Source organism: Oncorhynchus mykiss, chromosome Y (genome assembly GCF_013265735.2).
Source record: "Oncorhynchus mykiss isolate Arlee chromosome Y, USDA_OmykA_1.1, whole genome shotgun sequence".
Taxonomy (NCBI): Eukaryota; Metazoa; Chordata; class Actinopteri; order Salmoniformes; family Salmonidae; genus Oncorhynchus; species Oncorhynchus mykiss.
Window position 1 is genome coordinate 30686270 of NC_048593.1, and position 144179 is coordinate 30830448.

The 144179-nt window shown below is 43.5% G+C and overlaps 3 protein-coding genes across 9 annotated transcripts; all 3 read left to right on the forward strand.

The window, feature by feature from the left end:
* Positions 1-5691: 5691 nt before the first annotated feature.
* LOC110509412 (leucine-rich repeat and calponin homology domain-containing protein 2) lies at positions 5692-94549 on the forward strand. 6 transcript variants are annotated; one of them, XM_036968345.1, is made up of 22 exons: positions 5693-5954; positions 44935-45079; positions 50655-50781; positions 50877-50982; positions 51865-52001; positions 52372-52502; positions 53018-53105; positions 53300-53396; positions 53518-53612; positions 54200-54267; positions 54615-54719; positions 63291-63359; positions 66574-66636; positions 69703-69751; positions 73162-73200; positions 73600-73737; positions 74696-74746; positions 74878-74941; positions 80508-80614; positions 91677-91814; positions 91970-92047; positions 92404-94549. In XM_036968345.1, the coding sequence occupies exons 1-22, from the start codon at positions 5720-5722 to the stop codon at positions 92521-92523; spliced, it is 2250 nt and encodes a 749-aa protein (XP_036824240.1). In that variant the 5' UTR covers positions 5693-5719; the 3' UTR covers positions 92524-94549. The 6 variants fall into 6 exon arrangements, 5 of the variants coding, with proteins under 5 accessions (XP_036824240.1, XP_036824241.1, XP_036824242.1 ...); XR_005040536.1 differs by lacking the exon at positions 80508-80614 and having other exon boundaries at positions 5692-5954; positions 92404-92474; XM_036968346.1 differs by lacking the exon at positions 73162-73200.
* A 5925-nt stretch (positions 94550-100474) lies between these two features.
* Positions 100475-118550, forward strand: il13ra2b (IL-13 receptor-alpha-2-b precursor). Of its 2 annotated transcripts, none has more exons than XM_021590223.2 (10): positions 100475-100815; positions 101528-101633; positions 112932-113083; positions 115091-115244; positions 115465-115585; positions 115726-115910; positions 116962-117113; positions 117335-117476; positions 117703-117811; positions 117893-118550. In XM_021590223.2, the coding sequence occupies exons 1-10, from the start codon at positions 100765-100767 to the stop codon at positions 118005-118007; spliced, it is 1287 nt and encodes a 428-aa protein (XP_021445898.1). In that variant the 5' UTR covers positions 100475-100764; the 3' UTR covers positions 118008-118550.
* A 13025-nt stretch (positions 118551-131575) lies between these two features.
* On the forward strand, positions 131576-136584 carry LOC110510022 (monocarboxylate transporter 8). The gene is given in 6 exon segments (XM_036968236.1): positions 131576-132106; positions 132108-132208; positions 132370-132835; positions 133083-133229; positions 134858-135086; positions 135688-136584. Coding segments are annotated over 6 exon segments (1659 nt in total). The 5' UTR covers positions 131576-131704; the 3' UTR covers positions 136002-136584.
* The last annotated feature ends 7595 nt before the right edge of the window (positions 136585-144179 follow it).

The following is a 144179-nucleotide window of genomic DNA, read 5'->3' on the forward strand; positions in this document are numbered from 1 at the left end:
GGAAAATGTCAAGAACTTTGAAGGTTTATTCAAGTGCAGTCGCAAAAACCATCAAGCCCTACGATGAAACTGGCTCTCATGAGGATAAGTTCATTAGAGTTAACTGCACCTCAGATTGCGGCGCAAATAAATACTTCACAGAGTTCAAGTAACAGACACATCTCAACATCAACAGTTCAGAGGAGACTGTGTGAATCAGGCCTTCGTGTTCGAATTGTTGCAAAGAAACAACTACTAAAGGACACCAATAAGAAGAATAAACTTGCTTGGGTCAAGAAACACGAGCAATGGACATTAGACCGGTGGAAATCTGTCCTTCGGACTGATGAGTCCAAATTAGAGATTTTTGGTTCCAGCCGCAATGTCTTTGTGAGACGTAGAGTAGGTGAACGGATGATCTCCGCATGTGTGGTTTCTACCATGAAGCATGGAGGAGGTGTGATGGTGTGGGGGAGTTTGCTGGTGACACTGACAGTGATTTATTTAGGATTGACGGCACACTTAACCAGAATGGCTACCACAGCATTCTGCAGCGATTCGCCATCCCATCTGGTTTGTGCTTAGTTTGACTATAATTTGTTTTTCAACAAGACACTGACCAAAAACACACCTCCAGGCTGTGTAAGAGCTATTTGACCAAGGAGAGTGATGGAGTGCTGCATCATATGACCTGGCCTCCACAATCACCCGACCTCAACCCAATTGAGATGGTTTAGGATGAGTTGGACTGCGGAGTGAAGGAAAAGCAGCCAACAAGTGCTCTGCATATGTAGGAACTCCTTCAAGACTGTTGGTCTGGTTGAGAGAATGCCAAGAGTGTGCAAAGCTGTCATTAAGTCAATGGGTAGCTACTTTGAAGAATCTAAAATATATTCTGATTTGATGAACACTTTTTTGGTTACTACATGATTCCATATGTGTTATTTCATAGTTTTGATGTCATCACTATTATTTTACAATATAAAAAGTAGTAAAAATAAAGACAAAACCTTGAAGGAGTAGGTGTGTCTAAACTTTTGACTGCTACTGTAAGTATTCAGACCCTTTACTCAGTACTTTGTTGAAGCACCTTTGGTTGTGATTACAGCCTTGAGTCTTCTTGGGAATGACGCTACAAGCTTAGCACACCTGTATTTGGGGAGTTTCTCCCATTCTTCTCTGCAGATCCTCTCAAGCTCTGTTAGGTTGGATGGGGAGCATTGCTGCACAGCTATTTTGAAGGTCTCTCCAGAGATGTTCGATCGGGTTAAAGTCCGGGCTCTGGCTGGGCTACTCAAGGACATTCAGAGACTTGTCTCGAAGCCACTCCTGCATTGTCTTGGCTGTGTGGTTAGGGTCGTTGTCCTGTTGGAAGGTAAACCTTCTACCCAGTCTGAGGTCTTGAGCGCTCTGGAGCAGGTTTTCATCAAGGATCTTTCTGTACTTAGGTGGCTTTTGGAAAACTCCAATCGGGCTGTCATGTGCCTTTTACTGAGGAGTGGCTTCCGTCTGGCAACTCTACCATTAAGGCCTAATTGGTGGAGTACTGCAGAGATGGTTGTCCTTCTGGAAGGTTCTCCCATCTCCACAAAGGAACTCTGGAGCTCTATCAGAGTGACCATTGGGTTCTTGGTCACCTCCCTGATCAAGGCCCTTCTCCCCTGATTGTTCAGTTTGGAATGGTGGCCAGCTCTAGGAAGAGTCTTGGTGGTTCCAAATGTCTTCCATTTAAGAATGATGCAGGCCACTATGTTCTTGGGAACTTTCAATGCTGTAGAAGTTTTGGTACCTTTCCCCAGATCTGTGCCTCAACACAATCATGTCTCGGAGCTCTACGGACAATTCCTTCGACTTCATGGCTTGGTTTTTTGCTCTGACATGCACTGTCAACTGTGGGACCTTATTTCGACAGGTGTGACTTTCCAAATCATGTCCAATCAATTGAATTTACCACAGGAGTACTCCAATCAAGTTGTAGTAACATCTCAAGGATGATCAATGGAAACAGGATGCACCTGAGCTCAATTTCGAGTCTCATAGCAAAGGGTCTGAACATTTATGTAAATAATGTATTTATGTTTTTTGTTTTAATACATTTGCAAAAATTTCAAAAAAACTGTATTCACTTTGTCATTATATGGTATTTTGTGTAGATTGCTGAGGAAATTATTTTATTTAAAAAAAAATGAATGATAAAGGTTTATGAATTTGTTGTGCATAAGTTCCTGAAGTGCATCTTTAACATCATAACTGCTGTGCAAATGCTATGTTTACTATACACATACTGTAAACCCCATGCACTCAGAGGGAATGAAAGCCATTCATGTCATTCATGTCATGTATGAGAATCTTATGCATTACGAAAGTGCTGTGATAATGCATTAAGCAAAGCATGCTGTGTCTGACGTCCTTAAAGCTCCTGGGGGACCTCTATAAAGTTGATCAAATGCACCTCTGAACAACTGTTTGCGTTTTCCAAACTGCCCTACTTCTTTAGGGTAAAAAAACAATGACCTTTTGTCAGATTTTGTAATTGTAATCAGTCGTTTTCTGTCTACATACAGTGCATTCGAAAAGTATTCAGACCTCTTTCCTCTTTCCACATTATTTTACTCTACTACCTTCTTCTAAAAAGGATGAAATAAACATGTTTTCCTCATCAATCTACACACAATACCCCATAATGACAAAGCAAAAACAGGTTTTTAGAAATGTTCCTCCCCGCCTCCTCATCTCCATGGAGGTAGGGGTTTAGGAGGGGCGGCCTCCAGATGGAGCCCCCACGGAACATCCGGAAGTCTGCTGTCCTCCACTCACTGGGGGGCTCGCCCTGGGGATGGAGGGAGAGGGACATGGATGAGGCGCAGCAGAGGTGTATTGGGTAGGCACTGTTCTTAATTGTACTCCTTTTATTTTCTATCCTGATGCCTAGTCACTTTACCCTGCCTTCATGTACATATACAGTGCCTTGCGAAAGTATTCGGCCCCCTTGAACTTTGCAACCTTTTGCCACATTTCAGGCTTCAAACACAAAGATATAAAACTGTATTTTTTTTGTGAAGAATCAACAACAAGAGGGACACAATCATGAAGTGGAATGACATTTATTGGATATTTCAAACTTTTTTAACAAATCAAAAAATGAAAAATTGGGCGTGCAAAATTATTCAGCCCCCTTAAGTTAATACTTTGTAGCGCCACCTTTTGCTGTGATTACAGCTGTAAGTCGCTTGGGGTATGTCTCTATCAGTTCTGCACATCGAGAGACTGAAATTTTTTCCCATTCCTCCTTGCAAAACAGCTCGAGCTCAGTGAGGTTGGATGGAGAGCATTTGTGAACAGCAGTTTTCAGTTCTTTCCACAGATTCTCGATTGGATTCAGGTCTGGACTTTGACTTGGCCATTCTAACACCTGGATATGTTTGTTTTTGAACCATTCCATTGTAGATTTTGCTTTATGTTTTGGATCATTGTCTTGTTGGAAGACAAATCTCCGTCCCAGTCTCAGGTCTTTTGCAGACTCCATCAGGTTTTCTTCCAGAATGGTCCTGTATTTGGCTCCATCCATCTTCCCATCAATTTTAACCATCTTCCCTGTCCCTGCTGAAGAAAAGCAGGCCCAAACCATGATGCTGCGACCACCATGTTTGACAGTGGGGATGGTGTGTTCAGCCGTGTTGCTTTTACGCCAAACATAACGTTTTGCATTGTTGCCAAAAAGTTCAATTTTGGTTTCATCTGACCAGAGCACCTTCTTCCACATGTTTGGTGTGTCTCCCAGGTGGCTTGTGGCAAACTTTAAACAACACTTTTTATGGATATCTTTAAGAAATGGCTTTCTTCTTGCCACTCTTCCATAAAGGCCAGATTTGTGCAATATACGACTGATTGTTGTCCTATGGACAGAGTCTCCCACCTCAGCTGTAGATCTCTGCAGTTCATCCAGAGTGATCATGGGCCTCTTGGCTGCATCTCTGATCAGTATTCTCCTTGTATGAGCTGAAAGTTTAGAGGGACGGCCAGGTCTTGGTAGATTTGCAGTGGTCTGATACTCCTTCCATTTCAATATTATCGCTTGCATAGTGCTCCTTGGGATGTTTAAAGCTTGGGAAATATTTTTGTATCCAAATCCGGCTTTAAACTTCTTCACAACAGTATCTCGGACCTACCTGGTGTGTTCCTTGTTCTTCATGATGCTCTCTGCACTTTTAATGGACCTCTGAGACTATCACAGTGCAGGTGCATTTATACGGAGACTTGATTACACACAGGTGGATTGTATTTATCATCATTAGTCATTTAGGTCAACATTGGATCATTCAGAGATCCTCACTGAACTTCTGGAGAGAGTTTGCTGCACTGAAAGTAAATGGGCTGAATAATTTTGCACGCCCAATTTTTCAGTTTTTGATTTGTTAAAAAAGTTTGAAATATCCAATAAATGTAATTCCACTTCATGATTGTGTCCCACTTGTTGTTGATTCTTCACAAAAAAATACAGTTTTATATCTTTATGTTTGAAGCCTGAAATGTGGTAAAAGGTTGCAAAGTTCAAGGGGGCCGAATACTTTCGCAAGGCACTGTATACCTGAAATATCTCTTACCCCTGCACATTGATCTGGTACTGATACTCCCTGTACAGTGCATTCAGAAAGTTTTCAGACCGCTTGACCTTTTCCACATTTTGCTACGTTACAGCCTTATTCTAAATTTGATTACATTCATTGTTTTCCTCATCAATCTACACACAATAACCAATAATGACAAAGCAAAAACAGGTTTTTAGAAATGTTTGCACATTTATTAAAAATAAAAAATAAAAATACCTTATTAAGGGGAGCTAATGGGATCCGATATTAAAGTGGCATTTATGTCTGCACTATTCAATACAATATGACAATAATGGATGAGATCTCCTGAGATCTCAGCAGGATGGAGTTTTAATAGCAGGCCTACATAAGCACCACAGATGAAAGTGACATATTACATAAAGACTAAAGGAGAATAAGAAATCAGTTTACTGAGGTCTGTTGATGTATGTAGCCTGTGATGTAGGTCCATATCAGACCAAGATGCCTACTTATGAGTCAAATGAAAATAATTATATTGATCAATAAGATTGAATAATAAAGCAATAATATGCTACTTAGCTAGTAGCTAACAATAAAAACATGAATGTAACTCTTCCTTTTTTGGGGGGGGGGGGGGGGTGATTACAGGAAATTATCTTTAAAATGGCTATATTTTCTCTCAGCCTCATGGAAAAATGTGTAGAATAGCAGGAAGTTAGCTCTAGAAATTCAACGTTTTTTCTCAGCCTCCTGACAAAATTTGTAGAATGGCATGTGATTATCTTTAAAACAGCACGTTCTTCTCTTTGGCCCATTGCAAAAGCTATAGAAATTGCAGGAAGTTAGCCGTTTTCCCATCTGTAATCACATCTGTGCCATTACCTGTTTATAAACGGAGTTATAACAGACCTGTATGATTTTTTTTTAATGACCTGGGGGGGTTCCAGGTCCTACATTTTAAACATTTCATACAGGTCTGTAACTCACTTTAATTGCACAGATGCGAATACTTCTCTCTGATAAGAAAATGCGTGCACCTCTCTATACCAAATGTCCCCTCCGCGCCCACGCCCTCTCAGAAGCCCTTCCCCTAACGTCCCTGGAGTGTGTGCCTTTTGCGCATGGGTGTAGAAACGGCCACTGTTATTATTGTAATTCCTCTTGTGAAAATGGCGTCGAGTCAGGGAGGTGTGGGAGCTGTACCGGCTCTTTCAAACCATCACTTATCCAACGGACCTCACTGGAACCCGGGGATCAACCAGCATCAGCATCATCTCCACACGACCCGGAGTTTAGACCGCGCTCTGGAGGATTCCGTGTGCTCAGGAACGTTGAATCTTAGCGGGAGGAAGCTGAGAGACTACCCTGGATTGAGCTATGATCTTACTGATACAACACAGGCAGGTTGGTTTCCGAAACGCTCTCTGCTCTTGAGACCTTGCTGGCCTCAGCTGGTTCAACAAATAGGCGCATGATACTACAAAGTATCCAACATTGATATAATTGAGCGTGGTGCGCACTACATTTCCTTATTACTATGGTCCATTTGCATGTTTTCACCAACTGCTCTGTTTTATTAACAGTGCAATAGATACACAGTGTTGCATTTTCTTTCTTACCATATTGTCTTCGTAGAATAGCTGAGCTCAATGTGTTAAAATGTGCCATAGTATTCACGTCCTCTAGAATTGCGCTGGCGGTGCGGTGGCAACGGCTCGTCTTGGTCGCCTGCTTCTCTATCGCTCTCTGGATGAGACCATATGCATGCATGAATGAAATGATAAGCGCATCTCAGTCAGGGCGATAGAGCGACTTTACATTAACCTACATTCAGATGGTGAGTAGCCTGACTAGGTGAAGAAAAGTATCAGCGAATTTGGGAGATGAATAGTAGAACCTTACCCAATGAATATGAAATGTCGTTTTTGGAGCATGTTCAATGAGAGGCTATTTTGGCTACGGCAGCCCAAGACAAAAGATTCACCGTCTCCATAGCCTCTAGAACGGGTGTATGGACGCATTTCACTCTTCTACGAGATTTTGATTGGACATACCCATTCGTTTAATTTATGTTGGATATAATTGTAATAGCCCAATTTATGTAAATAAATATAAAATTAGTAAGTATATTTTTTTCTCTCAAGGGGCCAAATATCAGATGGTGGTTTGAGATTATTGGCTATTCATGTGGTTGAACACACAGCAGGCCTAGGCTATAGGCATACATGATCCATAGCCCACATGTTTTTTTTAATCCATGTAGATAGCCTGCATATTTTGGGTGGGCTGAATTAAGCATTCATTTGTCATATGAAATGATGATGCTGCTGATTTCCCACACTGTAGTGTATATAATAGCCGGCTGTACATCATGCATTTGGTGCCTGATTGTGGTGCCTCTGCAGCCAGGTGGTGGAATTATTGATGGTGGTGTAGAGGCACATAACAGATCCACATACTGACCTTTTTTTTTTACAGGGAACAGGGAGCCTAAATTGAAAAATTTAGGAGCACACAACGAAATGTAGGCGCAAAATGAAAAATGTTTGAGGTAACAAGCCGTTTTCTTTGTAGTAATGGTGCTAGCATGATGGTCATGAACATGAGCTCAGTGTATTCTCCATTGCTCTCAGGGGATTCGGTACAGTGAAGTAACCATTACAACAATTATTATCTGGCTGATTTTACAATTTTATATTGTAAATTACAATTCCAGGTTGCACAGTAAAATATATTTAGGCGCATATGCGATTAAAATGATTGCACGGTAGAGCCCTGGCTTGGTCTATACTTTTCTGTACTTCTGTACTTTTCTTTTTTTCCTGGAGACTGAAGTGAGCTTAATATGTCAAGGCTACTGTGAATATCTGTGTCAGTAATGTGGGGTCATGACAGCGATTCTAAAGGTCCATTAATCATATGGGGTGCCTCATTAATGGAGTTAGTGCCTCATTGATGGAGTTAGTGCCTCATTGATGGAGTTAGTGCCTCATGTGGGGTTAGTGCCTCATTGATGGAGTTAGTGCCTCATTGATGGAGTTAGTGCCTCATTAATGGAGTTAGTGCCTCATTGATGGAGTTAGTGCCTCATGTGGGGTTAGTGCCTCATGTGGGGTTAGTGCCTCATTGATGGAATGAGTGCCTCATGTGCTGTTAGTGCCTCATTGATGGAGTTAGTGCCTCATGTGGGGTTAGTGCCTCATTGATGGAGTTAGTGCCTCATGTGCTGTTAGTGCCTCATTGATGGAGGTAGTGCCTCATTTATGGTGTTAGTGCCTCATTGATGGAGTTAGTGCCTCATTGACGGAGTTAGTGCCTCATGTGGAGTTAGTGCCTCATGTGGAGTTAGTGCCTCATTGATGGTGTTAGTGCCTCATTGATGGAGTTAGTGCCTCATGTGGGGTTAGTGCCTCATTGATGGAGTTAGTGCCTCATTGATGGAATTAGTGCCTCATATGCTGTTAGTGCCTCATTGGTGGAGTTAGTGCCTCATTGATGGCGTTAGGGCCTCATGTGGTGTTAGTGCCTCATGTGGTGTTAATGCCTCATTGATGGAGCTAGTGCCTCATTGATGGAGTTAGTGCCTCATGTGGTGCTAGTGCCTCATTGATGGTGCTAGTGCCTCATTGATGGAGTTAGTGCCTCATTGATGGAGTTAGTGCCTCATGCGGTGTTAGTGCCTCATTGATGGAGTTAGTGCCTCATTGATGGAGTTAGTGCCTCATGCGGTGTTAGTGCCTCATGCGGTGTTAGTGCCTCATTGATAGAGTTAGTGCCTCATTGATGGAGTTAGTGGCCCATTGATGGCGTTAGTGCCTTATTGGCAGGTAGCCTAGTGGTTAGAGCGTTGGACTAGTAACCGAAAGGTTGCAAGATCGAATCCCTGAGCTGACAAGGTAAAAATCTGTTGTTCTGCCCCTGAACAAGGCAGTTAACCCACTATTCCTAGGCCGTCATTTAAAGTAAGAATTTGTTCTTAACTGACTTGCCTAGTTAAATAAAGGTAAACATTTGTTTGATGGAGTTAGCGCCTCATTGATGGATTTAGCACCTCATTGATGGAGTTAGCGCCTCATTGATGGATTTAGCACCTCATTGATGGAGTTAGCGCCTCATTGATGGAGTTAGCGCCTCATTGATGGGTTTAGCACCTCATTGATGGAGTTAGTGTTTATGTGAATTTAGTGCTCAACGTGCCAAAACAAAACTGTCTGTTGTGTCTGGGTCAACCCTGTCAGCTCCTGAATTCACTCACACACACACACACACACACACACACACACACTGAGTTTCCAAATGAGGAACTGAGAGTCTTCCTTTTGCAGACCCAGAGTCTAACTCATGAGGAAGTTTCTGTCACAGGGTATGTGAGTTGGTTTGTGTTTCTGTGTATTTATATTCGCTTTGTGGGTGTCTGTACTTATGTCATTGCATGGTCTTGGTGGGCAATGTTTTGCCTCACGATTCAAACTGAATTCTAACGCTGCTCTTTCGTTCGCTACATACTTCAGTTTGAGATATATCACTTAAGTCATTTGGGGTGATGTCAAAATGATAGGTGTCGTACAAAACAGTCATCAGCAATTTGGATAATCTCTAACCAATCAGAGTATCAAACCAAAGACTCATTTTCTAAATGCCTCTTTACCCACGTATGTTCTGGCTCTGGCCCAACCCATCGGTTTCTGGGACCAATCAGACAGTCTAGAATGTATTTCCATTCTGGAAATTGTCGGGGAGGTACTCCGATCCAGGCTCATTGCGGAGAAGAAACTAACGTCCGTGAGCGTGGCATAGCTTGGGGGGAGCAAGGAGTTTTGGCAGCCAGGCAAGGCAATGTAGGCTACTCCGATAGGCAACTATTTGGCAAATTCAAACATTGAGAAGTTCACGTAGGCCAGTGTGCCTGATGTTTGGAGAAATGAAAAACACCAGCCTAGACAGCAGCCTCTGGCTCAGATTGCAGATAGATACTAGCCTGTGATGTTTGTGCAACCTGATTTAATCAATGCCCTAAGGTCTTAGTTAAAAATGCATACTGAGTAATAAAGGATTTATTGTGTACCTTTTTAGGTAAAGAATTGGGTCCTAAATGCAAGAGTCCCCTCTACTTAGATAGGAGGGACAGACAGTAGGCTTACCGGACTGCATCAGAGATGTTGATTTATTCAAGCTTACTTTGAAGTGCTGTGGTTGAATTATACATGGAATGCTCCCTCAGCCTAACTAACGAGCTACTTGATGTCTATTTTTGGAACGAGATGCATTTGTTAGCTACTGCATACAAACATACTTATTTCACAGTTTATCAGTTCCTCAAGTGATCGGACTGACTTGACTTTTGTGACATGACGGCAGTGTGCGTTGGGTTCAGCACATAATGACAACAGTGTTGTGTGAAGTGTATACTATATAACAGAGCAATGTGTAAAAAAAAAATGCATGATACCGAACTAGTCTTGAGAAGTTGTGAAGACGACAGGAAGTTTGAGTGTGTGTATTGGTGAGAGAGCAGGCTTGTTGTTTGATGAATCAGGTGGGATGTGATGATCTCGTCATTGGCACTATCAAAGGCAAGACCTGCCGGCGAGAAGATACTTGACAAGTTATTTCAATGTGGGGATAGGGAGGACTTGTGAAAGACCAGATAGTTGCCTTCCATGTTGAGATTGAATGCATGCAGTGTTGATTGTAATTTAGAGTGATGTTGCAGAAGTGATATAAGGCCAGAAGACAGTTGGCTAAATGCACTGCTATGGGCCTATCTATGGGCCTATCTATGGGCCTATCTATGGGCCTATCTATGGGCCTATCTATAGGCCTGGTGTGTTTGATCAGTGCTACTGCATTTACTTTTTTCTCTTCTCTGTCTCTATAAAAGGAAATATATGCTGCAGAATAGTGCAGATACAGTGCCTTGCGAAAGTATTCGGCCCCCTTGAACTTTGCGACCTTTTGCCACATTTCAGGCTTCAGTTTTCAGTTCTTTCCACAGATTCTCAATTGGATTCAGGTCTGGACTTTGACTTGGCCATTCTAACACCTGGATATGTTTATTTTTGAACCATTCCATTGTAGATTTTGCTTTATGTTTTGGATCATTGTCTTGTTGGAAGACAAATCTCCGTCCCAGTCTCAGGTCTTTTGCAGTCTCCATCAGGTTTTCTTCCAGAATGGTCCTGTATTTGGCTCCATCCATCTTCCCATCAATTTTAACCATCTTCCCTGTCCCTGCTGAAGAAAAGCAGGCCCAAACCATGATGCTGCCACCACCATGTTTGACAGTGGGGATGGTGTGTTCAGCTGTGTTGCTTTTACGCCAAACATAACGTTTTGCATTGTTGCCAAAAAGTTCAATTTTGGTTTCATCTGACCAGAGCACCTTCTTCCACATGTTTGGTGTGTCTCCCAGGTGGCTTGTGGCAAACTTTAAATGACACTTTTTATGGATATCTTTAAGAAATGGCTTTCTTCTTGCCACTCTTCAATAAAGGCCAGATGTGTGCAATATATGACTGATTGTTGTCCTATGGACAGAGTCTCCCACCTCAGCTGTAGATCTCTGCAGTTCATCCAGAGTGATCATGGGCCTCTTGGCTGCATCTCTGATCAGTCTTCTCCTTGCATGAGCTGAAAGTTTAGAGGGACGGCCAGGTCTTGGTAGATTTGCAGTGGTCTGATACTCCTTCCATTTCAATATTATCGCTTGCACAGTGCTCCTTGGGATGTTTAAAGCTTGGGAAATCTTTTTGTATCCAAATCCGGCTTTAAACTTCTTCACAACAGTATCTCGGACCTGCCTGGTGTGTTCCTTGTTCTTCATGATGCTCTCTGCGCTTTTAACGGACCTCTGAGACTATCACAGTGCAGGTGCATTTATACGGAGACTTGATTACACACAGGTGGATTGTATTTATCATCATTAGTCATTTAGGTCAACATTGGATCATTCAGAGATCCTCACTGAACTTCTGGAGAGAGTTTGCTGCACTGAAAGTAAAGGGGCCGAATAATTTTGCACGCCCAATTTTTCAGTTTTTGATTTGTTAAAAAGGTTTTAAATATCCAATAAATGTCGTTCCACTTCATGATTGTGTCCCACTTGTTGTTGATTCTTCACAAAAAAATACAGTTTTATATCTTTATGTTTGAAGCCTGAAATGTGGCAAAAGGTCGCAAAGTTCAAGGGGGCCGAATACTTTCGCAAGGCACTGTACATAAAGGGAGGACAAGCAGTCCCTTTCAGATGGATAAAGAAGGCTGTTTTATTTTATAGCAGGTGTATTTCCATTCACACATTATAGTGTAGAATGCGAAGAAAACTATTTTGCAAGAATGGAATATGCTGAGGATTTTTTTTATTTTTGACATTTTCACAAGGGATTCCTCTTGATGGTGACTTTGTCATCTTTGAGAAAAACCCTTAAAAAGAAATGGAAGGCATATCTTCTTTAAGCTGGCATCATCAAATCCTCAACCTAAATTCAACTGGCAGATGGAGATAGTCCTGTTCAGAGATCAGTGTTGGGATGAAAGGAGAAATGCATCAGTTGCATGAATAGTGTTCTATTTCTGTACTGATTTTAAGTCCAAGTACATGATTGCTAGTTCAGAAAGAGAAACGGGTCTATTTTAGTTTTAGGAAGAAAGAATCAGTAGTTACTTGGAAAAACACTTGACAGATCATCTAAAGAAAAGGTTTTAATGACGATGACTTATCGTTGATATTGTAAGCTAGTAACAAATTCTTGTACAGCACTGGAGGTTAGTGGCACCTTAATTGGGGAGGACGGGCTCGTGGTAATGGCTGGAGCGGAATCAGTGGAATGCTATCAAATACATCACATACATGATTTCCATGTGTTTGATGCCATTCCCTCCGGTCCAGCCATTATTATGAGCCGTCCTCCCCTCAACAGCCTCCACTGTTTTACAGCACACAGTCAAAATGAAACATCACTCCAGAAAAAACATGCTCGATCTGGTTTTGGCGAGATGACATATTACAAATGGATGGTTGGGCAAGCAAGGACAGGAACTTCACTCTTTTCAGTGGAGGATATCTTCATAATGCAAAATCTCACTTTGTTTTGTTTTGCCTTGTCCTATGCAAGACTCTTGCTTATACAATGCTCTAAGAAGACATGAACCCAATAGTAGATCACATTTCGTTAAACCCTCAAGCGGAACCCTTCCAGACAGAACCTTCTAAAACAGAACCCTTCGAAACCAAACTTTTCCAGACAGAATTCTTCTCTGACAGAATCCGTGATGACAGAACCGTGTATAGAGGAGTATACTCAGTGGATAGAGCCTTCTCAGACCGAACCCCACTCTAGTTCCAGACAGAATTCTCCCAGACGGAATCCTCTGAACAGATCGGAACTCTCAAATAGAATCAATGAAGATAGAATTCTGGAACATCGAACCACAAGACAGAATACAATCAGAGTTCAATGAATTCCCTTTGAAGAATACTTTCGGAATGCTTAAAAACTTTTAACACAGCAAGATAGAATTTCTAAAAGTGTTAGATAAAATCCCTATTATATTGTTCTCTAGTATGTTGGATCATTGCAGGAGCTGTCAACATAGTCCTATGCCATGTGTTCAATCAACACTCTTCCCATGTGTTCAAGCAATGAAAGTTGCATCATCCTGATAAGTGAACCAGAGAGAGAGCATGTGTCTTTGTGTGTGTATTGTTTACGTAAGACGAATACAAAGACAGAGGAAGGTGAGCTGACACAAAGGTGCATGTTTGCAGTATGCTGTTGACAGTTTGTCGCCAGTCAGTTATTTTTCCAATGGGAATGTGTGAGAGCTGTAAGCCGATGCCCTGACCTTGGAGAGAGGCTGGAGAGCAGAGACCCAAGCTGGCCAGATGTTGGAGCCGACAGGCCAGCATTGCTGCTGCATTCCCCTACGCTACTGACCCTACTGTACAGTACCCTACTGCACCGTACCCTACTGCACTGCACGCTACTATACTGTACTTTACTCCTCCGTACCGTACCCTACTGTACAGTACCCTACTGCACCGCACGCTACTGTACTGTACCCTACCCTACTGTACCCTACCCTACTGTACCGTACCCTACTGTACCGCACACTACTGTACTGTACTTTACTCTACCGTACCCTACCGTACCCTACCCTACTGTACCGTACCCTACTGTACCCTACCCTACTGTACCGCACGCTACTGTACTGTACTTTACTCTACCGTACCCTACCCTACCGTACCCTACCCTACTGTACCGTACCCTACTGTACCGTAGCCTACTGTACCGCACTCTACTTTACTGTACTTTACTCTACCGTACCCTACCCTACTGTACCGTACCCTACTGTACTGTACGCTACCCTACTGTATCGTACTCTACTGTACCCTACCCTACTGTACCCTACCCTACTGTACCGTACTCTACTGTACCGTACCCTACTGTACTGTACCCTACCCTACTGCACCCTACCCTACTGTACCGTACTCTACGTTACTGTACTTTACTCTACCCTACCCTACCCTACTGTACCGTACCCTACTGTACCGTACCCTACTGTACTGTACCCTACCCTACTGTACCGTACTCTACTGTACCGTACCCTACTGAACCGTACCCTACTGTACTGTACTTTACTCTACCGTACCCTACCCTACTGTACCGTACCCTACTGCACCGCACCCTACTGCACCGTACTTTACTCTACCGTACCCTACCCTACTGTACCGTACTTTACTCATGAGAGCTCATGTTGCGCAACATTTCTTTAGGCAATGCAATTGCATGAGAAAACAGAATGATGGCCTCTAATAAAAAGACGAGGATCCCATCAGCTTTCTATAGGCTAGGAGTACTATATTTATTGCTCAACTTTCCTAATATTAAGCACATTGCTTATATTTACAACAGGTGTATAGCCTACCTGACTGACATGAAAATAAACCACGGGGGAAAAGTGTTCTCCATTCGCTATTTAAGTGCATAGGTGACATGTATTTTTTTCCCGCTGCCCCTGTTTCGATACAGGTGAATGATAATGGTCAATTATTTTTAATTAAAAAAACATCTCATGTAGCCTAGCCCAGAGGCCTATATGTGTTACGGTGCGTGAATGAGGACCCAAAAGCGAATCAACTTAAACAGAGCTTCTTTAATTACCAAACATAGGTAGGCTCAGATGGACCGGCAGATTCCGACAGGACAGGACAAGGTTACAGCAAACATGACGGCAGTCTGGTTCAGGCATGAATGACACAAACAAACAAGAATCCGACAAGGACAGGAGCAGAAACAGAGAGAGATATAGGGACCTAATCAGAGGGAAAAAGGGAACAGGTGGGGAACGGGGTGAATGGGTAGTTAGAGGAGACAAGGGACAGCTGGGGGAAAGCGGGGGAGAAAAGGTAACCTAACACGACCAGCAGAGGGAGACAGGGTGAAGGGAAAGGACAGAGACAAGACAACATGACAGTACATGACAGTACCCCCCCACTCACCGAGCGCCTCCTGGCGCACTCGAGGAGGAAACCTGGCGGCAACGGAGGAAATCATCAATCAGCGCACGGTCCAGCACGTCCCGAGAGGGAACCCAACTCCTCTCCTCAGGACCGTACCCCTCCCAGTCAACTAGGTACTGATGACCACGGCCCCGAGGACGCATGTCCAAGATTTTACGGACCCTGTAGATAGGTGCGCCCTCGACAAGGATGGGGGGGGGGGGGGGAAGACGAGCGGGGGCGCGAAGGACGGGCTTAACACAGGAGACATGGAAGACCGGGTGGACGCGACGAAGATATCGCGGAAGAAGAAGTCGCACTGCGACAGGATTAATGACCTGAGAGATACGGAATGGACCAATGAACCGCGGGGTCAACTTGCGAGAAGCCGTCTTAAGGGGAAGGTTCTGAGTGGAGAGCCAAACTCTCTGACCGCGACAATATCTAGGGCTCTTCGTTCTACGCTTATTAGCAGCTCTCACAGTCTGCGCCCTATAACGGCAAAGTGCAGACCTGACCCTCTTCCAGGTGCGCTCGCAACGTTGGACAAAAGCCTGAGCGGAGGGGACGCTGGACTCGGCGAACTGAGATGAGAACAACGGAGGCTGGTACCCGAGGCTACTCTGAAAAGGAGATAGCCCGGTCGCAGACGAAGGAAGCGAGTTGTGGGCGTATTCTGCCCAGGGGAGCTGTTCTGACCAAGACGCAGGGTTGCGAAAAGAAAGACTGCGTAAGATGCGACCAATAGTCTGATTGGCCCGTTCTGCTTGACCGTTAGACTGGGGGTGAAAGCCGGAAGAGAGACTGACGGAAGCCCCAATCAAACGGCAAAACTCCCTCCAAAATTGAGACGTGAATTGCGGACCTCTGTCCGAAACGACGTCTGACGGAAGGCCATGAATTCTGAAAACATTCTCGATGATGATTTGTGCCGTCTCTTTAGCAGAAGGAAGCTTAGCAAGGGGAATGAAATGAGCCGCCTTAGAGAACCTATCGACAACCGTAAGAATAACAGTCTTCCCCGCTGACGAAGGCAGTCCGGTGACAAAATCTAAGGCGATGTGAGACCACGGTCGAGAGGGAATAGGAAGCGGCCTGAGACGGCCGGCAGGAGGAGAGTTACCGGACTTAGTCTGCGCGCAGACCGAACAAGCAGCCACGAAACGACGCGTGTCATGCTCCCGGGTGGGCCACCAGAAACGCTGGCGAATGGAAGCAAGCGTACCCCGAACGCCAGGGTGGCCGGCTAACTTGGCAGAGTGAGCCCACTGAAGAACGGCCAGACGAGTAGGAACGGGAACGAAAAGAAGGTTCCTAGGACAAGCGCGCGGCGACGGAGTTTGAGTGAGTGCTTGCTTTACCTGCCTCTCAATTCCCCAGACAGTCAACCCGACAACACGCCCCTCAGGGAGAATCCCCTCGGGGTCAGTGGAGGCTACTGAAGAACTGAAGAGACGAGACAAAGCATCAGGCTTGGTGTTCTTAGAGCCCGGACGATAAGAAATCACGAACTCGAAACGAGCGAAAAACAGCGCCCAACGCGCCTGACGCGCGTTAAGTCGTTTGGCAGAACGGATGTACTCAAGGTTCCTATGGTCAGTCCAAACGACAAAAGGAACGGTCGCCCCCTCCAACCACTGTCGCCATTCGCCTAGGGCTAACCGGATGGCGAGCAGTTCGCGGTTACCCACATCATAGTTACGTTCCGACGGCGACAGGCGATGAGAAAAATACGCGCATGGGTGGACCTTGTCGTCAGAGAGGGAGCGCTGAGAAAGGATGGCTCCCACTCCCACCTCTGACACGTCAACCTCGACAACGAACTGTCTAGAGACGTCAGGTGTAACAAGGATAGGAGCGGATGTAAAACGATTCTTGAGGAGATCAAAAGCTCCCTGGGCGGAAACGGACCACTTAAAGCACGTCTTGACAGAAGTAAGGGCTGTGAGAGGAGCTGCCACCTGACCGAAATTACGGATGAAACGACGATAGAAGTTCGCGAAGCCGAGAAAGCGCTGCAGCTCGACGCGTGACTTAGGGACGGGCCAATCAATGACAGCTTGGACCTTAGCGGGATCCATCTTAATGCCTTCAGCGGAAATAACAGAACCGAGAAATGTGACGGAGGAGGCATGAAAAGTGCACTTCTCAGCCTTCACAAAAAGACAATTCTCTAAAAGGCGCTGGAGGACACGTCGAACGTGCTGAACATGAATCTGGAGTGACGGTGAAAAAATCAGGATATCGTCAAGGTAAACGAAAACAAAGATGTTCAGCATGTCTCTCAGGACATCATTGACTAATGCCTGAAAGACAGCTGGAGCGTTAGCGAGGCCGAAAGGAAGAACCCGGTATTCAAAGTGCCCTAACGGAGTGTTAAACGCCGTCTTCCACTCGTCCCCCTCCCTGATGCGCACGAGATGGTAAGCGTTACGAAGGTCCAACTTAGTGAAAAACCTGGCTCCCTGCAGGATCTCGAAGGCTGAAGACATAAGAGGAAGCGGATAACGATTCTTCACTGTTATGTCATTCAGCCCTCGATAATCTATGCAGGGGCGCAGAGACCCGTCCTTCTTCTTGACAAAAAAAAACCCCGCTCCGGCGGGAGAGGAGGAGGGGACTATGGTACCGGCGTCAAGAGCTACAGACAAATAATCTTCGAGAGCCTTACGTTCGGGAGCCGACAGAGAGTATAGTCTACCCCGGGGGGGGGTGGTTCCCGGAAGGAGATCAATACTACAATCATACGACCGGTGTGGAGGAAGAGAGGTGGCCCTGGACCGACTGAACACCGTGCGCAGATCGTGATATTCCTCCGGCACCCCTGTCAAATCACCAGGCTCCTCCTGTGAAGAAGAGACAGAGGAAACAGGAGGGATAGCAGACATTAAACATTTCACATGACAAGAGACGTTCCAGGAGAGGATAGAATTACTAGACCAATTAATGGAAGGATTATGACAAACTAGCCAGGGATGGCCCAAAACAACAGGTGTAAAAGGTGAACGAAAAATTAAAAAAGAAATGGTTTCACTATGATTACCAGAAACAGTGAGGGTTAAAGGTAGCGTCTCACGCTGAATCCTGGGGAGAGGACTACCATCCAGGGCGAACAAGGCCGTGGGCTCCTTTAACTGTCTGAGAGGAATGTCATGTTCCCGAGCCCAGGTCTCGTCCATAAAACAGCCCTCCGCCCCAGAGTCTATTAAGGCACTGCAGGAAGCTGACGAACCGGTCCAGCGTAGATGGACCGACAAGGTAGTGCAGGATCTTGAAGGAGAGACAGGAGTAGTAGCGCTCACCAGTAGCCCTCCGCTTACTGACGAGCTCTGGCCTTTTACTGGACATGAAGTGACAAAATGACCAGCGGAACCGCAATAGAGACAGAGGCGGTTGGTGATTCTCCGTTCCCTCTCCTTAGTCGAGATGCGGATACCTCCCAGCTGCATGGGCTCAGCACCCGAGCCGGCAGAGGAAGATGGTAGTGATGCGGAGAGGGAGGCGACGGAGAGCGCGAGCTCCTTTCCACGAGCTCGGTGACGAAGATCAACCCGTCGCTCAATGCGAATAGCGAGTTCAATCAAGGAATCCACGCTGGAAGGAACCTCCCGGGAGAGAATCTCATCCTTTACCTCTGCGCGGAAACCCTCCAGAAGACGAGCGAGCAAGGCCGGCTCGTTCCAGCCACTGGAGACAGCAAGAGTGCGAAACTCAATAGAGTAGTCTGTTATGGATCGATTGCCTTGACATAGGGAAGACAGGGCCCTGGAAGCCTCCTCCCCAAAAACAGATCGATCAAAAACCCGTATCATCTCCTCCTTAAAGTCTTGATACTGGTTTGTACACTCAGCCCTTGCCTCCCAGATTGCCGTGCCCCACTCACGAGCCCGTCCAATAAGGAGAGATATGACGTAGGCGACACGAGCAGTGCTCCTGGAGTAAGTGTTGGGCTGGAGAGAAAACACAATATCACACTGGGTGAGGAACGAGCGGCATTCAGTGGGCTCCCCAGAGTAACACGGCGGGTTATTGATTCTGGGCTCCGGAGATTCGAAAGCCCTGGAAGTGGCCGGTGGATCGAGGCGGAGATGGTGAACCTGTTCTGTGAGGTTGGAGACTTGGGTGGCCAGGGTCTCAACGGCATGTCGAGCAGCAGACAATTCCTGCTTGTGTCTGCCTAGCATCGCTCCCTGGATCTCGACGGCTGAGTGGAGAGGATCCGAAGTCGCTGGGTCCATTCTTGGTCGGATTCTTCTGTTACGGTGCGTGAATGAGGACCCAAAAGCGAATCAACTTAAACAGAGCTTCTTTAATTACCAAACATAGGTAGGCTCAGATGGACCGGCAGATTCCGACAGGACAGGACAAGGTTACAGCAAACATGACGGCAGTCTGGTTCAGGCATGAATGACACAAACAAACAAGAATCCGACAAGGACAGGAGCAGAAACAGAGAGAGATATAGGGACCTAATCAGAGGGAAAAAGGGAACAGGTGGGGAACGGGGTGAATGGGTAGTTAGAGGAGACAAGGGACAGCTGGGGGAAAGCGGGGGAGAAAAGGTAACCTAACACGACCAGCAGAGGGAGACAGGGTGAAGGGAAAGGACAGAGACAAGACAACATGACAGTACATGACAATATGTTTTAATAAGGTTTGTATCACAACTAAAGTGGCCAAATAACTTCTTAAAATGAAGCACATTAATCTGCTTTGCAAGGGGTGTAGAGCATTACATGCATAATTGCATTTGCAGTCACTTTTGATAATGGTGTTTTCCGCTAATGGAAATGTTGCACTTATAGCCTACTACCATGTGCACATTGCTGTGGTTATAATGTGAAGAACTAGCCGAATAGTTTATCAATATTTTACGCTAAATCTGTTGTGTCAGCGACATTGCATAAAAAAGTTTTTTTGATGCTAGTGGTTGTAAATGATTAATTTGGGATCTATCGCATCCCACAACTGTCCCAGACTATGTTTGGAATATTTATTTCTCACACAGAATAGAATAGGTCTACTTTTGTACTTTGGGGGATAGTAGATTGACATAGGCTAGTGCTTTTGCTGTTCGTTAGGCCTACTCATCTTGTTGGCTGACAAAAAGTACAAGTGGACAGTTCTTCCAATATCTTCAATATGCTCCTCGGAATTGGATAACGACACGCACAGCTGCATCCCCGATCTGTCTGTCTTCACTTGTAGCCTTTGAGAAAGACCCGATCACTTGACGGAGAGCCGTGTCAGTGGGAGGCGCATCGGATTGCGCAGCACACTCCGGGAGAAGGGCACAAAGCAACACTCTGGGGGCTGCAAAAATGTTTTTTTAAGGATGCATTACGGCCACAAAAGGTGATGCCGCCTTGAAATTCGAGGCCTTATCAAGTGCTTGTCAAATTGTGAATGAAAGACTATTGGAGTATGTACAGCCTGCTCAAAACACAAAGCAGAGCTCATGCCTTTTCAAGTGACTTTTTTCAAATCGTCATTAGAGTCTCATCATGCAGCTTTACAATGTATTAAAAATCAAAACATACGGATAGCCCAACATTTGCAGAACAACTAAAGTCACATTAATAACTCTAAATTAAGCATATAGGAATACCTATTTATTTTTTAAATACTCAACACAGAATTGTCGCGTGTGCGAACTCTCTCAAATCGTTTGTAGAAAATATTGATATTTTATTCAGGTTTGTTCAATTGTATTCTTCATACCATAAAATAATATGAAATAATACCATGGAATTATAAGCAGATCTTGTCTGCTAAATGAACTAGTGTAGCCCACAGCCATTTGGCATAGCCACATCAGGACCTAACATAAGGACTACTCAGAGTATGCTATTCTTTTCTTCTGAAATAGACTACATTTTCAGTTTCTTTAGACCTGTCTAAAATAAATAATGGATTTAATGTGAAGGTGTAGGATATATTACATTTATTAATATATTCGATTTATTAGAGGTGGTGTGGTAGCCGAGAGATGCTTAATGTGTTTATGTTAATTAGCGGTCAATTGTCGTGAGACCGACAGTTAGTTGCTTGACAATCACCATATGACGAAATTTCGTGACCGTCACAGCCCTACTGACAAACCCCCCCAATAAACATGGTATCTTTATAAATTGGTAATTAAGCAGTCCTCTCCACTACCACCTCTCTCCCACACACACCACCTCCTCCACATACACATGTAAACACTCTTGAATTTTCCCAGCCAACCTAAATGCACAACCCACCACTCCCACCGTCACACATACAGTGCATTCGGAAAGTATTCAGACCCCTTCACTTTTTTCAGATTTTGGCACATTACATCCCTATTCTAAAATGGATTAAATAGATGTTTTTCCCTCATAAATCTACACACAATACCCCTTAATGACAGTGAAAATAGGTTTTTAGACATTTTTGCAAATGTCCATTTTTTTTCTCCCTTTTTAAAGACCTTATTTACATAAGTATTCAGACCCTTTGCTATGAGACTCGAAATTGAGCTCAGGTGCATTTTGTTTCCATTGATCATCCTTGAGATGTTTCTACAACTTGATTGGAGTCCACCTGTGGTAAATTTAATTGATTGGACATGATTTTGAAAGGCACACACCTGTCAATATAAGGTCCCACAGTTGACAGTGCATGTCAGAGCAAAAACCAAGCCATGAGGTCAAAGGAATTGTCCGAAGAGCTCTGAGACAGGATTGTGTCCAGGCACAGAACTGGGGAAGGCTACCAAAAAATGTCTGCAGCATTAAAAGTCCCCAAGAACACAGTGGCCTCCATAATTCTTAAATGGAAGAAGTTTGGAACCACCAAGACTATTCCTAGAGCTGGCCGCATGGCCAAACTGAGCAATCAAGGGAGAAGGGCCTTGGTCAGGGAGGTGACCAAGATCCCGATGGTCACTCTGACAGAGCTCCAGATTTCCTCTGTGAAGATGGGAGAACCTTCCAGAAGGACAACCATCTCTGCAGCACTCCACCAATCAGGCATTTATGATACAGTGGCCAGATGGAAGCCACTCCTCAGTAAAAGGCACATGACAGCCCGCTTGGAGTTAACCAAAAGGCACCTAAAGGACACAATGAGAAACAAGATTCTCTGGTCTGATGAAACCAAGATTGAAGTATTTGGCCTGAAGGCCAAGTGCCACGTCTGGAGGAAACCTGACACCATCCCCACGGTGAAGCATGGTGGTGGTAGCATCATGCTGTGGGTATGTTTTTCAGCGGCAGGGACTGGGAGACTAGTCAGGATCAAGGGAAAGATGAACGGAGCAAAGTACAAAGAGATCATTGATGACAACCTGCTCCAGAGCACTCAGGACCTCCAGACTGGGGTGAAGGTTCACCTTCCAACAGCACAACAACCCTAAGAACATAGCCAAGACAGCACAGGAGTGGCCTTGAGTGGCCCAGCCAGAGCCCAGACTTGAACCCGATCTAACATCTCTGGAGAGACCTGAAAATAGCTGTGCAGCGACGCTCCCCATCCAACCTGACAGAGCTTGAGACAATCAGCAGGGAAGAATGGGAAAAACTCCTCAAATACAGGCGTGCCAAGCTTGTAGCTTCATTCCCAAGAAGACTCAAGGCTGTAATCGCTGCTAAAGGTGCTTCAACAAAGTACTGAGTAAAGGGTCTGAATAATTATGTAAATGTGATATTTCAGTTTTCAAAACATTCTTATTTTTGCTTTGTCATTTTAGGGTATTGTGTGTAAATTGATGAGGAAAACAAACAATTTGATACATTTTAGTAATAATGCTCTAACGTAACAAAATGTGGAAAAAGTCAAGTGGGCTGAATGCTTTCTGAATGCACTGTATGAAGACACACTCCGCTGGCTCCAGAATACTAACACTTTCTCATTCCCATTTTGCGTAAACGCTCATACACACATGAAGCTGCCACACTCTTTGCCTTCTGATTTGTGATTTTCCCAGAAGGCGACTGCACCACTCATGGCACACATCAAGTCCATCAACCCAGACACTGTAGAACCACTTCAATTTGCATACCACCCGAACAGATCTAAAGACGATGCCCACTCAAATCAAATCAAAGTTTATTTGTCACGTGCGCCGAATACAACAGGTGTAGACATTACAGTGAAATGCTTACTTACAGGCTTTAACCAGTAGACAAGCGGGATACTTATGTGACAATTCTGTTCATCCACTACAGCTCAACACCATAGTGCCCTCCAAGCCTGTCACCAAGCTCGGGTCCCTGGGACTAAACCCCTCCTTTTGCAACTGGATGCTGGACTTCCTGACCGGCCAACCCTAGGTGGTGAGGATAGGCAGCAACACCTCTGCCATGCTGGTTCTCAACTCTCCTGTACTCTCTGTTTACCGACGTCTATGTGGCCACGCACGATTCTAACGCCATCATCAAGTTTTGTTGATGCCACAATGGTGGTTGGCCTGTTCACCAATGACGATGAGACAGTCTACAGGGAGGAGGTCCGAGAACTGGAAGTGTGGTTCCAGGACAACAACCTCTCCCTTCAACGTCAGCAAGACCAATGAGCTGATTGTGGACAACAGAAACCAGGGTGGGGTTGCACACCCCCATCCACATCGACGAAGCCACAGTAGAGATGGTCAAGAGCTTCAGTGTCCACATCACTGAGGACATGGTCCTCTCACACAAGCACAGTTGTGAAGAAGGCTCTGCAGCACCTATTTCCCTCAGGAGGCTGAAATGGTTCGGCATGGCCCATCAGATCCTCAGGAACTTTTACAACTTTTACTTTTGCACCATCGAGAGCATCCTGACTTGTTGTATCACCGCCTGGAATGGCAACTGCACCGACCTCGACCGCAAGGCCCTACAGAGGATGATGCGGATGGCCCAGCGCATCACTGGAAGCGAGCCCCCAGCCATCCAGGACTTACATGCCAGCCGGTGTCTGAGAAAGGTCCAAAGGATTACCAAGGATTCCAGTCACCTAAGACATAGACTGTTCTCCATGCTCCCATCCGGCAGGTGGTACCGATGCATCAAGGTTCAGACCAACAGACCACTAAACAGCTTCTATTCCCTGGCCATAAGACTGGTAAATGGCTAACAACTACTGCTCTCCCTCTCCCACAGACTATCCACTCTGACTCTACAACCTGATCTTATTTTTTATTTTTGGTACTTTTACCCCCTTTTCTCCCCAATTTCATGATATCCAATTGGTAGTTATAGTCTTTTCCCATTCCTGCAACTCCCATACGGAGGTAGAGAGCTGTGCATCCCCAAAACATGACCCTGCAAAGCCACACTGCTCGTTTAACCCAGAAGCCAGCCGTGCCAATGTGTCGGAGGAAACACTGTCCAACTGGCGACTGTGTCAGCGTGCATACGCCCGGCCCGCCACAGGAGTCGCTAGAGTGCGATGGGACAAGGACATCCCGGCCGACCCAAACCCTGACGACGCTGGGCCAATCGTGCGTCGCCTCATGGGTCTGTAGTGACGCCTCAAGCACAGCGATGCAGTGCCTTAGACTGTGATGTAGTGCCTTAGACTGCTGCGACACTCGGGAGGCCCTACAACCCGATTTCATAGTTTTACCCATTAATTCTGCGTGGTTACGGGGTTAATTCTGGGTGGTTACAGGGTTAAAACAGAAATAACTCAACGGGTTAAGTTTAGGTATTCATTTTGAGTGGGTAAGGTTCGAGCTATGGTTTGGGAAAGGTTTGAAACAAAATAATTAAAGCAATGCGCTGTGTCCTTTTAAGCATCATCAAGTACTCTCCCTGCTTGCAAGAGAATTGTGAACTTCCATGGTGCTTTGGTCTAAGCAGCACGCTCTGGCTTTGAGCCTTGTGAGTTCGAGCCCAGTGTTTTGCCATAGTTTATTTTTGGTGAGCAACTGCTAAGGCAGATATCGTCGTCCTCAGGGCCTTTTCAAATGTCTGAAATCGACGGCTCTTTCTCGTGACTAGCCTGGACTTTATGCTCATCCACAGGTCTCTACCAACTCAGACACCCTACCCTCACCTTACCTTCATTATTGTTATGTCATTTTCTTGTGTAACTTTTTTTTTGATACACTGCCGATTTTGCAGGATTTCCCACTTACAAAGCATGTAGAGGTCTGTAATTTTTATCATAGGTACACTTCAACTGTGAGAGACGGAATCTAAAAAATCCAAAAAATCACATTGTATGATCTTCAAGTAATTAATTAGCATTTTATTGCAGTGTATCAAATACTTGTTCTCCTCACTGTATATATATATTTGTTTTACTTTAGTTTATTTAGTAAATATTTTAACTCTTGTAAGTAAGCATTTCACAGTAAGGTCTACACCTGATCTCTTACTCACACTCTCACACACACACACACACACACACACACACACACACACACACACACACACACACACACACATACACCCTCATACTCATTACTGACACCACACACCCCTTACACCTACGGTGCTTCTAAAATTATTATTGATTAGATTTATTACTACCATTCTGCTGCTGCTAAATGATTATTGATTAGATTTATTACTACCATTCTGCTGCTGCTAAATGATTATTGATTAGATTTATTATTACCATTCTGCTGCTGTTCATTGATTATTAATTTGCATTACCATCCGTATCTATCTGCTGGTCTCTATTACACCTGTTTACATGTGTTTTTACACCGAGTGTACAAAACATTAAGAACACCTTCCTAATATTGAGTTGCGCCCCCTTTTGCCCTCAGAACAGCCTCAATTTGTCAGGGCATGAACTCTACAAGGTGTCAAGTGGATGCTGGCCCATGTTGATGCCATTGCTTCCTACAGTTGTGTCAAGTTGGCTGGATGTCCTTTGGGTGGTGGACCATTCTTGATACACACAGGAAACTGTTGAGCGTGAAAACCCCCAGAAGCGTTGCAGTTCTTGACACACTCAAACCGTGCGCCTGGCACCATACCCCATTCATAGGCAGATCTTGCCCATTCACCCCCTGAATCGCACACATACACAATCCATGTCTCAATTGTCTCAAAGCTTAAAAATTCTTCTTTAACCTGTCTCCCCTTCATCTACACTAGATTGAAGTAGATTTAACAAGTGACACAAGGGATTATAGCTTTCACCTGGTCAGTCTATGTCGTGGAAAGAGCAGATGTTTCTAATGTTTTGTACACTCAGTGTATTACCCATAGTACGTTACCATTAGTGTTTATACATTCCTGCTACCAGATACTTTTCAGCCCTGTTCACACTTATGAATGTGAAATGTCAGAATAATAGTAGAGAGTCATTAATTTAAGCCTTTTTTTTCAATCATATTCCTAGTGGGTCAGAAGTTTACATAAACTCAATTAGTATTTGGTAGCATTGCCTTTAAATTGTTTAATTTGGGTCAAAAGTTTTGGGTAGCCTTCCACAAGCTTCCCACAATATGTTGGGTGAATTTTGTCCCACTCCATCTGACAGAGCTGGTGTAACTGAGTCAGGTTTGTAGGCCTCCTTGCTCGCACACGCTTTTTCAGTTCTGCCCACACATTTTCAAGCGACCAAGCTTTAACTTCCTGACTAATGTCTTCAGATGTTGCTTCAATATATCCACATAATTTTTCTCCTTCATGATGCCATCTATTTTGTGAAGTGCACCAGTTCCTCCTGCAGCAAAGCAACACCACAACATGATGCTGCTACCCCTGTGCTTCACGGTTGGGATGGTGTTCTTTGGCTTGCAAGCATCCCCCTTTTTCCTCCAAACATAACAATGGTCATCATGGCCAAACAGTTCTATTTTTGTTTCATCAGACCGGGGGACATTTCTCCAAAAAGTACAATCTTTGTCTCCATGTGCAGTAGTCTGGCTTTTTTATGGCGGTTTTGGAGCAGTGGCTTCTTCCTTGCTGAATGGCATTTCTGGTTATGTCGATATAGGACTCGTTTTTACTGTGGATATAGATATTTTTGTACCTGTTTCCTCCAGCATCTTCACAAGGTCATTTGCTGTTGTTCTGGGATTGATTTGCACTTTTCGCGCCAAAGTACGTTAATCTCTAAGAGACAGAATACATCTCCTTCCTGTACGGTATGACGGCTGCGTGGTTCCATGGCGTTTGTACTTGCGTACTATTGTGTATACAGATGAACGTGGTACCTTCAGGTGTTTGGAAATTGCTCCCAAGGATGAACAAGACTTGTGGAGGTCTACAATATTTTTTCTGAGGTCTTGGCTGATTTCTTTTGATTTTCCCATGATGTCAAGCAAAGAGGCACTGAGTTTGAAGGTAGGCCTTGAAATACATCCGCAGGCACACCTCCAATTGACTCAAATGATGTCAATTAGCCTATCTGAAGCTTCTAAAGCCATGACATAATTTTCTGGAATTTTCCAAGCTGTTTAAAGGCAAAGTCAACTTAGTGTATGTAAACTTCTGACCCACTGGAATTATGATACAGTGAATTATAAGTTAAATAATCTGTCTGTAAACAATTGTTGGAAAAATTACTTGTGCCATGCACAAAGTAGATGTCCTAACCGACTTGCCAAAACTATAGTTTGTTAACAAGTGCCATCTTCGCTTTATGGTGGTAAATAGACGGCTATGAATAATACTGATGAGAACTCTCTTGGTAGATGCGGTCGACAGCTTATCATAATGTACTTATGATAATAATAATATTAGACATCGCGCACCAGCTGTTATTGACAAAAAAGGCACACTCGTCTTACCAGAGGTAGCAACTCTGTTCTGCCGGTGCATGGGAAATCCCCCAACACTATATTGTTAGTTTCTTCTTTCAGCCACGTCTCGGTGAAACATAAGATGTTGCAGTTTTTAATGTCCCGTTGGTAGGATAATCTTAATATTAGGTCATCAATTGTATTTTCTAACGATTGCACGTTAGCAAGAAGAATGGAAGGCATTGGGAGTTTACGAGCTCGCCTACGGATTCTCAGAAGGATCCCCGATCTGCGTTCCCTTTTCCGGCATCTTTTCTTCACACAAAAGGCGTGGATCTGGGCCTGTTCCAGTGAAAGCAGGATATCCTTCTCGTCGGACTCGTTAAAGGAAAATGTTTCTTCCAGTCTGTGGTTAGTAATCGTTTTTCTGATGTCCAGAAGTTATTTTCGGTCATAAGAGACAGTAGCAGCAACATTATATACACAATAAGTACAAGAATAAGTTATACAAAACGCAAACAAAATAACAAAATTGCACCATTGGTTGGGAGAATGTAAATCAAATCAAATCAAATGTATTTATATAGCCCTTCGTACATCAGCTGATATCTCAAAGTGCTGTACAGAAACCCAGCCTAAAACCCCAAACAGCAAGCAATGCAGGTGTAGAAGCACGGTGGCTAGGAAAAACTCCCTAGAAAGGCCAAAACCTAGGAAGTAACCTAGAGAGGAACCAGGCTATGTGGGGTGGCCAGTCCTCTTCTGGCTGTGCCGGGTGGAGATTATAACAGAACATGGCCAAGATGTTCAAATGTTCATAAATGACCAGCATGGTCGAATAATAATAAGGCAGAACAGATTAAACTGGAGCAGCAGCACGGTCAGGTGGACTGGGGACAGCAAGGAGTCATCATGTCAGGTAGTCCTGGGGCATGGTCCTAGGGCTCAGGTCAGTTGAAACTGGAGCAGCAGCACGGCCAGGTGGACTGGGGACAGCAAGGAGTCATCATGTCAGGTAGTCCTGGGGCATGGTCCTAGGGCTCAGGTCCTCCGAGAGAGAGAAAGAAAGAGAGAAGGAGAGAATTAGAGAACGCACACTTAGATTCACACAGGACACCAAATAGGACAGGAGAAGTACTCCAGATATAACAAACTGACCCTAGCCCCCCGACACATAAACTACTGCAGCATAAATACTGGAGGCTGGAGGATGACCACATCAGTGAATCAACCCACTCAGGTGACGCACCCCCTCCATTGACGGCATGAGAGAGCCCCAGTAAGCCAGTGACTCAGCCCCTGTAATAGGGTTAGAGGCAGAGAATCCCAGTGGAAAGAGGGGAACCGGCCAGGCAGAGACAGCAAGGGCGGTTCGTTGCTCCAGAGCCTTTCCGTTCACCTTCCCACTCCTGGGCCAGACTACACTCAATCATATGACCCACTGAAGAGATGAGTCTTCAGTAAAGACTTAAAGGTTGAGACCGAGTTTGCGTCTCTGACATGGGTAGGCAGACCGTTCCATAAAAATGGAGCTCTATAGGAGAAAGCCCTGCCTCCAGCTGTTTGCTTAGAAATTCTAGGGACAATTAGGAGGCCTGCGTCTTGTGACCGTAGCGTACGTGTAGGTATGTACGGCAGGACCAAATCAGAGAGATAGGTAGGAGCAAGCCCATGTAATGCTTTATAGGTTAGCAGTAAAACCTTGAAATCAGCCCTTGCTTTGACAGGAAGCCAGTGTAGAGAGGCTAGCACTGGAGTAATATGATCACATTTTTTGGTTCTAGTCAGGATTCTAGCAGCCGTATTTAGCACTAACTGAAGTTTATTTAGTGCTTTATCCGGGTAGCCGGAAAGTAGAGCATTGCAGTAGTCTAACCTAGAAGTGACAAAAGCATGGATTAATTTTTCTGCATCATTTTTGGACAGAAAGTTTCTGATTTTTGCAATGTTACGTAGATGGGGAAAAAGCTGTCCTTGAAATGGTCTTGAAATGTTCTTCAAAAGAGAGATCAGGGTCCAGAGTAACGCCGAGGTCCTTCACAGTTTTGTTTGAGACGACTGTACAACCATTAAGATTAATTGTCAGATTCAACAGAAGATCTCTTTGTTTCTTGGGACCTAGAACAATCATCTCTGTTTTGTCTGTTTAAAAGTAGAAAGTTTGCAGCCATCCACTCCCTTATGTCTGAAACACATGCTTCTAGCAAGGGCAATTTTGGGGCTTCACCATGTTTCATTGAAATGTACAGCTGTGTGTCATCCGCATAGCAGTGAAAGTTAACATTATGTTTTCGAATAACATCCCCAAGAGGTAAAATATATAGTGAAAACAATAGTGGTCCTAAAACGGAACCTTGAGGAACACCGAAATGACAGTTGATTTGTCAGAGGACAAACCATTCACAGAGACAAACTGATATCTTTCCGACAGATAAGATCTAAACCAGGCCAGAACTTGTCCGTGTAGACCATTTTGGGTTTCCAATCTCTCCAAAATAATGTGGTGATCGATGGTATCAAAAGCAGCACTAAGGTCTAGGAGCACGAGGACAGATGCAGAGCCTCGGTCCGATGCCATTAAAATGTCATTTACCACCTTCACAAGTGCCGTCTCAGTGCTATGATGGGGTCTAAAACCAGACTGAAGCATTTCGTATACATTGTTTGTCTTCAGGAAGGCAGTGAGTTGCTGCGCAACAGCCTTTTCTAAAATGTTTGAGAGGAATGGAAGATTCGATATAGGCCGATAGTTTTTTTACATTTTCTGGGTCAAGGTTTGGCTTTTTCAAGAGAGGCTTTATTACTGCCACTTTTAGTGAGTTTGGTACACATCCGGTGGATAGAGAGCCGTTTATTATGTTCAACATAGGAGGGCCAAGCACAGGAAGCAGCTCTTTCAGTAGTTTAGTTGGAATAGGGTCCAGTATGCAGCTTGAAGGTTTAGAGGCCATGATTATTTTCATCATTGTGTCAAGAGATATAGTACTAAAACACTTGAGCGTCTCTCTTGATCCTAGGTCCTGGCAGAGTTGTGCAGACTCAGGACAACTGAGCTTTGAAGGAATACGCAGATTTAAAGAGGAGTCCGTAATTTTCTTTCTAATAATCATAATCTTTTCCTCAAAGAAGTTCATGAATTTATCACTGCTAAAGTGAAAGTCATCCTCTCTTGAGGAATGCCGCTTTTTAGTTAGCTTTGCGACAGTATCAAAAAGGAATTTCGGATTGTTCTTATTTTCCTCAATTAAGTTAGAAAAATAGGATGATCGAGCAGCAGTAAGGGCTCTTCGGTACTGCACAGTACTGTCTTTCCAAGCTAGTCGGAAGACTTCCAGTTTGGTGTGGCGCCATTTCCGTTCCAATTTTCTGGAAGCTTGCTTCAGAGCTCGGGTATTTTCTGTGTACCAGGGAGCTAGTTTCTTATGAGAAATGTTTTTAGTTTTTAGGGATGCAACTGCATCTAGGGTATTGCGCAAGTTTAAATTGAGTTCCTCAGTTAGGTGGTTAACTGATTTTTGTCCTCTGGCATCCTTGGGTAGACAGAGGGAATCTGGAAGGACATCAAGGAATCTTTGTGTTGTCTGTGAATTTATAGCACGACTTTTGATGTTCCTTGGTTGGGGTCTGAGCAGATTATTTGTTGCAATTGCAAACGTAATAAAATGGTGGTCCGATAGTCCAGGATTATGAGGAAAAACATTAAGATCCACAACATTTATTCCATGGGACAAAACTAGGTCCAGCGTATGACTGTGACAGTGAGTGGGTCCAGAGACATGTTGGACAAAACCCACTGAGTCGATGATGGCTCCGAAAGCCTTTTGGAGTGGGTCTGTGGACTTTTCCATGTGAATATTAAAGTCACCAAAGATTAGAATATTATCTGCTATGACTACAAGGTCCGATAGGAATTCAGGGAACTCTGTGAGGAACGCTGTATATGGCCCAGGAGGCCTGTAAACAGTAGCTATAAAAAGTGATTGAGTAGGCTGCATAGATCATGACTAGAAGCTCAAAAGACGAAAACTGCATTTTTTTTTTGTAAATTGAAATTTGCTATCGTAAATGTTAGCAACACCTCCGCCTTTGCGGGATGCACGGGGGATATGGTCACTAGTGTAGCCAGGAGGTGAGGCCTCATTTAACACAGTAAATTCATCAGGCTTAAGCCATGTTTCAGTCAGGCCAATCACATCAAGATTATGATCAGTGATTAGTTCATTGACTATAATTGCCTTTGAAGTAAGGGATCTAACATTAAGTAGCCCTATTTTGAGATGTGAGGTATCATGATCTCTTTCAATAATGACAGGAATGGAGGTGGTCTTTATCCTAGTGCGATTGCTAAGGCGAACACTGCCATGTTTAGTTTTGCCCAACCTAGGTCGAGGCACAGACACGGTCTCAATGGTGATAGCTGAGCTGACTACACTGACTGTGCTAGTGGCAGACTCCACTATGCTGGCAGGCTGGCTAACAGCCGGCTGCCTGGCCTGCACCCTATTTCATTGTGGAGCTAGAGAAGTTAGAGCCCTGTCTATGTTCGTAGATAAAATGAGAGCACCCCTCCAGCTAGGAGTCCGTCACTCCTCAGCAGGTCAGGCTTGGTCCTGTTTGTGGGTGAGTCCCAGAAAGAGGGCCAATTATCTACAAATTCTATCTTTTGGGAGGGGCAGAGAACAGTTTTCAACCAGCGATTGAGTTGTGAGACTCTGCTGTAAAACTCATCACTCCCCCTAACTGGGAGGGGGCCAGAGAAAATTACTCGATGCCGACACATCTTTCTAGCTGATTTACACGCAGAAGCTATGTTGCGCTTGGTGATCTCTGACTGTTTCATCCTAACATCGTTGGTGCCGACGTGGATAACAAATATCTCTATACTCTCTACACTCGCCAGTTTTCGCTTTAGCCAGCACCATCTTCAGATTAGCCTTAACGTCGGTAGCCCTGCCCCCCGGTAAACAGTGTATGATCGCTGGATGATTTGTTTTAAGTCTAATACTGCGGGTAATGGAGTCGCCAATGACTAGAGTTTTCAATTTGTCAGAGCTAATGGTGGGAAGCTTCGGCGTCTCAGACCCCGTAACGGGAGGAGTAGAGACCAGAGAAGACTCGGCCTCTGACTCCGACCCGCTGCTTAATGGGGAAAACCGGTTGAAAGTTTCTGTCGGCTGAATGAGCGACACCGGTTGAGCGTTCCTACAGCATTTCCTTCCAGAAACCGTGAGAAAGTTGTCCGGCTGCGGGGACTGTGCCAAGGGATTTATACTACTATCTGTACTTACTGGTGGCACAGACGCTGTTTCATCCTTTCCTACACTGAAATTACCCTTGCCTAGCGATTGCGTCTGAAGCTGGGCTTGTAGCACAGCTATCCTCGCCGTAAGGCGAGTACAGCGACTGCAATTAGAAGGCATCATGTTAATGTTACTACTTAGCTTCGGCTGTTGGAGGTCCTGACGAATCGTGTCCAGATAAAGCGTCCGGAGTGAAAAAGTTGAGGGAAAAAAAACTAAAATATAAACGGTAATTAAAAAGTAAAAACCGTAAAGTTGTCAGGTAGCAAAACAGGTTGGCAACAAAACGCACAGCAACTCGAAAACAAGTCTGCAAACGTCAGCCATGGTCTTCGGCGCCATCTACTACCACATTTTTATGCATAAACCCACCACAACCACTCCAGTACCCCTGAATATTGAATAAGATACAGACCTATATATACTTGCATCCTCATGTTTCTTTAACTTATCATTGTGTGTTTTTCCTTTTATCTATATTTATTATTATTGTTATTATTTTCACTGTATTGTTGGGAAAGAGCTCTCAAGAAAGAATTTAAGGATACTGTTTTACACCTTTTGTATCCTGTGCATGTGGCGAATCAACTTTGTAACTTGAAACCACACAGTGCTATCGGGAGAGATCCTGGTCACCCTGTACAGGCAGCATTCCAACCAAGCCTCCGTGGCTCCCTCACCTCAATCCTATCTCCCTGGGTGAAGATGGGCAGACAGACACAGTGGGTGAGGAAATCAATGCTTAACCGTTAAAGGTGGGGAGTCCAGACAGACACCCCTGTGTCAAATGACCATGAGGTTTCTAAACAGGCTGATCCACATTTAACACCCATGCTACTTTGACTTTGTTCTGCAAAGGAAGACTCTCAGTTCCTCTGAAACCAGGGACTTGTTTGGAAACTGTGTTTGTGTATGATCCTTTTTAGATACAGTGGGGAGAACAAGTATTTGATACACTGCCGATTTTGCAAGTTTTCACATTGTATGATTTTTAAGTAATTCATTTGCATTTTATTGCATGACATAAGTATTTGATACATCAGAAAACCAGAACTTAATATTTGGTACAGAAACCTTTGTTTGCAATTACAGAGATCATACGTTTCCTGTAGTTCTTGACCAGGGTTGCACACACTGCAGCAGGGATTTTGGCCCGCTCCTCCATACAGACCTTCTCCAGATCCTTCAGGTTTCGGGGCTGTCGCTGGGCAATACGGACGTTCAGCTCCCTCCAAATATTTTCTATTGGGTTCAGGTCTGGAGACTGGCTAGGCCACTCCAGGGCCTTGAGACGCTTCTTACGGAGCCACTCCTTAGTTGCCTTGGCTGTGTGTTTCGGGTCGTTGTCATGCTGGAAGACCCAGCCACGACCCATCTTCAATGCTCTTACTGAGGGAAGGAGGTTGTTGGCCAAGATCTCGCGATACATGGCCCCATCCATCCTCCCCTTAATATGGTGCAGTTGTCCTGTCCCCTTTGCAGAAAAGCATCCCCAAAGAATGATGTTTCCACCTCCATGCTGCATGGTTGGGATGGTGTTCTTGGGGTTGTACTCATCCTTCTTCTTCCTCCAAACACGGTGAGTGGAGTTTAGACCAAAAAGCTCTATTTTTGTCTCATCAGACCACATGACTTTCTCCCATTCCTCCTCTACATCATCCAGATGGTCATTGGCAAACTTCAGACAGGCCTGGACATGCGCTGGCTTGAGCAGGGGGACCTTGCGTGCGCTGCAGGATTTTAATCCATGACGGCGTAGTGTGTTACTAATGGTTTTCTTTGAGACTGTGGTCCCAGCTCTCTTCAGGTCATTGGCCAGGTCCTGCCGTGTAGTTCAGGGCTGATCCCTCACCTTCCTCATGATCATTGATGCCCCACGAGGTGAGATCTTGCATGGAGCCCCAGACCGAGGATGATTGACCGTCATCTTGAACTTCTTCCATTTTCTAATAATTGCGCCAACAGTTGTTGCCGTCTCACCAAGCTGCTTGCCTATTGTCCTGTAGCCCATCCCAGCCTTGTGCAGGTCTACAATTGTATCCCTGATGTCCTTACACAGCTCTCTGGTCTTGGCCATTGTGGAGAGGTTGGAGTCTGTTTGATTAAGTGTGTGGACAGGTGTCTTTTATACAGGTAACGAGTTCAAACCGGTGCAGTTAATACAAGTAATGAGTGGAAAACAGGAGGCTTCTTAAAGAAAAACTAACAGGTCTGTGAGAGCCAGAATTCTTACTGGTTGGTAGGTGATCAAATACTTATGTCATGCAATAAAATGCAAATTAATTACTTAAAAATCATACAATGTGAAAACTTGCAAAATCGGCAGTGTATCAAATACTTGTTCTCCCCACTGTATGCTTGCCTGAAAAAAAAGAGAAAAAAAGTCTGAACACATCCCAGCCAGATCAGGATGTTTGTCTGCACTTGGAGTTCTATTGTTGGATATTTTGTTCATCAAGTCTCCGTGTACGTATTGTGATTCTCACGATTCTATATGTATTGTGATTCTATATGTATTGTGATTCTCACGATTCTATATGTATTGTGATTCTATACGTATTGTGATTCTCACGATTCTATATGTATTGTGATTCTCACGATTCTATATGTATTGTGATTCTCACGGTTCTATATGTATTGTGATTCTCACGATTCTATATGTATTGTGATTCTCACGATTCTATATGTATTGTGATTATCACGATTCTATACGTATTGTGATTCTCACGATTCTATACGTATTGTGATTCTCACGATTCTATACGTATTGTGATTCTCACGATTCTATATGTGTTGTGATTCTACATGTATTGTGATTCTATATGTATTGTGATTCTACATGTATTGTGATACTCACGATTCTATATGTATTGTGATTCTACATGTATTGTGATTCGATACTGTTATTTTGTGTTTCAATGTTCCAAACATATTGTTCCCCATATGTCTGCTGCAGAGTGAGCCATGAGAGTTTTGATCAGTCATGGAAATAGAAATGCTGAAAACTAATTGTCTCTCTATTTAAAATGGAGTTTTAGTGCAGGTACAGCCAACTAGCGCAAAAACAATATTCCGATATTGTCAAAACAATACGATATATTATAGGAAATAATGTCCCAATATGTTACAGTATCGATTTATCCACCCCCATCACTACAACTCTCTAAATTAAGATTGTACTTTGACAGTGACAGAATATTGTCAGTTCAAAACAAATGATTGTATACATTCTATGCTGCTTTGTATTAAGTGATACTACTCAATGTTAGTCCGCAGGTTGATGTTTATTGGGATGAGTTTTGTCCTGGAGGCAGGACTGAGTAATTTCCACTAGATTTTTATTTATTCTTAACCTTTATTTAACTAGGCAAGTCATCAAATTCTTATTTACAATGACGGCCTAGGAACAGTGGGTTAACTGCATTGTTCAGGGGCAGGACAATAGATTTTTACCTTGTCAGCTCTGTGATTCGATCTAGCAATCTTTCGGTTACTAGTCCAACGCTCTAACCACCAGCTGGCTACCTGCCTAGTGGTTAGACTTTGAATGTCCTTTCCTGACTTGATGAAGAGGCTTCAGCCTGGTGGTTTGGCTGGGGGGTAGTCAGCCTGGTGGTTTGGCTGGGGTGTAGTCAAGCCTGGTGGTTTGACTGGGGTGTAGTCAAGCCTGGTGGTTTGACTGGGGTGTAGTCAAGCCTGGTGGTTTGGCTGGGGGGTAGGTAGTCAGCTTGGTGGTTTGGCTGGGGGGTAGGTAGTCAGCCTGGTGGTTTGGCTGGGGGGGGTAGGTAGTCAGCTTGGTGGTTTGGCTGGGGGGTAGTCAGCCTGGTGGTTTGGCTGGGGTGTAGTCAAGCCTGGTGGTTTGACTGGGGTGTAGTCAAGCCTGGTGGTTTGACTGGGGTGTAGTCAAGCCTGGTGGTTTGACTGGGGTGTAGTCAAGCCTGGTGGTTTGGCTGGGGGGTAGTCAGCCTGGTGGTTTGGCTGGGGTGTAGTCAAGCCTGGTGGTTTGACTGGGGTGTAGTCAAGCCTGGTGGTTTGACTGGGGTGTAGTCAAACCTGGTGGTTTGGCTGGGGGGTAGGTAGTCAGCTTGGTGGTTTGGCTGGGGGGTAGGTAGTCAGCTTGGTGGTTTGGCTGGGGGGGGTAGGTAGTCAGCTTGATGGTTTGGCTGGGGGGTAGGTAGTCAGCTTGGTGGTTTGGCTGGAGGGTAGTCAGTCAGCTTGGTGGTTTGCCTGGGGGGTAGTCATACTGGTGGTTTGGCTGTGGGTAGTCAGCCTAGTGGTTTGGCTGGAGGGTAGTCAGCCTAGTGGTTTGGCTGGAGGGTAGTCAGCCTAGTGGTTTGGCTGGAGGGTAGTCAGCCTTGCCGGCCCTGTTCTGCTTGAGCTCTTTGGGCATTAACAGATGTCTGCCTGTATGTCTGCCTGGCTGCCTACTTATGCCACAGATGGCGTTTGGTCAGAGGCAAGGATAGAGACAGACAAATGGACAGCATCACAAAAGCAAAGCATCACCCTTCTCCCCACCCCCTTCCCCATCAACCCGTGTGCTTCAAATGTTCCCCAAACACGAGTGGCCAGACCTTTGTTGAGTCCAGCAGGGGGTCCCCTTCATAACCTCCAGGTCTAAGTCTAGAAGTGGGCCTGGGCCAACCCTGGTCTTCCCCTTAATGGGAGAGATGAGCCTTTAGATTCACAGCACATCCACCAACTGTTGTCTTCCTGCACATATCATCAAAAGAGAGATGCCTGAGTCTGTCTCTCTCCTCACCTCTCCCTCATGTCTGTCTGGCCAGTCTGTCTCCTCCACTCTATAGTCTGTCTGTCTCCAAGTCTGTGTCTGTGGGCCCTCAGATTCATGTGTCTGTCTGGGATTTGTTGTTCTGCTGAAAGTCAGAGTTAGGGGAGCTGGGTCCTGTGTGCTGGGGGGCTGCTCTCTCACCGCTCCCATACAGTGCTCCTGCGCTCTGACATCACAGGATAGGGATGAGCCGGTTACATGGGTAGACACACGTATTTGAAATCAAGGCTCACCTACGCTGTACAACATGAATGATGCATGTTGGAAGACTAGCTATCAGCACAGAATTGGCAGCAAAGCTTTTATTGGCTGCTGAAGCTGTGCCTTAAGCCTCACATTAGGGTGTGTGTGTGTGTGTGTGCGCGTGTGTGTGTGTGTGTGTGCGTGTGTGTGTGTGCGTGCGTGTGCGAGAAAGAGAGAGCACTTTTGTCTGTCTAGATGTGTCTGTGTTTGTGTCTGAGAGACAGAGATAAAGACAGGAGACTATGTGTTCGTGTGGGAGAGAACAGAGATCAATATGTGTATGTTCCTGAATCCATGTGTGACTCTACATACAGTACAACCCAATAGCTATGGACTCGTATTCAATTAAGCCAATGAATGTGTTGCTAAATAGTTTAATTGGTGCTGATGGAGCTGCTGTAATCGTAAGTAATATGTCATAATTGAGCTGGGCTGTGTATGTCTGTGTGTGTGTGTCTTTACCAGGGGCTGTACAGCTCCTCACACAGGTCTGTAATTACTGTGTTAGGCCATGATTATCCAGAGCTCAGGCTCCATCACACACAGGCTCAAATGGGCCAATTAAACCTGCATCAGCAGAGACACATCCCCATCACACACACACTGTAACGGCATTCAGAGGTGGAAGAAGTAGAGGACCAAAGCGCAGCGTGGTTAGTGTTCATCTTTTTAATAAGAACCTGAACACAACAAAGTGACAACCGAAACAGTTCTATCTGGTGCAGACACACAAAGACTGAAAATAACCACCCACAAAACACAAAGGAAAACAGGCTACCTAAATATGGTTCTCAATCAGGGACAACGATTGACAACTGCCTCTGATTGAGAACCATATCAGGCCAAACACAGAAATAGAAAATATAGAAAAACTAACATAGACTGCCCACCCCAACTCACACCCTGACCATACTAAATAAAGACAAAACAAAGGAATAAAGGTCAGAACGTGACGCACACACACATCATGTGTGTGCATGTGTGCATGTGTGTGTGCATGTGTGTGTTTAAGGCATGAGTATATGGGAATGTTTGTGTGAATCAACACACCGTTTCTTTAGAAAATGTTAATCTTTGTGTGACCGGGCCTAATTCATCACAGTTGTCAGAGTGAATCGACTCGCAATCTTCAAAATGTTGATGCGATTTGGGCGCAACATTATCTTTACATTATCTTTACATTATCTTCTGACCTTGGTCAGGAGTATTTTTCATACAGACTAAATCACCTGAAAATGAAGGTCGTAGCCCAAGGTTGGGGTGAATAACAAGGGGAGGGGGTTGTATCTCTGTTGGGGTCTACTGCCCCAAAGCAATACCGTGGGCCTTTGTGGGCCTTTTTGTCCCCTCTGGCTGATGGAGTAATGGAGGAGACCTACAAGCATCCATTTACAGCTCGGTCTCTGGGGAGTTGTAATGATACATCCTCAGGTTGTGAGTGGGAGTGATATAGTGTGGTATAGAGTGATATATGCCAACCCCCTCTCCCTCTCCTCTCCCCATCTTCCACTGAGAGGGTGACCCTGCTGTGGATAGAGAGGTCCCTGGAGGAGTGACGTGGGGCGGAGGGATTATACCCCCTCTGGTACACAGCTGAGACGATAGGTTTCCCCCCAGCCCCCTCCATCATCATCAGCCCCTCCACACAGCCCTCCACCTGAAAGGCACTGTGAAATAGGGCACTGTGACTTCTCTACAAGCTAAATTACTGGCAGTAACAGGGGTTGATGTGTTTGTGCCTTAGCCCACCACCATTAGGCTTGGTATAAGATATTGGTGTATTTGCCTGGCTAGCTCTCTGTGATGTAGCCAGGCAGACCAGGGTTATACAGCAGTCCTCTAAGGCATCACAGCTGTGCAGTGAGGGACAGGAGGTTGAGGATGAGAGATGTCACTGTCACATGGGGTTCCCATCACTGCCTCTCCATGCTGCAAGTCTGCCTGTCTGTATGAGGAACATTATGACATGTCTGTCGAATTCGCTTTGTCACGTCACATGCGGCAGGGACTGGGAGACTAGTCAGGATCGAGGGAAAGATGAACAGAGCAAAGTACACAGAGATCCTTGATGAAAACCTGCTCCAGAGCACTCAGGCCTTCAGACTGGGGCGATGTTCCCCTTCCAACAGGACAACGACCCTAAGCACACAGCCAAGACAACGAAGGAGTGGCTTCGGGACAGGTCTCTGAATGTCCTTGAGTGGCCCAGCCAGAGCCCAGACTTGAACCCGATCAAACATCTCTGGAGAGACCTGAAAATAGCTGTGCAGCGACGCTCCCCATCCAACCTGACAGAGCTTGAGAGGATCTGCAGAGAAGAATGGAAGAAACTCCCCAACTACAGGTGTGCCAAACTTCTACCTATGAAAACTTGAGGCTGTAAATGCTGCCAAACGTGCTTCAACAAAGTACTGAGTAAAGGGTCTGAATACTAATGTAAATGTGATATTTCAGTTTGTTGTTTTTTTAAATATTTTTTTATATAAATGCAAACATTTGTAAAAACCTGTTTTTGCTTTGTCATTATGGGGTATTGTGTGTGTAGATTGATGAGGGGAAGAAAACTATTGAATCAATTTTGAATAAGGCTGTAACATAACAAAATGTGTAAAACGTCAATAGGTCTGAATACTTTCTGAGTGCCCTGTATATTGGAATAAGTGCAGGTAAATTTCACGAGGACCCATCTGACTGGAATGTAGATTGTGTTCCCTGTGCTACAGAGTCTTTGATGTAGCGTGCATGTTGACATCGTCTCTGAGTAGGGTTATGACAGTTATGGAATTTTGGATGACGGTAATTGGCCAGCCAAAATGACCGCGGTCTCCGTAGGAATAAACCAGTTTTAGACACACCTTTTCTCCTCTCCTTCGCTCCCGACTGCATGTGCTGCCATAGAAATATAATGCTAGAAATTAGAATGAATTATATTTCTGTGTGCTGCCGCTGCATTTTGTGGGGGCCGTTGCCTTGGCAACCGAAGACTCATGCCGCTAGTTTCTTGTTTCAGCAAGCAGCAACAGTTTCGCCATGTTGTTAAGAACCCATGTTACAGCGGAAACGGACTCAACTGCACCAATGCCTGGCTGTCCCGTCTTCAGTCAGCTGTTTGTAAAAAAAGATATATATACTGTATTTTTAAACGGTTAAGACTGTTATTTTATTTCATGACCGTCTACATCCATAACTGGCGGTTATACGGTAATTGTGCCAGCCCTAACTCTGAGGAGGTTCGTGGAGTTTTTGTCACATTTCATTAGCTGTGCGATGGAGCGATGATGTATCCATCTTCCCGCCTCAGAACTCTGCCTCAGGAACGGAGTTAAACACAAACACTTCATTATGGAAATGTCTCCCACACAGTAAATGCTGCAATTTGTAACAGGCTTACTCAGAGATGGCTCCCTTATGTTCGTCCAAAACAGCTCTTTCTCTCTGAACAGAGCTACAATACTGTGCTACAATGTGTGTGATAAGCAGTGGGTTCTGACTAGCAGTGAGGCTTGTTGTGATCCCACTTTTCCTTTGATGTCTTGTCTCTGCCATGTGAGATCTGACTGGATGGTAGCCCCAGGTTCCTATTATCATTTCCCTGACTAGTAATTCCCAGGAAAACGGAAAGAAAGGAATACGTCTCTCATGAGTGGAGGAGATGCAATTGGAATTCATCCTGGTTGGTCTTTTACAGGTTAAGAATGTACAGAAAGACAATCAAATATCTGGATTTGAGCTTGTTTAAATGCAAGGATACGTTGGGCATCTTTATGCAGTCTTGGCTTTGAGATTAGTGATGAGAAAAAAACAAGGCCATAATATCAAGTAGTCTGCCAAGACCTGTGATTGGCCTAGAGATAAAGCTTTAGTCCTGCCGTCTCTGCCCTCTAATTAAAACAGCATTGTTTTGGCAGACAACACCCTCCTACTCACCATGCTGAACACTCACTCCTACATACAGACATAGGGCTGAGACCAGTTTGTTAGATTGCTCAGGAACCAACTCCCTCTGTGTTTGAGGAGCTTGACCTTTGTTTTAGTTTCATTTAGAAATCAGTTGTATCAGCACAACCTCCTTCCCTCCTTTGCATGCAAGCATGCACTACTGAAGCAAACACAGACATGCATATCAAGGCATATAGTCACGTCCCCTCATGTGATTCAGTTGCTTGCCGCTCCCCTCCTCTCTGCGTGTGGTTGCCATGGTATCGGTAGCCAGGGCCTTCACAGTTCCTTCACGGAGCACTGCAGAACTCTCCTTCATCGAGTGAGGGACACATGCAGAGCCTAGACTACTCATGTATGGGGTCAGACCCTGATAGGCCTCTTACATTACAGTTACGTTCACAGGAAGATACTGTATGTAGACGTTGTAGGAATAGACAGAATGTACAGTGAACATAGCTATAGTGATCATTCCACATTGTGCATGAACCATGTGACAGAATATCAGTTGTTTGTAACGCACAGTGTGGTTGTGGTAGAATAGTGTGTGAGGAATTGAGGAGGTGGTAAACTAGAGTAGGCAGCTTGTTGTGAATGGAGAGTGGTGCAGTAGGTAGGTACAGTAGCTGTATTGCAGACCGTGTAATTTGTGAATGGAGGAGCTGCAGTGAGTCTGTTCCAGGGGGTGGAGGAGGAGGCTCTTCCTCCAGACATCATTGGTTCTCCGAGAGGCAGTGGTAGCTGCCAGATAGCACAGCTGGGGATCGAGCTGAGGCTAGAGCGGAGGCTGAGGAGGGGCACAGTACAATGTGCCAGGCACTCCACTCGCCATCACATCAATTATTGGACAGAGGGATGGGCCTACTGCATCACAACCATACAATCTTATCTGAAAGGGGCAGTGACGTGTTCCTCACGGCTGTCTCTCTCGCTTCTCTTCTCTCCACCTCTCTTTATCAATCATTCTTCTCATTACGCACCGTTTCATGACCCCTGAAATCAGTAAGCCCTGTGAGTCTAATTAATTCAGCAAAATATTACTGTGAACGAGGGCAACATAATTATATATATTATATTATATACATCTTTACACCAGGGGTTCTCAAAGTGGGGTCAGCGGTACTGCAGGGGGTCCGCGGCCAGATCTATAATATATATATATAAATATACAGTTGAGGTTGGAAGTTTACATACACTTAGGTTGCAGTCATTAAAGCTCGTTTTTCAACCACTCCACAAATGTATTGTTAACAAACTATAGTTTGTCGGTTAGGACATGTACTTTGTGCATGACACAAGTCATTTTTCCAACAATTGTTTACAGACAAACTATTTCACTTATAATTCACTATCACAATTCCAGTGGGTCAGAAGTTTACATACACTAAGTTGACTGTGTCTTTAAACAGCTTGGAAATTTCCAGAAAATGATGTCATGGCTTTAGAATCTCATTTGAGTCAATTGGAGGTGTACCTGTGGATGTATTTCAAGGCCTACCTTCAAACTCTTGAAGTGCCTCTTTGCTTGCCATCATGGGAAAAACAAAAAAGATCAGCCAAGACCTCAGAAAAAGGTCCTCCTTGGGAGCAATTTCCAAATGCCTGAAGGTACCATGTTCATCTGTACACACAATAGTACGCAAGTACAAACGCCATGTGTTATTTCACAGTTTTGATGTCTTCACTATTATTCTACAATGTAGAAAACAGTACAAATAAAGAAAAACCCTTGAATGAGTAGGTGTGTCCAAACTTTTGACTGGTACTGTGTATATATTACATTTTACTACCAACAGATGTAACTACTTTTTGCCAAGGGATCCATAGAATGCGTTTAAATTGTGTATTACAATGCAATGTAATATTATTAACCTACAATGTATGTACTTTCCCCGGGCCCGAGGCTTGGTTTGTCTAGCCATGTACTGCAGACGTCATAATAAATAATACAACTCCTAGTGGGCTATTCTTATCTCACTCGTGTTGCGTTGTGATTATGAGGGGGTCCCTGATCAATTTGCTAACACAGAAGTGGTCCCCGGCCCCAAAATGTTTGAGAACCCCTGCCTTAACCTCTCATCTTAGCAGAGTATTACCTGTCATTGAAGCCTATAAGGTATTATAATGTGCCATTCATGATGAGGACTGAACTCTGACTGATTAACTGTCTCCGGTTCACCAACCTGTGGCTAGTAAATTCCTGGCATCTACTTGATAAAAGTATCCACTGCAACAGCGCCACAAATGTCCACGAAACACCAAAGGACCTAGGTTAATTTTGGTTTGATGCAGAATTTGAAAGAGTATGGGTCAACAGCTATTACACAGACACAGAGGAGTTGGCCAGACTACTCTCATTGAATCGATATATATCGATTTGGGAAAGACTGTGACTGGATCTGGAAATGGATATGACTGTGTGCTAGAGTCTGTGTGTAATAGAACTGTGCTCAGGCCTAGTGTAATTTCAGCTGTCTTTGAGAAACATGCCATGTTCCCATTGATCACTCATTCAGACATATTGACCAGTCAAGACTGCGTGGAATCAATTTACTCTCCCAGAGGATTTCTTACGACCCAACCGTCACAAAAAGGTGCCATCTAGAATCTAAAAGGGTTTTTCGGCTGTCCCCATAGGAGAACCCTTTGAATAATATTTTTGGTTCCAGGTAGAACCCTTTCGGGTTCCATTTAAAACCCAAAAGGGTTCTACATGGAACCAAAAAGGGTTATCCTATTGGGTCAGCCTAAGAACCCTTTTTTCTAAGAGTGTCCAGCAGCTTCTGGAGAGACTGTTTGGATCCTTTCTTACATTACATCCTGATACATACAGTAGCCAACACCTGATCTGTTCTACTAAGAATATGACCATACATGTATGACAGTACTGTATGTAGTCCCTGTGTACCCATGACCCTCACCTGCTGTCTGTCTCTTGTCTCTCCCTCCCCCAGATCTGTCGAAGAACAGGCTCACAGAGATCCCTCCAGAGGTGTGTCTGTTCGCCCCCCTTGAGTCTCTCAACCTCTACCACAACTGCATCAAATGCATCCCTGAAGCCATCATCAACTTGCAGATGCTGACCTATCTAAACATAAGGTCAGTGATGACTCATGGAAGTATGTGGCGTGATCTGTTGACCCAATGACCTCATACTGTAACATGATATCAGCATTGTAGTGACCTGGTATAGTTAAGTATTATGGCAGTATTGACTCAATATCAAATGTTCTTTCTGCTATCCATAGCCCTTTAAATGTCTGTAATATAACCGTGCTCAAAAAAGCCTCAGGTAGCTTACACCAGGGGCATTCCTGTAATGTTATGGTAAGTGTCTGGAGTCCTCGATCTAAGAAGCATCATAAGATAGTACAACCATGATATCACCAGGCTAGAGGAAATACAAGGGCCCATGTTCACTTTTGTTCTGCTCTATCTCAGTATGGAGTTCTCCTTTCAGGGGATTCACAGGGTCAGGTAGCCAGAGCATTCCCTCTTTCACAGTGGAAGAAAGAGGTCTACACTATGTGATGTTGTTTTGAACGGTTCAATTCCTATACACAGTGGGAGAAAGAGGTCTACACTATGTGATGTTGTTTTGAATGGTTCATTTCCTATACACAGTGGGAGAAAGAGGTCTACACTATGTGATGTTGTTTTGAACGGTTCATTTCCTATACACAGTGGGAGAAAGAGGTCTACACTATGTGATGTTGTTTTGAATGGTTCATTTCCTAGACACAGTGGGAGAAAGAGGTCTACACTATGTGATGTTGTTTTGAACGGTTCATTTCCTAGACACAGTGGGAGAAAGAGGTCTACACTATGTGATGTTGTTTTGAATGGTTCATTTCCTATACACAGTGGGAGAAAGAGGTCTACACTATGTGATGTTGTTTTGAATGGTTCATTTCCTAGACACAGTGGGAGAAAGAGGTCTACACTATGTGATGTTGTTTTGAACGGTTCATTTCCTAGACACAGTGGAAGAAAGAGGTCTACACTATGTGATGTTGTTTTGAATGGTTCATTTCCTAGACACAGTGGGAGAAAGAGGTCTACACTATGTGATGTTGTTTTGAATGGTTCATTTCCTAGACACAGTGGGAGAAAGAGGTCTACACTATGTGATGTTGTTTTGAACGGTTCATTTCCTATACACAGTGGGAGAAAGAGGTCTACACTATGTGATGTTGTTTTGAATGGTTCATTTCCTAGACACAGTGGGAGAAAGAGGTCTACACTATGTGATGTTGTTTTGAATGGTTCATTTCCTAGACACAGTGGGAGAAAGAGGTCTACACTATGTGATGTTGTTTTGAACGGTTCATTTCCTATACACAGTGGGAGAAAGAGGTCTACACTATGTGATGTTGTTTTGAATGGTTCATTTCCTATACACAGTGGGAGAAAGAGGTCTACACTATGTGATGTTGTTTTGAATGGTTCATTTCCTATACACAGTGGGAGAAAGAGGTCTACACTATGTGATGTTGTTTTGAATGGTTCATTTCCTATACACAGTGGGAGAAAGAGGTCTACACTATGTGATGTTGTTTTGAATGGTTCATTTCCTATACACAGTGGGAGAAAGAGGTCTACACTATGTGATGTTGTTTTGAATGGTTCATTTCCTATACACAGTGGGAGAAAGAGGTCTACACTATGTGATGTTGTTTTGAACGGTTCATTTCCTATACACAGTGGGAGAAAGAGGTCTACACTATGTGATGTTGTTTTGAATGGTTCATTTCCTAGACACAGTGGGAGAAAGAGGTCTACACTATGTGATGTTGTTTTGAATGGTTCATTTCCTATACACAGCGGGAGAAAGAGGTCTACACTATGTGATGTTGTTTTGAACGGTTCATTTCCTATACACAGTGGGAGAAAGAGGTCTACACTATGTGATGTTGTTTTGAACGGTTCATTTCCTATACACAGTGGGAGAAAGAGGTCTACACTATGTGATGTTGTTTTGAATGGTTCATTTCCTATACACAGTGGGAGAAAGAGGTCTACACTATGTGATGTTGTTTTGAACGGTTCATTTCCTATACACAGTGGGAGAAAGAGGTCTACACTATGTGATGTTGTTTTGAATGGTTCATTTCCTAGACACAGTGGGAGAAAGAGGTCTACACTATGTGATGTTGTTTTGAATGGTTCATTTCCTATACACAGTGGGAGAAAGAGGTCTACACTATGTGATGTTGTTTTGAATGGTTCATTTCCTATACACAGTGGGAGAAAGAGGTCTACACTATGTGATGTTGTTTTGAATGGTTCATTTCCTAGACACAGTGGGAGAAAGAGGTCTACACTATGTGATGTTGTTTTGAATGGTTCATTTCCTATACACAGTGGGAGAAAGAGGTCTACACTATGTGATGTTGTTTTGAACGGTTCATTTCCTAGACACAGTGGGAGAAAGAGGTCTACACTATGTGATGTTGTTTTGAATGGTTCATTTCCTATACACAGTGGGAGAAAGAGGTCTACACTATGTGATGTTGTTTTGAACGGTTCATTTCCTATACACAGTGGGAGAAAGAGGTCTACACTATGTGATGTTGTTTTGAATGGTTCATTTCCTAGACACAGTGGGAGAAAGAGGTCTACACTATGTGATGTTGTTTTGAACGGTTAATTTCCTAGACACAGTGGGAGAAAGAGGTCTACACTATGTGATGTTGTTTTGAACGGTTCATTTCCTATACACAGTGGGAGAAAGAGGTCTACACTATGTGATGTTGTTTTGAACGGTTCATTTCCTATACACAGTGGGAGAAAGAGGTCTACACTATGTGATGTTGTTTTGAACGGTTCAATTCCTATACACAGTGGGAGAAAGAGGTCTACACTATGTGATGTTGTTTTGAACGGTTCATTTCCTATACACAGTGGGAGAAAGAGGTCTACACTATGTGATGTTGTTTTGAATGGTTCATTTCCTATACACAGTGGGAGAAAGAGGTCTACACTATGTGATGTTGTTTTGAATGGTTCATTTCCTAGACACAGTGGGAGAAAGAGGTCTACACTATGTGATGTTGTTTTGAACGGTTAATTTCCTAGACACAGTGGGAGAAAGAGGTCTACACTATGTGATGTTGTTTTGAACGGTTCATTTCCTATACACAGTGGGAGAAAGAGGTCTACACTATGTGATGTTGTTTTGAACGGTTCATTTCCTATACACAGTGGGAGAAAGAGGTCTACACTATGTGATGTTGTTTTGAACGGTTCAATTCCTATACACAGTGGGAGAAAGAGGTCTACACTATGTGATGTTGTTTTGAACGGTTCATTTCCTATACACAGTGGGAGAAAGAGGTCTACACTATGTGATGTTGTTTTGAATGGTTCATTTCCTATACACAGTGGGAGAAAGAGGTCTACACTATGTGATGTTGTTTTGAATGGTTCATTTCCTATACACAGTGGGAGAAAGAGGTCTACACTATGTGATGTTGTTTTGAATGGTTCATTTCCTATACACAGTGGGAGAAAGAGGTCTACACTATGTGATGTTGTTTTGAATGGTTCATTTCCTATACACAGTGGGAGAAAGAGGTCTACACTATGTGATGTTGTTTTGAATGGTTCATTTCCTATACACAGTGGGAGAAAGAGGTCTACACTATGTGATGTTGTTTTGAACGGTTCATTTCCTATACACAGTGGGAGAAAGAGGTCTACACTATGTGATGTTGTTTTGAATGGTTCATTTCCTAGACACAGTGGGAGAAAGAGGTCTACACTATGTGATGTTGTTTTGAATGGTTCATTTCCTATACACAGCGGGAGAAAGAGGTCTACACTATGTGATGTTGTTTTGAACGGTTCATTTCCTATACACAGTGGGAGAAAGAGGTCTACACTATGTGATGTTGTTTTGAATGGTTCATTTCCTAGACACAGTGGGAGAAAGAGGTCTACACTATGTGATGTTGTTTTGAATGGTTCATTTCCTATACACAGTGGGAGAAAGAGGTCTACACTATGTGATGTTGTTTTGAATGGTTCATTTCCTATACACAGTGGGAGAAAGAGGTCTACACTATGTGATGTTGTTTTGAATGGTTCATTTCCTAGACACAGTGGGAGAAAGAGGTCTACACTATGTGATGTTGTTTTGAATGGTTCATTTCCTATACACAGTGGGAGAAAGAGGTCTACACTATGTGATGTTGTTTTGAACGGTTCATTTCCTAGACACAGTGGGAGAAAGAGGTCTACACTATGTGATGTTGTTTTGAATGGTTCATTTCCTATACACAGTGGGAGAAAGAGGTCTACACTATGTGATGTTGTTTTGAACGGTTCATTTCCTATACACAGTGGGAGAAAGAGGTCTACACTATGTGATGTTGTTTTGAATGGTTCATTTCCTAGACACAGTGGGAGAAAGAGGTCTACACTATGTGATGTTGTTTTGAACGGTTAATTTCCTAGACACAGTGGGAGAAAGAGGTCTACACTATGTGATGTTGTTTTGAACGGTTCATTTCCTATACACAGTGGGAGAAAGAGGTCTACACTATGTGATGTTGTTTTGAACGGTTCATTTCCTATACACAGTGGGAGAAAGAGGTCTACACTATGTGATGTTGTTTTGAACGGTTCAATTCCTATACACAGTGGGAGAAAGAGGTCTACACTATGTGATGTTGTTTTGAACGGTTCATTTCCTATACACAGTGGGAGAAAGAGGTCTACACTATGTGATGTTGTTTTGAATGGTTCATTTCCTATACACAGTGGGAGAAAGAGGTCTACACTATGTGATGTTGTTTTGAATGGTTCATTTCCTAGACACAGTGGGAGAAAGAGGTCTACACTATGTGATGTTGTTTTGAACGGTTCATTTCCTAGACACAGTTAGGCTGCGTTTACACAGGCAACCCCAATTTGAGCTTGTTTCTAATTATTGGCAAAAGAGCTGATCTGATTGGTCAAAAGACCAATTAGTGGCCTCCCGGGTGGCTCAGTGGTCTAAGGCACTGCATCGCAGTGCTAGCTATGCCAACAGAGACTCTGTGTTCGAGCCCAGGCACTGTCGCAGCCGGCCGCGACCGGGAGGCCCATGGGGCGGCGCACAATTGGCCCAGCATTGTCCGGGTTAGGGGGGCTTGGCCGGCAAGGATATCCTTGTCTCATCACGCACGAGCGACTCCTGTGGCGGGCCGGGTGTGCACGCTGACCAGGTCGCTAGGTGTACGGTGTTTCCTCTGACACATTGGTGCGGCTGGCTTCCGGGTTGGATGCGTGCTGTGTTAAGAAGCAGTGCAAATTGGTTGGGTTGTGTATCGGAGAACGCATGACTCTTGACCTTCGCCTCTCCCGAGGCCGTGCAGGAGTTGTAGCGATGAGACAAGACAGTAACTACTAATAATTGGATACCATGACAATTGGGGAGAAAAAGGGGGTAAAAAAAAGAAGAAAAAAAAAAGACCAATTTAGTGGTAAAATAATCTGAATTGGACTGCCTGTGTAAACATAGCCACGGATATCAGTCTGCTCTGGTCCTCTGTTTCACTAACATTTTGTTAACCCATTGAGGAGACATTCATTGCTTGATCTTTTCCTGATGTCCCCAATGTTATCCTTGCGCACAGGATAAAACTTTCATACTGCCTATAATGTACATGTGTATTTTGTGTTTCTATAGCCGGAACCTTCTCTCAACATTGCCAAAATACCTGTTCAACCTCCCTCTCAAAGTGCTGGTGGTGAGCAACAACAAGCTACTGTCTGTCCCAGAGGAGATTGGGAAGGCCAAAGAACTGATGGAACTGGTGAGCACAAGCCCAGAGCTCATAAAAAAACACTGCAGCTATATTGTTACTGGCGTGTCTGTGTGTGACAGCCTGCTTTCTGTCTTCCCATGTAGGACATCAGCTGTAATGAGATCCAGGTGCTGCCCCCTCAGGTGGGGAGGCTCCGTTCATTACGGGAACTCAACATCAGGAGGAACTGTCTTCACATGCTGCCTGAGGGTATGTATCTGTCTACATCCTCTCCCCTGGCCTGAGGGTAGGTAGCTGTCTACATCCTCTCCCCTGGCCTGAGGGTAGGTAGCTGTCTACGTCCTCTCCCCTAGTCTGAGGGTAGGTAGCTGTCTATGTCCTCTCCCCTGGTCTGAGGGTAGGTAGCTGTCTACGTCCTCTCCCCTGGTCTGAGGGTAGGTAGCTGTCTATGTCCTCTCCCCTGGTCTGAGGGTAGGTAGCTGTCTACGTCCTCTCCCCTGGCCTGAGGGTAGGTAGCTGTCTACGTCCTCTCCCCTGGTCTGAGGGTAGGTAGCTGTCTACGTCCTCTCCCCTGGTCTGAGGGTAGGTAGCTGTCTACGTCCTCTCCCCTGGTCTGAGGGTAGGTAGCTGTCTACGTCCTCTCCCCTGGCCTGAGGGTAGGTAGCTGTCTACGTCCTCTCCCCTGGTCTGAGGGTAGGTAGCTGTCTACGTACTCTCCCCTGGTCTGAGGGTAGGTAGTTGTCTACGTCCTCTCCCCTTGTCTGAGGGTAGGTAGCTGTCTACGTCCTCTCCCCTGGTCTGAGGGTAGGTAGCTGTCTATGTCCTCTCCCCTGGTCTGAGGGTAGGTAGTTGTCTACGTCCTCTCCCCTGGTCTGAGGGTAGGTAGCTGTCTATGTCCTCTCCCCTGGTCTGAGGGTCGGTAGCTGTCTATGTCCTCTCCCCTGGTCTGAGGGTAGGTAGCTGTCTATGTCCTCTCCCCTGGTCTGAGGGTAGGTAGCTGTCTATGTCCTCTCCCCTGGTCTGAGGGTCGGTAGCTGTCTATGTCCTCTCCCCTGGTCTGAGGGTAATCTCTCTCCTTATTCTATATCCAAACCCATGCCTCTTGTGCTTTCTTTATTTGTCTCTCCCCAGAGCTGGCTGACCTGCCACTCATCAGACTGGACTTCTCCTGCAATAAAATCACAGAGATCCCTCCTGTCTACAGGAGACTCAGGCAGCTGCAGCACATCATCCTCGACAACAACCCTATGCAGTCCCCACCTGCACAGGTATGTGTGAGTGAGAGTGTGTGAGTGAGAGTGTGTGAGTGAGAGTGTGTGGCAACACCTGTGGTAGTTTATGCTGTAAATGACATTTTGGCACTGCATGGGATTATCCACAGCCATCTCGATGTGTATCAGGTATGGGGTGCCGACGATTTAACACAGGTTAACCTCAGCTTGGCATCATGCCTAGAAACAACTCCCCCTAGCTGTGACAGTCTTCATGATATACCAAGATATACACCTAATGGTCTCCGAGGAACAGTTGCACCATCTAGTGGGCAGCATGATTTGATTTCTGCTTGAATGAACACTTGGGCACTTCATTTCAGCACTTGGATATATCCTTCATGCACTTTGTATTTGTGTGTTTCAGATCTGCCTGAAGGGCAAGGTGCACATCTTTAAGTACCTGAACATCCAGGCTTGTAGGATGGATAAGAAGCCTGACTCTCTGGACCTCCCTTCTCTGGGCAAACGCTGCCTTCCCCAGCCTCTCACAGACAGGTATACACTCTTATATCATATCATAATTATATTTATAAACTGGGTGGTTTGAGCCCTGAATGCCAATCGGCTGACAACCAATAACACGGGTATGACAAAACATTTATTTTTACTGCTCTAATTATGTTGGTAACCAGTTTATAATAGCAATAAGACACCTCTGGGGTTTGTGGTATATGGCCAATATTCCACGACTAAGGGCTGTATCCAGGCACTCCTCATTGCTTCGTGCCTAACAACATCCCTTAGCTGTGGTATATTGGTCATATACCATACCCCCTCTGGCCTCATTGCTTAAGTATACTACAGACAAGACCATGGACCATATACATCATGAATGATATGAATATGCAGTATGTGCCATGAAACTGTAATGACAACTGGTATGACATATTTGAAGATTAATGACACAGGTCTCTACATATTTTGAAGTGCTTACGAAATTGTCATGAATGTGTCTGAATCAAAACTGTCTGACTGTTTATTACTGACTATCCCTTTATATGTCTCTGCAGCATGGAGGATTTTTACCCCAGTAAGAACCATGCTCCCGACTCTGGTATCGGCAGTGACAACGGGGATAAAAGACTGTCTGCGACAGAGGTCAGAGTTCACCCACTGTAGTCAGGCTGAACTGAGGCCTAGATTGTACTGAGGACTGTTGTGCGTTCAACCATGGCTCGTTGATCCTGACACTGCAGTTCTTCTGCAGACATGTTCAGTACACCTGAACTCTATGCTTTATGCTCACTTTAACACTGAGCTTTCTCCTCTTCCTTCTCCCTCTCTTCCTCTAGCCCTCTGACGATGATACCATCAGCCTGCACTCTCAGGTCTCAGAGACGGCCCGCGCCGATGCCCTCTCTCTCCTCTCCAAGATGGACTCAGGCAAAGGTAAGACCTGTTTGGATGCAGTGGATTTGACTGTTTGAAAAAAAACGGTTTGAGCATTGATGGGCTCAACTGGCAACAAGCACATTAGTCTGAGGTTCAACCTGGTGTGTTGCTCCCGTAGATCAGGTACCCTTTGACTTCATCGAGCCCAACGCAGAGGAAGATGCTGCCCTGTCAGACGGGCAGCAGAGTGGACCCTACATCTCATGTATAAAGGTACATCAACAGGGATCCATAGAGAGCTGTATGACCACTACAGTACACCATTAACTACACTAGTCTTCCACTGTTGAACTATCCCTGGGTGAGCTAGTGTGTCCAATTAGTGCCTGTTCTTTTCCACTGTTAGCTCTGAAGAATGGGAGGTTTTGGTACAAGCTTTAAACTAATCTTATCTTTCATTGAGTCAAAAGCTTCAAATTCCATAAATTTGATTGAATAAAGCCAACAGATCGTCTCGTTAGTTTTTGGGGGGGCTGGAAACCTGTGGAATCAGCCAAAGCACACAGCTTGAAGTTTAAATGAAATGTGTTGTGATTGAACTTGGATAAGAGTGTGGGGATTTTACTTTTACATATCTGTTTATGGGCTCCGGAGTGTCGCAGCGGTCTAAGGCACTGCATCTCAGTGCTAGAGGCGTCACTACAGACCCTGGTTCAATTCCAGGCTGTATCACAACCGGCCGTGATTGGGAGTCACATAGGGCGGCAGCCCAGGTTTGGTTAACTGACTTGCCTAGTTAAATAAAGGTTAAATAAAAATAACATGATTTTATTGAGTTTACTTTTTATTCTGTGTGTCAGGAATTGGAGAAGGTTCTTAACAAGTCACACCAAAGCAAAGATAAGGAGAACTGGAAAGAGGAGTCTGGGTAAGTCTTCACTACACTTGAATAGACAGAAGAAAGGAGGAACGGAAGAAAATTCACCTTTTAACTTCTATAAGTTTGAACTGAAATCATATTGATCTATCTGTCTCCTTAAATAACTAATTTACAACACTAGTTAATGTACTATAGTTGATAATTAGCAGCTGTAGATGATAGCAGAAGTGACATAATATAATAACAGGCCCAGACAGTAGACATGCTGAGAAGGTTATGTTGTTGGATAGCTGCCACTATAGTAGGGTCACACACTTAGTTAATGCTATTATAGGGAGTATAGTTGGCATAGGTTTTGGCTTCAAACTGAATTGCCATGTCCCTGTTTCCTGCAGCTCTGAAAAAGATCAGCTAGTTGAGGAGGATGAGGATGAGCTGAAGGAAGTGCTGGACCTGAGGAAGATCGCTGTCCAGCTCCTGCAGCAGGAGCAACAGAACAGGTAAGAGGCTGAGCTCTGACCCCTGCCATGGCCACTCCTCTCTGACATCACCTCACCCTGAGTTCTACCCTACCCTAGCCCCATACTGTATCTCTCTTGCATCCAGGCTGAGGAGAAATCAGCACACAATGCGTCCCTGACCAACTGTTCAGACAGATCTGAACACAATCAGATCACAAAGTGACTTTTGTGCGTCTAGACTCGTGTTTTCAATGCAAGCTTCGTATTCTGACAGAAGTCTCATGTAAGTGTCAAGTGTAGACAACTTCTGTCCTCCACACCACTGCTTAGCTCTGCCCTGCCCCTAGCCCCATATCTCTATGTCCTCCACACCCCTGCTTAGCTCTGCCCTGCCCCTAGCCCCATATCTCTATGTCCTCTACACCACTGCTTAGCTCTGCCCTGCCCCTAGCCCCATATCTCTATGTCCTCCACACCACTGCTTAGCTCTGCTCTGCCCTGTCCCTAGCCCCATATCTCTATGTCCTCCACACCACTGCTTAGCTCTGCCCTGCCCCTAGCCCCATATCTCTATGTCCTCCACACCACTGCTTAGCTCTGCTCTGCCACTAGCCCCATATCTCTATGTCCTCCACACCACTGCTTAGCTCTGCTCTGCCCCTAGCCCCATATCTCTATGTCCTCCACACTACTGCTTAGCTCTGCTCTGCCCCTAGCCCCATATCTCTATGTCCTCCACACCACTGCTTAGCTCTGCTCTGCCCTGCCCCTAGCCCCATATCTCTATGTCCTCCACCACTGCTTAGCTCTGCTCTGCCCTGCCCTGCCCCTAGCCCCATATCTCTATGTCCTCCACACCACTGCTTAGCTCTGCTCTGCCCTGCCCCTAGCCCCATATCTCTATGTCCTCCACCACTGCTTAGCTCTGCTCTGCCCCTAGCCCCATATCTCTATGTCCTCCACCACTGCTTAGCTCTGCCCTGCCCCTAGCCCCATATCTCTATGTCCTCCACACCACTGCTTAGCTCTGCTCTGCCCTGCCCCTAGCCCCATATCTCTATGTCCTCCACCACTGCTTAGCTCTGCCCTGCCCCTAGCCCCATATCTCTATGTCCTCCACACCACTGCTTAGCTCTGCTCTGCCCCTAGCCCCATATCTCTATGTCCTACACACCACTGCTTAGCTCTGCTCTGCCCTGCCCCTAGCCCCATATCTCTATGTCCTCCACACCACTGCTTAGCTCTGCCCTGCCCCTAGCCCCATATCTCTATGTCCTCCACACCACTGCTTAGCTCTGCCCTGCCCCTAGCCCCATATCTCTATGTCCTCCACACCACTGCTTAGCTCTGCCCTGCCCCTAGCCCCATATCTCTATGTTCTCCACACCACTGCTTAGCTCTGCTCTGCCCTGCCCCTAGCCCCATATCTCTATGTCCTCCACACCACTGCTTAGCTCTGCTCTGCCCTGCCCCTAGCCCCATATCTCTATGTCCTCCACACCACTGCTTAGCTCTGCTCTGCCCCTAGCCCCATATCTCTATGTCCTCCACACCACTGCTTAGCTCTGCTCTGCCACTAGCCCCATATCTCTATGTCCTCCACACCACTGCTTAGCTCTGCCCTGCCCCTAGCCCCATATCTCTATGTCCTCCACACCACTGCTTAGCTCTGCTCTGCCCTGCCCCTAGCCCCATATCTCTATGTCCTCCACACCACTGCTTAGCTCTGCTCTGCCCTGCCCCTAGCCCCATATCTCTATGTCCTCCACACCACTGCTTAGCTCTGCTCTGCCCCTAGCCCCATATCTCTATGTCCTCCACACCACTGCTTAGCTCTGCCCTGCCACTAGCCCCATATCTCTATGTCCTCCACACCACTGCTTAGCTCTGCTCTGCCCCTAGCCCCATATCTCTATGTCCTCCACACCACTGCTTAGCTCTGCCCTGCCACTAGCCCCATATCTCTATGTCCTCCACACCACTGCTTAGCTCTGCTCTGCTCTGCCCCTAGCCCCATATCTCTATGTCTTCCACACCACTGCTGAGCACAGCTTCCCCATCCCACCTCTGCTCCCTCTCTCTACCCTTGACCTATCTTCACTGCAAGGGCAGGAAGGTCCTGGGATGTTCTTGGAGGAGAGGGTTGGGAAGGGGAGGGACTCTTCTTTTCAGTTTCCCAGAATGTTGGGCAGTGACAATAAGGACTTGATTTACAATCCCTGGCAGTTATGGGTTTCTGACTAATTATTGGGCTCTAACCACAGTTATTACAGTGTATTCATAAAGTTTCCAGGCCCCTTGACATTTTCCCCATTTTGTTACGTTACAGCCATATTCTAAAATTGATTAAATTATTGTTTTTTTTGCATCAATCTACACACAATACCCCATAATGACAAAGCAAAAACAGAAATACCTTATTTACATAAGTATTAAAACCCTTTGTTATTAGACTCGAAATTGAACTCCGGTGTATCCTGTTTCCATTGATCATCCTTGAGATGTTTCTACAACTTGATTGGAGTCCACCTGTGGTAAATTCAATTGATTTGACATGATTTGGAAAGGCACACACCTGTCTATATAAGGTCCCACAGTTGACAGTGCATGTCAGAGCAAAAACCAAGCCATGAGGTCGAAGGAATTATTCGTAGAGCTCAGAGACAGGATTGTGTCAAGGCACAGATCTGGTGAAGGGTACCAAAACATTTCTGCAGCATTGAAGGTCCCCAAGAACACAGTGGCCTCCAACATTCTTAAATGGAAGAAGTTTGAAACCACCAAGACTATTCCTAGAGCTGGCCATCCGGCCAAACTTAGCAATCGGGGGAGAAGGGCCATGGTCACCGAGGTCACCAAGAACCCGATGATCACTCTGACAGAGCTCCAGAGTTTCTCTGTGGAGATGGGAGAAACTTCCAGAAGGACAACCATCTCTGCATCACTCTACCGATCAGGCATTTATGGTAGAGTTGCCAGACAGAAGCCACTCCTCAGTAAAAGGCACATGACAGTCCGCTTAGAGTTTTCCAGAAGGTACCTAAAGGACTCTCAGACCATGAGAAACAAGATTCTCTGGTCGGAAGAAACCAAGATTGAACCCTTTGGCCTGAATGCCAAGCATCACGTCTGGAGGAAACGTGACACCATCCCTGCAGTGCGGATGTTTTTCAGTGGCAGGGACTGGGAGACTAGTCAGGATCGAGGGAAAGATGAACGGAGCAAAGTATAGAGAAATCCTTGATGAAAACCTGCTCTAGAGCGCTCAGGACCTCAAACTGCGGCAAAGCTTTACCTTCCAACGGGACAACGAACCTAAGCTCACAGCCAAGACAACGCCGGAGTTGCTTCGGGACATGTCTCTGAATGTCCTTGAGTGGCCCAGCCAGAGCCTGGACTCAAACCCGATTTAACATCTATGGAGAGACCTGAAAATATCTGTGCAGTGACGCTCCCCATCCAACCTGATAGAGCTTGAGAAGATTTGCAGAGAAGAATGGGATGAACTCCCCAAATACCAGGGATGCAAACTAGTCACCTTTCTGCAAAATTCGCTGTTTTGAATCCAAAATAGGTGACCTATGTGATTTGTGTAGATACGTTGAGAAAAGTTTGGGAGTGATATGCATTTGGAGCAATGCTGGCTATATCCAAGGCTCAGCCAATCGTCCACATAACAACAGAATGCAGCACGCGACTGAAGAGAGAAGAGAGAGAAGAGACAACCATATTGCTAGTTACAGCATCAGTGCGTACTCTGGGAAGACAGCAGGAGAGTGGAATGGCAGTTTGCCAGTTACAGCAGCGCGTCCCCTGAAAGATAATGAAGAGGTAGGTGAGAAGCCTGACCACAGAGACGGGGACGAGAAGGTGATGAAGCGTACTTAATGAGCTGTAACCTAAAAACAACTGGCATTTGGAAAGTTTGAGGTGAGGTGGAAAGTGTGGTGGAACAAGTATTGTTAGCATTGTTAAGTATCTTGCTACCTAGATTGAATTCTCCGTTAGCTAGCCAGAGAAATATTGAGCAACGTTAGCCAACATAACTGATCAAATAATTGAGTTCATGGTGTGAAAGTTAGCTGGCTAATAAAGTCAGACAGCTACAACATCCGATGCGCTAGCGTTAGTAACATTAACCTAACCAATTCGCTACAGTATTAACTGATGTACGACTCCTTGCCGTTCCTCAAGTTATAACGCATTACGTTAGTTGTTTACTGGACCCTTGCAATCTGTGTGAAATGTTAACTAGCTAAAGAAATAACTGCTATCTGTGAACTGATGTTTTCCCTCTAAAGTCTGTGGTTAATTTTCAGAATGAGAGAATTAGGTGAAAATGAGGCGTTGCTTGTTAAAAACTTGTTATGGCTGGGGGCAGTATTGAGTAGCTTGGATGAATAAGGTGCCCGGAGTAAACTGTCTGCTACTCAGGCCCAGTTGCTAATATATGCATATTATTAGTAGATTTGGATAGAAAACACTCTGAAGTTTCTAAAACTGTTTGAATGATGTCTGTGAGTATAACAGAACTCATATGGCAGGCCAAAACCCGAGGAAAAATCCAACCAGGAAGTGGGAAATCTGAGGTTTGTAGTTTTTCAACTCATTCCCTATCGAATGCACAGTGTCTATGGGGTCAAATTGTACTTCCTAAGGCTTCCACTAGATGTCAACAGTCTTTAAATCCTTGTTTGATGCATCTACTGTGAAGTGGGGGCAAATGAGAGGGGAATGAGTCAGAGGTCTGCCAGAGAGCCACAAGCCGGCCATGCTCATTCACGTGAGAGTTAGCTTGAGTTCCATTGCATTTCTGAAGACAAAGGAATTATCCGGTTGGAACATTATTGAAGATTTATGTTAAAAACATCCTACAGATTGATTCTATACATCGCTTGACATGTTTCTACGGACTGTAACAGTACTTTTTGACTTTTCTTCTGCTTCTAGTGATCACGCGTCATGAATTTGGATTACTGGGCTAAACGCGCAAACAAAAAGGAGGTATTTGGACATAAATGATGGACATTATCGAACAAAACAAACATTTATTGTGGAACTGGGATTCCTGGGAGTGCATTCTGATGAAGATCATCAAAGGTAAGTGAATATTTATAATGCCATTTCTGACTTCTGTTGACTACACAACATGGCGGATATCTGTTTGGGTTGTTTTGGTCTCTGAGCGCCGTACTCAGATAATTGCACGGTGTGCTTTTTTGGTAAAGCTTTTTTGGCATCTGACACAGCGGTTGCATTAAGGAGAAGTGTATTTATAATTCCGTGCATAATAGATGTATCTTTTATCAATATTTATTATGAGATTTTTTTATATAAATATGAACTTTATCGAACAAAACATACATGTATTGTGTAACATGAAGTCCTATGAGTGTCATCTGATGAAGATCATCAAAGGTTAGTGATTAATTTATTTCTAGTTCTGCTTTTTGTGACTCCTCTCTTTGGCTGTTTTTTCTGTGACTTGGCTCTGACCTAACATAATCGTTTGGTTTGCTTTCGTCGTAAAGCCTTTTTGAAATTGGACACTGTGATGGGATTAACAAGAATGGTATCTTTAAAATGGTGTAAAATTCTTGTATGTTTGAGGAATTTTAATTATGGAATTTCTATTGTTTTGTATTTGGCGCCCTGCACTTTCACTGGCTGTTGTCATATCGATCCCGTTAGCGGGATCTCAGCCCAAAGAGGTTATTAATTAAGTATTGTAGCAACCCGCACAGTGTGTTATGGTTTAGGCAATTAGTTGGTTGTGTTGTACTTACCAGTACCCAGTGTTCACGGTGTCCGACATGCCAATCAACCTGCTATCTGCCAATCATGGGAATGCCTGGAATGTTCTGATGCCGGGCATCCTGGTGGTTGGCATGGAGGGGGGTTGGGCAGGGGGATGGAGCATTGGAAGTTAAGACTAGGTTTAGCCATTATTCTTTCTCTTACGGCTGGGCTTCACAAGAGAAGCTCACGGTTGGTTTGTGGAGTATCCTTCGTTTATTTGGCGTGGGCTACAGCCAAACAGTAGCCTGTGTGAAGTTGGGTTAATAAACAGTCAATTCGTAAACTCAAGCCTCTGTCTGGACAATTGTTCCTTTATGATCTAGTCAGGTCATTACAGTATTAAGCAAGTGGATACAGGGATGAAGTGGAGCTGGGCCTGGTTTAAGCTGGATTTCACTGTAGAGGTGAAAGGAACACCACACACTTTCCCTCTTTCTAACTTTTTCAATACAGGGGTATGCCAGGTGTACTCTCTGCCTGAAAGTGATCAATTATGCCAACAAAGGGTATCATGCTCTACTGGCACGTTGTAGAACCGATGTCCACAGGCAGAAAGTGTACAATGTAATAATGTGTAGCCCAAAGATACTGCTTTTGTTGTGTTGAATTTGACAGTAACACTTGTGTGTGAGTGAGGCGGAATATTAATTGTTTTATCTGGTGAACGTTATTTTTGCACACATGTAGCCTTGTGCGCTTGATCTATGTCTACTATAGTGGCCACTATAATAGAGCAAAAATAGAATGCCTGTTTGTTTCATTCTATTTCTACTTTAAGATGTTTTTTTCCCAAGTGCAATATTTGGATGTGTGTGGTCACAAGCGGTCTATTATAAATGCTGTCATGGCTAACTGCAATAGTAGTGTATTGTTTTTTTCTCAAGACTTGAGTGTCATTTGCAATAAAGTCTAGGCAACAAATAACATTGGATTGCTTTATTTTCATTTTTTAGCTGCGAGTTAGCTTAAACACTTTATTTTACACACAGAGACTGATTATGTGATCATGTAGATCTTTGTTTAATTAGTTAACCTGCATTTCCCCCTAGCAGGGATTTTTTGCATGTTAACGTGCAAAAAAGTGTCACCTTTTTGGACCCTCACCAGTTTGCAATACAGGCGTGCCAAGCTTGTAGCGTCATACCCAAGAAGACTCGAGGCTGTAATCGCTGCTAAAGGTGCTTCAACAAAGTACTGAGAAATTGGTCTGAATACTTATATAAATGTCATATTTCAGTTTTTAATTTGTAATAAATCTTCAAAATGTAAAAAAAAAAACTGTTTTTGCTTTGTCATATTTGGGTATTGTGTGTAGATTGATGAGGGGGAAAATTATTTAATTCATTTTAGAATAAGGCTGTAACGTAACAAAATTTGTAAAAAGTCCAGGGGTCTGAATACTTTCCAAATGCATTGTATACTGAACAAAAATATAAATGCAACATGTAAAGTGTTGGTCCCATGAGGGAGCATGCAATTGGCATGCTGACTGCAGGAATGTCCACCGGAGCTGTTGCCAGAGAACTGAATGTACATTTTTCTACCATAAGCCGCCTCCAACGTAATTTTAAGGCATTTGGCAGTCCATCCAACCGGCGTCTAAACCGCAGACCACATGTATACATGTATGGTCTTGACCAGACTGCAGTGCGGCTTCAGTGGGTAAATGCTCACCTTCAATGGTCACTGGCATGCTGGAGATGTGTGCTCTTGACTGCTGAATCCTGGTTTCAACTGTACCGGTCAGATGGCGTCGTGTGGGCGAGCGGTTTGCTGATGTCAGTGTTGTGAACAGAGTGCCCCATGGCGGTGGTGGGGTTATGGTATGGTCAGGCATAAGCTACAGACAACGAACGCAATTGCATTTTATCGATGGAAATTTGAATACATAGAGATACCGTGACGAGATCCTGAGGCCCATAGTCGTGCCATTCATCTGCCGCCATCAACTCATGCTTCAGCATGATAATGCACAGCCCCATATCGTAAGGATCTGTACACAATTCCTGGAAGTTGAAAATGTCCCAGTTCTTCCATGGCTCGCATACTCACTAGACATGTCACCCATTGAGCATGTTTGGGGTGCTCTTGATTGTTTACGACATTGTGTTCCAGTTCCCGTCAATATCCAGCAACTTCTCACAGCCATTGAAGAGGAGTGGGACAACATTCTACAGGCCACAATCAACAGCCTGATCAACTCTATGTGAAGGAGATGTGCTGCATGAGGCAAATGGTGGTCACACCAGATACTAACTGTTTCTGATCCACGGCCCTACTTTTTTAAAGATATCTGTGACCATCGAATGCATATCTGTATTCCCAGTCATGTGAAATCCATAGATTATGGCCTAATGAATTTATTGCAGTGGACTGATTTCCTTAAATTAACTGTAACTTGGTAAAATCTTTGAAATTGTTTAATGTTGCATTTGATATTTTTGTTCAGTGTAGCTTACTTACAATCAGTAGTCAGTGAGAGCCAGCCATAGCTGTTGTAGACAGCAGGTGATATGTGAAAAGTACATGTTATCATTTATTTTGTATTGGGTTATTCTATATTCTCTGCATTTTGTCCGTTGTATAGGCAGACCTTAGGTGATTTCCAGACATGTTACTGCTCCTTTCTCTCCTGAAGTTACTCCATCACCACGCTCTAACTATCTCTCTTCTCGCTCTGCATTTAACAACCCTCCCCGTCATTTGTTCCCCCATTCTCTCTTCTTCCCTCCCTGCTTCATCCATCTCCTGCTCCCCAACCTCGCCACTTCCTTGGACCTGATTGATGCACACGTGATGTGTGGCTACTAGACGACGGTCCTTAATTTGTAGAGCAGAGAGTCTAATTCATCGAAGGAGGGTTGCCGGCCGAGCACACAGGTAGAGAGAGAGATACAGTACCAGTCAAAAGTTTGGACACACCTACTCATTCAAGGGTTTTTCTTTATTTATTTTTTACTATTTTATACATTGTAGAATAATAGTGAAGACATCAAAACAATAAAATAACACATGGAATCATGTAGTAACCAAAAAGGTGTTAAACAAATCAAAATATATTTTATATTTGACATTCTTCAAAGTATTCCCAGCTACCTTTTTCCTTGATGACAGCTTTGCACACTTTTGGCATTCTCTTAACCAGCTTCATCTGGAATGCTTTTTCCCTGAAGAAGTTCCTACATATCCTGAGCACTTGTTGGCTGCTTTTCCTTCACTCTGCAGTCCAACTCATACCAAACCATTTCAATTGGGTTGAGTTCAGGTGATTGTGGAGGACAGGTCATCTGATGCAGCACTCCATCACTCTCCTTCTTTGTCAAATAGCCCTTACACAGCCTGGAGGTGTGTTGGGTCATTGTTCTATTGAAAAACAAATAATAGTCCAACTAAGCGCAAAACAGAACAGATGGGATCAGCAAAGCACCCCCACACCATCACACCTCGTCCTCCATTCTTAATGTTGGGAACCACACATGCAGAGATCATCAGTTGACCTACTCGCATCTCTCAAAGACACAGCGGTTGGATTTGGACTCATCAGACCAAAGGACAGATTTCCACTGGTCTAATGTCCATTGCTTGTGTTTCTTGACCCAAGCAAGTCTCTTCTTATTGGTGTCCTTCAGTAGTGGTTTCTTTGCAGCAATTCAACCATGAAGGCCTGATTCACGCAGTCTCCTCTGAACAGTTGATGTTGATGTGTTTGTTACTTGAACTCTGTGAAGCATTTATTTGGGCTGCATTTTCTGAGGCTGGTAACTCTAATGAACGTATATTCTGCAGCAGAGGTAACTCTGGGTCTTTCCTGTGGTGGTCCTCATGAGAGCCAGTTTCATCAGAGCGCTTCATGGTTTTTGTGACTGCTCATGAAGAAACTTTCAAAGTTCTTGAAATGTTCCGCATTGACTGACTTTCATGTCTTAAAGTAATGATAGACTCTCATGATGGACTATCATTTCTCTTTGCTTATTTGAGCTGTTTTTGCCATAAATGGACTTGGTCTTTTACCAAATAGGGCTATCTTCTATATACCACCCCTACCTTGTCACAACACTGGAAGAAGGAAATTCCACAAAATAACTTTTAACAAGACACATCTGTTAATTGAAATTCATTCCAGGTGACTACCTCATGAAGATGGTTGAGAGAATGCCAAGAGTGTGCAAAGCTGTCATCAAATCAAAGGGTGGCTAATTTGAAGAATCTAAAATATAAAATATATTTTGATTTGTTTAACACTTTTTTGGTTACTACATGATTCCATATGTGTTATTTCATAGTTTTGATATCTTCACTACTATTCTACAATGTAGAAAATAGTACAAATAAAGAAAAACCCTTGAATGAGTAGGTGTGTCCAAACTTTTGACTGGTACTGTATGTGTGACAGAGTGAGATTTTGAAAGCTAAAGGAGGGGGATATATGTACAGTATGCAAGACTCAGGTGGTGCGTGTTAAATTGTTTTGAAATGTTTCTGTGCCTGAAACAACACATTTTTGTCTTATTGTGAGATGACATGTATGCACACCATTAGAGCAGTGCTTATTAATTACGGTCCTGCAGGACACACATTTTAGTTTTTGCCCTAGCACTACACAGCTGAATCAAAGGATCACCTCAGTCATGAAGTCAAGTTTTGATTTACTTGAACCAGGTGTGTAGTAATAAGGCAAAAACAGGACCAAAATGAAGAAACACTGCATTAGATATATTATTTGTTGGTCTCCAGGTCTTAAATCCACCTGAACCCATACCATACCATGACCGTCTGAACACATTGTGCCTGCAAAAAAAACAGAGAAATTATACTAATCTTTACTTATGAACTGGGTGGTTCGAGTCCTTAAGCCCTTAAACTTTACACCACTGGGTATACAGTCTGATATACCACAGTTGGTATATCAGACTGTATACCCAGTGGTGTAAAGTACTTAAGTAAAATACTTTAAATTACCTCTTAAGTTGTTTTTTGGGGGTATCTGTACTTTACTTAACTATTTCTATTTTTGCCAAATTTTTATTTCACTTCATTTCTCATGAAAATGATGTACTTTTTACTCCATACATTTTCCCTGACACCCAAAAGTACCTGTTACATTTTGACAGGAAAATTGTCAAATTCACACACTCATCAAGAGAACATCCCTGGGGATCCCTACTGCCTCTGATCTGGCAGACGCACTAAACACAAATACTATGTTTGTAAATGATGTCTGACTGTTGGAATGTGTCCCTGGCTATCCGTCAATAAACAAAAGAAAGAAAATTGTGCCATCTGGTTTGCTAATATAAGGAATTTGAAATGGTTTATACTTTTGATACTTAAGTACATTTTAGCAATTTGATTTACTTTTGAGACTAAAATATATTTTAAACCAAATACTTGGACTTTTACTCAAGTAGTATTTTACTGGGTGACTCACTTTTACTTGAGTAATTTTCCATTAAGGTATCATTAAGTTATGACAATTGAGTTATTTTTCCACCACTGCGTATACCACGGGTATGACAACATTTATTCAAATCAAATCAAATGTTATTAGTCACATGCGCCGAATACAACAGATGTAGGTAGACCTTACAGTGAAATGCTTACTTACGAGCCCCTAACAAACAATGCAGTTAAAAAAAAATACGGATAAGAATAATAAATAAAAGTAACAAGTAATTAAAGAGCAGCAGTAAAATAACAATAGTGAGACTATATACAGGAGGGTACCGGTACAGAGTCAATGTGCGTGGGCACCTGTTAGTTGAGGAAATATGTACATGTAGGTAGAGTTATCTATGCATAGATGATAACAACAGAGAGTAGCAGCGGTGTAAAAGAGGGGGGGGGGGGATGCAAATAGTCTGGGTAGCCATTTGATTAGGTGTTCAGTAGTCTTATGGCTCTAATTACTTTGGTAACCAGTTTATAATAGCAATAAGGCACCTCGGGGGTTGTGGTATATGGCCAATATACCACAGCTAAGGGCTGTGTCCAGGCACCACTTTGCATCGTGCTTAAGAACAGCCCTTAGCCGTGGTATATTGACCATATACCACACCTTCTCTGGCCTTATTGCATCCTCTGTTTACCTGTCCAGGTTCCTCAGTCACTCTGGCAGCTCCAGTAGCAAACAGAGGTCCCCCTGCCAGGCCATCCGCAGGTACGTACGTACAGCACAGCTCTGCCTAAACACATTTTTATTTTCTTTATTTTTTTATTTCACCTTTATTTAATAACCAGGTAGGCTAGTTGAGAACAAGTTCTCATTTGCAACTGCAACCTGGCCAAGATAAAGCATAGCAGTGTGAACAGACAACAACACAGAGTTACACATGGAGTAAACAATTAACAAGTCAATAACACAGTAGAAAAAAAAGAGTCTATATACAGTGCCTTGCGAAAGTATTCGGCCCCCTTGAACTTTGCGACCTTTTGCCACATTTCAGGCTTCAAACATAAAGATATAAAACTGTATTTTTTTGTGAAGAATCAACAACAAGTGGGACACAATCATGAAGTGGAACGACATTTATTGGATATTTCAAACTTTTTTAACAAATCAAAAACTGAAGAATTGGGCGTGCAAAATTATTCAGCCCCCTTAAGTTAATACTTTGTAGCGCCACCTTTTGCTGCGATTACAGCTGTAAGTCGCTTGGGGTATGTCTCTATCAGTTTTGCACATCGAGAGACTGACATTTTTTCCCATTCCTCCTTGCAAAACAGCTCGAGCTCAGTGAGGTTGGATGGAGAGCATTTGTGAACAGCAGTTTTCAGTTCTTTCCACAGATTCTCGATTGGATTCAGGTCTGGACTTTGACTTGGCCATTCTAACACCTGGATATGTTTATTTTTGAACCATTCCATTGTAGATTTTGCTTTATGTTTTGGATCATTGTCTTGTTGGAAGACAAATCTCCGTCCCAGTCTCAGGTCTTTTGCAGACTCCATCAGGTTTTCTTCCAGAATGGTCCTGTATTTGGCTCCATCCATCTTCCCATCAATTTTAACCATCTTCCCTGTCCTTGCTGAAGAAAAGCAGGCCCAAACCATGATGCTGCCACCACCATGTTTGACAGTGGGGATGGTGTGTTCAGCTGTGTTGCTTTTACGCCAAACATAACGTTTTGCATTGTTGCCAAAAAGTTCAATTTTGGTTTCATCTGACCAGAGCACCTTCTTCCACATGTTTGGTGTGTCTCCCAGGTGGCTTGTGGCAAACTTTAAACGACACTTTTTATGGATATCTTTAAGAAATGGCTTTCTTCTTGCCACTCTTCCATAAAGGCCAGATGTGTTTAATATACGACTGATTGTTGTCCTATGGACAGAGTCTCCCACCTCAGCTGTAGATCTCTGCAGTTCATCCAGAGTGATCATGGGCCTCTTGGCTGCATCTCTGATCAGTCTTCTCCTTGTATGAGCTGAAAGTTTAGAGGGACGGCCAGGTTTTGGTAGATTTGCAGTGGTCTGATACTCCTTCCATTTCAATATTATCACTTGCACAGTGCTCCTTGGGATGTTTAAAGATTGGGAAATCTTTTTGTATCCAAATCCGGCTTTAAACTTCTTCACAACAGTATCTCGGACCTGCCTGGTGTGTTCCTTGTTCTTCATGATGCTCTCTGCGCTTTTAACGGACCTCTGAGACTATCACAGTGCAGGTGCATTTATACGGAGACTTGATTACACGCAGGTGGACTGTATTTATCATCATTAGTCATTTAGGTCAACATTGGATCATTCAGAGATCCTCACTGAACTTCTGGAGAGAGTTTGCTGCACTGAAAGTAAAGGGGCTGAATAATTTTGCACGCCCAATTTTTCAGTTTTTGATTTGTTAAAAAAGTTTGAAATATCCAATAAATGTCGTTCCATTTCATGATTGTGTCCCACTTGTTGTTGATTCTTCACAAAAAAATACAGTTTTATATCTTTATGTTTGAAGCCTGAAATGTGGCAAAAGGTCGCAAAGTTCAAGGGGGCCGAATACTTTCGCAAGGCACTGTACATTGTGTGCAAAAGGCATGAGGAGGTAGGCGAATAATTAAAATGTTGCAGATTAACACTGGAGTGATAAATTATCAGATGGTCATGTACAGGTAGAGTGTGCAAAAGAGCAGAAAAGTAAATAAATAAAAACAGTATGGGGATGAGGTAGGTAAAAATGGGTGGGCTATTTACCGATAGACAATGTACAGCTGCAGCGATCGGTTAGCTGCTCAGATAGCAGATGTTTGAAGTTGGTGAAGGAGATAAAAGTCTCCAACTTCAGCGATTTTTGCAATTCGTTTCAGTCACAGGCAGCAGAGAACTGGAACGAAAGGCGGCCAAATGAGGTGTTGGCTTTAGGGATGATCAGTGAGATACACCTGCTGGAGCGCGTGCTACGGGTGGGTGTTGCCATCGTGACCAGTGAACTGAGATAAGGCGGAGCTTTACTTAGCATGGACTTGTAGATGACCTGGAGCCAGTGGGTCTAGCGACGAATATGTAGCGAGGGCCAGCCGACTAGAGCATACAGGTCGCAGTGGTGGGTGGTATAAGGTGCTTTAGTGACAAAACGGATGGCACTGTGATAAACTGCTGAGTAGAGTGTTGGAAGCAATTTTGTAGATGACATCGCCGAAGTCGAGGATCGGTAGGATAGTCAGTTTTACTAGGGTAAGTTTGGCGGCGTGAGTGAAGGAGGCTTTGTTGCGGAATAGAAAGCCGACTCTAGATTTGATTTTCGATTGGAGATGTTTGATATGAGTCTGGATGGAGAGTTTACAGTCTAGCCAGACACCTAGGTACTTATAGATGTCCACATGACTTCTGCCCCTCACTCTGCTCTGACAGGTGACTACTGTATGCCGTATCAACGAGACCATGGTTCGGTTGCATAAAACTAACCAAGTTTAGTTATGGACTAAAAAGCATGGTCCATCCATGCTCTGTTGAAACTGGCCCCATGACTGATGTTATAGGATGTTGTCATAGTGTAGTTATTACGATGAGTAATTACTATGAAAAGAGTATGAGTAGGCACAAATCATACTGTATGAGGATGATGAGTAAGGTGTTTAAAGTAAAAAACTCCAGTGTGTCTGTCTGGTGTTTTTTATTGTTGGCTGCCTTCTAATGATGAGCCAATTTCTCCAGTAAACTGTAAATAAGGCTTACATGAATATAAGTTTGTATGTGTGACAGAGTGAGTCGGTGTGTTTTCCTGTCTCCCTCGCAGTGCCTCTCTGGATGAAGGGAGCAGTGGACCGTCAGTGCTGAGTGGGCAGGTAAGGAACTGGACTTTCTGTACCTTCTGTTTTCTACAGGAAACAAGCAATTCATTATTTCCATTGCACTGTGCATTTGCAATATGTTTCAATGGGCATTTACCATCACAAATTTGTCATGCTCAAAAATCCTGCAGGAATGCGAAATTGACTGGCCCGATGAACTCAGGATGGCCAGGCAGTGTTTCTGGTTCCTCTCCATCGATCGTTGGAGTTGATTTCAGAATGTCATTTTGGTGATGGTACCTCACTGTTTAAACATATTGCAAATGGACAAAAGTCAGCCAGCAAGTCACCGTCCATTAGTCAATTAGATGTCATTCTGACACCAAACTGATACAAACTGACACCACACCCACTTTTTCTAACTCGTTTAGAAGCCAACTATCACATATTCCAGAGCAGGCCCAAAATTCACATCGACTTCTGTTCAAACCATAACAAAAACGTAAAACACATAGTTACGTTCTAGCTGCAGGTCCGAACTGGACCTGACATTAGCTGAGGGGACCCCGAATCCCAAGTTTCGGCTCGATAGGTCATTCGGTACCCGAGCAAGACCTTAATTGGTGCTGAAAATCCACTTTTTTCCATGCCTTGCTACGGGGTCCTTGAATGAGCTATCGGACAGAAACATTGGGGTCCTTCTCTATGGGCCGAGCCATTTTCAATGCACCTAGTCTTGCGACTCTGGGACTTTTCTAAATGTCGTCATTTTCGTAATGGTCAAAATGAATTGAAGTCATTGCAAATGTACGAGGCTGTTTCTCGGTCCGAGAACCTTCTGAGATCTAGAACAGGTTCCTAAAGTTTCAGAACTCTAGGTCTAACGGTTATTTAATAGTTCGAACAAAGGTAACTATTGCAGGCGCTGTCTGTCTCTACGCACCACACTGTGTCCCTCTGTCCAAGCTGTATGTGTGTGTGTGTGTGAGTTTTTCTTGGAAATTTTATGGGAGAAATGACTGCTTTACAGTTCATGAGAGTTGCCTAATCGCTTTTGACTTTTTTGACTTTTTTAACCCTTTGAAACAGCCCCTATGACAACATTTATGGCACTTCCGGTTGGCAGAGGAAGCTAAAAGTAAAAGTATGCTTTTACAGAATCCTGAGTTTTAAGTCTATACGTTAAGAACTGACTGATTTACACAGGGTTGAATTCACTATTTCTATCAAACATCAGTTTGGGTATGGAAAAACCCTTTTAGTGTGATTTTAACCACTTCCGGTTGCTTCAGGAAGCTTAGAATCAACACAGGTAGACCTCATAGTGGCCTGATGGATTGTCATCGAAGACAGGTTCATAAGGCAATATTAACCCACATAGGTTCTAGGTTGAATTTATGGGAGCAGGCAATGTATTCCTATAAGGAGAGATGTCATTGTAATCTGTGAGATCAAAAAACCCTGATTTACTGTTAAGGGTTAATGCCACACGGTCAAGGTTAGGCTTGTACAGATTGGGAGGACCTCAGGAACGTACCTGGGGTCGAATTGTGCTTCTCACCTTAACGGTTCTCTCACTGTCACCCAAAAGCAAATTAAATTTAGGGCCAGGCTTCATTTTGGGCCTACTTTTTTCACGGTCGCTGCACTCAGAGCGAGCTACGGTCAAGCGGGGCATCTCGTTGAACTCGGCACGGCCTTGAGAATATGGAAATGCCATTACAGGCTCTGTGTGTCTTTAAGCACCGCACTTTGTCACTCCATCGTTGCTGTGTGCGTGTGTGTGTGTGTGTGTGTGTGTGTGTGTGTGTTTGTGTGTGTGTGAGAGAGAGAGAGAGCTTTTCTTTGACATCTGTTGGGAAAAATTACTGATTTACTGTTCATGAGGGTTGCCTAATCACACATATGAAGTTTTAAAAACAGCACCTATGACACCATTTTAAGGCACTTCCGGTTGGCACAGGAAGCTATAAGTAAACACATATCTTGTTTGGGGTAGGCTCTTACAGAATCCTGCGTTTTAAGTCTTTATGTTTATAATTGACTGATCTACACAAGGTTGAATGCAGTGATTTTCATAATTGCAGGTTATATATATCAAAACACTTTTAGGGTGAATTTAATCACTTCCCGGTTGCTTCAGGAAGCTTAGAATCAACACAGGTAGACCTCATAGTGGCCTGATGGATTGTCATTGAAGACAGGTTCATACGGCATTCATAACCCACATAGGCTTCAGGTTGAATGCAGGCAATGTATTCCTATGGGGAGAGAAGTCAGTGAAAACTGTTTGATGTAGACACCTTCTTTTAACTGTTAAGGGTTAATGCTACGCGGTCAAGGTTAGGCTTGCACAGATCGGGAGGACCTCAGGAACGTACCTGAGGTCGAATTGTGCTTCTCACCTTAACGGTTCTCTCACTGTCACCCAAAAGCAAATTACATTTAGGGCCAGGCTTCATTTTGGGCCTACTTTTTCTCATGGTCGCTGTGTTTAGACCGAGCGAGCTACGGTCAAGCGGGGCATCTCGTTGAACTCGGCACAGCCTAGAGATTCTGGTAATGCCATTGCAGGCTCTGAGTGTCTTTAAGCACCGCACTTTGTCACTCCATCCTTGCTGTGTGTGTGTGTGTGTGGTGTGTGTGTGTGAAAGAGCTTTTCTTTGACATCTGTTGGGAAAAAGTACTGATTTACAATTCATGAGGGTTGCCTAATAACACATATAACGTTTTGAAAAGATCAGACCTTTTTAACCCTTCAAAACAGCATCTATGACCCCAATTAAAGGTACTTCCGGTTGGCACAGGAAGCTGAAAGTGAACACATATCCTCCTTGGCGTAGGCACTTATAGAATTTTGAGTTTTAAGTCTTTACGTTAAGAACTGACTTATTTACGGAGGATTTAGTGAGTGTGTGTTATTTCAGAAAATCACAGAAATCTCGCAGAGCTCCGAAGCACACTTTAAAAAGATTTGTCTGAACACGCTGCAACTGGATCTGTAACTTAAATGTAAAAAAATACATTTGCAATATGATTCCATTCGCCCTCTTGTGGGATTTACCAAAATTACCAAAATTTGAAAATGTTATAATACAGAAACCAAATGTCCGAGAGAGTTCGTTTGATGACTTCCTGGAAGATCCGGCCCTGCTGCACGGCCCAACGCTATCCGCGAATTTTAGAAACGTTGTCGGACGTCTAGTAAGGGACCGTACATTTGCAATGTGGACTTTCTCACTAACCATATGGCAAGTGTCAAAATGTTCCCTTAATGTATGTAATACTAGCAATCATTTCCTTCTTTTCACTCATTAATCTCATCTGCCAAATTTACAGTCATATTTTCAGTTTCACTTTTAAAGTGTGTGTGTGTGTGTGCGGGTGCGTGTGTGTGTGTTTGGTGTTTGGTTTAGGTGTCGGTTTCACTCCTATTTTCTTTCTCTCTGTCTTTCTCCGAAAAGGACCCTGACTTCACAGATGATGACACAGCTTTCTCTGAGGTCACCCATTTCATTCATGCCTTTGTTTTCTCACCCTCATCATCATGCATGTGATGATGTGTCTGTTTATACCACAGGAGGTTGGTGGCACCTTAATTGGGGAGAACGGACTTTTGGTAATGACTGGAGCGGAATCAGTGGAATGGTATCAATTGGTTTCCAGGTGTTTGATGCCATTCCATTTGCTCCATTCTTATGAGCTGTTCTCCCCTCAGCAGCCTCCACTGGTGTGCATGTGACCTTGTTACCTTTAGTGATGTAAGGGGAGGCTTTAGTCTTCATCTATTTATATTGAAGGCTTGTGCTGCTTAAGCCAAGTGTTTTTTTGTCCATTATTGCATTGCCATTTGATCAGTACAGTGTCCAGTACTTTGGCCTTTCAACTTTGTCTTTCTTCAGCCGTCCTCTTCCTGCTCTTTCGATGGCAGTCTAAAGTCAGAGTCTGACACAGAGCCAAAATGGCCAGAGGTTCCACCCGTACTCAACCAGAACGAGGAACGCAGGAGGAACAAGTATCTGAGGAAAGATCATCTTAAGGTGTGAAACCATGACTTTCACAATGCAGTCTTACTTACTTGATACCTTGGCCATCAAAAGCAGCTTTCCAGCATACTAGGTACTGGGTGATTAAAAACAAGTGTTTAGTGAGACTGCCTAAAGAAGTTTAATTTGTTTTATTGTTGGACATACAAGACTGTAAAAATACCAGCAAATCAATTCCAAGTGATTTTAGTTTTGGAAATCTGTTCCACGCATTTAGAGAGATATGTGATTTTATAAAAATGTAAGCAAGGTTTGAAATTATTATGTTTTAGTCAAAAATTATATCAGTTTGGGCTTCTTGTGGTTCATTTGTAGTCTACAAATTATGTGTAATTGTGTTCTGGCCACCTGACCATCTGCTCAAGAACAAATTCTCTCATGGCCGAATCTTAATGATCCCTGTTTTAGACGCAGCACTTATGCCAAGAGCAAGCGCAAGTGTTTACCCCATGCATACCTCAATATGGCTGCTACATGGCTGGACATATTACTCAAGGTTTTATTTTCCCCACTGTATGAAATCAACAACTTTTCTTTCACAGGCTGGAACAAATACATCCCAGACTGTCCAGGGAGGTAGACGACAAAGGGCTGTGTTCAACTATACTGAACAAAAATATAAACCCAACATGTACAGTGTTGGTCCCATGTTTCATGAGCTGTAATTAAAGAAGGGGGGAAATTCATTCTGATTGGCTGGGCCTGGCTCCCCAGCTGGTGGGCCTATGCCTTCACAGGCCCACCCATGAAATCCATAAATTAGGGCTAATTTATTTATTTCAATTGACTGATTTCCTTCTATGAACTGTAACTCAGTAAAATCTTTGAAATGTCTGCATATTGTGTTTATACTTTTGTTCAGTATATATGAGAGGATTCAGCTAGTAGCCTACACTAGGTTCTAGGCTAGATCATGGAGTAAATATCTGTCTTGATGTGTCTTCTCTTACAGTACAAGTGCCAGAGTGCCAGAAGAAACTCCAGTGGGAATGACGAGTGTGAGGTGTGAATTGCTATTCAATCAAATGCACAGTAAAATCGCATTCATCCAAATTATTTTAGCACATACTTAAGCAACTATCTAAATTGTCTGATCTATCTTTCTGATAAACTTGTCATGTGTTTTGTCTGCAGGAGGGGATGCGGAATGCTGATTTCAGCAGCACCCTCACAGTGTTTGGTCTGAAGCCAAGATCAGGTAAGCCTGAATTAATAAAATCTTTCAGCGGTTACAGTCATTCCTTATCTGGCTTTTATTTATTAAGTGGCGCACATACAATAAACACATTTTAATGTCTTCAAGTTAAGGTATTTAACCCGTTAAGTAACTTTAAAACAGATAACATGGAGCAATGAGCTTGAACATGTTGTGCAAGTATGAGGCGGGGTATATTATTAATAGCATTCCAGAAAGTAATAGAGTGATTCTGTGTAAGTATGGACCTGTTACAGCTTGTCCCAGGCACACCCCTTGACTTTTTCCAAATGTTATGTTATAGCCTGAATTGATTAAATTGAGATTTTGTGTCACTGGCCTATATACCCCATAATATCAAAGTGGAATTATGGTTTTAAAGTGTTTTACAAATTAATGAAAAGCTGTGATGTCTTCAGTCAATAAATATTCAACCACAATGTCATGGCAAGCCTAAATAAGTTCAGGAGTATAAATGTTCTTAATAAGTTGCATGGACTCAGTCAGTGTGCAATAATAGTGTTTAACATGGTCATAAACAAATATCTAATCTCTGTATCCCAAAAATACAATTATCTGTAAGGTCCCTCAGTTGAGCAGTGAATTCCAAGCACAGATTCAACCACAAAAACAAGGGAGGTTTTCCAATGCCTCGCAAAGAAGGGCACCTATTGGTAGATGGGTAAGAATATAAAAAGCAGACATTGAATATCCCTTTGAGCATGGTGAAGTTATTAAAACTTCTTTGAGATCGGTGTCCCTTCCACGGGACGGTTGAGCTAACGTAGGCTAATGCGATTAGCATGAGGTTGTAAGTAACAAGAACATTTCCCAGGACATAGACATATCTGATATTGGCAGAAAGCTTCAATTCTTGTTAATCTAATTACACTGTCCAATTTACAGTAGCTATTACAGTGAAATAATGCCATGCTATTGGAGAGAGTGCACAATTTTGAACATGAAAAGTTATTAATAAACAAAATTATGCACATTTGGGCAGTCTTGATACAAATATTTGAACAGAAATGCAATGGTTCATCAGATCAGTCTAAAACTTTGCACATACCATACCACATGCCATCTAGTGCCCAAAATCAAAATTACAACTGGGCTTGAATAATACATTATTGCTTTTCTTTTGCATTATTATTTGACCATGCTGGTAATTTATGAACATTTGAACATCTTGGCCATGTTCTGTTATAATCTCCACCCGGCACAGCCAGAAGAGGACTGGCCACCCCTCATAGCCTGGTTCCTCTCTAGGTTTCTTCCTAGGTTTTGGCCTTTCTAGGGAGTTTTTCCTAGCCCTCCTGCATTGCTTGCTGTTTGGGGTTTTAGGCTGGGTTTCTGTACAGCACTTTGAGATATCAGCTGATGTAAGAAGGGCTATATAAATACATTTGATTTGATTTCAAAGATGATGGTACAACAAACAAACAGTTGTTTTTTTCTTTGTATTATCTTTTACCAGATCTATTGTGTTATATTCTACTTCATTCCTTTCACATTTCCACAAACTTCAAAGTGTTTCCTTTGAAATGGTATCCTTACAAGGTTATTTACTCTTTGGATGGTTTATCAATACACCCAATCATGACAAAGATACAGGCATCCTTCCTAACTCGCTGGAGAGGAAGGAAACCACTCAGGGATTTAAAACAGTTACAGAGTTTTTAATAGCTGTGTTAGGAGAAAACTGAGGATGGATTGACAACATTGTAGTTACTCCACAATATTAACTTAAATGACAGAGTTAAAAGAAGGAAGCCTGTACAGAATAAAAAATATTCCAAAACATGCATCCTGTTTGCATTAAGGCACTAAAGTAGAACTGCTAAAAATGTGGCAAAGAAATTAACCTCACGTCCTGAATACAAAGTGTTATGTTTGGGACAAACACAACACATCACTGAGTAGCATCCTTTATATTTTCAAACACAATGGAGGCTGCATCATGTTATGCGTATGCTTGCAATCAGCAAGGACTAGGGAGTTTTTGGGGGATAAAAATAAACAGAATAGAGCTAAGCACATGCAAAATCCTAGAGGAAAACCTGGCTCATTCTGCTTTCCTACAGACACTGGGAGACAAATTCATCTTTCAGCAGGACAATACTTCAAAATGGCTGTTTCGCAAGGATCAGCAACCAACTTGACAGAGCTTGAAGAATTAAAATAATAATAATGTGCAAATATTGTACAATCCAGGTGTGCAAAGCTCTTAGAGACTTACCCAGAAAGACATGTATTGACTCAGGGGTGTAAATACTTATGTAAATTATACAATTCTGTATTTCATTTAATACATTTTCAAAAATGTCTAAAGACAAGTTTTCACTTTGTCATTTTGGGGTATTGTGTGTAGATGGATGAGAAAAAATATATTTCAGCAATTTGTTATTCAGTAACACAACAAAATGTGGAATGAGTCAAGGGGTCTGAATACTTTATGAAGGCACTCTACAATGTCAACTGTGTGTCAAGCATGTGCCTCAGTGCTAGAGGCTTCATTTTCTTGTGGGAGGCTCTGTTTAAAAGTGCAATCTGTGATTGTTACGTACATTTTTGGGACTTTTCCAGGGGAATGCTATGATCCCTTATTGATGTCACTTGTTAAATCCTCTTCAATCAGTGTAGATGAAGGCGAGGACAGGTTAGAGAAGGATTTTTAAGCTTTGAGACAATTGAGAAATGGATTGTGTATGTGTGTCATTCAGAGGGTGAATGGGCAAGACAAACAATGTAAGGGCCTTTGAACAAGGTTTGGTAGCAGGTGCCAGGCGCACTGGTTTGTGTCAAGAACTGCAACGCTTCTGGGATTTTCACGCTCATCGGTTTCCTGTGTGTATCAGGAATGGTCCACCACCCAAAGGACATCCAACCAACTTGACACAACTGTGGGAAGCATTGCAGTCAACATGGGCCAGCATCCCTGTGCAGCGCTTTCAACACCTTGTAGAGCATGCCCCAACGAATTGAACTGTTCTGAGGAAAAAAGTTGGTGCAACTCAATATTAGGAAGGTTTTCTTCATGTTTTGCAGTGGTGTAAAGTACTTTAAAGTACTACTTAACTCGTGCCCCGACAAATTGAGGCTGTTCTGATGGCGGGGGTGCAAATATTGGGAAGGTGTTCCTGTTTGTTTTACTCAGTGTATACCCATTCATTCTTGAAGAATAATGTATAAATGCTTAATGAGCTTAGTTCTACTGTCGTATTTGCTTTTTTAGTCCATTGTTTGTAAACAATGTCATCGTAAACAAACACTGTATAGCCTCAAAACATGGTTAAAACTATCATTTTGATCTCATGGTCAGTCCTTGCATCCATAGCTCTGTCTATGAATTTGAGAGTAGTTACATTTCTCCAGCCCCATCCTTCATCTGTTTACCAATTCAGTGGCAGGGTGACTGCTTTGTTTGAATCGCAGATTTCCCTTTTAACAAAATGTAAAATAGAGAAGACAAACTATTAATGGGTGTCATAGATATCCAACAAACAGGAAAATGGTGTCCCTGTCAGAGTTGCAATCTGTCCTGCACTCCCGGTCAATCACTGGACCTTTGACCTTAGTTCTTGATTACTTTGTCTCTGTTGCCATGATAACAATGATGTGTGAGACGACCTTCTCAACTTTCCTTCCAAGAAAAATGGTGGAGTTCAGCGGAATTTTCATGGTATTTCACTATTAATAAATTGTTTACAAAATCCAAGCAATGTGGTGTTGAACCCACAGAAAGGACACTAACATGCTGACCACACCGCCCATGTCATGTGCACGAGCGTTGCAAAATAAATGTATACAACTTCTTACTCAATCATTGCACCCACACTGCTCGCGCGCGTCAATGAGCGTCTGCATAGAACTTGGCTCTATTTGTGATGCTTGACGCGCTGCAAGTCCCGCCTCTCCCATCTCCTCATTGGTTCTTAGGAGCACATACTCATGTGCGTGATTGAAAGATGAACTGAGGTTCACACTCCAGTCCAGTTGATGGTGGAAATACACCTTAAAGTTGGTTTCCAACATATATTCCAAAGAAGAAGAAGAAGCCTGAAGGAGGAGAGATGACTAGAAACTAACTCGGTTTACCCTTTTATGTGTGGATTAATTGTCGGAGTAGAGGACCTTGTGCATTTCAGGTAAAATAACAACTCAACGTTTATATCCCAGTACAAATTAGCTAGCAACAGCAATCTAGATAGCTAAATTAATATAGTTTGTTCAGAGTTCATTTTGATATTTCAACCTGTGTGTCCTGATCGCATCTGGTGTGGGTGGACAAAATCAACATGTGCTTAATGGCGCACACTCTCGAGCAGTGTGGTCAGCATGTAAGGAGATTTCCTTAGAAGTAGTTATAGTATAATTAGTACATACTGCTACACACTGAGTATACAAAACATTAGTGGTGGAAAAAGTACCCAATTGTCATACTTCACTAAAAGTAAAGATACCTTAATAGAAAATGACTAAAGTAAAAGTCATCCAGTAAAAATACTACTTGATTAAGTCTAAAAGTATTTTGTTTTAAATATACCTAAGTATCAAAAGTAAATGTTATTGCTAAAATTTAGTTAAGTATCAAAAGTAAAATAATTTCAAATTCCTTATTAAGCAAACCAGACAGCACCGTTTTCTTGTTATTTTAATGTGTGGATAGCCAGTGGCACACTCCAGCACAATAATTTACAAATGAAGCATGTGTGAGTCCACCAGGTCAGAGGCAATATGATGACCAGGGATGTTCTCTTGATAAGGGCATGAATTGGACCATTTTCCAGTACTGCTTAGCGTTCAAAATGTACTTTTAGGTGTCAGGGAAAATGTATGGAGCAAAAAGTAAATTTTTTTTCTTTAGGAATGTAATGAAGTAAAAGTAAAAGTTGTCAAAAATATAAAAAGTTAAGTACAGATACCCTGAAAAACGGGTTAAGTAGTACTTTAAAGTATTTTTACTTAAGTACTTTACACCACTGCAAAACATGAAGAAAACCTTCCTAATATTGAGTTGCACCAACTTTTTTCCTCAGAACAGTTCAATTCGTTGGGGCATGCTCTACAAGGTGTTGAAAGCGCTGCACAGGGATGCTGGCCCATGTTGACTCCAATGCTTCCCACAGTTGTGTCAAGTTGGTTGGATGTCCTTTGGGTGGTGGACCATTCTTGACACAGACAGGAAACTGTTGTGTGAAAATCCCAGCAGCGTTGCAGTTCTTTACACAAACCTGTACGCCTGGCACCTACTACCATATCCCGTGTAACTGATGGTTATGGATGAAGACAGTCATGAAAATAACTGTCACAACTGTTTTTAAACAGGGTTTCCCATATTCTTGTCAAAATTCCATGACCATCACAGCCCTAGTCTGAACATTCCAAAGTTACAATTATTGTTGGAAGGAAGACTGTGAGTATGGTCAGTAAAAGGTCTAGACTCTGATCTCATCTCTGCAGGGCTCAATGGTATTCCCAGAGGTCCATTGTTTGAAAGTTCCCTAAATGTGTAATTTCAGTGATTTCTGTAGGTCACAACCTATATGTTTCTTATATGTTGGTGTAGCATTCTGTCGAAGCAGCCGTCAAGAGTTGTCAGACCCCAGTTTCACCATGAGGAGGAAGATGGAACACCTGAGAGAGGAGATGGAGCAGATTGGCGTCCTACGGCAGGTCAGGACACCCCGAAAACACCAGATGACAAACAATGACTAAGATCAACACAAATAATAATCATTTGGGGAGGGGGGGGTGCTTATATTTGTCCTGTTATACACGTGTGTGTAATGGATTTTTTAATTGTAATTTTTGCATATCTCAACTCCCCCTGAGGCACCCGCAGGGAATGGGGTCACGGCCAGGCTCGCCATTGTAGAGCGCCCCTGGAGCAATTAGGGTTAAGTGCCGTGCTCAAGGGCACACCGGCAGACTTTTCACCTTGTCGGCTCCGGTATTCGAACCAGCAAACTTTTGTTTACTGGCCCAATGCTCTAACCTTGAGTAATCCGATTAGACTTGCAACAGTCCTTTTCATTTTCCACCAAATTGACTGAATCCTTTATAAAATATGTCAAGAGTTTTAAGGACAATCAGCAGCTATTCATCAGGTGTGAACAAATGCCTCTTGTATTGGCAGAGTTGACAGGAGAATGTATTACTCTAATTCTAAGATGTTTTCCTCATTTGATGAGACTTGAATGGGCTATTTCATGTTTTCCTCAGAATTCTCGACGTGTCACTACTTGTTCTTCCAGACAGCTACAGTTAGCGTTGGGCTTTCGACAGCATCCCAGTGGGTCCCTCAGGGCTCCCCAGAAGCATGCACATTGCATGCCCACATTTATATGTAGCTGTGGAGTGAAATAGTTGAAATTAAATATATCTGTTATACAGTTGAAGTCAGAAATTTACATACAGTCGTGGTCAAAAGTTTTGAGAATGACACAAATGTTAATTTTCACAAAGTCTGCTGCCTCAGTTTGTATGGTGGCAATTTGCATATACTCCAGAATGTTATGAGGAGTGATCAGATGAATTGCAATTGATTGCAAAGTCCCTCTTTGCCATGCAAATGAACTGAATCCCCAAAAAACATTTCCACAGCATTTCAGCCTTGCCACAAGAGGACCAGCTGACATCATGTCAGTGATTCTCACGTTAACACAGGTGTGAGTGTTGACGAGGACAAGGCTGGAGATCACTGTCATGCTGATTGAGTTTGAATAACAGACTGGAAGCTTCAAAAGGAGGGTGGTGCTTGGAATCATTGTTCTTCCTCTGTCAACCATGGTTACCTGCAAGGAAACACGTACCATCATCATTGCTTTGCACAAAAAGGGCTTCACGGGCAAGGATATTGCTGCCAGTAAGATTGCACCTAAATCAACCATTTATCGGATCATCAAGAACTTCAAGGAGTGCGGTTCAATTGCTGTGAAGAAGGCTTCAGGGCACCCCAGCAAGCACCAGGACTGTCTCCTAAAGTTGATTCAGCTGCGGGATCAGGGCACCACCAGTACAGAGCTTGCTCAGGAATGGCAGCAGGCAGGTGTGAGTGCATCTGCACACACAGTGAGGCGAAGACTTTTGGAGGATGGCCTGGTGTCAAGAAGGGCAGCAAAGAAGCCACCTCTCCAGGAAAAACATCAGGGACAGACTGATATTTTGCAAAAGGTACAGGGATTGGACTGCTGAGGACTGGGGTAAAGTAATTTTCTCTGATGAATCCCCAATCCGATTGTTTGGGGCATCCAGAAAAAAGCTTGTCCGGAGAAGACAAGGTGAGCGCTACCATCAGTCCTGTTTCATGCCAACAGTAAAGCATCCTGAGACCATTCATGTGTGGGGTTGCTTCTCAGCCAAGGGAGTGGGCTCACTCACAATTTTGCCTAAGAACACAGCCATGAATAAAGAATGTTACCAACACATCCTCCGAGAGCAACTTCTCCCAACCATCCAGGAACGATGAACGATGCCTTTTCCAGCATAGTGGAGCACCTTGCCATAACCTTCAATGTTATGTCATAATTACGTAAAATTCTGGCAAATTAGGCGGCACAAACTGTTGCATATACAGTGGGGCAAAAAAGTATTTAGACAGCCACCAATTGTGCAAGTTCTCCCACTTAAAAAGACGAGAGAGGCCTGTAATTTTCATCATAGGTACTATGACAGACAAAATGAGGGAAACAAATCCAGAAAATCACATTGTAGGATTTTTTATGAATTTATTTGCAAATTATGGTGGAAAATAAGTATTTGGTCACCTACAAACAAGCAAGATTTCTGTCTCTCACAGACCTCTAACTTCTTCTTTTAAGAGGCTCCTCTGTCCTCCACTCGTTACCTGTATTAATGGCACCTGTTTGAACTTGTTATCAGTATAAAATACACCTGTCCACAACCTCAAACAGTCACACTCCAAACTCCACTATGGCCAAGACCAAAGAGCTGTCAAAGGACACCAAAAACAAAATTGTAGACCTGCACCAGGCTGGGAAGACTTCATCTGCAATAGGTAAGCAGCTTGGTTTGAAGAAATCAACTGTGGGAGCAGTTATTAGGAAATGGAAGACATACAAGACCACTGATAATCTCCCTCGATCTGGGGCTCCACGCAAGATCTCACCCCGTGGGGTCAAAATGATCACAAGAACGGTGAGCAAAAATCCCAGAACCACACGGGGGGACCTAGTGAATGACCTGCAGAGAGCTGGGACCAAAGTAACAAAGCCTACCATCAGTAACACACTACGCCGCCAGGGACACAAATCCTGCAGTGCCAGACGTGTCCCCCTGCTTAAGCCAGTACATGTCCAGGCCCGTCTGAAGTTTGCTAGAGAGCATTTGGATGATCCAGAAGAAGATTGGGAGAATGTCATATGGTCAGATGAAACCAAAATATAACTTTTTGGTAAAAACTCAACTCGTCGTGTTTGGAGGACAAAGAATGCTGAGTTGCATCCAAAGAACACCATACCTACTGTGAAGCATGCGGGTGGAAATATCATGCTTTGGGGCTGTTTTTCTGCAAAGGGACCAGGACGACTGATCCGTGTAAAGGAAAGAATGAATGGGGCCATGTATTGTGAGATTTTGAGTGAAAACCTCCTTCCATCAGCAAGGGCATTGAAGATGAAACATGGCTGGGTCTTTCAGCATGACAATGATCCCAAACACACCGCCCGGGCAACGAAGGAGTGGCTTCGTAAGAAGCATTTCAAGGTCCTGGAGTGGCCTAGCCAGTCTCCAGATCTCAACCCCATAGAAAATCTTTGAAGGGAGTTGAAAGTCTGTGTTGCCCAGCAACAGCCCCAAAACATCACTGCTCTAGAGGAGATATGTATGGAGGAATGGGCCAAAATACCAGCAACAGTGTGTGAAAACCTTGTGAAGACTTACAGAAAACTTTTGACCTCTGTCATTGCCAACAGGGTATATACATTTTTTTTTAAATAAACACATACATGTGAGCAACAGGGGGCTCTGGGTGAGCCTGGTGTCGACTCACCTGGGGTGACACTATAGTGCCCTGCCTGCTGCTTCGACTCCCTGAGGAACCCCCCAGCACCGACCAGCAGTGTGCCCTCAGCAGCCACAGATGGTGCAGGGAATAGCCCCTCCTCCGGTCGCCCTAATTGCAGTACCTCCCAGCTCCATGGGCGTCGGAGCGGATGTGCTGGGGGATGGAACTGACAGGTCCTGATCCGGACGTCCGCGGGCAGTCAGCAGGTTGTCCAGCCGGATGGACAGGTCCACCAACTGGTCCAATGTGAGGGTGGTGTCTCGGCAAGCCAACTCCTGATGGACGTCCTCGCGCAGACTGCACCTGTAGTGATCGATCAGGGCCCTGTCGTTCCATTCCGCGCTGGCGGCCAGGGTCTGGAAGTCCAAGGCGAACTCCTGCGCGCTCCTCGTCCCCTGCCTCAGGTGGAACAGACGTTCACCCTCCGCTCGACCCTCAGGCGGGTGGTCGAACACTGCCTGAAAGCGGCAGGTGAACACTGCATAATGGTCCAACGCCGCGTCTCCCTCACTCCATACAGCATTGGCCCACTCCAGGGTTTTGCCTGAGAGGCAGGAGACGAGGGCGGACACACTCTCACGCCCCGAAGGAGCCGGGTGGACGGTCGCCAGGTAGAGCACCAGCTGTAGTAGACACCCCTGGCATCCGGCAGCCGTCCCATCTTACTCCCTCAGGAGCGTGAGTCGAATCCCGCTGGGACCAGGTGGAAGAGGGGTGGACAGTGGGACCTGTTGTAGTGGAGCTGGTGGAGGCGCTGGATAACCTCCTCCTCTCTCCCAACGATTCATTGTTTGCAGCACGTGATCCATGGCTGTGCCCAGACGTTGCAACATGGTCACGTGCTGCTGAATGCGCTCCTCCACTGCAACTGGGAGGGTGTCTGCTCCTGCTGACTCCATTCTTCTGGTGAGTGATTCTGTAAAGGCGTCTGTGTGTGGCTGGTGAGATGAGTCATGCGCAGGACATCAGATATGAGTAATAAAATACTTTACTCAAAATTTCAAACATAACACGTAATATACACGGCCACACAATACGGACCACAGTACAACAAACAATCCCTCACAAATACAACATGTAGAACAGGGGGTTAAATAATAAACAAGTAATTGGATAAGTGAAGCCAGGTGTGATAAGACAAAGACAGAACAAATGGAAAATTAAAAGTGGATCGGCGGTAGCAAGAAAGCCGGTGACGTTGACCGCCGAATGCTGCCCGAACAAGGAAAGGGACCGACTTCGGCGGAAGTCGTGACAAAACATAAGGGAGTGACATATAAATGGGAGGAAATGATGAAGATAATGAAGTCCAAGTGTGAATCATAATAATTAACAGGTGAGTGTAATGATAGGTGCCAGGTGTGCGTAATGATGAATCCCATGACCAGTGGCTAGTATTCTGGCGATGTCGTACGCCAGAGGGGAGGAGCAGGAGAAGATGTGACAGTAGGGCTACCAGACACACACACACACACATCAGCAGAATAGACTGCCTACAGTGTAGTCTGTCGGCCAGATTGCAAGTGGAAAGAAAAGATAAGACACAACATATAAAACACACGTCACAGCACAGGGGTAACCCAACCAATAATACCTGAAACAATTGACAAGAAAGATCCCAGTCATCAACATGAGATTATTTGCAATAGTCTGTGTTGTGATTTGACTTTATGTAACGGCTTTCATCGGAAGAAGAGGAGTTGTCAGACCGAAATGCAACGGGATACGTGTTCATCTTTATTATAAGGAACTGAACACTGAATACAAAAATAACTAAAGGAATACCTGAAACAGTCCTGCAAGGTGAAACAAACACTTAACAGAAATACAACTACCCACAAAAACCCAGTGGGAAAAAGCTACCTAAGTATGGTTCTCAATCAGAGACAACGATAGACAGCTGCCTCTGATTGAGAACCACACCTGGCCAAACAACAAAGAAATACAAAACATAGAAAATGAACATAGAATGCCCTAGTCACACCCTGGCCTAACCAAAATAGAGAATAAACGCCTCTCTATGGCCAGGGCGTGACACTTTAACATTAATCTTAAGACTGTTATTTATCTAATTAACTAAGTATGTTTAATTGTGACCCGATTTAACTTAATCATGTAACAATTAACTAATTAGGATAAGGGGCACCACGAGAGCGGTTCTTTAAAGAGTTACCATCTCCCAAATGAAACTCTAAAAGATCTTTACCTATCACATCTATAAACAGTCAATGTATTAATCATAACTTCGTATCATATCATAATTCTGAACAGACGTAACCTCCTTGCATCTGCAAAAACCAGAGTCTTACTTATGATTCAGTACGACACAAATTGGTTTAATTATTTATTTACTAGCTAATTAAATGGGAACACATAATACTGGCCTTCTTTAGACTAGTTGAGTATCTGGAGCGTCAGCATTTGTGGGTTCAATTACAACAGGCTCAAAATGGCCAGAAACAAATAACTTTATACTGAAACTCATCAGTCTATTCTTGTTCTGAGAAATGAAGACTATTCCATGCGAGAAATTGCCAAGAAACTGAAGATCTCGTACAACGCTGTGTACTACTCACTTCACAGATCAGCTAAAACTGTCTCTAACCAGAATAGAAAGAGGAGTGGGAGGCCCCGGTGCACAACTGAGCAAGAGGACAAGTACATTAGAGTGTCTGGTTTGAGAAACAGAAACCTCACAAGTCCTCAACTGGCAGCTTCGTTAAATAGTACCAGCAAAACACCAGTCTCAACGTCAACAATGAAGAGGCGGCTCTGGGATGCTGGCCTTCTAGGCAGAGTTCCTCCATCCAGTGAATGTGTTCTTTTGCCCATCTTAACCTCTAGCGTCGAGCAATCCCGTATCCGGGAGCGTAATCATAGCCTCAAGCTCATTACCATAACGCAACGTTTCCTATTCATGAAAATCGCAAATGAAATGAAATAAATATATTGAAACACAAGCTTAGCCTTTTGTTAACAACACTGTCATCTCAGATTTTCAAAATACGCTTTAACCATAGCTACACAAGCATTTGTGTAAGAGTATTGATAGCCTAGCATAGCATTAAGCCTAGCATTCAGCAGGCAACATTTTCACAAAAACAAGAAAAGCATTCAAATAAAATAATTTACCTTTGAAGAAATTCGGATGTTTTCAATGACGAGACTCTCAGTTAGATAGCAAATGTACATTTTTTCAAAAATATTATTTGTGTAAGAGAAATAGCTTTGTTTTGTTCATCACGTTTGGCTAAGAAAAAAAAACGAAAATGCAGTCAACACAATGCCAAACTTTTTTCCAAATTAGCTCCATAATATCGACAGAAACATGGCAAACGTTGTTTAGAATCAATCCTCGAGGTGTTTTTCACAATTCTATTCCATGAAAAACCTACAAATACGTCACAATGCTGCAGACACCTTGGGGAAAACGTGGAAAAGGTAAGCTGACTCCTAGCTCCTCCACAGCCATATAAGGAGTCATTGCCATGAGGCGGTTTCAAAAAATGCGGCACTTCCTGATTGTATTTTTATCTGGGTTTTTTCTGTAACAACAGTTCTGTGGCACTCACAGACAATATCTTTGCAGTTTTGGAAACGTCAGAGTGTTTTCTTTCCCAAGCTGTCAATTATATGCATAGTCGATGCATTTGTCACATCTTTTCGTGACAAAATATCTTGTTTAAAACGGGAACGTTTTCATCCAAAAATTAAAATAGCGCCCCCTATATCCAAGAAGTTAATATTTTCTTTTTATTGGCCAGTCTGAGATATGGCTTTTTCTTTGCAACTCTGTCTAGAAGGCCAGCATCCCGGAGTCGCCTCTTCACTGTTGGCGTTGAAACTGGTGTTTTGCGGGTACTATTTAATGAAGCTGCCAGTTTGTTGAAACAAAGAACATTCCTTTGGTGAATCTTGAGAGCGCATGCCTGAATCTTCTCCCTTGATTTACAACAGGGCATGAGTTGTTAACCCCCACTAGTTCTTTCCTTCCCCCTCTAGGGTGAGAGGGGGTCTTATTGAAGTGATTCATTGCAAACTTGATCTGACCTGTTTGGATTCTCGTGGACAGTCATGACATCTGTATTAGGAGTGCAGGGGGTATGAATGGGTTTGTGTGTGTGTGTGTGGGGGGGGGGGGGGGGGGGGGGGGTTGTTTATAGACAATACAAAGGCCTTAAAATGTCCTGGAATCTTCTCGGCCAAATGTAAATAGTCCGACAGAAAATCCATACAGTTCAAACAACAATAAATAATAACTCATGCAAACTCCCTTTAACTAAAATGTCACACCAAATACAACTGTCAGGGGACTAATAGTCCGACGACACCGAACATCAAAAGGAGCACATAGGGGAAAAATGAAGTCTGCTGCAGTGAAACACACTGGAACGATAGGGGCGAAAATGAGAGGGGGGGGGGGGGGGGGTGGTGGGGGTCTTTAGCTGTTGACTTCAGGCTTGCAGTTACACTGTCTGTCCCTCTGATACAGCTGATGGTTTGTTTTTCAAATTTTAGCAATTTTTTTGCTATTACTTCGGAAGAGCTATCTTATTTCCTCATTCCTGACTGCTGATGCACTCTTAAAGTGGCAGCGCACGGTGAATAATGTTTCTGCCACTGTGTCTTTTGACCGAAAAGAGCTTCTCGATATCAGGATGGCAATTAATCACCCCTTACTGGAGGATAGAACAGCGGCCTCTGGTAAGACAAGGGGTGGCGGTTTATGTATATTTGTAAACAACAGCTGGTGCACAAAATCTAAGGATGTCTCAAGGTTTTGCTCGCCTGAGATAGAGTATCTCATGATAAATTGTAGACCACACTATTTACTAAGAGAGTTTTCATCTATACTCTTCATACCTTTCTATCTATCACCACAAACGGATTTTGGCACTAAGACCACACTCAATGAGCTGTATACGGCCATAAGCAAACAGGAAAATGCTCATCCAGAGTCGACGCTCCTAGTAGCCGTGGACTTTAATGCAGGGAAAGTTAAATCCGTTTAACCTCATTTCTACCAGCATGTTAAATGTGCAACCAGAGGGAAAAAACTCTAGACCACCTTTACGCTACACACAGAGACACGTACAAAGCTCTCCCTCGCCCTCCATTTGGAAAATCTGACCATAATTCTATCCTCCTGATTCCTGCTTACAGGCAAAAACTAAAGCAGGAAGCACCAGTGACTCGGTCAATAAGAAAGTGGTCAGATGAAGCAGATGCTAAGCTACAGGACTGTTTTGCAAGCACAGACTGGAATATATTCCGGGATTCTTCCGATGGGATTGAGGAGGACACCACATCAGTCACTGGCTTCATCAATAAGTGCATCAATGACGTCGTCCCCACAGTGACTGTACGTACCCCAACCAGAAGCCATGGATTACAGGCAACATTAGCACTGAGCTAAATGGTAGAGTTGGCGCTTTCAAGGAGCGGGACTTTAACCCGGAAGCTTATAAGAAATCTCGCTATGCCCTCTGACGAACTATCAAACAGGCAAAGCTTCAATACAGGACTACGATTGAATCGTACTACACCGGCTCCGGCACTCGTCGAATGTGGCAGGGCTTGCAAACTATTACAGACTACAAAGGGAAGCACTGCTACGAGCTGCCCAGTGACACAAGCCTACCGGACGAGCTAAATCACTTTTATGCTCGCTTCGAGGCAAGTAACACTGAAACATGCATGAGAGCATCAGCTGTTCTGGATGACTGTGTGATTACGCTCTCTGTAGCCGATGTGAGTAAGACCTTTAAACAGGTCAACATTCACAAGGCCGCAGGGCCAGACGGATTACCGGTACCGTAATACCCTGTATATAGCCTCCACATTGACTCTGTACCTGTACTCCCTGTATATAGCCTCCACATTGACTCTGTACTGGTACCCCCTGTATATAGCCTCCACATTGACTCTGTACTGGTACCCCCTGTATATAGCCTCCACATTGACTCTGTACTGGTACCCCCTGTATAAAGCCTCCACATTGACTCTGTACTGGTACTCCCTGTATTTAGCCTCCACATTGACTCTGTACTGGTACCCCCTGTATATAGCCTCCACATTGACTCTGTACCGTAATACCCTGTATATAGCCTCCACATTGACTCTGTACCTGTACCCCCTGTATATAGTCTCCACATTGACTCTGTACTGGTACCCCCTGTATATAGCCTCCACATTGACTCTGTACCTGTACCCCCTGTATATAGCCTCCACATTGACTCTGTACCTGTACCCCCTGTATATAGTCTCCACATTGACTCTGTACCTGTACCTCCTGTATATAGCCTCCACATTGACTCTGTACCTGTACCCCCTGTATATAGTCTCCACATTGACTCTGTACCTGTACCCCCTGTATATAGCCTCCACATTGACTCTGTACCTGTACCCCCTGTATATAGTCTCCACATTGACTCTGTACCTGTACCCCCTGTATATAGCCTCCACATTGACTCTGTACCTGTACCTCCTGTATATAGTCTCCACATTGACTCTGTACCGTAATACCCTGTAAATAGCCTCCACATTGACTCTGTACCGTAATACCCTGTATGTAGCCTCCACATTGACTCTGTACCGTAATACCCTGTATATAGCCTCCACATTGACTCTGTACCGTAATACCCTGTATATAGCCTCCACATTGACTCTGTACCGTAATACCCTGTATATAGCCTCCACACTGACTCTGTACCGTAATACCCTGTATAAAGCCTCGCAATTGTTATTTTACTTCTGCCATTTAATTATTTGTTACTTTTATATTCAATTTTTTCTTATCTATTTTTTACTGAACACTTATTTTTCTTAAAACGGCGTTGTTGGTTAAGGCCTTGTAAGTAAGTAATACCTGTTGTATTTGGCGCATGTGACAAATAAAGATGAATTTGATTTGAAGGCTCCGTGCAGGATTTTGCCACAAGGTAACTCTCAATCCACAAAATAGCAGGGGATGTAAAGCCATAACATATATGTTTTTCCAGCAGCAGATTATGATTGATAATGTCAAAAGCTGCACAAAACAAAACACATTCCACAATCTTTTTATCAATTTCTCTCAGTCGACATTTGTGTCAGTGCCGTACATGTTGAATGCCCTTCCCTTAAAGCATGCTGAAAATCTGTTGTCAATTTGTTTACTCTGAAATAACATTCTATCTGTTCAAACACAATTCTTCTCAAAAGTTTACTACGGGTTGGTAACTGGCTGATTGGTCGGCTGTTTGAGCCTGTGAAGGGTGCTTTGCTATTCTTGGGTAGTGGAATTACATTTGCTTCCCTCCAGGCCTGAGGGCACATACTTTCCTTTACGAAAATCCTCAGTCATTTTCCATCCAAGTTGTCAGTCCAAGGTGGCTTGTAATTGTTGGTAGACAACAACACTTTTTTCACCACTTCCACATTCACTTTACGGAATACAAAATGACAATGCCTATCTTTCATAATTTGGTCAGTTATACATGGATGTGTAGGTTCAGAATTTGTTGTTGGCATGTCATGCCTAAGTCTGTAAGTCACTTTGGAAAGAAGTGTCTGCTATATTGTTAATATATATTATTTCCAAACACCTCCTATTGTGGACTGTTCATACATGTCTTACCTTAGTGGTTGAAATAGTTGTTGTACAATATTCCACAGAGATGTATTCTACAGGATCCATGTTGAATGTGTTATTTCTGTGACTCCTCTCAGAACCTGGAGTCCAGACTAAAGGTCTTGCTGCCGGACGATGTCGGAGCTGCTCTGATGGATGGCGTTGTCCTGTGCCATCTGGCCAATCACATTCGTCCTCGGTCAGTGGCCAGCATCCATGTACCCTCCCCAGCAGTGGTAAGTACCTGTTGAAAACTTGTTGTTTTAAATCCCTAAGGCCGAAGCAAACCACCTGCCAAGAAGAAAAAAAAGGCAAGAATATTTTGAACATATAAAGGATAAAAAAACAGTAAAATTTTTCCATGTAACTGTTGACGAATTCTGTTCCACAGCCAAAGCTTAGCATGGCCAAGTGCCGCAGGAATGTGGAGAACTTCCTGGATGCCTGTAAGAAGTTGGGCGTGTCACAGGTAAACACACATCACTAAATCACCACGGTCTATCAGTCCTCTCAATTACCAGCAAGAAATCTGATACTCCTCTTTTCCCAGTTATGGCGCAGTCCCTCATCAGGAGAACATCTACAGATAACCATTTGTAGATAAACTTCTGTCTGAGTCCTGAACCTAATGTGGAAACCTCAAGAGGATAGGTTGAGCTTGGGTTCCACTGTTTTTGGTTCATACAACTGCCTTATTGTTGTCTTGCTGACAATCTATTTTAACAAAGAAACAGACTGGCATCCAAACGTCAATTCACTTGTACTGACCTGAAAGCGTTTTGAAAGGACCGGTGATGACTGTGTGTTGTGTTTCTGCCCTGGCAGGACAAGCTGTGTTTACCCCACCATATCCTAGAGGAGCGTGGGCTGGTGAAGGTGGGTATGACCGTGCAGGCTCTACTGGAGCTGCCGGCCTCCAAGCCCACCCAGCTGTCTGCTGTCTAACAGCAGCCTGGACACTGCCTCAACCCCCAACCCAGCCCAGTCCAGCCTTCCACAAGCCAGCTCTTCACCCCACAGAGGAGGGGGCTTCCAGCCTGCTCCGCTCATCACCGGGGACCAGGGACCCCTTAGGGGGCGAGGGCTGGGGGCTGCAGGGAGTCCATTGCCAGCTGACTGAGCCAAGAGAGGGAGGGGTTAACTAAGATCCTCCCACCCTTTCTATATGATGTCAGCTGGGACCCGCCTCCCATCCATTGGATTGTTAGCTACTGTCATGTCCCCCCCAGGGGACCCTACTGTACTGTGTGTGTAGCGTACCAGTGTGGCTGTCTGTGTGACCTGCACAGTGTGGACTTTATGAGAGCTGGTGAACCCAAAGCCAGATCAGAGGTCAGACTAAGGAATGAATCACAGTGAAGATGAAGACCTGTCTGTCCCCATGGTGATATTGATTGGCCCATGCTCAGACACTTTTGAACCTAGTGGTGCGAACACTGAATTCACTGGGTTTTCAACACTCAGTATTGAAGACATTGGTAGTGAAGTGATAGCAGATTTAAAGGCATGTACTCACTCTTTCACTCAGAGAACTGAACTGCATGCTGGCCGAACCAGCCACACCACATCACTCAAGTGGTCCTGACACCCTGGTCCTGACACCTTCTTTTTAGAACAAATTAGTTTTCAAAGGGGATATATTTGTAAAGATCATTGTGTTATATCACAATATACCTATGATATCCCAGAGGTAAAGCTTGGGACATCCTAAGTGGTGCTTTACCTCAGAGGAGCCAGCAGTAGCCAAGCACAGGTATACACACTTCTTACAGTCTGCATTTGAGAATAATTATTGTACTACCAATAACAGTGCCATTTGAGGGAAGAATGCTAAGCTTACTTTTAAAAGCATGGTATCCATGATTCCGATTTTCTACTGCAGCACATCTGTGGTGAAGGGAGGCTGCTCTGAGGTACTTCAGATGTGGTATTAGTAGCTCACCCCTGTACGGTATACGAGAGAGCCATCCCACTGCCACTGCCATCCCACTGCTTTGATCATACCACGTGTGCTTATTTGAATAGGACTTGTTGAAAGCACATGGTTATTTAGTTGGATATTGTCCCATATACACTTATAATGCTGAGATTGTATCTTTTGGTCATTTGGTGTAGTGAAACAGTTCTTTTTTAATGTTGACATATTTATTCTTTACATGTATAACTCGCTCCTCTAGTTGGATTCACAACTGCAAAACGTAAAGTAAGGAACACAACAGAAATAATGAGGAAATCCCATAGATCATCGTTCATCACTCCAGTCCTCCAGTTCCCCAACAGTACATATTTTTGTTGTAACCCTGGACCAACACACTTGATTCAACTAATCAGCAAGCCCTCAATAAGTTGAATCAGGTGATTAGTCTGGACTTACAACAAAAATATGTACTGTTTTGGGTACTTGAGGACTGGAGTTGGGAAACACTGCCATAGATGGATCCGGACCACTGAACTATTTTAATCAGGAAAATGATTTATCTATTTATTTTTTCTATTTATATGCTTTGTTTGTTTGTTTTTCACCCCTGACGACCCCTTAAGTTATGTGACAGGAGTTTGCAGCTCCAAACTGGGGATATTTTCCTGCTTTAAGCTTTGGTGTTTGTTCTTGGCCACAGTTTACATGTTCATTGTCTCAAAAAGTCTGATTCAATTAACCTCACATTGCAGGAAATCTGAACAATTGTTCCAGATGCAGTTTCACTTAAAGGAGTTTCATTTTGTTTCTGTCAGTAAATGTAGTCTTAGTATTGCACATACTTCAAATATGCTTTTGTGTGGTACAAGAACAATGGTATTTTTGTCTGCAATGTCTGTTTGATTGAATCAGTGTTACTCACTGATAAATATTTATACTGAACAAAAATATAAAAACAACATGCAACAATTAGTTACAGTTCATATAAGGAAATCAGTCAATTTAAATAAATTCATTAGGCCCTAATCTATGGATTCCACGTGACGTGGAATACAGATGCATCTGTTGGTCACCTTAAAAATAAAAAAAGTAGCAGTGTGGATTAAAAAAAACAGTCCGTATCTGGTGTGACCACCATTTGCCTAATGCAGCGTGACACATCTCCTTCACATAAAGTTGACCAGACTGTCTATTGTGGCCTGTGGAATGTTGTCCCATTTCCTGGATATTGGCGGGAACTGGAACACACTGTTGTAAATTTGATCCAGAGCATCCCAAATATGCTCAATGGGTGACATGTCTGGTGAGTGTGAAGGCCATGGAAGAACTGGGACATTTTCAGCTTCCAGGATTTGTGTACAGATCCTTGCGACATGGGGCCATTTATTATCACGCTGAAACATGAGGTGATGGTGGCATATGAATGGCACGACTATGGGCTCTTGTCACGGTATCTCTATGCATTCAAATGTGACCCACCACCTGGATTTAGTGTTGAGGAACAGTGAGAAAATGATTCTGCTTTGAAAGTTGATAAACTTTTTTGAGGAAATGGTCTGTGAATATTTTTGGTACACCTACTGGAGGGGTCTTCTTTGACTACAACCATTCAGCATCATTCACACCCTCCTAAGCCTTAGCCCCACCCATCTCTATAAGGATTCACTGTGTAGTAAACCAAAGATTTCAAGACTAAAAGTGGAGAGTGTAGTAGCAAAAAGTAATAGTAGAAATAAACTATCTAGTCCTTGGCCTATATCCTAATCTGACTTTGGTGCAGGTCATGTTGTTCTTCACATTACCGTCTCTGGTAAACCCACACAATATCAAATAAAATCTGTTTATTTGCCACATGCACAGGATACAGAAGGTGTAAACGGTACAGTGAAATGGTTACATCCATCGTCGAGTCTTTTGTTTAGACATGTAGCTAGCTAGCTAAACAATAAACCATAATCCAAATTATATTGCCGCTTTCAAAACAACTGAGAACTAAAAAAAACTCAGACGGGGAAAAATCCATTTGAATGGTCATCCAACTCGGAATTCCAACTCTTGAACTCGGGCCTCTTTCTAGAGCTCCTGCACAGATCATACACGTAATGTTAGCTAGCGAGACAGCTAACATTCGCTAGCTAGCTAGCTAACAGTATGCTTTAACTTGCATTGAAAATGACTTTCTGACAAAATTAGAAATGTATAATATCTGAAAATGTAGCTAGACATATAACCGTATACGTGGATGAACGCTTCTCCCTTTGTCATAGATGCTATGGTTGCGCTTAGTTTGAAGATGTAATCTGGAGGGAGGTGTTTTATACAACAGCCTTCTTTCTGTGTTCTCTTTTTGGACTCCCTACACATTTGGCAATCATCTCTTTGATTCCACCGGGCATTCAACTGATTTCAAAACTCGGACAACTTCTTCCATGACAATTACACCCTTTCTTCCCCACATTTGTCATCAGAAGACTACACTGTCTGGTTCAATGAAAATGTTTTTACTGAAATCAGGGATTTCCTCAGTGTCTGATTCATTTTCAGAGTCAGAGAGTCAGCATGGCACGATCATCCTCCAGAAAGTAGTCTATCACAACATTTTCCCACTGAGCTTTGTTGATAGCGCTATTAACTTCAGGGCAGCAATGCTAAGAGCAGTAGCAAAACCTTTTCGGTTCATGATATCTTTCAAAAAAAGCAGCGGTAGACAGGATTATCCACACATACTTATAGACAGAAGCATGCTACATGGCAGACCAATCCAAACTCATCTCTCGGCATGTCCAGCCCATCCATTATCTCAGCTAATCATGGCTAAAGGGAAAGTTCCTGTATTTTTCTGTGGCTAAACCAACTAGGCTCGTTATATATATAAAAATATGTATTTACAGATTGCATACAAGTTGGTTATTAAGACAAATTAATGTTCCAGAAGGCATTTCTGACAAAAAAAAAAACTTTAAAAAAAAACTTTTTTTATCCCTCACATGTGAAGTATTGATGTTTGACAAGACATACTTTCTTGACACAGGCCACAAATTGCCATCAATAAAATGCAATTGTCCGTATCTTATGCCTGCCCATAGCCTAACCCATCTGCCACCATGGGGCACTCTGTTCACAACGTTGACATCAGCAAACTGCTTGCCCTCATGACGCCATTCACATGGTCTGCGGTTGTGAGGCCGGTTGGACGTACTGTCAAATTCTCTAAAACAACGTTGGAGGTGACTTATGGTAGAGAAATGAACATTTAATTATCTGGCAAGAGCTCTGGTGCACGCTCCCTCAAAATTGAGACATCTGTGGCATTGTGTTGTGTGACAAAACTGCACATTTTAGAGTTTCCTTTTATTGTCCCCAGCACAAAGTGCACCTATGTAATTAATGATCCTGCTGTTTAATCAGCTTCTTGATATGTCACACCTGTCAGGTGAATGGATTATCTTGACAAAGGAGAAATACTCACTAACAGGGATGTAAACAAATTTGTGCACAACATTGGAGAGAAATAAGCTTTTTGTGCATATGGAACATTTCTGGGATCTTTTATTTCAGCTGATGAAACATGGGACCAACACTTTGCATGTTGAGTTTATATTTTTGTTCAGTGTACTTATGACACCTTCAAATGAGGGGACTAGATGCATAAAGTACTTTTCATTTCTAAACGGTAAAACCGATATGTATGAAAATACTTTCAAATAAAAGGTGAAATGATTTAATGCTGCCTCATATGATCCATTTTTATCTCCAATCCAAAATGCTTGAGTATAGAGCCAAATTATAGATTTGAGCTTCACTGCATTTATATTTTTGTTCCGCATACACAAACACAGCTGCTACAGTTTATGTTGCTGGTGTTTCTGTTGTGTACACTCCCGTGTTGATGCCTGTTTTTTATGTAACTTTGTCAGTGAAACATATCTCTTATTAGTAGTGCCTGTACAACTCATGAATGTTATCACTGGTTTTTAATGTACCAAGTGTTTTACTAATGACATGAAGCTGGAACTATATATAGAACATTGCATTGTTTTAGTTAGCTTTGTGTCTGTCAATTGGAACATGCTTGGATCAATCAATCACATTTATTTATAAAGTCCTTTTTACATCAGCACAAAGTGCTTATACAGAAATACACACTGAAATTTGAGGTGGCCACAGAACCCTGCTCTGACAGGTTTATGGGAATTCATCTCTGATGTATTTCAATTTCCTTTGTATAGTTTATTTTCTATCATGTGGTGATTGGTGGTTTCTGTAATGTATTACGTTTGGCTGCCTCCCCTGTTTAGAAGGCCATTCACCTGTCTGTGACCGCACACCACACCCTACTGCACCCCAGAGCTGTTGATGTCTCTGACTCAAAAACAGGTGACTGTGTTGCCATTTTGCTATCTCTATTCTCGTTCCAGAAACATGTAACAACAGCCAATCCCCTCGTCTACTGACAAGTGCCAAGAAAATCTGGCAACACTTCAACAAGGCATACTTGTAATTATAGGCATCAAGTAGCCAACTCATAGTCAATGTAAATGTGACAAAATGTCAATGTGACAAGACTCTACAAGTGGTTTTTGGGAGACAACAATCAATTCTCTGAGCTTTTTTGATAACATATCCCGACACAAGACACAAACATGTACAATTGTTTATTGACATAACATATCAGCTATTGTTCCTTATCCTTTACATAAAACAACTTTCAAACAAGCCTTATACTTCTGTATGCCTAATAGGAAATGAATTGGTAATTTCCTAGTGGTTTCCATGTCCGAACATTGGTACAAGCTTTGTGTCATGGTGTACTGTATGTGAGATAAACCCTGCAGCTATTTCCTGCCCCCCCCCCCCCCCCCCCCCCCATCCATCCAACCACATTACAAGGTCAGTCTGCTTTCCCAAGTCTCTCACATCTACATCGCTCATGCTGTTTTAAACGTTCAATCTTTGATTAAAAGAACATGAAGAATCATCTACACGTTCTACTGCCGAGGAAACATTCTGATGTATTCTGTACATACAAGTTTAGTATTTTAAAGAAACTAAATGCATGCAATGATCCCAGATGACTGAACCTCACATGTAAATATATATCCTCTATACATTGTGGAGTGTTTCTCTTTTTATATAAAGGAAATAGAAACATTGTTTCAAGGGCAAAGGAAAATAAAGTGAAATTCTTTCCAACTTTAGACTTTTTTCTTTGAAATAATTCTCTAACTTTATTACAGTCATGCATACATACAGCACCAGTCAAAAGTTTGGACACAGCTACTCATTGAAGAGTTTTTCTTTATTTTTACCATTTTCTACATTGTATAATAATAGTGAAGACATCAAAACTATGAAATAACACAATGGAATCATTATAGTCACCAAAAAAAGTGTTAAACAAATCAAAATATATTTTTTATTTTAGATGATTCAAAGTAGCCAGCCTTTTCCTTGATGACAGCTTTGCACACTTTGCATTCTCTGAACGAGCTTCACCTGGAATGCTTTTCCAACAGTCTTGAAGGAGTTCCCACATATACTGAGCGTTTGTTGGCTGCTTTTCCCTCATTCTGCGGACCAACTCATCCCAAAACCATCTCAATTGGGTTGAGGTTGGGTGATTGTGGAGGACAGGTCATCTGATGCAGCACTCCATCACTCTCCTTCTTGGTAAAATAGCCCTTACACAGCCTGGAGGTGTGTTGGGTCATTGTCCTGTTGAAAAACATATGATAGTCCCACTAAGCGCAAACCAGATGGGATGGTGTATCGCTGCAGAATGCTGTGGTAGCATGCTGGTTAAGTGTGCCTTGAATTCTAAATAAATCACTGACAGTGTCACCAGCAAAGCAACCCCACACTATCACACCTCCTCCATGCTTCATGGTGGGAACCACAGATGCAGAGATCATCCATTCACCTACTCTGCGTCTCACAAAGACACAGGGATTGGAACCAAAAATCTTAAATTTGGACTCATCAGACTAAAGGACAGATTTCCACCGGTCTAATGTCCATTGCTCGTGTTTCTTGGCCCAAGCAAGTCTCTTCTTATTATTGGTGTGCTTTAGTAGTGGTTTCTCTGCAGCAATTTGACCATGAAGGCCTGATTTATGCAGTCTCCTATGAACAGTTGATGTTGATATGTGTCTGTTACTTGAACTCTGTGAAGCATTTATTTGGGCTGCAATTTCTGAGGGTGGTAACTCTAATGAGCTTATCCTCTGCAGCAGAGATAGCTCTGGGTCTTCCTTCTTGGGGCGGTCCTCATGAGAGTCAGTTTCATCATAGCACTTGATGGTTTTTTGCGACTGCACTTGAAGAAACTTTCTTGAAATGTTTCGCATTGACTAACCTTCTTGTTTTAAAGTAATGATGGACTGTCGTTTCTCTTTGCTTATTTGATCTGTTCTTGCCATAATATGGACTAGGGCTATCTTCTGTAAACCACCCCTACCTTGTCACAACACAACTGATTGATCAAACACATTAAGAATCAAATAAATTCCACAAATGAACTTTTAACAAGACATACCTGTTAATTGAAATGCATTCCAGGTGACCTCATACCTCATGAAGCTGGTTGAGAGAATGCCAAGCGCGTGCAAAGCTGTCATCAAGGAAAATGGTGGCTACTTTGAAGAATCTCAAATATACATCTATATATTTATTTATTTAACACTTTTTTTGGTTACTGCATAATTCCATATGTGTTATTTCGTAGTTTTGATGTCTTCACTATTATTCTACAATGTAGAAAATAGTACAAATAAAGAAAAACCCTTGAATGAGTAAATGTTTCCAAACTTTGACTGTATACTGTATATTTTTGATATCGCCACTTAGAGTGTGTGTGTATATATATATATGATTCCTGGGAAAAGGGAAAATGGAAACAAAACATCCGTTAGTATGAGAGACCTTCAGCCTGCAACCCCCACCCATCCAGGTCAGAGCAACAGCATATTTGACTCCCCTTCCACAGAACCACATCCATGACCACACTCACAGGCTGGGTGGACAGGCTGACAGGGCTTTCACATTCTATTTATACATCTGTTCATCAGGAATCTGATTAAACTGCAGACTCACACTAAATATGAGCTTCCTTGTTTGGCAGAGAATCCAGACTTACAGAGTACAGTACATGACCCCTGAGACATCAATACATGACCCCTGAGACATACTGTAGTCTTTCCCTGCTGCTTCTGCTGCGCTGTAGTTCACCAGAGAATACAAAAGCAGGCACTTCGCACAGCCCTGATTAGATGGTGCAGGCTGTCAAACATCTACACAGGAGCTCTCTCACTCAATTCACAGTAAGTACTCCTTGTCTGTGGCTATGCACTTTTATCTTCTCTGTTCTCTCTGTATTGTATCCAAATTATAGCATTTGTATAGTCTGCTAAACTGTTGACATAAAGCAAACATACAAGTTGTGGGTTGCCTTTGTAAACACATGCTTTAATTCAAAAGCATGCATTCACTGTATAGTGTATGCATTCTCTACTGTACATGCTTGAAAACATTTACTAAGTACATTAAAAACAGTATATTTATATTGATTTCTATAGAGAATTCAATGGCATTCAGTACAATAGATTATAACTTGTGCATGTATTCTCTTCACATCATTAAGACTTAAAAGGTACAGTGCCTTCAGAAAGTAAAGGTGATTTCTTCCACTTTGACATTAGAGTATTTTGTGTAGATGGTTGACAAATTACAATGAAATCCATTTTAATCCCACAACAAAATGTGGAATAAGTCAAGGGTTATGAATACTTTTTGAAGGCACTGTACCTGAGGTTTATATCAAGACAATTACACATTTATTTTAAATAATGCATGTTTTGTTTTCATCTACATAATATTGTGTTTATCAGGATCATTCCATACCCTTCAGATTCCATACTTTACTGGACTGTACTGTACTATACTGGTGTTTGCTGAGAGTATAATTCATGATAAGATATATGTGATTGATTTATCAATAGTAAATTGTACAATTCAATTCTCATGATATTCCAGGGGCCAGTTAAGAGAATGCTGAAGAGTAGAAAAGGGTGGTGGCTGACAGCCATATTAATGCTTATATCTGGCTGGAGTCAGTGCATCAAGCCACAAGAAATGACAGGTTAGTCTCTACAGGTGTATTTTTCTATTCATTCATCACTGTCTTACTGTAATAACTTGTAATCACAGGCAGATTTCCATTCTACATCAGATTGATCTAAAACAAAAGCTGGTCCCAAATAAATTGTTGTGAAGGTCTTGGATGTGAGGCAGAATTCCAACCGCTTGCAAAGAAGGGCACCTATTGGTAGATGGGTAAAAAAAGAAAATAAGAAAAAAAATGACATTTAATATTCCTTTGAGCATGGTGAAGTTATTAATTACACTTTGGATGGTGTATCAAAACATCAATTTGGCAGAGCTTGAAGAATCTTGAAAAGAATAATGGGCAAATGTCCAGGTGTGGAAAGCTCTTGGAGACTTTCTGGGTAAGACTCACCACTGTAATTGCTGCCAAAGGTGCTTCTACAAAGTATTGACTCAGGAGTGTGAAAACCTATGTAAATTAGATATTTATGCATTTTATTTTCAATAAATTTGCAAACATTTCTAAAAACATGTTTTCACTTGTGCGTAGATGGGTGAATTAGATTATTTTTTTTTTTATCAATATTGAGTTCAAGCTGTAACACAACAAAAATGCTTTCTGAAGGCAAGAGGTGGGCCCCTGTGGCAATAAATCAGTGGCGGTCGGTGTTGTTTAAGATGAGGGAAGATTATACTTTTTTTTTAATGAACATTACCTTATTTCTATTACAGCATATTGGATGACTGTCATTCATATTCCATTCACCCAGCTCAATGTAACATCGATAGATTTAGCCTACTTACTATATGATACTATCATTTTTCTATACCCATCATGATGTTGCTACAACTTAGCCTGTGAATGAAAGTTTACAATGTAGGCGCACAGGTTGAGAGAATTTTGAGTAATCAAGGTGATAGACAGCAAATCAAATCAAATTGTATTTGTCACATACACATGGTTAGCAGATGTTAATGCAAGTGTAGCGAAATGCTTGCGCTTCTAGTTCCGACAATGCAGTAATAACCAACGAGTAATCTAACCTGACAATTCCACAACTGCTACCTTATACACACAAGTGTAAAGGGATAAAGAATATGTACATAAAGATATATGAATGAGTGATGGTACAGAGCGGCATAGGCAAGATGCAGTAGATGGTATTGAGTACAGTATATACATATGAGATGAGTAATGTAGGGTATATAAACATAAAGTGGCATAGTTTAAAGTGGCTAGTGATACATGTATTACATAAAGATGGCAAGATGCAGTAGATGCAGCAAGATGCAGCAGTTTAAATGAGTACAGTATATATATATATACACATATGAGATGAGTAATGTAGGGTATGTAAACATTATATTAAGTGGCATTGTAGCCAAGTAGTCCTGAGGCATGGTCCTAGGGCTCAGGTCCTCCGAGAGAGAGAGAGAAAGAAAGAAAGACATAATTAGAGAGAGCATACTTAAATTCACTCAGGACACAGGATAAGACAGGAGAAATACTCCAGATAATGACTGACCCTAGCCCCCCGACACATAAACTACTGCAGCATAAATACTGGAGGCTGAGACAGGAGGGGTCAGGAGGGGTCAGGAGACACTGTGGCCCCATCCGATGATACCCCAGGACAGGGCCAAACAGGCAGGATATAACCCCACCCACTTTGCCAAAGCACAGCCCCCACACCACTAGAGGGATACCTTCAACCACCAACTTACCATCCTGAGACAAGGCCAAGTATAGCCCACAAAGATCTCCGCCACGGCACAACCCAAGGGGGGCGCCAACCCAGACAGGAAGACCACGTCAGCGACTCAACCCACTCAAGTGACGCACCCCTCCTAGGGACAGCATGGAAGAGCACCAATAAGCCAGTGACTCAGCCACTGTAATAGGGTTAGAGGCAGAGAATCCCAGTGGAGAGCGGGGAACCGGCCAGGCAGAGACAGCAAGGGCAGTTCGTTGCTCCAGAGCCTTTCCGTTCACCTTCACACTCCTGGGCCAGACTACACTCAATCATATGACCTACTGAAGAGATGAGTCTTCAGTAAAGACTTAAAGGTTGAGACCAAGTCTCAAACATACCTGAGTAGCGTTGCCTTCTTCTAGCGTAGGATACTCTGCCACCAGTCGACCCAGCAAACACACCAGTCCATTCAGCTGTCTGCCCAGGTCAGCGATGCCCATTTGTCCCTCCGCAATAAATATGACTGAATTTTATCTAAATGCCGTGGCTTCCTATTCCAGTGCTCCCTCTATTTTGCGCACCATATGGGATTCCCCACCACCAAGAGGTCCAAGGTTGCCACGATTATTTATATTATTTCTCTGCTGATGGCAGGCATCTGGGTGAGAGGAGAGGAGGAGCTGGCTTCGTATGAGGGGTTCATGGCTCTGTTCAGATCTTTGATCATCCACCGGAGGGCAGAGAGAGGGGTGAGCGCCTACTCCAACTACAGCAGGATGACCAGACCACTGCCCAGTACGCGCTCACCTTCTGGACAGTAGCAGCATCCGATGTAGACGGAGACAGCTGGGGCTCTGTCTCTATTGTGGTCAAGGGGGCACCAGCTTCAGCAATGTCCGGTACGTCCCATCTCGGGATCCACGGGAGTAGAGGGACGGTCATGTGATCTTCCATCTCCTGGGGCAGGTGTGAGTATCCCATCTTCATCATTTTCTGCCAAACACTTTTTAGTGTTGATCACACTAGCTGGCTGTCCCTCTGTTTCTACAGCTCTAGTGGATTCCGGTGCTGCGGGGAACTTTATTGACCAGACCCTTGACTCGTCTCTGAACATCACCTCATACCCGCTCTCCTCTTTGTTTCTGGTTCAAACCGTTGATAATAAGCCACTAGGATCCAGAACCATCACACATACAGTGCCTTGCGAAAGTATTCGGCCCCCTTGAACTTTGCGACCTTTTACCACATTTCAGGCTTCAAACATAAAGATATAAAACTGTATTTTTTTGTGAAGAATCAACAACAAGTGGGACACAATCATGAAGTGGAACGACATTTATTGGATATTTCAAACTTTTTTAACAAATCAAAAACTGAAAAATTGGCCGTGCAAAATTATTCAGCCCCCTTAAGTTAATACTTTGTAGCGCCACCTTTTGCTGCGATTACAGCTGTAAGTCGCTTGGGGTATGTCTATATCAGTTTTGCACATCGAGAGACTGACATTTTTTCCCATTCCTTCTTGCAAAACAGCTCGAGCTCAGTGAGGTTGGATGGAGAGCATTTGTGAACAGCAGTTTTCAGTTCTTTCCACAGATTCTCGATTGGATTCAGGTCTGGACTTTGACTTGGCCATTCTAACACCTGGATATGTTTATTTTTGAACCATTCCATTGTAGATTTTGCTTTATGTTTTGGATCATTGTCTTGTTGGAAGACAAATCTCCGTCCCAGTCTCAGGTCTTTTGCATTCTTCCAGAATGGTCCTGTATTTGGCTCCATCCATCTTCCCATCAAATTTAACCATCTTCCCTGTCCCTGCTGAAGAAAAGCAGGCCCAAACCATGATGCTGCCACCACCATGTTTGACAGTGGGGATGGTGTGTTCAGGGTGTTGCTTTTAGGCCAAGCATAACGTTTTGCATTGTTGCCAAAAAGTTCAATTTTGGTTTCATCTGACCAGAGCACCTTCTTCCACATGTTTGGTGTGTCTCCCAGGTGGCTTGTGGCAAACTTTAAATGGATATCTTTAAGAAATAGCTTTCTTCTTGCCACTCTTCCATAAAGGCCAGATTTGTGCAATATACGACTGATTGTTGTCCTATGGACAGAGTCTCCCACCTCAGCTGTAGATCTCTGCAGTTCATCCAGAGTGATCATGGGCCTCTTGGCTGCATCTCTGATCAGTCTTCTCCTTGTATGAGCTGAAAGTTTAGAGGGACGGCCAGGTCTTGGTAGATTTGCAGTGGTCTGATACTCCTTCCACTTCAATATTATCGCTTGCACAGTGCTCCTTGGGATGTTTAAAGCTTGGGAAATCTTTTTGTATCCAAATCCGGCTTTAAACTTCTTCACAACAGTATCTCGGTCCTGCCTGGTGTGTTCCTTGTTCTTCATGATGCTCTCTGCGCTTTTAACGGACCTCTGAGACTATCACAGTGCAGGTGCATTTATACGGAGACTTGATTACACACAGGTGGATTGTATTTATCATCATTAGTCATTTAGGTCAACATTGGATCATTCAGAGATCCTCACTGAACTTCTGGAGAGAGTTTGCTGCACTGAAAGTAAAGGGGCTGAATAATTTTGCACGCCCAATTTTTCAGTTTTTGGTTTGTTAAAAAAGTTTGAAATATCCAATAAATGTCGTTCCACTTCATGATTGTGTCCCACTTGTTGTTGATTCTTCACAAAAAAATACAGTTTTATATCTTTATGATTGAAGCCTGAAATGTGGCAAAAGGTCGCAAAGTTCAAGGGGGCCGAATACTTTCGCAAGGCACTCTACATCACCACACCACTAACTATAGGGGCTGCAGGGTAGCCTAGTGGTTAGAGTGTTGGACTAGTAACCGAAAGGTTGCAAGTTTAAATCCCCGAGCTGACGAGGTACAAATCTGTCGTTCTGCCCCTGAACAGGCAGTTAAACCACTGTTCCTAGGCCGTCATTGAAAATAAGAATTTGTTCTTAACTCACTTGCCTAGTTAAATAAAGGTAAAAAATCCTCACCGTGGAGCCCATACATCAGGAAAACATTCCCTTCTTCATCATTAGGGCACCAGCTCACCAGATCATTCTCGGCCTCCCATGGCTGCAACGCCATAACCCCACCATCTCATGGTCGAGGATGAGAATCACGGACTGGTCACCCAAATACCGGAGGACCTGTTTTCCTGTTCCTTCTCGAGTCATAGCCTCTGTGGTCTGCAACGTAGATGTGGACATTTGCCAGGCTCTGGAGAGGGAACCCGCACCCTCTACCTGTCCTCCTGAGCGCACCTACGTCCCCATGGGGATAAGGGAGTGGCTGTTGACCTGGGCAAACACATCTCTCGTCGCTGGACATCCTGGGATCACCCGTACTATACAATCGCTCTCCAAAAGGTATTGGTGGCACACCTTGGCGCACGACGTTATTCGCTACGTCAACTCCTGTTCTGTGTGTGCCCAAACTAAGTCCCCTCGGGACGCTCCAGCAGGGAAACTCCTTCCAGCGTCCCTGGTCTCATCCATCCATTGACTTTGTCAATGATCTCCCCTCCACTGACGGTTTCACCACCATTTTCATGGTTGTGGATATATTCTCAAAATCCTGTCGTTTCAGCCCTCTCTCTGGTCTCCCTACTGCTCTAAAGGTTGCCGAGGCACTGTTCCAGCAAGTGTTCCGGCATTATGGTCTTCCAGAGGACATTGTCTCCGACCGTGGACCCCAATTCACATCACGGGTATGGAGAAGCTTGGAGTCACGGTCAGCCTCACTTCCGGGTATAGGCCTCAGTCTAACGGGCAGGTGGAGAGGATGAACCAGGAGCTGGGGAGGTTCCTGAGGAGCCATTGCCAGGACCGGCAGGGGTAATGGGCCCGATTCCTTCCCTGTGTGGAGTACGCAGCAACCGGCAGGGCAGGTGGAGTAGGAGGTTCCTGGTGGAGAGCCAGACGCGATCACCAGGATGAAACACGGGAAACTTACTGTGGTGGCCATCCGCCTGATCCTTCTGATGGTGAACAGTGTGCTGGAGCCTTACGTGGGTGGCGTTTCACAAATCCTCTGCAAGCAAGAACCACTCGTCAACTGCAGAGGCCTCGGTCTGGCTCGGAATCCACGTAGCAAAGGCCAGTTGACATCCCAGGATGCACTGGAAGGGAGTCAGCCCAGTGGAGGAGTGACGAAGTGAGTTCTGGGCGTATTCTGCCCAGGGACAAAACCGGGCCCACTCCCCCTGCCGGTCCTGGCAGTGACTCCTTAGGAACCTCCCCAGCTCTTGGTTGGTCCTCTCCACCTGCGTGTTAGACTGAGGCCAGTACCCAGATGTGAGGCTAACCGTGGCCCCCAGCTTCTTCATGAAGGCTTTCCAGACCCGAAATGTGAATTGAGGACCACGGTCGGAACCAACGTCCTCCGGAAGGTCATAGTGCAGAAGACTTGCTGGAATAGTGCCTCAGCGAACTAGAGAGCGGTAGGTAGACCAGAGAGAGGAATCATTTTGAGAATCTGTCAACAACAACCAGAATAGTGGTAAATCCATCAGAAAGGGAAGATCCATGGGGGATAGCCAGCCAGTGAAATTGACACCAGAAAGGATTTGGCGGAAAGTGATGATGGAATACTCATGCCTACACTGGGAGACAGAAGGTCACGGGCCGCCCCTCTGCTCTAGTGCACCCCAGGTTAGGACACACCGGGCACCAATGAAGCTGGTGTCCCTCTTGGCCACAATAGGCGCAGAGCCCCAGCTCTGTCCGGCGATGCCGCGGAGAGGTGCGTGGCCCCCACCTCCATGGGTTCAGGCTCTGCCTCAGGACAGCCAAAGGAGGGAGGCGAGTGGTGAGGTGGACACTGATGCTATCCAGATGGATGGCCACCGAGATGAGAGCATCCAAGGATAAGTTGTCATCTCGACATGCCAACTCCTTCTGGACCTCCTCGTGCTGTCCACTGCGGAATAGAGTGCGGAGCGCCGGCTCATTCCATTCACTGGAGGCTGCCACAGTCTGAAAGATGAGGGTGTACTCCACAGCGGTCTGGGCACGCTGCTGGAGTTGAAAAGGTAGCTCACCTCCCTTTCTGCCCTCTGGAGGATGGTCAAAGACTGCCCTGAACAGAGCCATGCACCACTCATAGGAACCCAACTCATCCTCTCCTCTCTCCCAGACCGCCGTAGCCCACTCCAATGCCCGTCAAGCCAGCAGGGAAATTACCATGGCAACCTTGGACCTCTCGTGGTGGGGGCTCCCTTCTGATAGGCGAAAGAGAGGGAGCACTGGAGTAGGAAGCCTTTCAATGGAGTACTATCATACATCTCCCGAAGGGAAAATCAGGCATCGTTGACCTGGGCGGATGGCTAGGTAGGTTGTGGGACTGGCTCACTGTGACGACCCGTGTTAAGAGGCCCTCCGTCAGAGGTATGGAGAACCTTGCTGGTGGTGTTGAGATGGTGGAAAATGCGGAGGAACTCCTTCATGGTCATGGTGAGCCAGCTGGTCATGGTGTTGGTGGAGTAGATGACCCTGTTGCTCCATCATTTCTGAGGCAGTATTCTGTAACGTAGACGCAGGGATTCAGGAAGCAGGTGCAAATGATGAGTTGAATAATAACGAACATGGAGCATTACAAAAGAAGAGAAGCGTCTGGACATGAAAACGGAACCAATACTGTCTGAAGAATGATGCTAATGAGTGCTAGAAAAAGGAGAAGTAATCAGGGTAGTGAAGAAGTCCAGGTGGTTGCCAGGTGTGCATCATGATGGGTTGCCAGGACACATCACTGAACAATACATTAATTGCACTATAATGGAGACAAACAGTGTTCACGAACTGTTAGGGCCTACATCTTACCACATCTTACCACTGCCACACCTGGCTATTCTAATGACAATTTAGATGTAAAAACTATGGCATAAGGGGACGACAAGCTGATAAGAGGCAATATGTAATTTCGATTAAGACATTAATGAGCGAGTTCGGACAGACGTAGTCAATATAATTATTTGTTTAGCACTTTTGAAATGTACAGTGACAGAATTCAGAACATGGGCCGTTCTTACAGTGTTCTCCCTGTACAGAAGTCAGAACCATAGGATAAATAAAGGGGGCATAGAAGCAGACAATAAAAGCTCTTACAATATTCGATGATTACATTCATCTAAAACATGTTATAGGCTACATGTGCACCACCAAGTCAGAACATTAGGTGAAGTTAAGAGGGGTAAATATACCAAATTATTAGGGTGAGGCAAATGGGCTACAAACAGCTTACTACACAACATGCACTTTCTTAGCTACGGTATACATATCTCCCTGGCATATTACATAATTTATGCAGCAGCATACAATACATTTCTGGACTCTGTAGTGTGCTCACTTGAACAGGAAGGTGGTCCTTCATGGGCAAATTCTGTCATCAAAGTCTGGCATTCTCTGGATTTATGGTGCTTACAAAACAACTGGGAACAATTCCGAGTTGGATGACCGTTCAAAACGTATTATTCCCGACTTCCCAGTTGTCTTGAACTCACTGAAGTCAAGTTGTCGCAGTTCCGAGTTGTTATGACCGCGGCACAAATCATGCTTCATTGACACCATGGCCAATGTTGATTGTTTATAATTTTAAATTTGGAAAAAAGCCCCGTAATCCCAAATTTGGGACCACACAGCCACTACACCGAATAGCAGGCTAGTGATTGCTTAGAAATGCTTGCAGTTAGCCACTGTCACTGACTCCTTCCAAACCACTCACTTTTTAAATTTGGGATTAACAACTTGTTGTGTAATGTTTATGTCCAATGACCGATGAGCACCGATACGTTTTATCTTTAATTTCTCTTCATTATTTCTCTTTAAATGACAAGGATTAAAAAGGATTTGTCAGTAGATTGTTGACTTGATTCATGATGATGATTCATGATGATGACTGCTAGTTAACATTTTGAAAGTATGATGTTGACATGTCATGATCAAAGCTACAGTACATATAACGTGATTTGACGTAATTTTATCTGCGGCCAATGACCTTGAGCCTTCTTGGATGGGCACTTCTAACGTAACTCTATGGTAGCACCCAAGGGGCTGAATGTTCTAGCTCTACCCTAAGACTTGGCGGTGTCGTAGTGTCCACATGAGTGACAGAACACTGAGCCAATCACGGCGTAATTCTACATATTTTCTGCTGGCTTGCCCCACCACCACCACCACAGAAAGCACTGAGCTAGGCTGAAACACCTGCATTTTGGAGCTGCCTTACTTAACAGACACATCTCAACATCAACTTTTCAGAGGAGACTGTGTGAATCAGGCCTTCATGGTCAAAATTCAAATTTTGGGCCAAGAAACACGAGCAATGAACATTAGATCGGTGGAAATCTGTCCTTTGGTTTGATGAGTCCAAATGTGAGATTTTTGGTTCCAACCGCCATGTCTTTGTGAGATGCAGAGTAGGTGAACGGATGATCTCCACATGTGTGGTTCCCACTGTGAAGCATGGAGGAGGAGGTGTGATGGTGTGGGGGTGCTTTGCTGGTGACTCTGTCAGTGAATTATTTAGAATTCATGGCACACTTAATTAACCAGCATGGCTACCACAGCATTTTGCAGCACTTTGCCATCCCATCTGGTTTGCCTTTAGTGGGACTATCATTTGTTTTTCAACAGGACAATGACCCAACACACCTCCAGGCTGTGTAAGGGCTATTTTACCAAGAAGGAGATTGATTGAGTGCTGTATCAGATGACCTGGCCTCCACAATCACCCGACCTCAACCCAATTGAGATGGTTTGGAATGAGTTGGGCCGCAGAGTGAAGGAAACCAGCCAACAAGTGCTCAGCAAATAAAATAAAATTGTACACATGGTTAGCAGATGTTAATGCGAGTGTAGCGAAATGCTTGTGCTTCTAGTTCAGTGCATCAATATCTAACAAGTAATCTAACAATTCCACAACAACTACCTAATACACACAAATCTAAAGAGATGGAATAATAATATGTACATGTAAGTATATGGATGAGCAATGACCAAGAGGCATAGGCAAGATGCAATAGATGGTATAAGTTGTAAACATTATTAAAGTGGCATTATTTAAAGTGACTAGTGATCCATTTATTAACTTGTATCCTGAATTTCCGCCTGACTAACGTGCCCAAAGTAAACTGCCTGTTATTCAGGCCCAGAAGCTATGATATGCATATAATTGGTAGAATTCGATAGAAAACACTTTGAAGTTTCTAAAAATGTTAAAAATAATGTCTGTGAGTATAACATAATTGATATGGCAGGCGAAAACCCAAGGAAAATCCATCTGGAAATTGTTTTGGGGAGGTCACAAGCCTTTCCAATGCAAGTCTATGGGTCTATATATGAAAATCCCTCCCAGATTGCAGTACTTATAGCTTCCACTAGATGTCAAGTCTTTATACCGGGTTTCAGGTTTGTTTCTTGAAAAACGAACAAGTCGAACAAAATAGTAGTCTTTCCAAAGGGTAAAGTAGTCTTTTGGCACGCGTGAATGAGGGCACGCTCTTCATTATTTTCCTTTCCTATTGAACACCGTTCTTTCCTTATGAAATATTATTATTTATTTACATATTAGGGTACCTGAGGATTGTGTAGAAACATTGCTTGACTTGTTTGGAAAAAGTTTACCGGTAGCTTTTTGGATTCCTTTGTATGTATGTTGAAGGAGTGGATTACTGAAATCAATGGCGCCAACTAAACTGACTTTTTTGGATATAAATAAAGATTTTATTGAACAAAACAACTATTCATGTTGTAGCTGGGACCCTTGGGATTGCAAACAGAGCAAGATCTTCAACGGTAAGTGATTTCTTTAATCGCTATTTGTGATTTTGTGAAGCCTGTCCTGGTTGAAAAAAATATATATTGGTGGGGCGCTGTCCTCAGATAATCGCATGGTATGCTTTTGCCGTAAAGCCTTTTTGAAGTCTGACAACGCAGTTGGATTAACAAGAAGTTAAGCCTTTAAATTATATAAGACACTTGTATGTTCATGAATGTTTAATATTATTATTATATTATAATTTTGTCATTTGAATTTGGCGCTCTCCAATTTCACCGGATGTTGTGGGGAATTATCTCGCTAACGGGACACCTAAGTGGCCAATGATTTGAGTCTGTATGTAGGCAGCAGCCTCTCTGTGTTAGTGATGGCTGTTTAACAGTCTGATAGCCTTGCGATAGAAGCTGTTTTTCAGTCCCTCGGTCCCAGGTTTGATGCACCTATACTGACCTCGCCTTCTGGATGGTAGCGGGGTGAACAGCATATGTGGGTACTCCTTCCAGACCATTGTAAAAGCATTCCAAGTGAATATGGTTGAGAGAATGCCAAGAATGTGCAAAGCTGTCATCAAGGCAAAGGGTGGCTACTTTACAGATTCTAAAATCTATTTGGATTTGTTTAACACTTTTTTAAATATTATACATGAATACATAATTGTTATTTCATAATTTTGATGTCTTCATTATCATTCTGCAATGTAGAAAATAGTAAAAATAAAGAAAAAATAATTTAAATGTCAAGAAATGTATGTACCAATTGCCCCTTTAATGCTTACCGCAAGCTTGGTGCCTTTGCTCTATCAACCTTTGACCTGGAAATACTGTGTGTCTCATTGACTTTCAGTGGATCCTCCTGAGAACGTTGGGGTTGATGACCTTGGCCACCTTGGGCAGCTCGACATCCACTGGACGTCTCCTGTCAGCCTGACCAACGTGACTGACTGCTCAATGAGATACCACCTGGAATACTTCAACACATACCAGAACAGATGGACTGTAAGTCACTGGACACATAACTAGACAAATGCCAAATGTGCACCTGACACACTGGAGGGTTATTCTAGAAACACTTGGGGTTGTAATATTGTAATAATCCAACATGCCTACCACCTTGAAGATGCAATATATGTTTTATTGTGAAACAAACAAGAAATAAGACAAAAATTCTGGTTTCCCAGAGTGGTTTCCCATTAAACCACTCGAGTGTTGCTTTAGCAGTATGCTTAGGGTTATTGTCCTGCAGGAAGGTGAACCTCAAGCTCAGTCTCAAATCTCTGGAAGACTGGAACGGGTTTCCCCCAAGAATTTGTTTCCCAGTCCCTGCCAATGGAAAAACATCCCCACAGCATGATGCTGCCACCACCATGCTTCACTGTGGGGATGGTGTTCTCGGAGTGATGAGAGGTGTTGGGTTTTGCGCTAGACATAGCTTTTTCCATGATGGCCAAAAAGCTAAATTTTAGTCTCACCTGACCAGAGTACCTTCTTCCATATGTTTGGGGAGACTCCCACATGCCTTTTGGCGAACACCAGCTCTGTGGAGTGTACGGCTTAAAGCACTCCTATGGACAGATACTCCAATCTCCGCTGTGGAGCTTTACAGCTCCTTCAGGATTTTTTGTCAGTGAGTTTAGGTGGGTAGCCCTCTCTTGGCAGGTTTGTTGTGGTGCCATAATCTTTCCCATTTATAATAATGGTTTTAATGTGGCTCCGTGGGATGTTCAAAGTTTCTGATATTTTTTTATAGCCCAACCCTGATCTGTACTTCTCCACAACTTTGTCCCTGACCTGTTTGGAGAGCTCCTTGGTCTTCATGGTGCCACTTGCCTGGTGGTGCCCCTTGCTTAGTGGTGTTTTCAGAACAGAACAGGTGTATATATACTGAGATCTGACAGATCATGTGAAACTTAGATTGCACACAGGTGGACTTTATTCAACTAATTATGTGACTTCTGAAGGTAATTGGTTGCACCAGATCTTATTTAGGGGCTTCATAGCAAATGGGGTGAATACATATCGCATGCACCACTTTTTTTTTAAATATATATTTTTTCTTACATTTTTTAATGCAGTTTTTATTTCACTTCACCAATTTGGACTGTTTTGTTTTGTGTAAGTCCATTACATGAAATCCAAATAAAAATACATTCAAATCACAGGTTGTGATGCAACAAAATAGGAAAAACGCCAAGGGGGATGAATAACGTTGCAAGGCACTGTATTTCATTTAGAGAAGGCAGAGTCCCTTAGCCAAGCAATTGCTTCCGGTCCTGCTGTGTTGAGGGTGAGTAGGCCTCCGCTGAGTTTGTAGATTGGACAGACTTCAAGAATGTGGCGCATGGTTTTCTCCACCCCACAGGCACATTGGTGGCTTTCTTTAATGTTCCGTCGGTGGAGGTAGGCGTTGCATGGGCCAGTCCTGAAAATATTGAAGGTGGACTACTCCTTCCTGGGGTGGGTGAAACCAGACTGATGTTGTGTGGGGATAGTGATGAGGTGCTTATCTGTCAGGTCCATTAACCCCCATTATTGTGTCCAGGTCAAATATGTGTTGAAGTCGTCATTGGGTGGGTCTTCCCAGATTGGCTTACTTAATGGGAGGCATATCTTTGGTGGGTTGAGGAGGTCTTATGCAGTTGTGGGGCGTTTTGGACCTTTCCAATCATTCTGTGGCGTCTCTGGATATGTGGGGGGAGTAATGTTTGCCAGGACATGGAGCCAGGGAAGAGGGGTGGATCAAAGTGTGCCTGTGATGATGCGCATGGGGGAATATTTCCCTACAATGTTATCCTTTGGCTCTGTTTAGATTTGTGGTTGCTTAGACATAACCGCATTTAGCGTCCATTAAATTATACTGTGGTGTTCATGAGAGAATCATGAATACATTTTCAGATTTTCCAAATCTTTTCAATATGATCTGTGTCTATAGCTATTACACCAGAGTGGTGACCAAGTTCCTGAGGTATGAATAACATGAATGTAATATTGTCTGTGTATGAATAGGTGATCAGGACTGTACGGACATGGTACCGTGCTCAGTTTGACCTGGAGAAGGAGGTCAGGGTACGGATCTCAACCGTACTGAGGGGAGCCTGCACTAACGGCACTGAGCTAAAGAGCCCCTTCACAAAGATGGTCCTGCCACCCAATAACACAGGTGAGGTCAGGAGGACAATATTATTTTGTAGATATGGAGTTGTTTGGTTCGGATTAAAGGACACCGATAGCCTGACAGAAAGAGGGAGAGACTTCTTTCCTCTCATTATCCTATACATAGGAAATGATCAATGATAGGGGAGTGCTGTATGGATGGAATTCTCTACAGGCACCTTCATGATAATCTATGAATCCCTTCATCTCTTTTGAATTCCTACCAGGTCCAGTTGACTCCAGGGTCCAGGGATTTGGCTGCGTGTTCTACCAGAAGGAGGTCATGGAGTGCACCTGGGAGGTGGGATTAGAGGAGCCAGCCCACTCCAAGCACAGTCTGTACTTTTGGTATGTCACCCTATCATAACATTATGTCCATCATAACATATCTCCTGCCATATAAACTACCTACATGTCTGTACCTGTGTAGACTGGTTTCACTGGATTAATATAATCTCTGTGAATGCTGCCCTAAATTGCATCTCCAGGCATCGGGAGATGGAGCAGGCTGAGGAGTGCCCTCAGTACATCCACTCCAATGGGGTCAGGACTGGCTGCACATTCACCAGGGAATCTCTCCCAGAATTTAGTGCTTTCAACATATGTGTGAACAGCTCCTCCCCCAAGGTGGCTTTGAGGTCTGCGTTCTTCTCCCTGCAAGTTCAGAACCACGGTAACACTCCCATCAGGCCATGATATGCCTCACCTTTTCAATGCAATACTGCTATTGTTTGGATATTTGCTATTTTCCATAAACATTGTTCAACTGCCCATACAGTTCCTTTCCATAACGTCTTTTAATCAGTGTTAACATATCCAAACAGATATCATCCACTTTATTAACTGGGGATGCGCGTTGCTTTTTATTGTTGCAAACTGGGAGTTTGCAGATTTTGCAGTGAGCGTGTTACGTTCCCCAGTTTCTGTGTTTTGGGTTTGTTTGTGTATATGTGTATTTCAGGAAATGGCTTCATGGATACCCCCAAACAGCTGATTGGTTGGCCCCATTGCAGATTGGAGCTCTGATCTCGCACTCTTGTTAGGGGATACAGCTGTCGGCAATTACCGACTCCTTCATAGCTTGAAAAGCCAGTGTTCCTTTGAGGAAGAGAGTGTTTCTTGGATGTTCTGTGTTGGTTGTTGTTCAGAGACAGTTTTGTTGAAAGTATTTTGTAGCTGCTACTTCTGAGGTATGCGCGTGCCAATAGGACTCAGTGTTTTTCATTATTGAAATTGTTCACTTTAAGTTTGTATTATTCTGTTTCATTTGTTCCCAGGGGGGAAGGCACCTTGGGAGTGCTTAGGCAAGAGGCCTGTGGGCATACATTTACCCATAGTATGTACTCTGTCTATGCACACTAGGTAAGACCTGGGTGGATCACCCCGTGTATTTTGGATAGTGCGCCAGGTGGTGTTAAAATGAGTAGGAGAGGGGACTCTTAACTTTTAATTTCTTTGGTTCCATCCAGCCCCTTTTCCCCACAATTACCATGTTAAGGAAATAAATTCCCAGGAAACAGTCATATTCTCTGCCATCCTTACCCGCACCTACAATCACATACCTCTTTCACTCCACGGGGAGTTGAGTGTAGCAGGGTGTTGCATTACCAAGAGGCTTGCATAACTGTTTTTCCTACTGACAGTTTTTTCTCAGTGCATGATACTGGTAATGACATTTTCAATTTTCTTTGTGAAAACATGACTCCTTTGTGTGTACTCTGCAGTGAAGCCTGCAGCCATAGAGGCAGTGCATCTGGAGGCTGGTCTGGACAGGAGGCTCCAGGTGCACTGGGACTTACCCCACGAAAGTATCCCCAGCCACTGCCTGGAGTATGAGGTGGAAACCAGCGAGGGCGTAGGCGGGCAGCAGATGTTGGTATGCCCTTACCGCGCCCTGTATGACATGCCTGGATTAACTTCATATAGTTCATATAGCAATATATATTTTCACACCTTTAATGTTTTGACGCATAACATTATTGAATAATTGATAGGTACTTAGATGACGCTTTGAAGAAGCAAATTCTATTGTTATTGGTTAGAGAATAAACTTTCTGAAGTTTTCCTAAAATCTGATACTGTTCCTGTCACCAGAAGCAGAGGAATGTAACCAGGGAGATGACCCTCACTTTCCTCTCAATGGATGGAGCCCACTGCTTCCGGGTCAGGTCCAGGGTGCACCACTACTGTGCTGACAGAGGCTTCTGGAGTGATTGGAGTCGTTGGTTCTGTCACCCAGGTAACATTGTGGTAAAACATTTCTCCATACAGAAATGATATCCTTAAATGCAATTTATAGAGTTGCCTGTTCCTCTTCCATGCAAATGCCTCACTTTTACATAACAAAACTCATACTAATTACTGGATCAATGCACTTTCTTCCACGTTTGGAGGTACTGTAGATATATTTCCCCCCCCCCTGTAAGAATGGATATTTGAACCCATCTCTTTTTCCCTTGATATAGAGCAACCTCCTGGTTTTGTGTCAGATGCTGTGGTGGTCTGTGCGCTGGTCATCGTGGTCATCATCTCCATGGTGATCCTGTCTCTGTGTGGCCTGGCACTCTGGACAAAGTGAGTACACACACAATCCACATAGCTAACACTGAAAGACTGGTGAAGAATCATTGCAAATCTTAATCTACTCTCTCTTAGGTGTAAAGGCAGAGAGGGGGAAACAATGCATTTCTGTCCCCTGCACAAACTGATGGAATACTCCAAAGGACTCACTGCTTGTGATCCTTTTCCCAATAAAACAAGGAACAAGTAGTAGCCTTTGCAAGCATTACCTGGGGGCCCACAAACCATGAAGACATAGAAGTTACGCAGGTGATTAACACACACGCTCCTACGCACCCACACACCCTTATGCACCAAAAAATGAGGAAGAGACAGTAAATAACCATTGTCATGTTCAAGACAGTAATATTGATATGTATACTGATATTAATCTCTTACGTACTGATGTGTTCAACTTAATGTTGCTCAATACAATATTAAATAGTCTTGCCAAACAGTTTATGCAATGTAAGACTCCAGGCATTAAGCTACACAGTATATCCTTTAAAAAAAATGCCACAGCTCTTTATACCCATTTTGTTTATTTACTACATGTATTTTAAATCACAAATTATACTGAAGTAATTGTTCCTAGTAGTTTGCCATTGTATAAAGTTGAATGTCATTGTATGAAGTTGAATGTATCTTAAGTCATTTGCATAGAATTCCCAAGCCTGTTAACATTAAATGTGTTGGATGGTGTTGTGAAGTCATGTTTTATAAAACTATGCTTCTTGTCTATACCTATAAAGATGTGTTTTGTATTTGTAGTGATTGCTGTTTCAGAGCGCTTGAGAGGTATGGTACCATGTGGCCAGTCCATGGCGACTAAGTGTACATTGTTGCTCTTACAATGACATGTTGCTGAAATGTCTTTATTTCATTGCCTCAACTGGCCATCTATTTGAAATGCGTTTCTGGAAATTCCTCTAATTCCAGTAGTTGTCCTTTATCCACCTCGAAACAGACTAGAGAATGATGCGCTCCCAGATACACACATTTCAATTTCAACCATTTAATTTCAACCATTTTATATCTATGATGTTCTAAGTGCATCTCTGTCCCACTTATTGCAGAATCATTGACCTATATTCTTAACTTCACAATTGTTTCTGGTGTTCTCCCTAAGATCTGGAAAGCAGCATGTCCTCCCTCTACACAAAGGAGATCTTTCCGACTTAGATAAATTGGATGGTAGTTATCTTGCCTCCAAAGTTTTAAAATCACTGGCCAACTCTCAGCTAAGAACTTTCTTAAACTTCTCATTCTATTCTAAACTCAGCAAAAAAAGAAACTTCCTCTCACTGTCAACTGTTTATTTTCAGCAAACTTCAAAATTAGATTCAACAACTGAGGCACAAACTGAACAAGTTCCACAAAACATGTGACTAACAAATGGAATAATGTGCCCCTGAACAAAGGGGGGGGGGGTCAAAAGTATCTGGTGTGGCCACCAGCTGCATTAAGTACTGCAGTGCATCTCATGTACTGCACCAGATTTGCCAGTTCTTGTTGAGATGTTACCCCACTTCCAAGGCACCTGCAAGTTCCGGGACATTTTTTTGGGGGGAAGGACTCGCCCTCACCCTCCGATCCAACAGGTCCTAGATGTGCTCATTGAGATCCGGGCTCTTCGCTGGTCATGGCAGAACACTGACATTCCTGTCTTGCAGGAAATCACGCACAGAATGATCAGTACGGCTGGTGGCATTGTAATGCTGGAGGGTCATGTCAGGATGAGCCTGCAGGAGGGGTACCACATGAGGGAGGAGGATATCTTCCCTGTAACGTACAACTTTGAGATTGCCTGCAATGACGACAAGCTCAGTCCGATGATGCTGTGACACACCACCCCAGACCATGACGGACCGTCCACCTCAATTGATCCCACGATAAACGCAAATCTGACCATCACTCCTGGTGACACAAAACCGTGACTTGTCAGTGACTTGTCAGCACTTTTTGCCAGTCCTGTCTGGTCCAGCAACGGTGGGTTTGTACCCATAGGCGACGACGTTGCTGTGATGTCTGTTGAGGACCTGCCTTACAACAGGCCTACAAGCCCTCAGTCCAGCCTCTCTCAGCCTATTGCGGACAGTCTAAGCACTGACTGTTCGTTCCTGGAATAACTTGGGCAGTTGTTGTTGCCATCCTGTACCTGTCCCGCAGGTGTGATGTTCAGATGTGCTGATCCTGTGCAGGTGTTGTTACACGTGGTCTGCCACTGCGAGGATGACCAGCTGTCCGTCCTGTCTCCCTGTAGCTCTGTCTTAGGCATCTCACAGTACGGACATTGCAATTTATTGCCCTGGCCACATCGCAGTCCTCATGCCTCCTTGCTGCATGCCTAAGGCACGTTCACGCAGATGAGCAGGGACCCTGGGCATCTTTCTTTTGGTGTGTTTCAGAGTCTGTAGAAAAGGCCTCTTTGGTGTCCTAAGTTTTCATAACTGTGACCTTAATACCGTCTGTAAGCTGTTAGTGTCTTAATGACCATTCCACAGGTGCATGTTCATTAATTGTTTATGGTTCATTGAACAAGCATGGGAATGTGTTTAAACCCTTTTACAATGAAGATCTGTGAAGTTATTTTGATTTTTACTAAATATCTTTGAAAGTTGGCTGGATGTCCTTTGGGTGGTGGACCATAGTTATTTTTCTTGTATCCAATTGGTAGTTAGTCTTGTCTTATCTCTGCAACTCCTGTATGGACTTGGGGGAGGCGAAGGTCGAGAGCCGTGCGTCCTCCGAAACACAACCCAAACAAGCCGCACTGATTTTTTTTGACACAATGCCCATTTAACCCGGAAGCAACACCGTATACCTGGTGACCGTGTCAGCATGCACTGTGCTGAGTGTGAAAAACCCAGCAGCATTGCAGTTCTTGACACAAACTGCTGCACCTGGCACATACTACTATAACCCATTCAAAGACACTTCAATCTTCTCTCTTGCCCAATCACCCTCTGAATGGCACACATACACAACCCATGTTTTGTTTTCCAAGATGGCGTAGCAGTCAGACGTCTATTTGTCTTGTACCGTCCTGTGTATATATCATTTTTCTTTGTATATATTCTTAATCTCAATTTCCATCTACGAACTGAACATACTGTTCTGCAACCCTCCTCACCCAATGTGGTTTGGATCTGCTATTTTTTACACTTTCTCAGAATCTAGCCAGCTAACTAGCTAGTAGTCAATTAGTCACTGCTAGAGGTCATCACCGTTAACTCGGACATTAGCCAGCTTCAGCCTGGTCAATTCCTGCCAGTCTGCACAGCGCAATATCAGACTGCAATGTCGGACTGCTTTCTCTACCACATCTCTGGATTCCTAACGCAAGCTCTGAACCTTTACACCGGATCATCACAGCTAGCTAGCTGCTATCCGAGTGGCTTCTCCTGGCTAACATCTCTGTCCCGAATCAAGCACCAGTTTGCCTGGAGCTAGCCTGGAGCTAGGCCCATCTCCCGGCTAGCCGAAGAGGTCCTTCAGCCAATTCTTGAACTACAATACCTATTTTGCCAATTGGCCTGGACCCTTTTACTGCCGACACGGAGCCCCGCCGATCCATCACGACTGGTCTACCGACGTAACCGTCCGAGGGGGTCTCAACAGGCTATTCTGTTGCGATGTCGCCGAAGAACCATCTACTAGCCCCGGCCAGCTAGCTTTTCTGAACGCTGTGTCCCCTGCTCGCCTAGCGTAGTAGTGACTACCGAACATCAACCTGACTCATCTATTGTTGCTCTTTTGACCCTATGATCACTCGGCTACACAGCTGATGAACCCTGGACTGTTTCAATGACACAGTACCTCATTTTATTTACCTGTTGGCCTCAAACTCAGGTTCTGTATGTACCTCACTAACCCGCTCTGCCTATTCATCGCCATTTACCCGTTGTTGTCTTAGATCTTCTGATCAACACCTGTGTTTGCTTTATGCCTAATGTCAATATGCCTTGTCTACTGCTGTCTTGGCTAGTTCTTACTGTTTTATTTCACTGTAGAGCCCTCAGTCCTGCTAAAAATGCCTTAGCTCTTTTTGTCCCACCCCACACACATGCGCAGACCTCACTTGCCTTAACTGGTGCCTCCAGAGACGAAACCTCTCTCATCGTCAGTCAACGCCTAGGTTTACCTCCCACTGTACTTGCATACTATTATCTGTATATTATGCCCTGAATATATTCTACCATGCCCAGAAATCTTTTATTCTGTCCCCAATGCACTAGACGACCAGTTCTTATAGCCTTTAGCCGTACCCTTATCCTCTGTTCCTCTCCTCTGGTGTTGTAGAGGTGAACCCAGGCCCTGTAGCCCCCAGTTCCACTCCTATTACCCAGGCGCTATCTTTTGTTGACTTCTGTAACTGTAAAAGCCTTGGTTTCATGCATGTTAACATCCGAAGCCTCCCCCCTAAGTGTTTTTAATTCACTGCTTTAGCACACTCCGTCAACCCGGATGTCCTAGCCATGTCTGAATCCTGGCTTAGGGAGGCCACCAGAAATTCAGAAATGTCCATCCCCAACTACAACATTTTCCACCAAGATAGAACTGCCAAAGGGGGTGGAGTTGCAATCTACTTCAGAGACAGCCTGCAGAGTTATGTCTTGCTATCCAGGTCTGTGCCCAAACAGTTTGAGCTTCTACTTTTAAAAACCCACCTCTCCAGAAATAAGTCTCACTGTTGCCGCCTGTTATAGACCCCTCCTCAGCCCCAGCTGTGCCCTGGACACCATATGTGAATTAATTGCCACCGATTTATCTTCAGAGTTTGTACTGTTAGGTGACCTAAACTGGGATATGCTTAACACCCCGGCCGTCCTACAATCTAAGCTAGATGCCCTCATTCTCACACATATTATCAAGGAACCTACCGGGCACAACCGTAAATCCGTAAACACGGACACGCTCATAGATATCATCCTGACCAACCTGCCCTCTAAATACACCTCTGCTGTCTTCAACCAGGATCTCAGCGATCACTGCCTCATTGCCTGCGTCCGTAATGGGTCCACGGTCAAACGACCACCCCTCATCACTGTCAAACTCTCCCTAAAACACTTCAGCGAGCAGGCCTTTCTAATCGACCTGGCCCGGCTCTCCTGGAAGAGAAGGTTGCCTGGTTATTCTTTAAGTGCTTTCCTCACCATCTTAAATAAGCATGCCCCGTTCAAAAAATGTATAACTAAGAACAGATACTACACTTGGTTCACTCCAGACCTGACTGCCCTTGACCAGCACAAAAACATCCTGTGCCGTACTGCATTAGCATCGAATAGCCCCAGCGATATGCAGCTTTTCAGGGATGTTAGGAACCAATATACACAGGCAGTTAGGAAAGCAAAGGCTAGCTTTTTCAAACAAATTTGCATCCTGCAGCACAAACTCCAAAAAGTTCTAAGACACTGACACCATTTCTCCTTCACCCCAATCCAGATAGCTGATGTTCTGAAAGAGCTGCACAATCTGGACCCCAATCAAATCAGCTGGGCTAGACAATCTGGACCATCTCTTTCTAAAATTATCCGCTGCAATTGTTGCAACCCCTACCCTGCCTTTCTAAAGTCTTCTAAAGCCAAGTTAACAAACAGATCACCCACCATTTCGAATCTCACCGTACCTTCTCCGCTGTGCAATCTGGTTTCCTAGCTGGTCATTGGTTCATCGCAGCCACGCTCAAGGTCCTAAACAATATCATAACTGCCATAAATAAAAGACAATACTGTGGAGCCGTCTTTATCGACCTGGCCAAGGCTTTCAACTCTGTCAATCACCGTATTCTTATCGGCAGACTCAACAGCCTTGGTTTCTCAAATGACTGCCCCGTCTGGTTCACCAACTACTTCTCAGATAGAGTTTAGTGTGTCAAATCGGCGGGCCTGTTGTCTGCACCTCTGGCAGTCTCTATGGGGGTGCCACAGGGTTCAATTCTCGGGCTGACTCTTTAATCTGTATACATTAATGATGTCGCTCTTGCTGCTGGTGATTCTCTGATCCACCTCTACACAGACAACACCATTCTGTATACTTCTGGCCCTTCTTTGGACACTGTGTTAACAAACATCCAGATGAGCTTCAATGCCATTCAGCACTCCTTCTGTGGCCTCCAACTGCTCTTAAATGCAACTAAAACTAAATGCATGCTCTTTAACCTCTAGCGACGAGCAATCCCGTATCCGGGAGCGTAATCATAGCCTCAAGCTCATTACCATAAGGCAACGTTTCCTATTCATGAAAATCGCAAATGAAATGAAATAAATATATTGAAACACAAGCTTAGCCTTTTGTTAACAACACTGTCATCTCAGATTTTCAAAATATGCTTTTCAACCAAAGCTACACAAGCATTTGTGTAAGAGTATTGATAGCCTAGCATAGCATTAAGCCTAGCATTCAGCAGGCAACATTTTCACAAAAACAAGAAAAGCATTCAAATAAAATAATTTACCTTTGAAGAACTTCGGATGTTTTCAATGACGAGACTCTTAGTTAGATAGCAAATGTTCATTTTTTTCCAAAAATATTATTTGTGTAGATGAAATTGCTCCGTTTTGTTCATCACGTTTGGCTAAGAAAAATACCGGAAAATGCAGCAAACTTTTTTCCAAGTTAGCTCCATAACTTCGACAGAAACATGGCAAACGTTGTTTAGAATCAATCCTCAAGGTGTTTTTCACATATCTATTCAATAATCTATCAGTGGTGGCAGCTGGCTTCTCATCAGAAACAAACGGAAAAATACTGCAGCTGGAGATTACGCAATAATTGCAACGGAGGACACCAAGCGACCGCCTGGTAGATGTAGTCTCTTATGGTCAATCTTCCAATGATATGCCTACAAATACGTCACAATGCTGTAGACACCTTGTGGAAAACGTAAGCTGACTCCTAGCTCCTTCACAGCCATAAAAGGAGTCATTGGAATGAGGCGGTTTCAAAAAATGCGGCACTTCCTAATTTGATTTTTATCTGGGTTTCGCCTGTAACATCAGTTCTGTGGCACTCACAGACAATATCTTTGCAGTTTTGAAAACGTCAGAGTGTTTTCTTTCCAAAGCTGTCAATTATATGCACAGTCGAGCATCTTTTCGTGACAGAATCTTGTTTGAAACGGGAATTAAAAGAGCGCCCCCTATATCGAAGAAGTTAACCGATCGCTACCCGCCCGCCCGTCTGGCATCACTACTCTGGATGGTTGTGAATATGTGGACAACTACAAATACCTAGGTGTCTGGTTAGACTGTAAACTCACATTAAGCATCTCCAATCAAAATTAAATCTAGAATCGGCTTCCTATTTCGCAACAAAGCCTCCTTCACTCATGCTGCCAAACATACCCTTGTAAAATTGACTATCCTACCAATCCTTGACTTCGGCCATGTCATTTACAAAATATCCTCCAACACTCTATTCAGACTGCATCCAATTTGCTATCATAGTGCCATCTGTTTTGTCACCAACGCCCCATATACTACCCATCACTGCGACCTGTATGCTCTCGTTGGCTGGCTACATATTCGTCGCCAAACCCACTGTCTCCAGGTCATCTATAAGTCTTTGTTAGGTTTCCACCTTATCTCAGCTCACTGGTCACCATAGCAGCACGCACCCGTAGCACGCGCTCCAGCAGGTTTATTTTACTGGTCATCCCCGAAGCCTCTCTTGGCTGCCTTTTCTTCCAGTTCTCTGCTGCCAATGACTGGAATGAATTGCAAAAATCACTGAAGCTGCAGTCTTATATCTCCCTCTCTAGCTTTAAGCATTAGCTGTCAGAGCAGCTTACTGATCATTGCACCTGTACACAGCCCATCTGTAAATAGCCCACCCAACTACCTCATCCCCATATTTTTTTTTTGCTCCTTTGCACCCAGTATCTCTACTTACACATTCATCTTCTGCACATCTATCACTCCAGTGTTTAATTGCTCAATTGTAATTATTTCACCACTATGGCCTATTTATTGCCTTACCTCCCTGATCTTACTACATTTGCACACACTGTGTATAGATTTGTATATTGTGTTATTGACTGTACATTTGTTTATCCCATGTGTAACTGTGTTTTTTTTTGTCGCGCTGCTTTGCTTTATCTTGGCCTTGTCCCAGTTGTAAATGAGAACTTGTTCTCAACTGGCCGACCTGGTGAAATAAAATAAAATGTCTCAAGGCTTAAAAATCCTTCTTTAACCTGATCATAGCTTACACCTGGGTTCATCTATTCAGTCTGTCATAGGTGTTCTTAAGTTTGTATACACAGTGTATGTGGTTCTCTAATTCTCACAAAAATGTTTCAGATGGACCACATATATATATTTATTTGGGGGTGTGAAAAAGGGGGATTGTGGGATTCTGTGTTTTACATTATAGCCATTACCATATATATGATTAAATATTATCTGATGTTGGCTGTGTGAGGTATCTGCATTTGTGCACTTGAGCATCATCATGAGATTAAACAACTGCTTGCTACATCTACTTGCCTGTTTGTGTGTGTGACAAGAACTGAGTAACATGGTGTGACCTGCATGTTGCAAAACTGTAGATAACAGCCCAGCAGATGCTTTGTCCTTGTGTTTGTATGTGACAATATTGAGCACATGGTGTTACTTGCTGTATCCTACAAAGTTGTGGTTAATCAGGTCTAGGGAGGGGTGGTCATCACAAGGTTTAACTGAGATGGAAAAATACTGAACAACACAATAGCAGGAACTGAGCAACTGTTATAACTAGTCTGCAATACCAGAACAGTAAGAATCTATACATCGACGGAGGGAGGACTCCAAGAAGCGCCAAGAGGCGCTCAGTCTCTACTGTGATAGGCCAAAAGACGTGTTGGAACTATGTCCATCACAGTATAAGAACACTGTTCACATACATCCTGTCAGTTCTCTGTTCTGCCCTGCGTGGTATTACAGTGAGCCCGTATATACGAAAGTTGCATTTGCCATTTATTGCTTAGCTAATAAAAAATACATAGTATACAATTGGAGTCTCATTGTCATATTTATCCCGGTACCAGATTCGAATTTACGCAACTCTAACAGTATGTATTAATTTGTTGATGTCCATGTCACGAATAACAATTCTTTATTATATGTTGAACATTTGCTAAATGTAATATATGTTACGAATTTGCAAAACATATGAATTCTAGCTAGGTGGCTAACATTGGCTAGCTGGCTAACATTGGCTAGGCTAGGGGTTAAGTTTAAGGGGCGGCAGGTAGCCTAGTGGTTAGAGTGTTGGGCCAGTAACTGAAAGTTAATAGCCTATTGTCCGTAACCTAGGCTATAGACTATTGTCCGTAACCTAACCTAGGCTATAGCCTATTGTCTGTAGCCTAGGCTAAAGCCTATTGTCCGTAACCTAACCTAGGCTATAACCTATTGTCCGTAGCCTAGGCTATAGCCTACTGTCCGTAACCTAACCTAGGCTATAGCCTATTGTCCGTAACCTAGGCTATAGCCTATTGTCCGTAGCCTAACCTAGGCTATAACCTATTGCGCACGGGAACAACTGGAAGAGAGGCGCCAGAGTTGTGTAGCCGAAGAAGTTAAATATTATCTAGTTCTTAGATATTTACCTGTCAAAGTGCAATGAAACAAAGTGAACATATTATGAAATGTCAGATCTGTACGTTCCTCCAGGCTGCACTCTGCAGTCCCTGGGGGCTCGGCCATGCAAAGCTCCACTATTGATTAGTCCTACGTTTTTAGACATTATTCTAACTGTAAGCTTCCACAACACAGTGCAATGAGGAATGTATCATTGTTATCTAGTGAGTAGGCCTACACTATTATTGGCCAGGGCTGTAAACTGCAGTGATGTGAGCTAAAACGTCCTGCTTGGAATGCTTCATGCTGAAATCACTGCCTTTGCTCCTTTCAAACTCACAGCCAATTCTTTAGGTTTCCGTATTTTACATTCAGCAAGCAAGAGAAAGCTGGAATCTCTCCTAGATAGGCGGTAGGCTAGTAGTAGAAAAGGAAATGCTTGAAATAAGATAAGTGTACAACAAGCTATTGTAGGCCTAGTCTAGACTCCAAGAGCTGAAGAGTAATTATTAGGAATAATACTGCATTGAATAGCGTATATATATATACAGTGGGGCAAAAAAGTATTTAGTCAGCCACCAATTGTGCAAGTTCTCCCACTTAAAAAGATGAGAAAGGCCTGTAATTTTCATCATAGGTACACTTCAACTATGACAGACAAAATTAGGAAAAAAAATCCAGCAAATAACATTGTAGGATTTTTTATGAAGTTATTTGCAAATTATGGTGGAAAATAAGTATTTGGTCAATAACAAAAGTTTATCTCAATACTTTGTTATATACCCTTTGTTGGCAATGACAGAGGTCAAACGTTTTCTGTAAGTCTTCACAAGGTTTTCACACACTGTTACTGGTATTTTGGCCCATTCCTCCATGCAGATCTCCTCTAGAGCAGTGATGTTTTGGGGCTGTTGCTGGGCAACTTTCAACTCCCTTCAAAGATTTTCTATGGGGTTGAGATCTGGAGACTGGCTAGGCCACTCCAGGACCTTGAAATGCTTCTTACGAAGCCACTCCTTCGTTGCCCGGGCGGTGTGTTTGAGATCATTGTCATGCTGAAAGACCCAGCCACGTTTCATCTTCAATGCCCTTGCTGATGGAAGGAGGTTTTCACTCAAAATCTCACGATACATGGCCCCATTCATTCTTTCCTTTACACGGATCAGTCGTCCTGGTCCCTTTGCAGAAAAACAGCCCCAAAGCATGATGTTTCCACCCCCATGCTTCACAGTAGGTATGGTGTTCTTTGGATGCAACTCAGCATTCTTTGTCCTCCAAACACGACGAGTTGAGTTTTTACCAAAAAGTTCTATTTTGGTTTCATCTGACCATATGACATTCTCCCAATCTTCTTCTGGATCATGCAAATGCTCTCTAGCAAACTTCAGACGGGCCTGGACATGTACTGGCTTAAGCAGGGGGACACGTCTGGCACTGCAGGATTTGAGTCCCTGGCGGCGTAGTGTGTTACTGATGGTAGGCTTTGTTACTTTGGTCCCAGCTCTTTGCAGGTCATTCACTAGGTCCCCCCGTGTGGTTCTGGGATTTTTGCTCACCGTTCTTGTGATCATTTTGACCCCACGGGGTGAGATCTTGCGTGGAGCCCCAGATCGAGGGAGATTATCAGTGGTCTTGTATGTCTTCCATTTCCTAATAATTGCTCCCACAGTTGATTTCTTCAAACCAAGCTGCTTACCTATTGCAGATTCAGTCTTCCCAGCCTGGTGCAGGTCTACAATTTTGTTTCTGGTGTCCTTTGACAGCTCTTTGGTCTTGGCCATAGTGGAGTTTGGAGTGTGACTGCTTGAGGTTGTGGACAGGTGTCTTTTATACTGATAACAAGTTCAAACAGGTGCCATTGATACAGGTAGCGAGTGGAGGAAAGAGGAGCCTCTTAAAGAAGAAGTTACAGGTCTGTGAGAGCCAGAAATCTTGCTTATTTTCCACCATAATTTGCAAATAAATTCATTAAAAATCCTACAATGTGATTTTCTGGATTTTTTTCTTCTCATTTTGTCTGTCATAGTTGAAGTGTACCTATGATGAAAATTACAGGCTTCTCTTAAGTGGGAGAACTTGCACAATTGGTGGCTAACTAAATACTTTTTTGCCCCACTGTATATATATGCCTACTCAATGAATTTACACAGTGAAATATTTTTTAATCAGATTATGAATTGACAGGCAGCCTAGGATAAACATATCGCTTGAAAAGGAGGAGAACAACTCATAGGCATACAGATAGTCCAGTCATCCGCATGGACTGTTGTCCTCCCCATTAGGTAGCAGCAACTCCTCCAACGACCAGATTTCATCCATTCACTTTTCTGCTTTAAGGAACCATCTCCTTTCCACTCCACAATTCAATTGAACTTTTCTAAACTCTCTTCAGTGTACAGAGACAGCAAATATATCTTTAAATTGTTGTGAAGATAACTTTTTTCACAAGCTGTGGTCCTTGTGTAATTGTGCAATGCCATACTTGTTGTTTAATGGTGCTGTCAAGACAACTGGGAACTCTTTAGGTTGGAAAGTCGGCGCTCTAGAAAGATGCCTGAGTTTCTGACTTGGAATTCCAAGTTATACGACAATTCAAAACGATTTTTGCGAGTCGGTTGTCATTTTTTTCCTGAGTTCTCAGTTGTCTTGAACGCACTGAAGTCAGAGTTCTGAGTTCCCAGTTGTCTTGAACGCACTGAAGTCAGAGTTCTGAGTTCCCAGTTGTCTTGAACGCACTGAAGTCAGAGTTCTGAGTTCCCAGTTGTCTTGAACGCACTGAAGTCAGAGTTCTGAGTTCCCAGTTGTCTTGAACGCACTGAAGTCAGAGTTCTGAGTTCCCAGTTGTTTTGAACGCACTGAAGTCAGAGTTCTGAGTTCCCAGTTGTCTTGAACGCACTGAAGTCAGAGTTCTGAGTTCCCAGTTGTTTTGAACGCACTGAAGTCAGAGTTCTGAGTTCCCAGTTGTTTTGAATGCAGCAATAAACAAAACATTTTTTCTACCACTGAAGTGCGTTAGCTCCCTACCGCATCACTACAAGCCTATTTGATTCGTCACATACTCTAAACACCCACGTTCTGGATAAGCCAAGCACAAAGAGGGACTAATTGAACAGTCAATGGAAAGGGGAAAGCAAAATGCCCATGAGGCCGGGCTCAGCAAGGGGAATGAGAAAGAGAGACCAGGGTCATGCATCAAAGTTACACAGTCAAATTCAATTAGCAAATTCGATTACAAATGACATGAATCCACCCTGGACTAAACCTTTTTTTGAGTATTTGTTAGTGCTGAGCGATTAACTGAAATGTCGTTATTTTGGGGGTTTTAAACAACTAATTAACCGACATCGGTTATTTGAATAGCATTTAGTTAATTTTTTTCTTCTGTGAGCTCAATGTGCATTTATTCATTGCAGTTTCTCAATGGATGAAGCCCAAACTGTGTGATGTAGTAGGGAGTTGTAGTTTCCAACAGGTCAATATTGTACGTTGTTTAGCGAAGAAAACATGGTAATTAACTAGATTGACCATAATCCATTGCGGGATAGAGAAAAGTTTCTTCTCGGTATATCTCTACCTGACAATAAATGATCTAAGTGATTGATAGTTGGTATTCAGCAGTCATAAAAGCCTTATTTACTTTGAAGAACTACTAAAATAGTGATTTTGTCAGACAGCATAGACAGCAGCTCTATAGAGATGAGATGATAACTTGGAATTAAATAATAAAGTCAGTAATATACACATCTGAAATATTTTATTAAAGTAAAGTAATATGAATAAATGATGGTTAATAAATAATAAGCCTTCATGGGCAGTCACGTCCACATGGGACTTGTATTAGGCCTAATTATTTTATTCTGTGTTGTTACAGCATTCAACCCAGATAATGCATGTCTAATGTCCGAAAAAAATATTGAAACTGAAGTCGAAAACTGTGATTATTTTTAAAATAATCGAACTGATACCGAACAGACCTCATACAGCGCTAATGGCTCAGCACTAATATTTGTATTGTGCTGTATTTTACTTGTTTTATTCAGATTTTTGTATTTTGTCATTGAAATTGTACATGCAGTGCTCCCTTGTGAAAGAGACCCTGGTCTCAATGGTGACTCCCTGCTTAAATAAAGGTCAAATATGACCATGACGCTTCTTCGTTGTGGTTAATGATTGAGCGTAACACTTGCTATCTTTACTCTTTGCTCACATCCTCTGTGATGCCCATGCAGCAGCATTGATTTGGATCATTGGTTCATGCTGGGAAGCTAAGACATCCTGCAGGGATATGAACACAATGTTGATGGGAAAATGAGAGGTCTGATAATTGGAGACAGCATCTCAGAGGATGGAGAGCCAAAAAACACAGTCTGAGAAACCTGATCCAGGCCTTGCACAGTCCTTAGGAACATATTTATCATATTACGAGCATGAAGAAATGAAAAGAGATGGCAGTCGTCCTGACAGTGAGACAGAGGAAAACAAGGACTCATCATCTCAGATTGTCTCATGTGCCCATGCAGATTCAGCTCCCGACCTGGAGTGGTTCCCAGAGGGACGGTTCGTCTGGCTTGTTGTCCTGGCAGCCACCTGGTGCAATGGATCAATCTTTGGGATTCAGAAGTCTTTTGGAATCATACATATGATGCTTGTTAAAGCTCACGAGGACTCAAATAATGACGTTTCTCAGTTTGCAATAGGTGAGAGGAAAGTTTTGCTTGGGTACCTACAGTATTGTTCAGACAACACTGAATAGTTGATCGATTCACGTTGATCACGTTGGCTGCAGGGTGACGGCCATTTGTGGGGCCCTTGTGGCTTTCTTGGGACTTCTGACAAGTTCATTCACCATGTAACTTAGGATGCTTCTTTCTAGCACCTTTTCTTCAATAAATTACTGTACAAATTAAAACGGGTTAATCTGAATATCCTAGTGATATATTTTAAATGAATTTTCAAGAATTTTAAGTCTTTTCATTATATTGCTGCTGTCACTGTGTATTTCTCTCCAAGGTCGTTAGGTTTGTGGTACTTCACCTATGGGGTTCTGTTTGGCTGTGGCTCCTCCTTTGTCTTCTTGCCTTCTCTGGTGACCCTGGGACACTACTTCCCTCAGCGCCTCGGCCTGGTCAACGGGGTGGTGATGGCAGGCAGCAGTGTTTTCTCCATAAGCCTGCCTGCCCTGCTGGAGGAGGTGGGGACACCGCTGGGCCTCAGCACCACCTTTCAGATCCTCAGTGCCCTCATGCTAATCCAGGCAGCCCTGGCATTCTCCTTCTGCTCACGCCTTTACCACAGGAATTTGTCCACTAACACGGCCCAGCTTTCATCTGCCAACCTGAGCAGTGGCTGGCAGCAGGGCCTGACACAGACCAGGAGGTACTGCAACCTGGGAGTGTTTCACCTCCCTAATTACAGGGTGTGGGCTTTTGGGGTGGCTACGGCTATGCTGGGCAACTTTGTGCCCTACATTTACCTGGTGAGTTAGCTGTGTAATTATTAAACATTTTATCATTTAGGACGGGATTTAATCTGAGGCGTTTTGTGGAACACGTGACATTTAAAGGTAATTTCCGATTGATCTGACATATGCACCTTTAACTTGAATGCAATCTCTACGAACTTCCCATTCCCTTTTTGAACTCTGGCCTTACCTTTTGTTAATACTGATTGTTCGACAATACCTGGCCAGTGGTTCAGTGTATCCTACTGATGCCTCTTATCAGATGAGTTTTGTGGAGGAGCAGTTTGTGGAGACGCCAGTGAAGGAGTGGGTCCTCCTGGTGTGTATCGGGGTGACCTCCTGCGTAGGACGCCTGCTGTTTGGCAGGGTGGGAGACCTGCTCCATGGGGCACGCAAGATCTACCTTCAGGTAAACCACATCCAACAGAACATACACTACATGACCAAAAATAAGTATGTTGACACCTGCTTGTCAAACATCTCATTTCAAGGTCATGGGCATTAATATGGAGTTGGTCCCCCATTTGCTGCTATAACAGCTCCCACTCTTCTGGGAAGGCTTTCCTCTAGATGTTGGAACATTGCTGCTGGGATTTAATTCCATTCAGCAACAAGAGCATTAGTGAGGTCGGGCACTGATGTTGGGTAACTAAGCCTGGCTCGCAGTCGGCATTCCAATTCACCCCAATTCATCCCAAAACCCAGATTCGTCGATCGCACTGCCAGATGGTGATTCATCACTTCTGACAACGCGTTTCTACTTCTCCGATGGCGGCGAGCTTCACACCACTCCAGCCGAAGATTGGCATTGCGCATGGTGATCTTAGGCTTGTGTGCGGCTGCTCGGTCATGGAAACCTATTTCATGAAGCTCCCGGTGAACAGTTATTGTGCTGATGTTGCTTCCAGAGGTAGTTTGGAACTCGGCAGTGAGTGTTGCAACCAAGGACAGACTTTTTTTTTACGTGCTACGCGCTTCAGCACTCGGCTGTCCCGTTCTGTGAATTTGTGTGGCCTACCACTCGTGGCTCAGTCATTGTTGCACCTGGACATTTCCACTTCACAATAACAGCACTTACAGTTGACTGGGGAAGCTCTAGCAGGGCAGAAATTTGACAAACTGACTTGTTGGAAAGGTGGCATCCGATGACATTGTCACGTTCAAAAGTCACTGAGCTCTTCAGTAAGGTCATTCTACTGCCAATGTTTGTCTATGGAGATTGCATGCATGTGTGCTCAATTTTTTACAAATCCACTCATTTGAAGAGGTGTGCACATGGATTTTCATAAAGGAAGTCAGAAAAGTAGCAGGAAGTATTCCAAAAACAACCTCAGGTACTCTTGACGGGGAATAGTAATTGAAAAGGAAAAGGAAAAGTATAACAGGTGCCAAGTTGACATTCAGACACCCTGGGGAAGGCGTAAGCCGATACACCTCTGTGTATTTTAATAATGACTTAGCCCACACTTTAAAGGCTTTATCATTTTCAGACCTGGACTTGGATTTTTTACGTCACTCAGCACCTATTTGTGTTTATCATTTTTGCTTTTGTTTTTCAAAAACATGGGACATGCGTCAAACACAAGGCACAACACATTTCTATCATCGGGGCAATGATTTGAGTGCTCCTTATTTTGTTTTAACTTGTTGAAATGCTATATAGATTAATATTCGTGTGTGTGGGTCTTTCATTAAAATGCTGTATACAGCATCATGCAGACATTATAAAGGGCCATATTTTTTCAAGTAAAACAAAGGCCAGTTGTATGCACTTTCTTTTGTAAAAACAAACATAATAGGTTATGTCTGGCCCGTGAATTCCTTGTGTTTTTTTAATATGGCATGTGCGCTGATTGAGTTTGACACTCCGTGGCATAGGAAGTACCGTGACTAGATAAGAGAGGAACACAGTCCTCCCCTGGATGGTGTAGCGACTGTACACTCTAAGGTTGTGCTTAGAACTAAATGTTGAACAGGATTAGAATGAAATAGTGGTGTACAAACCTCTTTAACCCCGTCCTTGTCATCTTCCTCCAGGCAGGCTCCTTCATGGTGCTTGGCTTGGCGTCTATGCTGGTCCCTTTGTGTGTCAGGTTTGAGGGGCTGGTTGCAGTGTGTCTACTGCTGGGGCTGTGTGACGGCTGCGTCATCACCCTCATGGCCCCTGTGACATTTGAACTGGTGGGCCCCCAGAGAGCCTCCCAGGCCATCGGCTACCTGATGGGCCTAATGGCCCTCCCCATGACTGCCGGACCCCCCCTCGCAGGTCTCACCTCCTTTCGGACAGTAATTCAAATGGCCACTAACCCACTGTGTCATTGTCTCAGATACAAATTATTACTGTTTTGATGCAAAATGTCTGTATTATCCTGCATCCCTTGTGTAACCCTTACATATCAATTGGATATACACTGACCAAAAATATAAACACAACATGTAAAGTGGTGGTCCCATGTTTCATGAGCTGATGAGTATTTCTGTCTGTAATAAAGCCCTTTTGTGGGGAATAACTCATTCTGATTGGCTTGACCTGGCTCCCCAGTGTGGGCCTGGCTCCCCAGTGTCGGCTTGCCAAGTGAATGGGCCTCTGCACTCCCGGCTCACCCATGGCTGCATACCTGCCCAGTCATGTGAACTCCATAGATTAGGGCCTAATTGATTTATTTCAAATCGACTGTAACTCAGTAAAATCTTTGAAATTGTCACATGTTGCGTTTATATTTTTGTTCAGTATATATTAGTATCATCAGTACTGTATGCACATGAGCCTTATTGTAAATTGTTTCATGTTTCCAACTGTGTGAATCACCTTGAAGTGCTCCTCAATGGTGCCTCTCTGTGTGATAATGAGTTGTGTGTCTTCGCAGGGCTACTCCATGACCACTTTGGAGATTACCACATGGCCTTCTACCTGGCTGGGGTTCCTCCCATGGTCGGAGGTGTCCTACTCTTCTTTGTCCCGAATGTTCATCAATGCCTGCTGGAGGGCCAGCAGGAAACCCTCCCCAGACCCAGCCCTGACCTCCAGCTATCCCCTCCTGGCTCGGACCACCAGGCCCCTCCCATCCCTGGTCACCAGCTGCCCCCAACCAGCCCTGAGCTCCAGCTATCCCCCCCTGGCTCACACCACCAGTCCCTTCCCATCCCTGGTCACCAGCTCCCCCCAACCAGCCCTGACTAACAGTCCCCTCCCATCCCTGGTCACCAGCTCCCCCCAACCAGCCCTGACTAACAGTCCCCTCCCATCCCTGGTCACCAGCTCCCCCCAACCAGCCCTGACTAACAGTCCCCTCCCATCCCTGGTCACCAGCTGCCCCCAACCAGCCCTGAGCTCCAGCTATCCCCCCCTGGCTCACACCACCAGTCCCTTCCCATCCCTGGTCACCAGCTCCCCCCAACCAGCCCTGACTAACAGTCCCCTCCCATCCCTGGTCACCAGCTCCCCCCAACCAGCCCTGACTAACAGTCCCCTCCCATCCCTGGTCACCAGCTCCCCCCAACCAGCCCTGACTAACAGTCCCCTCCCATCCCTGGTCACCAGCTCCCCCCAACCAGCCCTGACTAACAGTCCCCTCCCATCCCTGGTCATCACCATCGCTGCCACGACTCAAGAATGTTGCCAACAGTAACCAAGTGAGAGGCCACTGCGGTGAAGACACTGACAAGTCAGAGATCCCATAAGATGTATAATGAGTGAAGTCTTGTTCCATGATATTCCAAGGGACATTTGTTATAAACATCATTAAACCACCAGTCTAAAGTTATTGAATTCTGAATAAGCTTTGTACTCCATGACCTATTTGCATATATGATTTTCTAACATTGTTGGCTTTAGGGCGGGGGCAGTCACTAAAATTTCTGAGGTAGCCACTTCTGTGAAACAACCTCACTGAGAAAGCCGTCATACCCATAAGGAGTTGGGGGGTTCACAAAGTCAAATTCATTCATACATGATATCAAATGGATTCACACATCATATTTGAGATACTATTAACATGGACCATAAAGCTATTTTATTATATATCGTATATATCAGAAACAAATGTGTAAAAATAATTTTAGGAATCTATTAAATATGGCCTTTTGCCATTATCTCAATAAAGTTTATAGCACAAAGATACTATATGTCAAATCAGGTAATGCCAAATGTCAGTCTGAAGGAAGTATATTCTTTGGAGTAATTGAAATACATCAGTGTGGTCCTCTGTAGTTCACTTGATAGAGCATACATGCTTGCAATACCAGGATAGTGGGTTAAATTCCCAGGTTCATGAGTGTTAGCTTTCAGTTATTGGTGTCACAACTGCTCCTGCTACGCCCTCTGGTGTTAATCCGGTGTCTACTTGCCCTGCAGTTACACTCTCTTCCTCTCCCTCTCTGTGTGATTGTGTGGTTGGAGACAGGTGTGCTGGAGTCGGAGCAGATCCAAACCAGCTTCAACTCGTTCCATAATCAAGACCTCTACAAATACTCAGTCCTGCCAGTTCCACTCTGCCAGATTGTAATCTCTGCTCAGTCAGCTCATGATTCTAGCCATGTATGATTATTAAAGATCCTGTTACTCTGCTGTGCCTGTTTCCCTGCCTGACACTGTTTATCCTCTCATTGCAGTCACCGCTCTGTCTCCTGTTCCACATCTCACCACCCAACTACCTTACTCTGGATTTTACTCACCACCACTACCTTGGATTCCCCTCAGGACCTGTTCACCCTGTTCTACTCAGCTAACTCCAACCTCAGTCTCCACATCTGGTTTTCTGCAACTCATCCGAGCTTCCCCGGATCTGCACTCCATATCTCTCTGTGTAACAATAAATATTTTGATTCATCACTGTTTCCTCATCTGAGTCTGCTTTTGGGTTCCCCTGTGTCCCTCCGCTTAACAATTGGTTCTCCAACCGTTCAAAAGCTAGAGCCAAATTCAAAGTAATATTTTTTTCTAGATGCGCTATATATACACTACCGTTCAAACGTTTGGGGTCACTTAGAAATGTCCTTGTTTTTGAAAGAAAAGCTCATTTTCTTTGGTCCATTAAAATAACATCAAATTGATCAAAAATACAGTGTAGACATTGTTAATATTGTAAATGACTTTTGTATCTGGAAACAGCTGACTTTTTAATGGAATATATATTAAAACATATATAATCAGCAGTTCCAAGGATGTGCCTGCAAGTGTACAGAGGTGTACAGAGGCCAATTATCAGCAACCAACATTCCTGTGTTCCAATGGCACGTTGTTAGCTAATCCAAGTTTATCATTTTCAAAGGTTAATTGATCATTAGAAAACCTTTTGCAATTCTGTTAGCACAGCCGAAAACTGTTCTGATTAATTAAGCAATAAAACTGGTCTTCTTTAGACTAGTTGAGTATCTGGAACGTCAGCATTTGTGGGTTTGATTACAGGCTTTATTCTGAAACTCGTCAGTCTATTCTTGTTCTGAGAAATGAAAGCTATGCCATGTGAGAAATTGCCAAGAAACTGAAGATCTCATACATCACAGAACAGTGCAGCTGTCTCTAACCAGAATAGAAAGAGGAGTGGGAGGCCCCGGTGCACAACTGAGCAAGAGGAAAAGTACATTAGTGTCTAGTTTGAGAAACAGATGCCTCACAAGTCCTCAACTGGCAGCTTCATTAAATAGCACCCGCAAAACCCCAGTCTCAATGTCAACAGTGAAGAGGCGACTCCGGGATGCTGGCCTTGTAGATATTCCATAAAAAATATGCAGTTTCCAGCTACAATACTCATTTACAACATTATGTCTACACTGTATTTCTGATCAATTTTATGTTATTTTAATGGACAAAAAAATGTGCTTTTCTTTAAAAAACAAGGACATTTCTAAGTGACCCCAAACTTTTGAACGGTAGTGTATGGGCTTAGTATTTCCATTTATTTAGATCCAGCACATAAACACCCAACGTTTCGATAGGTATTTTTCAAGGATGTGCTGTGCACTGTGTACTTAGATATCCTGCATTTGTTTTTGTGGATATATCTGTCCGGTTACACACTTTCCAGCAGGTATATCTCTCTAGTCACCCCCAAAGCCAATTCCTCCTTTGGTTGCCTCTCCTTCCAGTTCTCTGCTGCCAATGACTGGAACGAACTACAAAAACCTCTGAAACTGGAAACACTTATCTCCCTCACTAGTTTTAAGCACCAGCTGTCAGAGCAGCTCACAGATCACTGCACTTGTACATAGCCCATCTATAAATAGCCCAAACAACTACCTCTTCCCCTACTGTATTTATTTATTTATTTTGCTCCTTTGCACCCCAGTATTTCTACTTTACACACTCATCTACTGTCAAATCTACCATTCCAGTGTTTTAATTGCTATATTGTATTTACTTCGCCACCATGGCCTATTTATTTCCTTTACCTCCCTTATCTCACCTCATTTGCTCACATTGTATATAGACTTATTTTTCTACTGTATTATTGACTGTATGTTTGTTTTACTCCATGTGTAACTCTGTGTTGTTATATGTGTTGAACTGCTTTGCTTTATCTTGGCCATGTCGCAGTTGTAAATGAGAACTTGTTCTCAACTTGCCTACCTGGTTAAATAAAAGTGAAATAAAAAAAATAAAAATATTAATATGGGTAGATACTGTATGTTTCAATGATTCTATTGTTATGGTGTCTGCACTGGAAGATAAACATAATTGTGACATCATAACAGTAAACACATTCCATTCCATGAGGGAGGTAGTCTCTCATCCTGTTCTTATTTGCTATCAGTGTGTTTCTTTGGTTTTGAAATGCTGATGGATAATTATTAGAGGGAGAAAGACACAGTCTATATGAGGGCATGTGTGATCAGATCAAATGTAGCGGCATGGATCTGTTTAAGTGGTCATTATCCCTTCACTAACACATGGATGTGACTGAAGAACAGACAGTAGTGGACCAACAAACATCTGGACCTCCGTTAGTCTCGCATACGCCACGCATACTGGCACTATTCCAGGAGGCACCCTGTCCTCAAGACACCTCAGGCATGAGTACCAGTGGGAACAGGTATGCAACAGCGTCCAAATGGTTTGCTTCAGACATCTTCATCATCTTTGTGGTGGTTCTGTTACTCGTCCTCCTGGTGCTGGGAGCAGTGTGCTGCTGGTTCGTCAGACGCAATAGAACCCAGAGGGCTACAGCAATGTAAGAGAGGATCAAAGTCTGGTCACGTAGGGTCACAATGACGTGGAGGCATTTTTTCAAAATCGACCATATGTGAGCATGCATATAGGTTAACATAGTCTGTCTGACGTTTTGCAGGAAATTGACTGAAATAGAGATCATCTCAGCAGGTGATGGACTAGAGAGAGAAACCCAGGCCAAATTCACCCTGAAGATCAGGACTGATCAGAGTCATGCCACTCAGCTGGTGGAGATGCTTGTGGGGCGGGTCCGTCGCTTGGAGGGTGCTGGCCCAAATACCCCACTGCCACCCCTTACTTCAGTCACATTACCCACTGTGGTGTCACCCACTGATAGGATGGCATCCCCTGCACCTGCACCACTTCCTGTACCCACTGAGAATATGCCCAACAACCAAAGTGTGTCCCAGCCCACACTCCAGACAACTGTGCCCATGCCGAAGACAACAAGTCCCCTTCCATACTACCTTGATGCTCCCAACAGACCACTGCCCTCTGAGTTTTGTGTCGCAGATGAGGGGGGGAAGGATGAAAATGAAGATGAATCTGAATCTGAATATGAGGATGAGGATGATGCTTCTGAGTACTCCAGCATCACCGATTAACCTGATTCATCTTGAGAGGGCAGTCACAGACCCAAATAAAACGAATATAAATGAAAGTAAAATAAAGAACTAAACTTCAAATGAATCTGAGGAATGGGGTGATACGTTGACTCTTTTGGATATTCTAATATTATTAGGAAGATGGATATAGGCTCCTTGTAGCTTAGCTAATTAAAGTTGAAGTTTTAATAGAATGCAAGCCATAGCCTACCATACCTCAAGCACCTTGAAGAAAAAATAAAATATATATACAGTATACTGTAGATGGCACAATCGTTTCCTATTAGATTGGCTGTGGGACAGGTGCTTCCTGATAACCAGAGAAGTCTGAAAGCTCCACAGCTCCGTTCAACCGTCCTCCCTGTCATGCAGTCCGTGTCCCCTGTCACCAAAGCCACATTCATAACTCTGTTTCTTTTTGCCATCCTGCTCCTCCTATACGTCATGCTCTGGTATATATGCCGAGACGTCAACAATGACTACATCTAAAAAAATGAAGGTCACTTATCGAAATGACTGAATTCCCAAGTTAAGAGAAGGGCATTGACCGAACTGCTATCATTCAAGCGGTGCTTGTTTATTACGCATCACAGAAATGGCATCTGTTGGACAGTGCCATTTTGTCAAATTCCTTTTTATGTCTTTCATTTTCATCCAACAAATGATCCGAATGATGCTACCAGACCTTTTCCATTGTGTGCTTAGCTTAGGCAGCTTAGGCTAAGTTGCATCTACCAAATGCCATTGTACTGTAGCCTACTACCTATCAGATCAATTTGGTAAGTTAAGCGTTTGACATTTCCGTATTAAGTTCAATATTTTTTATTAAATAATCTCTTTTGTTCTGTCATTTTGAAGCTGAACCATTCAGAAGGTCAAAAGAGGACAGCAATAAAAGGCTGTATGAGTTTATTCATAAAGATGTACATTCCTGTATCAAAATATTGCCTCTTTGTTGTATTTCATCCCACTCTGTAAAATGTAGATAAGAAACATATATAAAATTGGTTACTTGAGGAACCCCTTTGAAAAGGGTCTTCAAGGAGCCCCTGTGTAAAGGCTTAGACCGGAACCTTTTTGAGATGGGAGGGTTACATTTGAACCTTTTTAATAATATATTGTAGCGCTGGCATTCTATCAGATTGGAGGTGTGGCTTATTGGAGCCCTGGCATTCAAAAGGTTATTTTTGGTTATCCATTGGCGTAAATGTCCTGTTCATCATGTTAAGTTTGTACAGACACTATTTAATAATAAGGACTTTTAAAGAGCGCAGACAGCCTCTTGTCATTCAAGTTTGTACACTGAAATGAACATTTCCCTTGAATACCTATGCATATGACATATTCTAATATAATATAAATAATTATAACATTGCTGATTACATACAGAGGTTATTCGGGATTTTCATAGGCTCTTGAGGAACTCTCTGTTAGCCTCATTGCAGCTAAAAACTCCCAAATGTTCAACCTTAACATGTGATGACAACACAACAGAACAGGAATGACATTTACTCTAACGAGTGGCCCAAAAAATACATATCTCAAAGCCACGCCAATACTAAGCCACGCCTCCACTCCAGGGTTTCTCCAGGAACCCGTTGGTACATCGAACCATTAAAGGCTCCTCCTCCAAGAACCCATCAACTAACCGAAGGTGCAAATATGAACCATTGACTAGCAACGTTTCCTTGAGGAACTCCAGGGGTTCCTTGAGGATATCCAGGGTTCCCCGCGTCACCACTAATTCTAAGAGTGTAGTCATCATGTTCTGTCCCCCTACAGATGCAGATCCAGCGGCAGGTGAGGAGGACCCCAGGCCTACAGACAGACCCATGGCATAATAGAGCCTTGTTCAACCATTACCAGTTCCATTTTTGGGCTCTGTGCCGAGGATTGGACAGACTTCCCCGGTCAAACTGCGACGTGCTCGGACAGTGTGGTAAAATATGCTTGGAGGTCACATATAAGAGGAAGAGGATGATGTCATAATCTGTCCACCAGCAGGAGGATTTAAATTATAACCTGAATATACTGTTATAAATACTCTGCTGTTTACTACATGTGTGATACTTACTTTGTGACGGTGATATTGGGATTAGGAAATGATAAAATGTTGAGTTTAATGTTATTGTAGGTGTCTAATAACTGTTTTATTTGGCAGGTTATGCAGTCATATATGATACTATGGTTCCTATACCTCCTTTACATCGCTTGAGTTTACATAAACTACGAATGATGATGGCTCTTTACTTGAAGCACCGTATAGTGTTATATTGCCTTACTGTACAAACATCCAAACGACACACTCCTCTTTCTTGAGTATTGAAACTGGACATGTGGTCAAGGTGTTACGTATTTATCAGGACTTATTAATATGCGTATACAGTATAATTCCCAGAGCAGATGTCTGTATGTATTAAATATTTTACTGATGACTCTGCACAGATGAGTCATTTAAACTGCAGCTTTAACCTCTAGTTGAACACCTATTGGTCTGTACTTTTCTTGAATCCTGTAGAGAGAAACCCACAGAGACAGTGGAGATTTGAGAGTCTACACACACCCACACACACACACGCACGCACGCACGCACGCACGCACACACACACACACACACACACACACACACACACACACACACACACACACACACACACACACACACACACACACACACACACAGTAGTCTCCTGGCTAGGTGGAAGAAATAGCTCAGTGTTGCAGCTCTCCATGGCTTTATGTTCCTAATGGGGTTTCTTCAGAGTAAAAATGGACCTATTAAAATGTACTCTGTAAAAATACTTCTCTCTGGGGCAGGTGGCCAGCCAATACCTGCTGCACAGAGGCACTAATAGACCTGCCATGACACAGTTTCTGTCCGAACAGACTCCAGGTGATACATTTTACAGACTCAAGTTAACATTCAGTCCAGATTCAATCAACATCTGTAATAAAGATGATATATAATCCCTGATTCATTTGTGATAGTTTTATGATGTAATGTTTTATTTTATTAGGATCCCCATTGGGGTCCACACAGAACATGAGACATTACATTATACAGAGCAATAATAGACAAGAACAGCAGAACTACATACATTTAAAACAAATATAAAGGTCCTGTACTGACAAAACACTGAAGACACTGAAGACTCTAGTCCTACATTCTGTCACATTTAGCAATTTCATGCTTGCATACATAATCAGTTGACATATACATACAAGTTATTTAGGTCAGATAGGGGAGGTGCTCGTTTATTCGTTTTTTAAAGCTAATGTTGCTGTTTGCTTGGATAATTTGAGATGGAAGGGAGTTCCGTAACCATGGCTCTATGATATACTGTGCATTGCCTTGAATGTGTTTGGGTCACCTCTACAAAGGGGTGAGCATGAGACATACAACACCTCTAGAGGGCGGTATAGTGTTATCACTTTGATATGCACACAAAAATGTTTTCAACAATATCCTGTCCACTACTAGAAGTGAATTACTTGATGTTGGAACTGAACATCTAAAATCAGCAAAAAAATACTGCACACTACAATATACACTTCCAAGTATCCATTATAGCGACGTTGAACCCAT

Coding starts and splice junctions, on each gene's coding strand:
- LOC110509412 (XM_036968345.1), top strand. CDS start 5,720: ATGGCGTCGAGTCAGGGAGGTGTGGGAGCTGTACCGGCTCTTTCAAAC. Junction 45,080..50,654: donor CTGACCTATCTAAACATAAG/GTCAGTGATGAC, acceptor GTGTTTCTATAG/CCGGAACCTTCTCTCAACAT. Junction 50,782..50,876: donor CCAAAGAACTGATGGAACTG/GTGAGCACAAGC, acceptor CTTCCCATGTAG/GACATCAGCTGTAATGAGAT.
- il13ra2b (XM_021590223.2), top strand. CDS start 100,765: ATGGTGCAGGCTGTCAAACATCTACACAGGAGCTCTCTCACTCAATTC. Junction 100,816..101,527: donor GCTCTCTCACTCAATTCACA/GTAAGTACTCCT, acceptor ATGATATTCCAG/GGGCCAGTTAAGAGAATGCT. Junction 115,586..115,725: donor AAGCACAGTCTGTACTTTTG/GTATGTCACCCT, acceptor TTGCATCTCCAG/GCATCGGGAGATGGAGCAGG.